Below are 144,179 nucleotides of genomic sequence, written 5' to 3'. Positions count from 1 at the left end.
GTTTGTATGACAGCTGTCTGCAGATATCCCATGAAATCAGCTAAGGGTTAATTTGGACCTTGCTCTATTTTCGTGAAGGCTTCCCCTTTATCTTGCTTTCCTGGGAGGGAGGCCCCATGCTTTGATAGCAGCAACAGCAATTTGTTGATATGCTATCAAAGGGTAATTAATCTGTGTTAAAGCCTCTGCATACTGACCTTTATCCGCTAGTTGATCAAAGGTGATTGGTATATTAACTCCAGTTTGCCTATTTTGTTGGTCTTGTATTCTACTGAGTTCACTATACTCCAAAAGCTACAACAAATTTTGTCCCTATCCTTGCTATAGATTTCCAATCACGAAGGGTTAAAATTTCAAAAGCCAAATTCTCTAATTTAAAACATAAGATGATATAGTCCCATAAAAAAGTGCAATGCTTTTTCAGATCTTTGATAATTTCCAGATCAAAAGGAATGTATCTTCTCCTTTCTTGACCTGAAGAGTCAAATTCTTGAATAATAAGGTATGCTTCTATTCTTAAATCACTTTTTTAGCTTTAACTAGTGCCTTTTGTAATCTTGTCATAGGGGGTGGACAAAGCTGCTTCATGGATAGTGCTGATTGTATCACTCCCCCTCCCTCTCCTTCTCCTTCTCCCTCCACCCATGAAGAGTTAATTGAGGAGGAAGGGTCAAGGGATGGGGAATGCCCTAATGGTTCCTGCTGTGAAGCACCACACTCCTTAATTTCATCAACACTGCACTTAACTCCTTTCTTTTCTAATTTTTCATGCTTTTCAGCTATTTTGTCAGTGCCATCCCCCTTTTTAATTTCATCAGCACTGTACTTAACTCCTTTCTTGTCTAATTCTTCATGCTTTTCAGCTGTTTTATCAGTACCCTCCCCCTCCTGCGCTTTCTTCTTTTTCCTTATTCTAAAACTTATGTAATTCCCAAAAAGCCAATTGTATTAAGTTAAGTAGAGAGAATGTTTCTTCAGGAATTTAATTAGGACTATTATCATTGTAATATTCAGCTAATTGCTTTCCTACTAATTTCCACTTATCTGGCTCTAATTTTTCTTCCTTAGAGAACCAAAGAGACATGTATTGTAAAGTTTCTAAGAGTTCACTGAACTGCTTCCAAGTAACAATCAAACCTTGGTTTTTTATTAGCTTAACTATGCTTTCTACACACTTCCCTTGGGGAGGGGGGAAGACTCTTTTCTAAGCATTTTGACCCATTTCAGCTGAAACACTAATTTAGCCTCTTTCCTAGCACTGTGACCTAAGCAAATTGATTAACTTCTGTTTGCCTCCATTTTCTCAGTTGTAAAATGGGGATGATAATAGCATCTAAGGATTTTGTGAGATCCAAATCAGACAGTATTTGTAGAGCACTTAGCACAGTGTCTACTGCCAGTCATCTGAACCTCTCAGTGCTTTCAGATCTCTTAAGTCTATGAGGTAGCTACCCACCAAATCAGGAAATATTCAACTCAGAATCAGTTTGGTCACCTGTAATCAGAAAGAAACACAAAACATAAAAGGCAGCCAACACTTGGTTTGCCAAGACAAGCACATTCTCCCACTACCTTGGGAAAGCATGAATTATAGCTTTTTTGGTGGTGGTGGGGAAAGAAAAGGAGTATCCCCTCCTTTAAAGAAAATCTAAGAAAAGTTCAAGTCCCAAACTACATATTGAAAAGAAAGCTGTTTTTCTCTTTAAAGTCTATTGAATGGGCAAATCTTGCTACTCAATTACATCTGAGTCTGCTCAGCTTCCTGGGGTGGGTTGGAGGGAAGTGACACATAAGGACCAGTCAGAAGCCTGAGGTGATGTTTATCTATCACTAGCTCCAAGGGTCTAGCTCTAGGGATTGAACATTTGGTTTTGTAAAGGGACCAGTCCTTGAAGGCATTCCCACTGTTAAAATAGAATTATCTATTTAGACCTGGAAAGGATTTTTAAGTCCATCCCATCCAATCTCCTTATTTTATAAATAAAGAAACTGAACCTCAGAGAAGTGAAATGATGTCCATGGTCACACAATTAGTAAGTGTCAAAGGCTGACCCACTATATTAATTCTGCCTTTTTGGCTTTCAAGTCCTTTTTTTGTTTTCAATTTTTATTTTTTAACTTAGAGATGAGGCCTCTTCTTTTATCACTCTTCATCCTCAAACTATTATTCCCATGGTTTGTATCTCTCTTGACTTGGCAGAATTTGGGCAGTGGAGGTCATTCCCTCCCTACCTCCTTTCCTTTTCTTTCTTTTCTCTTTCTGTGTGTCTCCTTCTGTCTCTGTCTCTCTCTATTTCATTTTCTCTCAGAAATATTTTCCTTGAACACTTTGTCACAATGTAAAAGTTTCATGTTCTCCCTGTCTGACTCAAAAGAAGCAAAAATTTCTATGCAGGAAGTCACCCTACTGTGCCCTTCTATATGGACAGCAGTTCTTCTAAGGACTTTCTTCTTTGTATCGAAAAACATGATGTTTTCTGAATTCCAGCACCACCATATGTGTGGTGTTTGTTGCTTATTTGAACCAATGAGTGAAACAATGCATAAAACAAAAGTAAAGGGAGTTATTTCTTCAGATCAAATTTTCTGCTCTATAGAATGAAAACTGTCCCAGCTATGAAACATTTGCTGCTCTAAAGAGAGATAATAACTTCCCTCTTCATGGATCAGTTTGTAATGGCAGGGAGGGAATGCATGGTTCTAATCAGCTCTGAATGGGACCCAAGCTGTAGGTTGGATTTCACTTTAATACATCTTTGGGTTAAGGTGAAAGGTAAGGGGGATCACAGTCCCACAAACAAAGCAGAATTAATTAAATTTTACATTTCTTCTTTAAAGACAGGGCTTCATCTTCTCCTGCTGAGTCTCAGCTCTAAGCTACAGCCCTTATTACTTTTCATGCCTTTGTAGAAGTAATATGGCATCAAAGAAAGAGCATTGAACTTGGACTTAGAAAGACCTGTGTTTGAGTTCTAGCTCTGCTTTTTTACTATTATATGCGCATTTAAAGACTTAATTTCTTTATCTATAAAGTGAGGATAATGATATACTATACTTATCTCCCTTATATATATATATATATAACCATATATATATGCATATATATGACTATATAAATTATCTTGTTAGGAAGCTGTTTTGTAAGCTATAAAGCAGTAATGAAAGCTCAAATAGAAAAGGATTTCTGTGAACAGTATATTGACTTAGAAAATCACAAATTAACATTACCTATATTGAATTTGTTGTTGTTGAGGACTCTGACTTTGTGAGACCCAATTTGGGCTTTTCTTGGCAAATAAATTAGAGTGTTTTGCCATTTCCTTGTCTAGTTCATTTTACAGATAAGGAAACTGAGACAAGCAAGATTAGCTGATTTGCCTAGTATCACACATCTAGCAAGTGTCTGAGTTTGGATTTGAACTCATGAAAATGAATCTTCCTGATTCCAAGCCCAGTACTCTATTTACCTACTATCTATCTGCTCATGTTGTTATATTGTATTTTTATTTATTTTTTCAAACACTTCCCAATGATATTTTAAATGTAATTTGGATACTACTTGGGAACATTGAACGCCCTCTTGTAGTTAATTTGACAATTCTTTTATAAAGCAATGCTTCTTAAATTGTGGGTCACCACATGTATAATTATTTTTTATTTAATTTATACTTTAACATATTTAACATGTATTGGTCACCCTGCCATCTAGGGGAGTAGGGAGGGGGGCGGGAAGGAGGGGAAAAATTAGAACAAAAGGTTTGGCAATTGTCAATGCTGTAAAATCACCCCTGCATATAACTTGTAAATAAAAAGCTATTTAAAAAATTTGTGGGTCACCAGTGTTTGACACGTACCACAGAAAAAACTGTATTGCTTTGGTGAACTAATAATAAAGTTCAACACTACACAGTAAATTTCTAAATGGAGGAAAATACCATTTTTGCTTGGCCTAACATTGAGAAATAAAAAAGAAAAGCATTTCTCTTTATATCCATAATATTAAAATCAGATTAGATAGTTTGATGAAGTAGTTTTGCCTTGAGAGCAAGGATTAAGTATATACACAAAAGCTTTAGATCTATTCCTCTTTTTCTTCAAAACTCACTGTTGGCACTCGTTAGGGACTGATTTATGGTTAATGGACAATCAATGCTCTTTGAGGAATGAAATTGGTGTAACTAACAATATTATAGACAAAACTCTACCTAATTTGCACTAAGTTAAAAAATCCTTCAATGCTCATATAATATGACTGAAGCTAGAATGGGGAAGACCCTATGAAAAACTTTTAATGCTTATATTTGCAGAGCTGAAGTCCTTAATGGAAAGAAAATATTAATATTTGGCATGAAAAAGTAGAATGTCTTAGATTACAAAATCTTTTACATATTAAGAAGAAAGGATAGTCTCCTCTACCTTTATCTATTTTGGGGGGATGGGTAATTTGATTTATTTAATATTTTTCCCCAGTTACATTAAAAACATTTTTTTTTACATTTGTTTTTTAAATTTTTGAGTTCTAGGTTCTCCTCTACCTATCTTTACACATTTAATTTCTTTCTCTTGTTTTATTGATAATTGCTAGCATTTTTAGAACTCTATAAAATAATAATGCTAAAGTGGGCATTTTTGCTTTTCTCCTGCCTTTATTAGGAAACATAATATATATTTTATACATTTGTCAAGGTAACAAGCTTTTATGCTTTATGCATTTATTTTGTGGTAAAGAAAACAAATAGATGAAGTACATATGATCTACTTTGCATACCTTTCTAAGAGGGACACTGTTCGTCTCTTTTGAGGAGACTCATGAACCAAACATAAGTTTTATTTAAGATATTTTCCTGGGTCTCTAGGATAGATAATAATTAGCTAGAAGTTTTGTAATACCCTCTTTTAGAAATCAAATTTATTTCAGAATTGTCTATTGAGGCCTATAGAATCAAAGTTTCTTAATAGGAGGGAGTGATTTCTGTTATTTTTCCCTCTCTCTCTCCCCATTTCCCAGCTCATTTAAAATGATTTGGGGTCTTATATTAACCAGTTATCCTCTGTAATGAGAAATGGGAGATAATTACAATTTTTGCATGAATGTTGACAGTAATGTTGATTTGTAAATTTTTTCTTTGCCTTTAGAAGAAAGTTTGTATATGTAATAGGAATCTGGAGACAGTGTCTGAAGGCAGACAATTATCCTCACTATGCTGTCCTACTGGACAATTGCCCTAATTTTGTAAAGAATTGTGGCAGGATGCTAACTGATAAATTAGCCTTACTATTCTGTGAGAAAGGAAAGGCAGAAGCTACATTCTTAATGTAGATACTTGGAAGATATATGCATAGCAATCACATATGATTATATAGTGGGAAACAGAGAGAGCTACCACCTACTGAGGAATGGATTTTAGACTACAGGACAAAGACTATCTCAAGGAACAAAATCTAGATTTGCTGAAACTGTTTCGTAAAGGTTGGTGATTCTTCATACATTCCTGCTTTCCCTGTTTTACCTTGGGAGAACTTTTAGGCCTATTCTCCAAATCTCCATTTTTTAAAGTTTCTCTGTTTCAGTCTCTGTCATCACTGTTTCTGTCTCTGTCTCTCTCTTTCTGTTTCTCTCTCAAAAGTTGATTTTTCTAAGATAAATGTGCTATATTGAATATGTATCAAATTACTTGCTATCTAAGGGAGAGCAGGAGGGGAAGGAATGGAGAAAAAAATTTTGGAACGAAAGGTTTTGCAAGGGTGAATGGTATCTTTAAAAAAGAGATAAATATGGTTACATATTATTTTATTTTTCTATGTGTTTTATTTTTCAAATGAAGCAGAGGAAAGGCAATAAGGGCAAAACACTTAGGAGAGAGAAATAAATTTCACAACTGTGATATTTGCCAGGGTAGTTTTTTCCTGACTTGACATGAACAAAAAAAAATTATTGATGTAATTTTTTGGACCTCTCTGAGCAGAGGAAAAAAAAATGTGGATCCAGATTTTTCTAGGCCACTAGTTCTCAAACTTTTTGATCTCAAGAACTTTTAATGCTTAAAAATCATTAAGGATCCCACAAAGAGCAAAATGTTTATGTGATTTATTTCCTCAATATTTACTGTATTCAAAATTAAAACATCTTAGTATTATTATGAGTCAAAAAAAAAACCAAATGAAAACATTTTATAATTTTTTTCATGCTTTTGACTTTGTTTCATTGTTTCCTGATGTTTCATAGAATCATTAATTTAAATTTTTTAAGGAATTATTTTCTCCAGTGAGAGATTTTGTATCTTTTTTTCCATTTGGACAATTCAGCTTTAAAATGTTTTTTTTTTCTTCAGTAAATTTTGAACCTCTTTTTCCATTTGACCTATTCTGATTTTTAAGATATTATTTTATTCAGTATTTTGTGCCTCTTTTGCCAAGCTGTCAATTTAACTTTTCATAATTTTTTCACATCACTTATTTCCCTCCCAATTTTTCCTCTGCTACTCTTTTTGTTTTCTTTAGCTCTTCTAGGAATTCTTGTTTGCCTCGTATGCAATTTGTAGTGTTTTGTTCCCCTTTAAAGCTTTGCTTGTAGTTGTTTTCAGGTTATCTTTTGACTTTGCATCTTGGTCTTTCCTAGTACCATAGTAACTTTTTTTGTTTTCAAGTTCTTTTTATGTGTATGAAAAAAATTATAAAATATTCTCATTGGATAAACAAGTGTCCTTGAAATAAATCAAGGAAAAATTACTTAAGAATTATTGGACTACCTGAAAATCATTATCAAAAAAAAGAGTCTAGACATTATCTTTTAATAAATCATTAGGGAAAATTGCCCTAATATCTTAGATCCAGGGAATAAAATAAAAATTGAGAGAATCCACTTAATACCTTCTGAAAGAGGTCCAAAATGAAAACTCCCAGAAACATTATAGCCAAATTCTAGAGCTTTTAGGTCAAGGAAAAAATATTGCAAAGATTCAGAAAGAAACCATTCAAGGGCAGCCAGATGGTACAGTGGACAGAGCACCAGCCCTAAAAATCCGAAAGACCTGAGTTCAAATCTAACCTCAGACACTTAACACTTATTAGTAGTATGATCCCAAGCAAATAACTTAACCCCAATAGCTTCCCCCGCAAAAAAAAAAAAAGCCATGTGAAGTTATGTAAAATATTTCTATAAAAATCATGTTGCAAAATAAACTACAAATCCTCCCCCCCCCAAAAAAAAAAGAAACTATTCAAATAATGGTTGGACCCATGTTGGGATCATACAAAATTTAGCAGCTTCCACAATAAATCATTCTTGATGAAAAGACTAGAGCTGAATAAAAAATTTGACATTTAAATACAATACTCAAGAGAAGCATAAAAATGTAAATATTAAAGAGAAATCATAAGGGATTCAATAAAATTAAACTACTTACATTCCTATATGGGAAGATGACACTTGTAATTCCTAAGAAGTTTTATTCTTATTAGAATAGATAGGAGTCTACACAAATAGAAGGTCACAGGTATGAATTGATTATATTTGAATTTTCAAAAAAAAAAAAAGGAGAGGTGAAAAGGAGTAGTGCACTGGTAGAAGGGTGAAGAGAGAGAGGAAGAATGGGGGAAATTATCTTATATTAAAGAGATGCACAAAAGAGTTTTTACACGGAAGGGGGAAATAGTAAAGGAGGGGAGGCACATAATGAACTTCACTGTCATCAGAATTGATTCAAAGAGGAAAACACATACACACACACACACACACATTCAATTGAATGAATACATGTCATATACATTATATATGTATGTCATATATATTATATCCATGATATATACAAAACATATACAAAAATATGTTTTACCCAATAGGCAAAAAGAAATTGGGATGGGATGATAAAAGGGAGGGCAGATTAAGGGAAGCAGTGATCAGAAGCAAAACAGACTTTTGAGGAAGGTTAAGGTAAAAGGAGAGAGAGAGAAGGATAAACAGAAAAAAAAAGTAGGCTGGAGGGAAATACAGTATAATAAATACTAAATAAAAATAATAAATAACTGTATATGTGAATGGTATGACCTCACCCAGAAAACAGAAGTGGAGAGTAGAATAGATTAGAAAACAGGATTCAAGAATATGTTGTTTAGAAGAGATATACTTAAAACAGAATGATACACAGTCAAAAAAGAAGTTGGAGCAGAATCTATTATGCATCAGCTAAAGTAAAAAGGGCAGAAGTAGCAATCATAATCTCAGAAAAAGCAAAAGTAAAAATAGACCAAATTAAAAGACATAATCAAAGAAAATACATTTTGTTAAAAAGTACAATAGATAATAAAGTAACAAATTTTTTATAGCAAGCTTCTCTGATAAATGCCTCATTTCTCAAATATGTAAAAAATTAAGTCAAATTTATAAAAAAAAATAAGGGACATTATCCAATTGATAAATGCTCAAAGGATATGAAAAAGCAGTTTTCAGAAGAAAAAAATCAAAGCTATTTACAAACATATAAAAAAGTCTAAATCACTATTGAATAGAGAAATACAAATTAAAACAGTTCTGAGGTACCATCTCACATCTATCAGACTGGCTACTATGACAATAAAGGAAAATGATAAATTCTGGGGGGGATGTGGAAAAATAGCTATGGTGATGCCTTGTTGATGGAGTTGTAAATTGATACAACTAATGTAGCGAACAATTTGGAGCTATGGCCAAAAGGATATTTTAAAATTGTATATATTCTTTGATCCAGTAATACCACTACTAGGTCTCTATCCTAAAGAGATTAAAAGACAAGGAAAAAGACCTATATATACAAAAATATTTACAGCAACTGTTTTTGTGCTATAAGAAATGACAAGCAATGAGCAGAACCAAGAAATCACCATGAAGATTAACAGCAATATTATTATGATAATTCACTGTGAAAGACTTCATTACTTTGATCAATATAATAAACTAAGTTGATTCTGAAGGACTTTTTGAAGCATCAAAAATGCTACTCACCACTAGAGAGATAACTTAATGTCAATTGAAGTGTAATTTCTTTATTTTTCTTGGAGTTTTTTATATGTGACATGGCTAATATGGAAATATGGTTTGCATGATTTTGCATGTAAAACTGATATCATATTTTGTGCTTTTTGAGTAGAGGGCAGGAGCTTCAGGGAAGGAAAGAATTTGGAACTCAAAAAAATTTTTAATGTTAAAAATAAAGAAAAAAGACAATTGATAGACTAAAGGAATGGGGCAAGCCATGCTTCTTAGAAATGGCCTTTGTGGCCTCATTACTATTTCTAAAATATATATAGAACTAAGTTAAATTTATAAGAATACAAGGCATTCCCCCAAAATAAATGATCAAAGGATATGAACAGATAATTTTCACATCATGAAATTAAAGCCATATAAAGTCATATAAAATGCTATAAATCACTATTGGTTAGAGAAATGCAAATTAAAACAACTCTGAGGTATCACCTCACACACCTCAGATTGGTTGATGACAGGAAAAAGATAATGATTATTGTTGGAGGGGATGTGGGAAAACTGGGGTACTAATGCATTGTTGGTGGAATTGTGAAATGATCCAACCATTCTGAAGAGCAATCTGGAATTATGCCCAAATGGTTACAAACTGTGCATACTCTTTGATCCAGCAGTGCCACCACTGGGTTTGTATCGCATGAAAATCATAGAGGGAAAAGGACCCACATGTGCAAAAATGTTTATAGCAGCTCTTTTTGTAATGGCAAAGAACTGGAAAATGAGTAGATGCCCATCAACTGGAGAATGATTGAATAATTTATGGTATATGAAAGAAATGTAATATTATTGTTCTATAAAAATGATGAACAAACTGATTTTAGAAAGGCCTAGAAAGATTTACATGAACTGATACTGAACAAAACAAGCAAAACCAGGAATATATTGTATACAGTAATAGCAAGATTGTGCAATGAACAACGATGAAAAAACTGGCTCTTTTTAGTGGTTCAGTAATCCAAGACAATCCTGATACTTTTTTTTATTATAGCTTTTTATTTACAAGATATATGTATGGGTAATTTTTCAGCATTGACAATTGCAAGACCTTTTGTTCTAACTTTTCTCCTCCTTCTCCCCATTCTTTCCCCCAGATAGCAGGTTGATCAATACATGTTAAATATATTGAAGTATAAGTTAAATGCAATATATGTATACATGTCCAAACAGTTATTTTGCTGTACAAAAAGAATTGGACTTTAAAATAGTGTACAATTAGCCTGTGAAGGAAATCAAAAGTGCAGGCAGACAAAAATAGAGGGATTGGGAATTCTATGTAGTGGTTCATAGTCATCTCCCAGAGTTCTTTCCTTGAGTGTAGAAGGTTCAGATTATTACTGTTCTGTTGAAACTGATTTGATTCATCTCATTGTTGATGAGGGCCACATCCATCAGAATTGATCATCATATAGTATTATTGTTGAAGTATGTAATGGTCTCCTGGTCCTGCTCATTTCACTGAACATCAGTTCATGTAGGTCTCTCCAGGCCTTTCTGAAATCATCCTACTGATCATTTCTTACAGAACAATAATATTTCATAATATTCATATACCACAATTTATTCAGCCATTCTTCAATTGATGGGCATCCACTTAGTTTCCAGTTTCTGGTCACTATAAAGAGGGCTGCCACAAACATTTTTTGCACATGTGGGTCCCTTTCTCTTCTTTAAGATCTCTTTGGGATATAAGCCCAGTAGTAACACTGCTGGATCAAAGGGTATGCACAGTTTGATAACTCTTTGAGCATAGTTTCAAATTGCTCTCCGGAATGGTTGGATGTATTCACAATTCCACCAACAATGTATTAGTGTCCCTATTTTCCCACATCCCCTCCAACATTCCACATTATCTTTCCCTGTCATTCTAGCCTATCTGACAGGTGTGTAGTAGTACCTCAGAGTTGTCTTAATTTGTATTTCTCTGGTTAATAATAACTTAGAGCATCTTTTCATATGGCTAGAAATAGTTTCAATTTCTTCATCTGAGAACTGTCTGTTCATATCCTTTGACCATTTGTCAATTGGAGAATGGCTTGATTTCTTATAAATTAGAGTCAATGCTCTATATATTTTAGAAATGACGCCTTTATCAGAACCTTTGATTGTATAAATGTTTTCCCAGTTTATTGCTTCCCTTCTAATCTTATCTGCATACGTTTTGTTTGTACAAAAACTTTTCAATTTGATATAATCGAAATTTTCTATTTTGTGATCAATAATGATCTCTAATTCTTCTTTGGTCATAAATTCCTTCCTCTTCCACAGGTCTGAGAGATAAACTATCCTATGTTCTTCTAATTTGTTTATAATCACCTTCTTTATGCCTAGGTCATGAACTCATTTTAACCTTATCTTGGTATACAGTGTTAAGTGTGGGTCAATGCCTATTTTCTGCCATACTAATTTCCAGTTTTCCCAGCAATTTTTGTCAAATAGTGAGTTCTTATCCCAATCCTGATAGATTTTGAATAGAAAATGCCAACTCTCAGAGAGAGAATTATGGAAACTGAATGTAAATCAACACATGCTATGCTTACTTTTTTTCTCCTCTTTTTCTTCTATTTTTTTTCCTCTCATAGTTTTTTCCTTTTATTCTGATTTTTCTTGCCCAACGTGATTCATAAAGAAATGTGCATAAAAAATGTACATATGTAACCAAAAATGATCCCTATAATTTTTTTTAAAAAAAGAAATGGCTTTTGTATGCATTTCTTTCATCAACTATTCATGTTTATTATAAGTATTCTAATCATTGAAATTAATTTGACTATAGATGGTTACAAAAAAGTTTGGGTATTATAATGATATATAATGTTATATTTTCATCAAAACATTTACATGAGTGGAATTATCATTTTTTCCCAATGACAATCTGAAGCATCACCAGGATGAGAGGACAGTGAAGACTAAAATGGCTTATAAAGACTTAGAGTGGGGTTTCTGCAGGTCTACACAACTAATAATTTCTAATTTCATCCAAGAGAATGACAATAATGAGACAACATACCAAAATTTGTGGGATACAGACAAAGCAGTAATAAGGGAAAATTTTATATCTCTAGATGCTTACTTGCATAATATAGGGAAAGAGAAATTCAGTGAATTGGGCTTGTAACAAAAAAAAAAAAAAAGCTAGAAAAAGAACAAATTAAAACCTCCCAAATACCAAACTTGAAATCCTAAAAATAAAAGGAGAGATTAACAAAATTGAAAGTAAAAAATTATTGAATTAATAAATAAAATTAAGAGTTGATTTTATGAAAAAACAACAAAATAGATAAACCTTTAATTAATTTTATTAGAAAAAGAAAAAAGGAAAATCAAATAGTCTCAAAAATGAAAAGGGAGAACTTTCCATCAATGAAGAGGAAATAAGAGCAATAATTAGGAGTTATTTTGCCCAACTTTATGCCAATAAATCTGATAACCTAAGTGAAATGGAGAAATACTTACAAAAATATAGATTGCCCATATTAACAGAGGAGGAAATAAAAAACTTAAATAGTCCCATTTTAGAAAAAGAAATAGAACGAGCAATTAATCACTCCCTAAAAAAATGCAAATGAAGGTGGCCTAGCTGTACCAGTATTATAAAGCAGTAGTTACCAAAACCATCTGGTATTGGCTAAGAAGTAGACTAGTTGATCAATGGAATAGGTTAGGTTCAAAAGACAAAACAGCCAATAACTTTAATAATCTAGTGTTTGACAAACCCTAAGACCCTAGTTTTGGGGATTAAAATGCATTATTTGATAAAAATTGCTGGGAAAACTGGAAATTAATATGGCAGAAACTAGGCATTGACCCACATTTAATACTGTATACCAAGATAAGGTCAAAATGGGTTCATGACTTAGGCATAAAGAATGAGGTTATAAATAAATGGGAAGAGCATAGGATAGTTTACCTCTCAGACCTGTGGAAGAGGAAGGAATTTATGACCAAAGAAGGACTAGAGATCACTATTGACCACAAAATAGAAAATGTTGATTATATCAAATTGAAAAGTTTTTGTACAAACAAAACTAATGCAGACAAGATTAGAAGGGAAACAATAAACTGGGAAAACATTTTTACAGTCAAAGGTTCTGATAAAGGCCTCATTTCCAAAACATATAGAGCATTGACTCTAATTTATAAGAAATCAAGCCATTCTTCAATTGACAAATGGTCAAAGGATATGAACAGATAATTCTGAGATGAAGAAATTGAAACTATTTCTAGCCATATGAAAAGATGCTCCAAGTTATTATTAATCAGAGAAATGCAAATTAAGACAACTCTGAGATACCACTACACACCTGTCAGATTGGCTAGAATGACAGGGAAAGATAATGTGGAATGTTGGAGGGGATGTGGGAAAATAGGGACACTGATGCATTGTTGGTGGAATTGTGAACACATCCAGCCATTCTGGAGAGCAATTTGTAACTATGCTCAAAAAGTTATCAAACTGTGCATACCCTTTGATCCAGCAGTATTTCTACTGGGCTTATATCCCAAAGAGATACTAAACAAGAGAAAGGGACCTGTATGTGCCAAAATGTTTGTGGCAGCTTGTGGTGAGCTTTTTCTTCTCAAAACACAGCCAGGTGATAAAAGTTCAGATCTTTTATTATCTCCAATATAGCCTGGTTAGCTTAGAGGTCTATCTCTCTGCTTGGTTCCAAGAGCTCCCTCCGAATGTCGCCAAATCCAAGGATTCTGTCCTTCAGCCTCTGCCTCTGCTTTCTTCAGCCTCCAGCCCAGCTCCACTCTTCATGTCATTCCGGTGAAATCTGATCGAGAGCCTCTGTCTGTTTCTTTTATACAAGAGGGAGGAATTGTGGGATATGAGAGAGAAGGATTATGGGTTTTCTCCCATAGTGCTCTCTGGCCCTAAGAGCTTCAAGGGAGGTGTGAATTCATAAAGTTACAAAGTTTACTTTGTGAAACTCCCATACTTGTGAATTCCAATGAGTAAAGGTGTGAACACAAGCCTTGTATTAATTAGTTCTACTTAGTATCTTGTTTCAGGTTCTGGCCAAAACATCTTCTTGTAAGATTAGATCAACTCTAATTAGTTAGCAGTTTGTAAAGATTCCAACAGCAGCCCTCTTTGTAGTGGCTAGAAACTGGAAATTGAATGGATGCCCATCAATTGGAGAATGGTTGAGTAAATTGTGGTATATGAATGTTATGGAATATTATTGTTCTGTAAGAAATGACCAACAGGATGAATACAGAGAGGCTTGGAGAGACCTATATGAACTGATGCTAAGTGAAATGAGCAGAACCAGGAGATCATTATATACCTCAACAACGATACTGTATGAGGATGTATTCTGATGGAAGGGGATCTCTTTGTTAAAGAGAACTAATTCAGTTTCAATTGATCAAGGATGGACAGAAGCAGCTACACCCAAAGAAAACACACTGTGAAATGAATGTAAACTGCTTGCATTTTTGTTTTTCTTTCCAGGTTATTTTTACCTTCTGAATCCAATTCTTCCTGTGCAACAAGAGAACTGTTCAGTTCTGCACACATATATTGTATCTAGGATACATTGTGACATATTTAACTTGTATAGGACTGCTTGCCATCTGGAGGAGGGGGTGAAGGGAGGGAGGAGAAAAGTCGGAACAGAAGTGAGTACAAGGGATAATGTGGTAAAAAATATTACCCAGGCATGGGCTCTGTCAATAAAAAGTTATAATAATAATAATAATAATAATAATAACAATAATAATAATAATAAATTCTACCCATGCTAGTATCTAACCATCCGATTAAACCAGCTGTCAGTGCTCTTACTAATCTCACTTTTAACATCAGAACCCACGAGAATACTGTATACAAGATTAGCTGATCAGGAATGGGGTCTTTATGTATAGCAAAGTTTTAGTTTAAAAAGATTTTCGGACGTAGACAGAAAATAAAAATTGCCCTTCTCAAAAAAAAAAAAAGAAAAGAAAAAGAAATAGAATGAGCTATTAATCAACTCCCTAAAAAATGCAAATGAAGGTGGCCTAGCTGTACCAGATCTAAAATTATATTATAAAGCAACAGTCTTCAAAACCATTTGGTACTGGCTAAGTGGAATATCAGTGGAATAGGTTAGGTTTACAGGACAAAATAGTCAATGATTATAGTTATCTAGTGTTTGACAAACCCAAAGACCTCAGCTTTTGGGATAAGAATTCACTATTTGACAAAAACTACTGGGAAAATTGGAAACTAGTATGGCAGAAACTGGGCATTGACCCACACCTAATACCTAAATCAAAAAGGGCCATGATCTAGACATAAAGAATTATATTATAAATAAATTAGAAGATCATATGATAATTTACCCCTCAGAAGCAGTTTACCTATCAGAAGCAATAAACTGAGAAAACATTTTTATATTCAAAGGTTCTGATAAAGGTCTCATTTCTAAAATATACAGAGAATTGACTCTAATTTAATAAGAAATCAAGCCATACTCCAATTGATAAATGATCAAAGGATATGTACAGACAATTTTCAGATGAAGAAATTGAAACTATTTCTAGTCATATGAAAAGGTGCTCTAAATCACTATTGATCAGAGAAATGAAAATTAAACAACTCTGAGGTACCACTACACACCTGTCAGATTGGCTAAGATGACAGGAAAAGACAAAGACTTTTATTGGAGGGGATGTGGGAAAACTAGGACACTGATACATTGTTGGTACAATTGTGAACGGATCCAACCATTCTGGAGAGCAATTTGGAACTATGCTCAAAAAGTTATGAGACTTGCATATCCTTTGACCCAGAAGTGTTTTAACTACTGGGCTTATATCCCAAAGAGATCTTAAAGAAGGGAAAGGGACCTGTATGTGCCAAAATGTTTGTGGCAGCCCTGTTTGTAGTGGCTAGAAACTGGAAATTGAATGGATGCCCATCAATTGGAGAATGGCTGAATAAATTGTGGTATATGAATGTTAGGGAATGTTATTGTTCTATAAGAAACAATCAACAGGATGATTTCAGGGAGGCCTGGAGAGACTAACTTGAACTGATACTAAGTAAAATGAGCAGAACCAGGAGGTCATTATACAGAGCAACAATATTATACGATGATCAATTCTGATGGGTGTGATTCTCTTCAACAATGAGATGATTCAAACCATTTCCAAAGACTGTGGGAACTGAGTGTGGTTCACAACATAGCATTTTCACTCCTTTTGTTGTTATTTGCTTGCATTTTTTTGCTTCTCTTTTTTTTCTTACTGAATTGATTTGATTTTTTTTTTTGCATGGCACAATAATTGTATAAATATGTATGCATATATTATATTTAACATATATTTCTACAATGTTTAATATATATTGGACTCCTTGACATCTAGGGGATGGCATGAGGAAAGAGAGGAAAAATTGGAACACAAAGTTTTGCAAGGGCTAATGTTGAAGACTTGTCTATGAATATGTTTTGAAAAATAAAAAGCTTTAATAAAGAAAAAAAGGGGAAAAAAAGTTGCTACTCTCTCTAAAAAAAAAAGAAGATAAGAATTTGATATAAATTAAATCTAAGTAGTCATGCAAAAAATTTCCATATTAGTCATAGTGAAAGAAAACTAGTCAAAAGAAATTCAATAAATATAAAGTTTAAAAAGTATACTTTAATTTGTATTCAGAAGCCATCAGTTCTTTCTCTTGAATGGAAAACATTTTTATAAATCCTCCTTAGATCATTGTATTGCTGAGAATAGCTAAATAATTCACAACTGATTGTCTTACAATATTGTTGTTATTTTATACACATACATTTCATTTTACATCAGCTCAAGGAAGTCTTTGCAGGGTTTTTTGAAAGCATCCTGCTCATCATTTCTTATAAACACAATAGTATTCCAACATAATTCTATAACAAAAATTTTTATCCATTCCTAAATTGATGGGCATCTCCTCAATTTCCAATTTTTTACTACCAGAAAAGAGTTACTATAAATATTTTTGTACATCAAGGTCCTAGTGGTATTGCTACACCAAAGGCTATGCATAGTTTTATAGCTTGTTAGACATAGTTCCAAATTGCTCTATAAAATGGTGGAATCAATTCACAATTCCACCAATAGTGCATTAATGTCTCATTTTTCCCATTTCCTCTCTAACATGTGTTATTTCCCTTTTCTGTCCTATTAGACAATATAATAGGTATGAGGTAGTACCTCAGAATTATTTTAATTTGCATTTCTCTAATCAATAGTGAATTAGAACATTCTTTCATAAAGCTATAGATAGTTTTGGTTATTTCATCTGAAAACTGATCATATCTTTTGATCATTCATCATTTGGGAAATGGATCTTATTTTTTTTGTTGTTAGATATAGTTTTAATGATAAATGCCCAAATTTTATGTTTTAAAATATTCATCCAAGGCTATAATTTCATGAGATAATTTTGGAGGTTTATCTTGAGTGGCCCTAGTTAGAATTTTTTTTTAACAATGCTGTTTTACAATGCTCTGCTTTTTTCTTTAGTCGTCATTATTTGCATTATTTAAGCTATTCACAAATATTTCTAGGGCCCAATACTAGTTGTAGTGTTAGCAACAATAATTATGTTATCTATTTTTTGTATTGTCTTTCAGTTACCTAAAAATGGAGCAACTAATTTCCACATATAATGATTGAAAAGATAAAGTCCCATCACTAATATAAGTTTTTTAGCGTTTCCAAGACATTTCATATAGATTTTTTTGTTTAAGCTTCTTGATAGCCCTGTGAAATAAATTGAGTATCCATTTTATGAGTAAAAGTAATCAAGACTTAGAGAGGTGACTTAACCTCTCCAATCATCTAACTAATAAATATCTGAGGTAGTATTTGAGCCTAGATTTTCCTCAAAATTGAATACTCCCTCCTCCATCAAACAAGTCCTACATTGAATTTGGTGTTTATTTTAGGATTTCCAGTGCTTTTCTTTTTTTTGCGGGGAGGAGGGAATCATTTTTTTTTAAATAACTTTTTATTCACAGAGCCCATGCCTGGGTAATTTTTTTACAACATTTGGATCTTATTTTTTATAAATTGACTCAGTTCTCTATATATTAGAGAAATGAGGCCTTTATCAGAGAATTTTGATTTGAATTTTTCCCCCAGTTTCTATTGCTAATTGTTTTACCTTCGCCCTTCCCCTTTTATTTTCTTCCCTCTCTCCTTTTACCCTGTCGCTCCTTAAAAAGGCTTTGCTTCTGACTACTGCTCCCCCAATTTGCCCTCCTTTCTCCCAACCTGTTTCTTTTTCTTATCCTCTTCCCTTTCTACTTTCCTGTAGATTAAGATAGATTTCTATACCAATTGCTTATGTATGTTAATCCATTTTTGAGCCAATTCTGATGGTAGTAAGTTTCACTCCCCTTCATCTCCACCCATTTTCCTTAATTGAAAAAGCTTTTTCTGGCCTCTTTTATGTGAAGTAATTTGCCTCATTCTACATCTCCCCCTTTCCTTTTTCCCCAGTACATTTCTCTCTCATCTCTTTTTTTTTAAATATACATCCCTTCATTATTCCCTTCATATTCAACTCACACCTGTGCCATCTGTCTATATATATAGTCTTTCAAAAAATGAGAAAGTTCTTATGAATTACAAATATCTTCCCATTGAGGAATGTAAACAATTTAAACTTATTAAGTCCCTTGTAACTTTCCTTTCCTGTTTATCTTTTTATACTTCTTTTGAATCTTGTATTTAAAAATCAAATTTTCTATTCAGCTCTGGTGTTTTCATCAAGAATGCTTGAAAGTCCTCTATTTCATTGAAGATCCACTTTTATTCTTGAAGTAATATGCTTAGTTTTGCTGGATAAATGACTCTTGATTGTAATCTTGGATCCTTTGCTCTCTAGAATGTCATGTTCCAAGCCTTCTGATTTTTTAATGTAGGAATTATTAAATTGTGTGTTATTCTGACTATAGCTCCACAATACTCAAATTGTTTCTTTCAAGCTGCTTGTGGTATTTTTTTTTTCCTTGACTTGGGGGAGCGCTGGAATTTGGCTATCATTTTCCTGGAAATTTTCATTTTGAAATCTCTTTCAGGGGGTGATTGGTGGATTCTTTCAATTTCTATTTTACCCTCTAGCTCTAGAATATCAAGGAAGTTTTTTTTTTTTCATCATTTCTTAAAATATGATAATTAGGCTCTTCATCATCATCATCTTCTTTTTCTTCTCCTTTAATCTCTCTCTCTCTCCCTCTGTCTGTCTCTGTGCTTCTTTTTTGTTTTCATAACTTTCAAGTAGTCCAATAATTTTTAAATTATCTCTCCCAGATCTATTTTCTAGGTCAGTTGTTTTTTCAATGAGATATTTCATAATGTCATCTATTTTTTTTAATATTTTGGTTTTGTTTTATTGTTTCTTGATTTTTCATTAGTTTCCATTTGCTCCATTCTAATTTTTAAGGAATTATTTTCTTCAGTGAGCTTTAGTATCTCCTTTTCCATTTAGCCAATCCCATCTTTTAGGGAAATATTTTCCTTCAGTGATTTTTTTGTGCCTTTTTTATTTAGCCAATTCTGATTTTAAGAAATTTCTTCTTATTAGCTTTTTATATTTCCTTTATCATTTGACTTAGTCTCTTTTTTAAGTTATTATTTTCTTCAGATTTTGTGTATCTCCTTTACCAAGCTATTAACTCCTTTTTGTTATTTTCTTGCACCACTCTTACTTCTCTTTTCAATTTTTTTCCTACCTTTCTTACTGGATTTTTAAAAATCCTTTTTAAGCTCTTCCATGACCTAAGACCAATTCACATTTTTCTTGGAAGCTTTGAATATAGGATCTTTGACTTTGTTATTTTCCTGAATGTGTGTTTTGTTTTTCCTTGTCACCATAGTAACTCAATGGTCAGAATTTTTTTCTGTTGTTTGCCCATTTTCCCAACCTATTTCTTGACTTTCAGTTTTTTATTTTAAAAGGAGCTCTGTTTCCAGGATAGAGGACACACTGTTCCAAGATTAAGGGGCTTTGTGCAGTTTTTTTCAGAAATTTTTTTGGGATCTGTAAGTTTTCAATTCTTTTAAAGTGACATGATGTAAGGAGAAGTGTATTTATTACTCTCCTGGTCTGTGAAGATCACAAGTACTCTTTTCTTCCCTGGAACTGTGACAAGGATTCCTGCTCCACTGTGACACAGGTTCTGATGTGCTAGATATTCCTCCCCACCAAGGACTGCCATCTGGAACTGAGTATGGGTAAAGCAATAGAGTTCTACCTCAGTGATTCCTGTAATCTCCTGACCAGCTGTTTGTGCCCTTATCTTCTGTGGATTGAAAGTTTTAGAAGCTGCTGTTGCTGCTGATTCAGTGACTCTCAAGACCCACTCTGGTTTGCTGGAACCAGGGTTGTGTGACCTGCATTGGACTTTCAACCAGATGTGACATACCCTTCTTGCTAATCTTCTAAATTGTATTAATCTGGGAAATTATTTCATTCAAGCTTTTCTAGATTCTACTGCTCCAGGAATTATTTTGTGGCATTTTTTAAAGGTGTTCAAAAGAGTATTGGGGAGAGTTCAGGCTAGTTACTGCCTGTCCATCATCCTGGCTATACCCCCAATACCAACAACATATTGTTGTTTTTGTTGTTATTATTACTATTATTATATTGTGGCTATGCCTCGGGGGTTTAGTCACTGAGTCAGGAAGAATAAGTAGTCTTTGAAAAAGAATAAATTTGCCTCATAATTTCCCTCTCTCTTTTTCTGATCTAGAGAAGGAAAAGAGAGAATATATCTCCCCTACTCCCCAGATGCTCTCATGACTGAATATTAAATAGTATGTATTTGTCTGGGTGAACCTGAGATTGCATATCAAATAAACTCTCCTTTTTTTCTGCCTTTCGTTCTTCTTCTGAGTACTGGTGACTGAACAAAGATACTGGGATGAATGTTCCTAGCCTTGCTGGCAACCTTGTAAGTTCAAGAAGTCAGAGGCTCTTGGATCTGAGTGCTAGTTGTCTAACAAGAGATCTCTGTAGAGGACTGGCGAGACTTACATGAACTGATGCTAAGTGAAATGAGCAGAACCAGGAGATCATTATATTACCTCAACAACGATACTGTGTGAGGATGTATTCTGATGGAAGTGGATTTCTTTGACAAAGAGACCTAACTGAGTTTCAATTGATAAATGATGGACAGAAGCAGCTACACCCAAAGAAGGAACACTGGGAAACGAATGTGAACTATTTGCATTTTTGTTTTTCTGCCCGGGTTATTTTTACCTTCTGAATCCAATTCTTCCTGTGCAACAAGAGAGCTGTTCAGTTCTGCAAACATATATTGTATCTAGGATATACTGCAACATATCTAACATATAAGACTGCTTGCCATCTAGGGGAGGGGGTGGAGGGAGGAAGGGGAAAAATCGGAACAGAAATGAGTGCAAGGGATAATGTTGTAAAAAAAATTACCCTGGCATGGATTCTGTCAATATAAAGTTATTATTAAATAAAATAAAATAAGATATTAAAAAAGAGAGATCTCTATAGTAGGAGAAGATGACTACTGCCAGCAAGATGTTAAGCCTAAGAAAATCCAAGTCAGAGCATGATTTGTCAAGAGATCATAACTTGTCAGCTGCATAGACAATGCAGATTAGAAGTGAAAGAGAAATATTATTCAGCAGACCTTCAAGTGTTTCATATTTTAATGTTTTAAATGTCAATCTCCCTGCAGATTATAAAAGGAATGTTGGGTGGCTATCTCATATTTAGCAATGTGTATTTATAAATCCTTTGAGTTTTAAGCATTTCTTTAGTGGTGGAGGAAATAAATTTCTACATGTGATCCACTTTGTATGTTGAGTATCTTTCTAAAAATGTGAAAAGGGTATTCTTTGCCCTACCCTGAACTGCTGTGTATATGATATCAGATGCTCTTTTTCAGCAGTAGCAACAATAACTCCAGCCCTAGGGCTCATTCCTACTACTTTAGCTTGCCAACACAAGCCTCCCAGAATCATTGAGAAAATCAGTCTCTTTTGTTGTCAACAACCATCCCTGCTGAGCCCTATAAATCCAGGTATCTGCCAGGAAGAGGCTGCGATGGGAGAAAATGCATTCAGGCTTTGCTATCATGCAAAGTTATACAATATATTTTCTCTTAACCTGGAAGGATGGTTACAAGGGATGAGGAATTTAGGATTTCCTTTCAGAAAATGGTAGTTTATCTCTTTGCTGTTTGACACTAGGGGTTTGTAAGATGGGTATAAAGCCCTCTCCCCAGCCCTCCAAACCCAACCTATTTTTATTTTTCCAGAGTTCAGTCCTGGAAATAGAATGAATTTCCTTCTAAGTGGGAATAAAAATATTTGCAGTATCTTCACAGGTTTCTCCTGAGGGAACTTAAATAACTCTATTACTGATATAGATATACTGATCATGATGATAATATCATCATCACCAAGTCATAGGGGAAGAGATGGTTAGGAGTGAATTGATTAAAAGGGGAATTCACTCTCAGATATTTTTTGGAACATTTTGAGCTATTACTAAATTTGTGCACTTCATCAGGTCATTTTCATACCTCCATGCTTGAACTTGAGGGAATGGAACTTCCTGCTTAGACATGCTGCAATGCTCACATTTGGTTGTTTTGTTTTTTTTTTTTGTTTTGTTTTTTGTTTTAAGTGATCTGTCAAAAATAGGAAGGTTCAAATGGTTGGGGAAGGATTCCAAAAATGGCTTCAAAATACTGTGTACCTTTGGGGTGTGTTCATGCAAAATTACAAAATTCCTCTAGAAGGAAAGAAAAGTTGGTGTGTGCCTTTTAGAATTAGTCATTCCTGAGACTTTACAGATCCAATGAGATAAGATCTGATTATTGGAACATCCAGTAGGTTGGTGCCAGTGGGATTTGTGTGTTCATTTTAAGTGACTGGGAGAACTTTGAATAGGATATTATTGGGAATCTTCCCTCATACAGAGAAAAAAAAATTAGGAACATAGAACTGAGGAGACAGTAAATTAATTGGCTTCTGTTACAAGGCTCACTTTGTTAATTGGGGAATGAAAAAATCTATTTTTTCCTATTGTATAGGGATTTTGGGGGACCTAAACTTCATGCTCAAATGACATTAAAACATTCAAAGTACTTGAAAGTTCAGATAGCTGGATCCCACTTCATTGGCTCTGTAAAGTCTCATACATACAGGATGACTAATTGTATATTTAAACTGCGAACTCAGATGACATTAAAACATACAAAATGCTAGCTTTTGAGCATGTTTAGTCAAATCTGGCTTCAAATACTAAATGTGTGACCCTGGGCAAATCACTTAACCCTATTTGCCTCAGTTTCCTCATTTGTTAAATGAGCTGGAGAAGTAAATGGCAATCTACTCTTGTGAAGAAAATTCCCAAATACGATCATGAAGAGTCACAACAAGTGAATAACAACTTTAAAAAGTTCGCCTAAAAGCACACTACATGGATGAAGGCAGCTTTTGGAATTAGCTGCTGCATCTTTAAAAGGAGTGCCTGAACTGAAGTAGTGAGGGGAAGGGACTCTCCTTCCTCTGCTCACCTCTTTTCCCCTGGCTCCAAGACTTGAATCTGGGGTGTTTCTGTTCTGCGTTTGCCTCAATTTCAGGTGCCAGAAGTGATACTCACCAGACTTGGAGCCGGAACTATGGAAACCTAGAAGTCAGGGTTGCAGAAGAGGTGCCGAGATTTGAGTTTCCCTGGGGTTTGTGAGTTGGATCTAGGACTGTGCTCTAAGGGAACCTGAACTCAGCCGTGAACTAATCCCCTTCCCTTGCCAGAGACTGAATAGTGCAGGGGAAGATTTCTTCCCACATGTTGAGAAGAGTGGGTTTGTATATTTGTGATGTGCTTTCTGAAGATATATCAGGAAGGTACATTCCTTTGGACAAGCTGCACTTTATTACACTTAAATAATCCCAATAGGTCATTTGTGCAGGTATTATTATGCTCCTTTTACATTGGAAGAAACTAGGGTTCATACATGATGTAACTTATCCAACATTCTGAGTCGGAACCTTTCGATTCTAAGCCCTGATTCTTTCCACGAATTAGACCCAGTTCTGGGCTTCCTTCTGTTTATTTGGGCAAAGGAGTTTGGGATTGTCAGGGAACATTCATACATCTCTAGAGCCCCCAAAGAGAAAAGAGACAAAGGAGGAAAGGCTGCTCTTCCTTTCTATTTCTTATCCTTCTTCCTTTTCTCTGATGGTGCATTTTATCCCAAAGTATCCAAAAGGTTTCACTGACAGTTCCTTATAGCTAAGTTATATTATTTATACGTGGATTCTGGCATACAGAATATTCAAAAAAATGCTAAAGGCATGAATCTGTCTCTTAAAACCAAGATAATCATCAATCTTTTATTTCCATGAGAGGAAATCACATAAACTATAAATAATCAAGGTCTTAAGGACATGGGATATATATACCAGGGTGAATGAAGGCTACTTGTTTTTTGGAAATTTTACTTTTAATTGATGGAATAAAATAAGCATCTCCATAACACAGTACAATAAAAAAATATTGATTGTCCATGAAACTGCAAATCTACTATATGCAACTTGCTATCTTTTTCAAATATGCAACAAAATTATCTTAAAACTTTCATTGACTAGTTTCTTTATGAAGTGTAAGGGCTACAGAAGGGTGGGGTGTGGTTTGATGAGGCTTGTTTTCTGTATGAAATTGTAAACAATTGCAACCAATTGATCTAGCAATCAGTTTTTTTTTAAAAATCATCTTATATTCAAGTTTTTATTTATGTAAGTTTTTATCATCTTATATGTTTTTTAAATCATCTTATATAAATTTTTTTAAATCATTTTCTATTATTGAATTTAGAATTTGCACATAAGGTGGGACACAGCATGGGTAGTGGCTAGAGAACCACTCTGGAAACCAGGAGGTCTGGGTTCAAGACCTTGATGGACGTGTAAGACGTGAAATGGATATGTAAGATGAAACCTCTCAGTGCTCCAATTTAGTCTATTGCTAAGGCTTGTAGTTATAGAAAAAGTGCTGACCTGCATCAGCAGATAGTTTCTCACGTGGGAGCTCTGTATATAGGTATAGTCCCTGTCCCTATCCCTATGTAAAATATAAACTAATTCCAAATAGAGGGCATTATATAAGCAAGCTTTAGAGGCCTTTTGTTATCTCTCTGAGATGATATTACCACCCACAGGTACCATTGATGTAAAAACTTTTTACAGTTGGCAAAGGATTCCTGATCAGCTTAGGACTCCAGCTGAAGTTTGCTACATTTAAATGTCAGGCTCATAAACTGAACCTTTTATCAAGGTTTTTATGCTTCATATTTCATGTTAAGTAGCTTCTTCTCTTTAAGACTTTCTCTGATGCCTCATTGTAGGATGGAGATAACTTCTGTCTTCTTAAAGGCTATGTCTTAAAAGTCCTACCAAACTAGAAACACTTCAGGACGGACTTTACATTGACCTAGATGCTTGTCATTAGAGATCCAGCCTAGCTAAGTTTAGAATGGCTCATAAAAAGAAAGCTGCCCACAGAATGATAAACATTTTTAGTCACAGCAACTGATAAAATTGTCTACTGAGGTGTGGAAGGGAATATCATCTGTTCTGTTATAGAGAGTATCTATTCTTAGGAAATTGAGACTGTTTTGGATATTCAAACTTAGAAAAGGAAAAACCCAGGTAAACAATAACTTTTGATCATTATCAGTTTGAAGTATGTATGTGTGTCAGTACACCACTGTTATTCCACCATTAGGGAGGCAGGACAATTGACCAGAGGGAAAGCTATGTTGTTTAGCTGATCCCATTTGAGATTTTCTTGGAGTGGTTTGCCATTTCCTTCTCCAGTTCATTTTACAAATGTAGATACTGAAGCAAATTAGGTGAAGTGACTTGCTCAGGTTTCCACAATTAATGTCAGAGGCCAGATTTGAATTCAAAATGCAGCACTCCATCCATTGTGCTATACCTACCTATACTTACTGCTAATATTTCTAGCAAGGATATTAGTCTCTGGTTTCCGCTGAGACTGCTTGCAAGCAGTTGATAAAAGAAAGGAGAGTTCATATTGTGACCATATAGATGGCCAAAGGAGCCAGAGGAGATCTCTGTGTTGCAGAACAATATGTCTCTGGGAAATCTAGTTATCTGGATGGCTTTCCACGTGTATTTTTATGTAAATTTTATGTGAAACTGGGAAACTTTGTATGTTGGGCCATAGTCACTAGCAGTCACCTAACTCTAAGCATTTTCACTGGCTGTTGCCCATGCATGGAATTCTTTCCTACCTCATTCCTGCCTCCTGGCTGCCTTTAATTTCCAACTAAAATCCTGTCTTCTATATAAAGCCTTTCCTTACTCCTTTAATATTAATGCCTCTTCTCTACTTATCATTTCTATTTTATCCTCTATATAGCTTGTTTGTACATAGTTGTTTGCATGTTGACTCCCCTATTGGACTCCAACTTGATGGTGAGAACTATCATTTGTCTTTCTACGTATCCCTAGCATTTAGCATAATTTTTTGGCACAAAATAAGCAATAAAATTGGCAACTAGGTGGCATCAAGAAGATCTGAGTTCAAATAAAGCCCCAGTCACTTATTAGCTATATAACAAGTCACTTAATTCTGTTTGCCTCAGTTTCCTCATCTGTCAAATGAGTTGGAGAAGAAAATGGCAAAGTACTTCAGAATCTTTGCCAAGAAAACCCCAAATGGGGTCATAAAGAGTCAAAAGAATCAAAATAATTATTGGGATTCTGAGAGTAGAAATTTTCTTTTGCTTACAGTTAGTTAATAATGCCAATAAAACATACTAGAAAAAAGGGATGCCACCTAAAATGACTGAAACAACTTAACAATAGCAACCACAAAGGCAATAAATCCTTATTGATCAACTTATTGGGCTAGGGATTGTTGGGTAAGCCTATGGTTATTGACATGATCCTATTTAGAGATATGGAATGAAAAATAAAAAAATGGTTCCTGGAAACTTTCTGGAATTCCCTCCTTTCATGACAAATTTTTGTCATATTTTTCATCACATTTTAAAATTTACTCCTTCACAAAAAAACAAAACAAAATAAAACCAAACAAACAAATTAAAAAAAAAAACATGAGATAAGGAAGGCAGTTATTATTCACACTTGATGGATGAGGCAACTAATGCTTATATAGAGTTGTCTTCAGTCATATGACAAGTGTTAGAGTTGTGAATAAAACCCAGGCCTACTGCCTCTCAGTGCAGGAGTCTTTCAGTTATATTCTGTCTCTATCTTGTTTCTACCCTAGTGAAACATTTAGCACATTAAGCATCAACAATGAAATAAAGAAGGGATGGTGGTGAAAGAGAAACTATCCAGCTTATTTCTAATGGCTCATTGGTTATGTTGCCTTTCATGCTTGAATTAAGCCTTCTACACTTATGCTACCTTAACCAAGACTCAAATAGCCAAAGATCTGCTACATATAAGCATGAGACAAAACCTTGAGACAAAACCAGATTAGATGGGAAAAAGATGATTACCAAGAAGCACCAATTTTCTGGATAATGACAAGAAAGATGATGGAAGGGTCATCTTGGAGAAAGTGGGGTCCCCATCACTGGAAATCTTTAGGTTAAGACATCATGATTACTTGTCAGATATTGTGTACCATATCCTACCTCCATACTTTTGCATGGACTGTTCTTCTGTGCTTAAAATGCATTCCCTCCTCATGTCTGCCTTGTTTTCTTTAAACCCCAAGCAGCTCCATCATGAAGCTTTTAGTGATCCCATTCTTCCTCTCTGTTGGTGCCTTCCATGCATCCAAATTACTCCATTCATTTTTGCATATGCTTTATATTGTGTCTTTCTTAGTAGAATGTAAGGTCCTGAAAAGTAGGCTTATTTTGTTTTTCACTTTGAATCTTCAAGTCCAAGTCAAAAGTAAATAGTCAAAAAAAATTTATTAAGCATCTACTATGTGCCGGTCACTGCTAAACATTGGGGAGACAAAAAAAAGCAACAATTCCTACTCTTCAGGGAGCTCCCAATTTAAAGTAAGCCAGTTTGCATAGAGGTGATTAATAAATAAATAATAAATAAAATAATACTTAATAAATAAATCAAATAAATGATGGAGAAAGAGGTTAACCTAGAAAGCTTCTGAAGTCCCTACCAACAAGATTCCTTGATTTTGTCACTAATTCGGACCAGTTACTATCTTGTTTAATGTGACCTTGAGCAAACCACTTAGCTCTTCTGGTCCTCACTTTCCTCATCTGTAAAATGAAGGAGTTAAAAAGACATGATTTCTGAGTTACCTTCCAGCTCCTTTTGGATCCAGCTTTGATTCTTTGATTCCTCTGACTTTTCAAAGAAAGAAATATAGATATGAAAGTCATGTATTACTGAAGCTAGGAGGGAGAACCCTCATTTCATAGATGAAGGAATAGAAGGGGCATCCCCAAGGTCAGTTGGCTGCAATAAGAACTGGAGGCCAGGTTCCTAATTTCTAGTCCATTTATCTGTCTACTCCACTAGAATCCAATTTCTTCCATTGTCATTAATGCCTTTTTGATTTCATTTTCCTCCTTTTTGTGGATGATAACATAGGGGTACATTTGATACAGTTGAAGAGCAGAAAAATCTATTAAATATGCCTACTTAATGAAATACATATATTTTTATTAAATACAGACTTCCATAAGCCTTAAGTGCATATGAGGATTTAAAAGCCATAGGTAACTTCATATCATCACAAACATAATTGCTACATATATTGGTACATTCCTTCAATAACTTAAATTACCACACTGGAGACAGAACACAAAATTAACAACATGAAATAACCCACATATAAGCAAAAGGGTGATATAGAGGGGGGAAAAAATCAAACACCATATATGAAGACACACTTACACAGTTTCTCCCATCTTGGAGGCCCCACAGGGCCTTTAAAAATATATGAGGTTATACAGTTACCTTCCATAGATGTAACTAGTTAAGACATTTTATTCCTGCTAGAATTAGCTCATTATTTCAGCTGGGCCAGCAGCCCATACCATGTTAGGCTCTAGGGAACATGTTTTAATATCTTAAATTCTTGTTATCAACAAAGGAGTTCTTTTCACCCAGTGGGCTAGTGAAACTTACTGTCCTGAAACTCCTTTGTGGGCTATATTTCTATTTTTCCTTCTTTGCCTTTCTCTGGTGGGCGAAAGGTTGTCCTGAGATACTAAAGATTCAAGTCAAAACCCCACAAATGCTGGAATTTAATTTAACTCCCCGGTCTCTTGTGGGAGCTCTGGATTCTCTTGGAAGGCTTCAAACTCTTCTGTCTCCTCTGCCTTTACCTTGTAAATCAGTGAAATGGATACAACAGGCAAACTTTTCTTTAGAAGCACCAACCTTAACATGAATAACCATCTGGACTCCAGAAAATATGACCTTGCTAACTGCCGTCACTGAGACTTTGCTCCAGGTATTTCAAGGTCAGTCCATTCACCCACACTCTGCTGCTTCTGTTTAGGATCTTCAGACAGAATGTCAGGCAGACATTTCCCTTCTCCAGATATGGCTCCAGGGATATATGGCAGTGAGAGATGCCAGAAAGCCTAAATTTGAAATGAGTGTTATGGCTTTCTCTTCCAATGACTAAATGGGTAGTGTCATGCTCCAGGTGATGAGGGATGTCTCCAAAGATCCCCCTTTCCTGTGACAGAGGGCTATTTGAAGGACAGTCATTGATCTGAACATGTATATATAGGGAAGCTGAGATCCTGAAATAAACCTGTGATGAAAGGATATAGGAATATGGATTTGAATAAGTGGATTGAAGTATTCTTATCCCCCAGACTTGTTTCCATGTATGTGTGTATATGTGTTTTTATATGTGTGTGTGTGTATACACATATATGAATATTTTAAGAATATATATGTATATGTACACATATGTGTATTATTAGACTCCAGCATATGCTGGGCCCTGTTTCAGGCACTGAGAAAACAATAAATGTGATTTAGTGCCTGTTCTCATTGAGTTTATATTCTACTGGAAATGCAATACATACTGGTAATAAAAGTAAATAGAAGAAGTTAAATAAATGGCAATTGTGGTCAGAAAGGGCCTCAAGTAAGATTTGATAACTGAACATTATTTTTTTGACTAAAGCCAGTAATTTTCTAAGACAAAGGTCAATGTTAAAACAGAATTTAATACAAAGTTAATACATAGGATTTAGAGTTAGTAAGGAAGTTAAAGATCATCTAATTCAACTCCTTCATTTTACTGGTGAGGAAACTGATGTCCAGAGGCAATAGAGCCCCACCCCATCTCCACTCCCTGTTCTGCTATTAGCTTAGTTGGTGACTTTGGACAAATAACTGAACTCCTATAGATTTAATGATCCCTGCTGGCCAAATGTCATAGGACTGTTAAGATGATTCACTCAATGCCAAGAAAGCTGAAGGAGAGGAACTCTCAGGCTAGGTACTAGTATATTTTGCTCTTTAGATTTCTATAAGTTTTCAGGTTTCTTCTTCTTCTGTACTACTTATAGACAACTAGATGATGCAATGGATGGAGCACTGAGCCTGGAATCAGGAAAATCTGAGTTCAAATTTGACTTTAGACACTAGTTGTGTAAGTTTTTCCTCAACTGAAAATGGGATTGATAATAGCATCTATGTTGCAGGGTTTATATGGGGATCAAATGAGATAATATTCTTAAAGTACTTAGCACAGTATCTGGCATATAGGAAGTATTTAATAAATGATTATTCCTTTCTGTCCTTCTGGGGTGTCTCTTAGTCACAGACTAAAGATTTTCCAGTCTACAGGATGATGATGAAGAAGTAAAGAGTCTTACTGTGTTCCTGGTTTGCAACAATATTACCTGAAGGTTTCAAGTTTCAGTAACTTTTACTGAGAATGATTTGATGCTCAAACATAAAAATAATATTTACTCTAGGATATGTTTGAAACCTTCAATATTCACATAATTTTAATATTAGAAAGGACCTCAGAGGTCATCTAACTTCCTTTTGTACATCTTCACTGAGAAAGAATTAAGTCCCTGCTGGGTAGCCCATTCCAGTTAGGATAGCTCTGGAAAATTGGTTCTAAAATTGAGCTGAAATCTGCTCCTAGTTCTAGACTGAGGTAAAGTAAAACAAAACTATTCTCTCTTTCAAAGTGAATCTCCTTGGAAAGAGCCATCTGCACCTACAGAAAGAATTAGAAGACTGTGAATCAAAACACAATAGTTTCACCCTTATTGTTGTTGTTTGTTTGCTTAGTTTTTTTCTCATGTTTTTCCCCTTTTGATCTGATTTTTCTTGCACAGTATGATAAATATGGAAATATCTTTAGAATTGCACATGTTTAACTTATACTGAATTGAATAGCTTGCTGTCTAGTGGTGGGAGGGAGAAAAATTTGGAATACAAAGTTTTGCAAAGGCAAATGTTGACACCTATCTTTGCATGTATTTGGAAAAATTATAAGCTATTATTAAAAAACAAATAAACTAAAAAATTATTTTTATTAAAAAACAAAAACAGAAAGGATATCTCTTCAAACACTTGAAGATAGAGATCACATCCCTCCTAAGAGTCCTCTTCTCTAGGCTAAACATTCCTCGTTACTTTGACTGTGTTCTATGATTTCCAATATTCTGATTACCCTCTTTTGGAGATACTCAAACTTGTTTATGCCCTTCCTAAATGAAAAATGGACTAAATGAACTTCCTAAAATGATGCCCAAGAATGAACTGAATTACAGATGTGGTCTGGCCAGAGAAGAAGATGGCAAAACTATGATCTCCTTTGACTCTATATCACACAAGCTTTTCTGGCTGCCAAATCAATATGTTGATATTTTGCTAGGATCCCCAGTCTACTTCCCAAGACTAATTGCTTAGCCATGCCTTCTCTAACCCTGTGCCATTGTTGGAACATTCATCCCTATATCTTATTGGATCTATATCAAGATTTTTTCTATCAAGACTTTGTCATTCAGCATGTCTCCCTTCCAACTTTCTTTCACCAGCAAATTTGATAATTGTTCTAGCTTCAACCAAGTCACTAATAAAACTGTTTTTAAAAATGCTTTGGAAAACATTGATTTCTATAAACCATAGAACATAAGAGACTTTCTAGTGAGGCTATAAGGCTGGAAGCTTGGTTTCTAGATGTTTCCCAAGCCCAGGATAATCTCTATTGACCAGTTGTCCCCTGGGAAAAGTGGTTGCCAGTGCTATTCTTAGTGCCCTCTGACCCCTTCCTTGACCTCTGGATTGCTAAGGGTTATTGTCAGGGTAAAAAAGGTTTCCCTTTTTTAAGGTTCCCCTGATCCTTATACCTGACCTCTTTCTCTGATTCACATGTCTCTTTCTCTTTCTTGCTCACCAGAACCCTAAGTCTCTGTGACAAGGTCAGTGTTCAGACTCCATCTGAAGATATGAAGGTGTGGGGCTTTCATGATTTCCACTGATACTTGCCTTGAGCACTGTTTCTAGAATGGGATACACGGACAGAAATGGAAGAGTTTTGGTCTAAATCCTGCCTCAGATATCCCCTACTTCTATGACCCTGACAAAATCACTTATCTTCCTGGACCTTTCACTTTCCTCACCTGAAAAATGAGGGATTGGAATACTGACCCTGAAGGTATATTATGCTCAGTTTTGCTTAGCTAAACCAACCATACTTTCTTTCTCCAGATAAAACATCTACAGCTTCTGGAAAGATCATAGGAGAGATGAAATGATTGCTCCAGATCATCTGATGCCAAATCTAGAACTTTTATTTGAAAAGCTTATTTCTAGTGGTGAGAGACAACAGGTATGGCTAGATATTTCCACATTCATCCATATTCATAACAGAGGCTTCATAAACATTAGAAGAATGAATATTTGAGTTTGCTCAGAGAAATTAATGAGATGATAGCTCAATAAATGATAGACTTGGTATTATTCCCCAAGTTTCTGATTTAGTTACAAGCCCAAATCTCCCCCTCTCATATCCTTATATAATCCTATTTGGGGTTTTCTCAGGAAGATATTGGAAAGATTTGCCATTTCCTTCTCCAGATTATTTTACAGATGAGAAAAGTGAGACAAATAGGGTTAAGTGACTTGCCCAGGGTCACACAGCTAATACATGTCTGAGATCAGATTTGAACAAAGGAAGGTAAGTCTTCCTGACTCTAGGCCAAGTGCTCTATCTACTGGACTCATCACCTAGCTGAAGTGGGAAAGAAGTATATTCTAACTGCACTATCAAATCTCTATTCACCCTATTATGTTCACTATGCCTACACTCTCCCTAATGTTAATTTCCATTTGCTGAAATCCTACTCATTCTTATAACCTGAGCTCTAATATCACATCTTCCATGAAGTCTTCCCAGAGCCTTCAGGGATTTATCTGATTCTAAACTTCCATATCACTTTATCCTTCTTATATCCTGCCTTGTATTATCTGATTTATATTTATATTATGTTGTATTAAATTATAGTGTATTATATTATTTGCATTATTAATGCATTGTGTTATATTTTATTTAATAATAAAACATGTTATTGTATTAATAATATAATATTATAATATATTATTTTATTTTAATACAATATACTTTTGCATATTTGCATTATTTGTACCTTCTTTACTCCACTAGAAGGTAAAATCCTTAAAGACAGATCTTTGTATTCTTTGGGTTCTGCACATGGGAAACTAATTAATGTTTGTAGAATAAAGCTAATTAATGAAGAAATAATGTTGCATAGTGGAAAGAATACTGAATTTGTAATCAGGAATAAGGATTCCAATTCTAGAAGTGCAATTTCCTGGCTGTATCCCTAAACTTATCAGGGTCTTCATTTTCTTGACCAGTAGAGGTAGCTGGGCTGCTAAATGTATTTAGCCTGGAATCAGGAAGATTTCAGTTATCTTGCCTAAATTAGCTGTGTGATCTTGGCCAAATCACTTAACACTGTTTGCCTCAGTTATCTCAATTGTAAATAGGGATAATTAGGATGTTGTGAGAATTAAACGAGATATTCATAAAGCTCTTACTACAGTTCTTAGCACATAGTAGGTATTTAATAAATACTTGTTTCCTTTCTTTCAGTAAAATGAAGGGGCTGGACTAGATGGACTTCCTTGAACTTTTGCCTCGTCTCTTCAAAGAAAAATTGATTACCTGAGTATGATGGTGATAAACCTGGGAAGCCTAACACACTAGAACAGAATCAAAAAGTTCAGTTCAGTTTAGAATATTGAGTTAAACTGAATAAGATGAAATTCAATAGGGGAAGAATGAAAAAGTCCAAAATTTGGGTTCAAAAAGTCAATTAAGAAGCAGAAAGAAACATGGTATGAGGGATTTGACATCAGATGATCTTTGTTCAAATCCCTGTGTTACTACATAGCTAGGAGATCAGAGGCAAATGATTTAACATCCCTGGTCCTTATTTAGTGTTTGTTTTGAGGATACAAGGAAAGTTAAAAACAATCTCTATCCTCAAGAATCTTATTTTCTGATGAAAGAGACAATATATACATAACTAAGTAAATACAAAGTGGATAGAAAGTAGTCTCAGAGGAAATGGTACAGTAGTTTGTAGGGGAGACCAGAAAAGGCCTCCTGCAGAAGATAGGATTGGAGCTGTGTCTTAAAGAAAGTCAGAAACACTGGGAGGATGGAGAGGATTCTAGAAATGAGGAATAGCCAGAGATAAGAGGTGTTATATCATGTTCAAGGAATAACAAGTGGGCAGGAAAAGTAGGAAGGAATAAGATTGTGAAGAAATTTAAATGTCAAACAAAAGATTTCACAGTTGATTCTGGAGACAATAACGACAATAGAGTGTATTGATAGAAGATGACAAGATCAGACCTATAATTTGATAAAAATCACTTTGGCCACTTGAGGTAGAAATTGGATCAGAGTGGATCTGTTTAATGCTATAGCCTTCTCTTCATTACTTAGTGAACCAAATATATAATCTCCTTTAAAAATAATAAATGAATGATAATAACAATTCTTTACACATAGTAAGTGCTTTATAATTTTTAAAGCATTTTCTTGGACTTGTAATGCCGAAGAAACTGAGCAAGATAGAGATTAGAGAACAATTTAATAATTTATTAAATGGAGAAATTTACTGGGACCAAATGGAGCCATGGTTTGGTCCCAGAGCTGAATGAAATTATCATCTCAAAGAATCCAGCACTAAATGTCGGATACAAGATTTTTACAAGATTACAGGGTTACAAGAACAATGACATAATGGGGGAGGTACCTGGATGGAGATGACTTAATGCGGGGGAGGAACCTAGGATGAGGATGACATAATGCAGGCAGATACCTAGGATGACATAATGTGGAGGGAGGTAATGGAGAGGCCCTTGATATGCCAATGATGTCTAAAATGGATAAATACCTTTATCCCATTAAACAGTAAGAGGGAATAAGTATAGCCTAAGGTCTAAAATATAAGACCTTTATCCTATCAAACATTAAGAGGGAATGGTTATAACCTGAGGCAGAGTAACTAAATAGGACAATTAGGGAGACTGGGTCAGGACATTAAAAGAGAACTGTGGCACAACAGACTTTGCAACATTTCTGAGGTTAAGTTTTATTATTGCTAGTATGACATGGATGAATTATTGAGACATAGCCAGATGACTCAGGTCACCTAGCTCTCAGCATTCTGCAGCCCAATAATGTCCTTCCTAATCTATAGTTCCCAGAACTGAACACAAAACCCCAATGCCACCAGACCAAGGCAGAAGATGGGGGCCCTCTTACCTTCTTAGCCCTGGACATTATACCACTCAATGCAACCTCCTTCTCCTTTCCTCCTCCCACCATTGCTTCATATTTAACCTGTAGTTCAGTCATATTCATCCCCCCCCTCCAACATACACACACTCCAATCTTTTTTCAAACAAACAATATTTAGTCATGTGTCATTAATGACGATTAAGACGTGTCATTAAGAGAAGACACTATTGAGATCTTTATTTCTAACAATCTTGTTTCATCAAATAGCTTGAAGAAAAACACCTCTAAGTTAGAAAACAAGTCTTTTTGGATTACATGCTATATATTTGGAAGCTGTTTTTGAAGGAACTTTCCACAGCCCAGTCCCAGACCAGTGCGTTGACTTAATTTACCTTACCATCAAAGCTACATCTGGGCTTCAGAGACTCTTACTGAAAGCACTTGATCTTGTTACAGATCTCTGTTTATTTTGGCTCCTCTGGCCCAGGAAAGTATTTCAACAATGTCTCTCTTTCAATGTGCCCTTCTATTTTCCCTTGAGGAAAGAGAATTAAAACTAACCACCTCATCCTTTGGAGAAGTGCGACTGTATTGTTGATGAGGTTGGGAAATTCCTGCAAGGTCTTCACAGAAGTCTGTAAAATCTGCTGCTTCAACTAGTCCCAGGATTTAAAAGATTAGCAGTACCATGGAGAGATTTCTTTCTGTGGCTAGCTGTGACTACCTGACTACCTTATCTGCAAAGGCCTAGAGAACTGGGGAAAAAAACTTCAGAAAGTGGATCCAAATTATAAAGTAAACAAAGGTTTGTTTTTGTTGCCTACTCCTTCGTCCCTCTAACCTCCTCCCTTATCCTCATCCTGGACAGCATACCTTAGGATCTATCACTTTCTTCCCCTCCAACATCTATCTATTCTGTGCCCTGTTCCTCAGTTCCCTAATCACAATTAATATAAAAATAAAAAAACTTGCCCTTCTTGGGCAATGTATATTTTGGTAGTGGCCTTTATAATAATGAGAATAAAAACCAATATTTATATAGCACTTACAATGTGTCCAGCATTGTGCTAAGTGCTTTACAATTATTATTTCATTTGATCCTCACCACCATCCTGGGAGATAAATTAGGTAGTGACTGCCCCAGGGTAACAGAGCTATTTAAAGTCTGAGGTCAAATTTGAATTCAGATATTCCCAACTCCAAACTGAACATTCTATCAGACTGCACTACCTAATTGCCCTTCTGGGAATAGAATCCTTAAGGAATGAATCTATTCATCTATTTCAGGCCTGTGGCTGACACATGGGAAAGAGATTTGGAGTCAGTTTTTAATGTCCATAAGTCTCAGGCTCCATACTCCAATATTTTGATGTCCACAAATCCCATGATCTTACTTTAACTTGAGCCCCAGCATCTAAGTGAAGCCTTCCCCGACCATGCCAGTCCCAGCTGATCTTCCTCTTCTTTGAACTCCTTTGAGGCAGCACAGCCTATGGATGGGCCTGTCCCTGCCCATCCAAGAAAGCTGCCACTGAGTAGTCAGACATAGATATAAACTGAGACTGGAACTTCATGGCAGAAGCTTACTGGACTGGCTCTTTCGTTTGCCCTATGCAGTAAGGTTCCTGAGTTTGGAAGGCTTAAATTAGCATCTCTTCACTGTCTCACTTCCAAATGTTGACCTTCCCTAGGGGCAGGACCCAGGACTGTTCCTCCTCTGCCTTCTCCCAGACAATGACTTTCCTCAAAGATAAAGACGGTATCCTCTCTCAGAGTTTAACCAAAGGGCTGGGCCCACAGTAATCATTCAGGAAATACTTGTTGGTTTGAATCAACTGAGCACCAGCCAAGATCTAGCCCTCTTGATAACAGATAGGAAGGAATATTTGACTTCTTTCCTAGTCAGAGCACATTCCTCAGCCTCAGCAGAACTGCCCTACCTTCTCACCTCACCTGATTGCCTTTAAGGCATACTGTGGGACTGTTGATTTGGGAGCAAGTTAAATCTGACAACCTTTGAGCATAGAAGAGTTAGGCCCAGGAAACCAGTTCTTAGTAGCCTGGAGGTAAGGATGGGTCTATAACTTCTTTTTCTTTAATTATGTAAGCCCCATTTTGTTCTGGGACAGAGGTCCCATCCAGGTCTCAGCCCTTCTTTTAATGAAAGCCACAAAACTTATAAGGAGGATGACCTATTCAGAAAAGCCAACCTGAACCTAAAAGGTGAAGTTTATATTTTAAACTAAGTAGTAAGATAATGAGGCAGAGATTTTTTTTTTCACTGACTCACATCTCACCAAGCCCTTATGGCCTATGTCTAGCATTAAGAAATTCATCTGCTTTGAGGAGGGCACACCTTTTGTAATGCCGGAGAAACTGAGCAAGACAGAAATAAGAGACCAATTCAATAGTTTATTAAATGGATAGATGTACTGGGATCAAATGGATCTTGGTCCCAGGGGTGGCCAAGACTATTGTCTCAAAGAGTCCAGGACTTAAGGATCAGAGGGCAAGGTTTTTATAGGATAACAAGAACAATAACATCATGGGGGAGGTACCTGGATGGGGATAACCTAATGGAGGGGGAGAGGCCTCTAGGATGACACAATGGAGGGAGGTTGCTGATATTCTAATGACATCTAAAATGGATAAAACTATCCTATCAAACATTATGAAGGAATGTCTATAACCTAAAGATATAAAACCTTTATCTCATCAACTATTTAAGGGAATGATTATAGCCCAGGGTTTTGGGGCAGAGCAACTGAGGTAGACCTTTATCTCATCAAACATTAAGAGGGAAAGGTTCTAACTTGAAGCAGAATAACTAAATAGGACAATGGGGAAACTAGGTCAGGACATCAAAAGGGAACTTTGGCACAACATTTTCTCTTATCATCCCACCCTTCTCTGCTCTGCTCCATTCAGTCATGATGTAGAGTTCTGTTCTGAGGTCCTTTTACTCACCAAAAGTTCTACTGAGTCACTTACTCTTTGGAAATGTCCAAGGACAAGACACTGGGATGCCATTTTGTTTTAGAAATGATCTGGGCTTACAAAGAGAAACTACTCTCAAGAACTAACAAAAGTCTTCTGTTGATCCCGCTCTCAAGATGTTGGCCTCCTGCAACCAGTGCTTTAGCCAATCCTCTGAGAGCAGTTTGGTTCTTTAGATACACACATGGTTTAGAAGATGATTTGGAATTTCTTTCAACTACTTAGAATCCAGGTGTGTTTATAGCAGGACCAGGAAAGAGACTGCTAAAATCAGCCTAGCCTTAAGGTCCCATAGTGCTCAGTCCTTTGATGGATAGGGTAAAAACAAACAAACAAACAAACCAAATATCATAAGAAGCTCAATCACTTAAACATTTATTTTGCGTTATGGAATATTATTGTTCTGTAAGTAATGACCACTAGGATGAATTCAGAGAGGACTGGCGAGACTTACATGAACTGATGCTAAGTGAAATGAGCAGGACCAGGAGATCATTATATACCTCAACAATGATACTGTTTGAGGACGTATTCTGATGGAAGTGGATCTCTTCAATAAAGAGAGCTAATTCGGTTTCAATTGATCAAAGACCGGCAGAAGCAGCTACACCCAAAGAAAGAACACTGGAAAATGAATATAAACGGCTTGCATTCTTGTTTTTCTTTCTGGATTATTTATACCTTCTGAATTCAATTCTCCCTGTGCAACAAGAAAACTGTTCGGTTCTGCACACATATATTGTATCTAGGATATGCTGTAACCTATTCAACATGTAAAAGGACTGCTTGCCATCTGGGGGAGGGGGTGGAGGGAAGGAGGGGAAAAATTGGAACAGAAGTGAATGCAAGGGATAATGTTGTAAAAAAAATTACCCTGGCATGAGTTCTATCAATAAAAAGTTATTAAAAAAAAACATTTATTTTACATTGGAATGTACCAGGTACTGTACTAAGTGCTGGAGATGCAAAAAGAGGAAAAACACAGTGCATACCCTCAAGGAGCTTGTAATCTAAACTCCCTTTGTAATCTAAAGGGAAAATAACACACAAACAAATATATGCAGAGAAAGCTCTATATAGGATAAATAGAAAATATCTAAAAGAGAGAAAGCATTGGAAATTAAAGAGGAAGGAAAGACTTTCAAATAAGTGGAGCCCAGAATCCATTCCTAAATTGGAGGCCCAAAGACCTGGTTTGCAAAAGCAGTGAAAGAAAGAAGTTCTATTCCCATTGCCTTTTACTTAGCAGGCCTTTGGGACCCCTGAGGATAGTTGCTGTTGGCAAGCCTCTGTGATTAAGCAGGATCAAACAAGTCTTATCACTATTCTTGGTATGTGTGTTCTCAGGCCTGTTACAGAGTGAGTAGTCCCTGTGTGCAGAGGTAAGTCTGGCACTGAGGAAAGGTTAAATAAGAGGTCATCAAAAGAAAATCTTCATGGACTTATGTGATGACCGCGTATTTAAAATCAGCCAGAGTCAGGAATTCAGGTTAAGGGGAAAATCTTCAATCTTTATTGAAGTGAAGAGGTGAAAAAAGATTACGATAGCAATATGGGCAAGAAGGATTGCAATAGCAATATGGGCAACTGCAACAGGAAGCCAGCTAGCAGAGGGGGACTGGAGATGAAGGGCCGTAGTAATGGTAATGCGAGAAGTTGTGTCAAGACGCCAGGTAGCAGTCTCTCCTTCTGCTTCCCCTTCCACTCCCTTGTCTCCACCCACCAAAAACGTCATTTCCTATACAACACATCAGGACTTGCACAGAGAGTGGGCGGGGGCCATTCTTTCTCCAAGCATATATATTAATAGAGTATGATCCAATTACTATTTAGCCTCATGTGCTTGGGACCTCAGTGCATCAACTCAAGCCTCAGCCCATTATAGACTTAAAGGTTAATAATAATAATAGTTAACATTTATATAGTACTTACTATATAACAGGCATTGTGCTAAATGCTTTATAATTATTAAGTCCCCTGATCCTCACAACAACCCTGGGAGATAGGTGCAATTACAACCTCTATTTTACAGATGAGAAAACTGAGGCAAATAGTTAAGTGCCTTGTCCAGGGTCACCAGTCTGGTAAGTATCTGAGCTGCATTTGAACTCTTCTTCCTGACTCTAGGCCTGGTCACTACATCCACTCTGCCACTTAGCTGACTTTTATTGACAGTGAAATCATAGCCTATCAGAGATAGAAAGAACCTATGCATTGATCTAGTACTATAGCTTATTATATAGATAAAAAAGTGAAGTCCCAAAAGGAAAATAATTTTTATATTATTATTAATAATTAATTACAATATATTATTATGTATAACATATAATTCTAACACAATGTACATTCATTATAAGATATAATATATAAAATAATAATATTTTCAGAATAACGCAGCAATCAGGACTTGAAATTTAAAGCTCTACTCCACTGCTTCTTCCATTGGGACATTCTGAGGAAAGAGAAAATGAGCCAGACACAATACAAAGAACTCAGAATTAGAAGTTCAGAGACTGAGAACTAGTCCTTCCTCTACTGGTTGTTTAACTTTGGCTAAGTCACTTAACTTGTCTGTGTCTGTTTTTCCATATATGAAATGGGAAGATAGCTAATAGGAATAAAAAGGAAAGGTAAACTCGATCTGGTCTCTGAAATCCCTTCTAACAATGTGACCCAGGCTTATCTCCTACTAATACAAAAAGGCAAAAAAGATGAGAAGTTTATTGATCACTTTAGTTATACCTTCATGTAGCAGGCTTGGTTGGACATGTTCATTAATGTTTTAATGAGATGATGGAGGATTTTGCCTTGTTGGAGCCTGGATACTTAAAGAGTAAAAGTCCAAGAGTAAATCTTAGCTCTGGAGATGATTTGATTTAATCAGACTATTGTTGCTCTATAAAAGAGATCAGAAAAGTCACCCCAAGGCCAGTTGGTCTATCAAGGATGGTGGGAAAGAAGCAGAACAGAGGTAAGAGTGGATCATCCTTGGATAAAGATTTAATGACTATGTGAAAACAAAGTGTCAGAGAAATAAAACCCCAGAAGAGGATGGCAAAACACATGATTCAAAAGAGGTCAGCAGCTGGATCCATGAGGGGTCAGTAGCAACAATGCTCTACAGTTGGAACTCCTTCCTTCCAGGTGCTTGTCAACTCTGCCTTTTTGTATGGGTCCTGTACAAAGATGGGACTAATCTAACACAGTCTGAGCCAATCAAATTATAGAGTGTGTACAATGAAAAGATGTCAGAAGACCTGGGTGTCAATCCTGGTACTGTCACTTATTAATTGTGTAGTCTTGGATAAGATATTAAATTTCTCTGTGTCTCAGTTTCCTCATTTGTAAAATGAGGTAGTTGTCTTGGTTAATTCTTCAGGTCTTGCTGAGCTTTTGATCTATGATCATAACTAGAATCCATCTCCAGGGCTACTCTCTCCTGGTTTTTCTTTTATAAATCTGACTTATCTTTGCTTGTCCTTTATTGTGATGACCGCGTATTTAAAATCAGCTGGAGTCAGAAACTCAGGTTAAGGGAAAAATCTTCAATCTTTATTCTCAGTAGAGGTGAAAAAGGATTGCGATAGCAATATGGGCAGCTGTGACAGGAAGCCAGCTAGCAGAGGGGGATCGGAGGTCAAGGACGGTCACGATAGCAATGTGAGCAGCTGTGTCAACACCAGTCATCAGTCTCTCTTTCTGCTTCCCTTTCCCTGCCCCCCCCCGCCTCCACCCACCAAAAACGTCATTTCCTATACAACACATTAGGACTTGCACAAAGAGTTGGGCGGGGGCCATTCTTTCTCCAAGCTTATATATTAATATTTTATCAAGGTCAGATCTTCCTTTATACTATTTTACTTAGTTTTATCACCATCTCCCATTCATTCATTTCAATGCTGATAATTTTCAGATTTATTTATCCAGCCCTCACCTCTAGATTCACATAGCTCACTGCCTATTTAGACATTTTAAAAAATTTAACTATTTATTCATTTATTTTACTTATCTATTGATTATAAATTTTAATACTCTGGAGACATCTCAAATTCAACATGTCCAAAATTGAACTCATCTTTTCCCTAAAACCTTGTCCTCTAACTTCCCTATTACAACAATAAAGCATCAAGAACCTCCTAGTAACCCAAGCTTAAAATCTCAGTATCATCTTCTAGTCTTCATTCTCACTCATTCTTCATATCCAATTTTCCCCCAAGACCTATTGTTTCTTCCTCTACACTTCTTTTCTCCTCTAACTTTGGTACAAGCCCATATTACCTCCTAACTAGATTACTGCAATAGTCTTTTGCTTGATCTCCCTGCCTCAAGTCTGTCCCTTCTCTGATGAATCCTTTAATTAGCTGTCAAACTGATCTTCCTAAAATGTAGGTCTGACTATATCACTCCCTCTGTTCAATAAACTTTCCTGCTCCATATCACTTCTAGGAGTGAATATAAAATGTATTTGTCATTCAAAAGCTACTTCCTACCATTCTAACTTTCTTTACTTCTTACTCAGCCCTCCTTTTCCCCTCAATTCTCAAGTGACACTGGCTTCTTCTCTGTTCCTTGATAAGACAGTCCATCTCTCAACTCCATGTCTTTTCACTGGCTTGCCTCCATGCTTGGAATTTTCTTTCTCGTCACTTTTACCATATGGTTTGTTCAGCTTTCTTCAAGTCCTGGCTAACATCAATGCCAGTGCCTTTTTTTTGTTGATTATCTCCAATTTATCCTATATCTCAGTCTAGCTATCTTGTTTATGCATTGCTGTTTGCATATTGTCTTTCCCATTAGACTGTAAGTTCCTTGGGATCAATGACTGGTTTTTGTTTGGTTTTGCCTTTCTTTATATAAAGAACATTTAGCACAGTGCCTAGTGTATAGTGGTGACTTAATAAATGCTTGCTGACAGACTGATAATGCTGAGACATAATCACACAACAACCACAAGGAGTAACTAGGTTAACAAGTAACCAGAAGTAATTATGCTTACCAGGTTCCATCAAGAAGATTCACTCTAATTTTAGTGAGAAATTAGTGGGCATGTTAGTGTAGTGTAGTCAAAGGGAAAGAATGTCGACTTGGGTCAGGTGAATGAGTCAGAGGACTTGAGTTCAAGTTCTTTTTTCTTATGCTTGTGCCAAATTACTTCATTAGGCCTTTATTTCCTCATTTGTAAAATTAGAGAATTGAACTAGATATCTTCTAAGGTCCTTCTAACTCTAACTCTATGATCTAGAGTCCAATTTTGTTCACAGAACACGTAGTCAAAATCCCAAACAAAAGCTTCATCCTTTAGTTTTATTACCTTTGTTGGCTTCCTCTACAGATATTTAATAAAAGGAAGTATGAAGGGATCTTACTGAAGTAAAAACCTATTCAGGTACTCTTACCTCATCTATGAGTGGTTTTATAGAAGGGAAGAAACTTCTTCAACACTTACTCAAATCTTTTCTCCAAAAAAGAAAGGAGAACTGAAATAGGAAAAAGAAAATTTTGAAATGACAAAGAGAGGAATGGTATTTTTTCATGAAGAAATTTTGATGGTTAGTGGTAGAGCAGCTGTGGGAAGGTGGGGGTCCTAAGAAACTGTTGCTAAAATTGTGAATTGGTCCAAACATTCTAAAAGAACAATTTGGAATGACAAGAGAAAATTCAGTAAATTCACTACCTATTTGACCTAGAAATTCCCCTGCTAGAGCATAAACAACAAAGAAATCAAAGGCAAAAGGAAATGATTCATATATACAAAAATATTGAGGAGCTGTACTTTTTGTGGATGTAAAAAACTGGAAACAAAATAGGTGTCCATTTATTAGGGTGACACAATAAATTGTTATAACTATATACAATAAAATACTATTGTACTATTACAAATGATTATGTGAGGAATTCAGAGAAATGGGAAGCTTGTGTAGACTAATACAGAGTGAAATGAACAGATTCAGGAAAAGCAGTATTAAGAATAACTATAATTATAGAAATGAAATGAACTCTGAAACTGGAATGCTGCGTAATTATAATGCACAATCTTGGACCCAGAAAAGACATACCTCCTTTCTTGGGAGAAGTAGAAAATTATGGCTATAGAATATTCCTTGCCCTGTCAAATAAAGTCTCTGTGTTTTCTTTTGTTGCATTGTTACTGAGTGGCCTGGAGTTGGATTTATATTAGAAAGTGATCTTCTAAAACATTATATTTTAAATTTTTATTTCTACTTAAATTTATTTTTAAATATTTATTTTATTTAAAATTTTTAAAGTATCAATAAAGAAGTATTCAAAAAATGTTATTCAGGATTGATGAAAAGTTTGTGGAAAGGGAACTATTAATTTATTGTTCTGGTTCTTGAGTTAAATTTCTATAGTTCTATAAGTTCTATAATTGATGGGTAACTCCTTAAAATTATAATATCTGTGCAAACACATATTGGAGAATTACCTTATCCCAATACTCATTCTAATCACTGTTTGCTTATGATTTTGTTTGACTTCCAATTGTATGAATTGTATCTTTTTAATTCATTTTGCTAATATCATGATTATTTTCCTATTCTTAGAAGATTCTTAGAAGAAGAAGATTCTTAGAAGATAGAAGATATTCTTAGAAGACAGAAGAAGAATCTTAGAAGAAGATTCTTAGAAGAAGATATTCTTAGAAGATAGAGAAAGCTAATTCAGACTCAACTAATATGGAATCAGTGGTTTCTGGGAAAAGGACCAACCAGTATTTCCTTGTATTTTAGTTGAGTCTAATGGATGAATTGAGAAATTGACAGGCTGGAAAGGAAGAGGCTAGAGACAGGGAGTCCAGTGATGCTTAAAGCATTAGGCACTACCTAGCACTAGCTGAGATCCTCAAATGCAAATGTATATATTTTTTCTAACTTAGTCAACTTCTTCATGTGGCAAAAAGTTTCTATATCATCTTCAATACTATATCTCTCCCTAACTCCATCCCCGCTCCATCCGTTTAACCCCCAAACCTTTGATTCATGTCAGTCTGGTGGCAGCAGAGAAAGTGTCAGATTTATATACTGAGAACTTGGATTCAAATGCTGGCTTTGTTACTATTTTTTAAAAAATATTTTATTTTTAATTTATGGAATAAAGCAAGCATTTGTATAACATTGTAAAATAAAAAAGATGGTTGCACATGAAACTGTATTTCTGCTATGTACAATTTGCTATTCCTTTTAAACATACAACATTATCACGTAAATTTCTTTTTTTTTTCATTTTCCCTTTTGTCCTCCCTACTCTCTTATCCCCCCCTCCACTCTAGAGATGGCTTAGACACAAGTAGGCATATATTTTGGTGAAATTATTTTCTGCATATTTATACTTATCAGTTCTTTCTCTAGATGCAGATATCATCTTTCTTCATATATTCTTTATAATTAATTTGGGTATTTATAATAATCAAAATTAACTATTTGCTCAGTCATTCATAAAACAGTACCATTTATGTGGCATTGAGCAAATCACTTCTCCTTTTGAGGGCTCAGTTTTCTCATCTATAAAATGAGAGGATTACTCACTGAGGTCCATTCTATTTTAATCACATCCATTCTATTTTAATCAGCATTCATACTTAACCATAATGGTAGTATACTCAGTAGTACACTAGTAAAATGTTTAATAATTAGCTTTCCCAGGAAACAAGCAAAGAAACAAATATGAATAGGACATATTTAAATTCTTTTTATTCTGAACTTAATAAAACAAGCATTTCCATAACATAGGAGAATAGAAAAAAATGATTGTACACAAAATGGCAAATCTATTATGTACATCTTACTATTCCTTTTAAATATAATAAATTGTCTTCTTCCCCACCTTTTCTTCCCCCTCCCCCCACAAGAGTTGGCTTGCATAGACACAAATATGTATCAGTTCTTTCTCTGGATACAGATGTCTTCATTAAATTCATTCTGCATCATTAAGATTTCTCTATTACTTTCTTAAGTCTAGAAATCAATAAAACAATAAATGAAGTCCTCAATTGTAACTTTTGGTGATTTCTGGGATGTAAATGCTTATAGTGAAATTTTAAGAATTATTTTCTTGAACCTGTTTCATCTGGGTCTACTGTATCCCTTATCTTTTATCTCCTGTCCCATTGCTCACCCACTTTCACCCTTTTTATATAACTCTACATTTACAATAATGGTGTGTGTACACAGGTTGGTTCTCTTATCCTCTCCAATCTTGCCCAACCCACAGCATGGAGGGATTGATAGATAGATTTTAACTAAGAATATTCAGATTTGAACCTTAATCCTAGCTCTGCAACCTCATCCCTACATGAACTTGGACAAGGCACTACTACTTTCTGGGGCTCAGCTATAAAGTGAGGGAGTAGGACAAAATAATCTCTATAATTTCCTCTGTCTCTGAATCTGTTTTCTGGCCTGCTGTGCTGCTCTTGAGCCCCTCTGCATTACTGAGGATGCTGGGATTCCAGCTGCTCTAGAGCCCCAATATATTCTTTTCTATGATCTTTTTTTTTTTTCACATCACTGACTATTAGAACATTTGATCCTCACAAGCAAGCAGGATTTTTTTGTGCCCATTTAATAAGTAAAACCACATTGACAGTTAAAATAGCTAGAACACTGAACTTGAAGTCAGAAAGTTGCTGTTGATTTATTTCAGCCGTAGCCAGCTCTTTATGACCCCATTTAGGGTTTTCTTGGCAAAGCTACTGGAGGAGTTTGCCATTTTCTTCTCCAGCTCATTTTACAGATGAGGAAACTGAGGCAGGTTTAAGTGATTTGCCCAAGGTAACAGAACTAATTAAAGTCAAATGGGGGTGATAATAATATTAATCTCTCAGGATTGTTCCCAGAATCAAATATAAATGAGGTGCTTTGTAAACCTTAAAACACTGCACAAATGCAGCTATTATTACTCTTTTAATATTAATATTAAACAAGTATGGAAAAACTAAGTACTCAAAATGTTACTAGTGATTTGGCATCCTCAGTTTCATGTTAAATCATGTTCAAACTCAGCATGGCAATTCAAACGCTTCCATAATTTGATCTCAATCTACCAGCCAGTTTTAAATCTGTGTTGTGATTCCACACTCCTTTTCAACTTGAACACTATGAGACAGTCAGTATAATCTCCTCACTGCCCACAAACCCACCTGGAAGGATGCTGGCACCTTTAGTAAAATAAAAGATTAGGAAAAGGCAAAGATTAGGAAAAAAGATAATGAGGAAGGTGTTGATTTTTAAATGCCTTTGATTTGGTTATGCCAGTTGAGTGAGACAGTCAGGGAGGGGGGCAGGCTGTTAAGAGAGCAAGTGGAAAGGAGAGGAGTTGAGATAATCAGAGATTTAGAATAGATGGTGATGTGGTTATCAATGATCTAGCCCTTTTTTTTTTTTTTTGCATACACATAATAGTTTTTTATTTACACATTATATGTATGGGTAATTTTACAGCATTGACAATCGCCAAACCTTTTCTTCCAATTTTTCCCCTCTTTCCTCCCATCCCCTCTCCTAGATGGCAGGATGACCAGTAGATGTTAAATATATTAAAGTATAAATTAGATACACAATAAGTATACATGCCCAAACCATTATTTTGCTGTACAAAAAGAATCAGACTCTGAAATATTGTACAATTATTAGCCTGTGAAGGAAATCCAAAATGCAGGCAGGCAAAAATATAGGGATTGGGAATTCAATGTAAGGGTTCTTAGTCATCTCCCAGAGTTCTTTTATTGGGTGTAGCTGGTTCAGTTCATTACTGCTCTATTGGAACTGATTTGGTTCATCTCATTGCTGAGGATGGCCAGGTCCATCAGAATTGATCATCATATAGTATTGTTGTTGAAGTATATAATGATTTCCTGGTTCTGCTCATTTCACTCAGCATCAGTTCATGTAAGTCACTCCAGGTCTTTCTGAAATCATCCTGTTGGTCATTTCTTACCAAAAAATAATATTCCATAATATTCATATACCACAGTTTATTCAGCCATTCTCCAATTGATGGGCATCTACTCAGTTTCCACTTTCTGGCCACTACAAAGAAGGTTGCCACAAGCATTTGTGCACATATAGATCCCTTTCCCTTTTTTATGATCTCTTTGGGATATAAGCCCAGTAATAACACTGCTGGATCAAAGAGTATGCACAGTTTGATAACTTTTTGAGCATAGTTCCAAATTGCTCTCCACAATGGTTGGATATATCACAATTCCACCAACAATGTATCAGTGTCCCTGTTTTCCCATATCCCCTCCAGCATTCCACATTATCTTTCCCTGTCATTCTAGCCAGTCTGACAGGTGTGTAGTGATATCTCAGAGTTGTCTTAATTTGCATTTCTCTGATTAATAATGACTTGGAGCATCTTTTCATATGGCTAGAAATAGTTTCCATTTCTTCATCTGACAATTGTCTGTTCATATCCTTTGACCATTTATCAGTTGGAGAATGGCTTGATTTCTTATAAATTAGAGTCAATTCTCTATATATTTTAGAAATGAGCCTTTATCAGAACCTTTGACTGTAAAAATATTTTCCCAGTTTATTGCTTCCCTTCTAATCTTGTCTGCATTAGTTTTGTTTGTACAAAAACTTTTCAGTTTGACATAATCAAAATTTTCTATTTTGTGATCAGTAATGATCTCTAGTTCTTCTTTGGTCATAAATTCCTTCCTCTTCCACAGGTGTGAGAGGTAAACTATCCTGTGTTCTCTAATTTATTTATAATCTCATTCTTTTATGTTTAGGTCATGAACCCATTTTAACCTTATCTTGGTGTATATTAAATGTGAGTTGATGCCTAGTTTCTGCCATACTAGTTTCCAATTTTCCCAGCAATTTTTGTCAAACAGTAAGTTCTTATCCCAAAAGTTGGGGTCTTTGAGTTTGTCAAACACTAGATTGCTATAGTTATTGACTGTTTTGTCCTTTGAATCTAACCTATTCCACTGATCAACTAATCTATTCCTTAGCCAATACCAAATGGTTTTGGTAACTGCTGCTCTATAATATAATTTTAGATCTGGTACAGCTAGGCCACCTTCATTTGATTTTTTTTTTTCATTAATTCCCTTGAAATTCTTGACCTTTTGATTTTCCATTTGAACTTTGTTGTTATTTTTTCTAGATCATTAAAATAGTTTTTGGGGAGTCTGATTGGTATAGCGCTAAACAAATAGATTAGTTTAGGTAGTATTGTCATCTTTATTATATTTGCTTGCCCTATCCAAGAGCATTTAATATTTTTCCAATTGGTTAGATCAGATTTAATTTGTGTGGAAAGTGTTTTGTAATTTTGCTCATAAAGTTTCTGATTTTCCCTTGGCAGATAGATCCCTAAGTATTTTATACTACCAGTAGTTACTTTAAATGAAATTTCTCTTTGTAACTCTGACTGTTGGATTTTGTTAGTGATATATAAGAATGCTGATGATTTATGTGGGTTTATTTTGTATCCTGAAACTTTGCTAAAGTTATGGATTATTTCTAATAACTTTTTAGTAGAATCTTTAGGGTTCTCTAAGAATACCATCATATCATCAGCAAAGAGTGATAATTTGGTTTCCTCATTGCCTATTTTAATTTCTTTAATCTCTTTCTCAACTCTTATAGCCGAGGCTAGCATTTCTAATATAATATTGAATAGTAACAATGATAATGGGCAACCTTGTTTCACTCCTGATCTTATGGGGAAATGGTTGCAGTTTTTCCCCATTACATATGATGCTTACTGATGGTTTTAAATAGATGCTGCTGATTATTTTAAGGAAAAGTCCATTTATTCCTATACTCAAGTGTTTTTAATAGGAATGGGTGTTGGATTTTATCAAATGCTTTTTTTGCATCTATTGAGATGATCATATGGTTTTTGTTAATTTGGTTATTAATATGGCCAATTATATTGATAGTTTTCCTAATATTGAACCAGCCCTGCATTCCTGGTAGCCCTCAGATTCTTAATGGTGGCTTCATGACATGCAAATCCTTGCCTCTCATTAACCACAGATAACCAATTTCTCTTAGAATTTTGAAGGGCATATAAATGACTTTTCCTTGTCCTGCCTTTCTATCACCTCTCCCCCCACATATGGGATGTCCTGGAGAACTAGGTTGTCAGAGCTGGAGGGTATCTTGGAAATTATCAGCCTCTTCCATTTCTAGATGAAACCCAAAGAAGGAAAATTTCTGCTCCAAAATAGTAAATAACAAGATAGTAGTTGGAGCTGGAACCTTGTGACTGACTCCCAAGTCAATGATCTTTCTATGATCTCTTTCTTTCCCAGGAATTAGCTAGATCCTTCCCTTGGAATAGTGGCAGTTCTCAGTAGCAGTTAGGTGACAAACAGGCTTCATAAAAAAATCATTCAAATTAACATTGCATAAAAGAATATGGCTTTATTATGATTGCCTGGTGAGAGACAATACCATTCCAGGCCAAAATGGTGCCTCATGAATACAGGCCTCAACTTGTCCCCTTCCTGCTAAGGCTTTTCCTATTCTTTTTTTTTAGGTGAAAGAAGGGAGATTATAGCCTTGCAAGTTTCAGAAGATCAGGAGAGTAAGCTGTTTGGGATTCCCAGAGACAAGGACTTAAGTGTAGTCTAGGTTTTTACAATTTGCCTAAATATTAAGTCCTGAGAATACCAATGATAGATGAGATGCAAATTCATCTGGCAACTAGATTCCATTTGAACATTTACTTAATGGGACAAATGCTCTGTAGAAACTGTGCTAAGAATGAACATATTCTTCCAGAGACTAAGATGGCAAAAGGGACAAAGTGGTGAAGGGAAGGGAGGACTATGGACAATGAAAGAGATAGAACCAGAGTGGTTGCTTCTAGGATGCCAGATCCAAATAGTGTTCTTCATGCCATTGTGGGAGACGGAAGGAGGTGGTTAGTGAAGGGCCTTCAGAAAGTCCAATTTTGGCATATTCAGATTTGACAAGCTCTCTATCATTCCTCCTAATTGTTGCATGGGATACCTGAGTTGTAATCATCTTCACACCAGGGAAAATAACCAAGTTAACTGAAGATCTGATTTTAAACAGGATGGTTCTTGCATGGTAAATCTTTTTGGTTTCTCATCTCTGAAGTCTCAAACAGGGAAATCTTCCTTATTTGTCCTGGAAGGTCAGGCTAAATCACAGAGAGTCATACATGAACATAGAATTTGGAAGTTTCTAGAAAACTTATACAACTATTTTTAAAAAATAAGAGGAGGCTTTAGGCAAAATCATAACTAGAAATTCTTTGATTTTGGGCAAACTAGTTGATTCTAGTAGAGGGGAGGGAAATAGTGTGTGTGTGTGTGTGTGTGTGTGTGTGTGTGTGTGTGTGTAATATAGAAGACAATTGGATTGTGAGTATAGTTATACTATGAAAGGCTCATTCCCTAGCCCATGAGGGAAGAATGGGTTCTGGAAGAGAAATCCTATCATAATAAGACCATGTGGAAGACAATCCAGGGGTAGTTATGTGGCATAGTGGCATGGGCTATCAGAAGATTTCAAAATCAGGTAAAGGGAAGGTCTTGAATGTGCACACCTTGGGACAAAGCTCTATGAGTTCCTCTGGACTCTGGTGTTAGGCAGTAAATGGACGCATGTCTAAGCACAAATAAGTCTTATAAGTTTTAGGGAAGCCCACATGATTCAGGATATTTTTGACTAGCAGAGGAATAATTGCCAATCTGCTATCCACTCTGAAATAAGTCTTCAGTAACTTTTCTCTTTTCTTCAGCATTACTGTTTGCTAAGTGGGAGAAATATTAAGGTGAGTAGAAAGTAGTGGGATTATGCATCTGATCACTGAAAGCAAAATGGATCATGAACTCATCCCGGCTGTGTGATGGAGGTAGGGGAGAAGGGAGAGCTTGTCTTGAGGCAGTGACTTTGGTATATATGAAGGGCCTTGAGAAGATTCATTAGATCACATACCATGTTTCCCCGATAATAAGACCTATCCCGAAAATAAGCCCTCCCCTTACTGTGTAAGATTCCTCTAAAATAAGCCCTCCCCTGAAAATAAGCCCTATTGAGATTGCTACTGTAGTGAAGGTGATCCCCTGTGCTACATGCTACATTACGCTACCCTCTGTATGCACTGTCCCCGTCCCCTCTCCTCCCTCCCCCCTCCCCCCGGGTGAAACGCATGCCGCGCTCCAAGCTGCATCCAATCAGAGCTGCAGCAGTGAGCGCGTCATCCTGTTCTTCCCCAGTGATTTGCTTGCTGGCACCATTGAGAGCAGTGCCGCGGAGGAGAGCTGAGGCAGGACAACATAAAAACCTGGTATGTAAGTGGGAGTGAGGGGGCATGATGGAGGATAAAAGGGGCATGATGGAGGATAAAAGAAGAACTCGGGGCATCATGGAGGATAGAAGGAACACTCAGGGAGCATGATGGGGTTAAAGCATTATTGAGGGGCATGATGGAGTGAAAAGAAGGACTGATGGTCATAATTTTATTATTCTGTCTGCGTGGGTCACCTGTGTTTTAGCAATTCGTTTGGATGGAAAGAAAGCCACACCTCTAATCATCAGTAAGGGCAAGAAAGATAAGATTGAACGTGTATCAGACATTTACGTTCTTGAAATCGAAAAAGCCTGGTGTACACAAGCCGGTATAAGAAAGTGGGTTGATTTAATGATGCCACTTGTTATGTGAGGTAACCAAAGAGGTCTGATAATCTGGGATTCAGCCAGCACTCACTGTGCTAAAGAAATGAAGAACTGTTGCCTTGCAGAGAGAAGAATAGATCAAGTAATGATTCCTGCAGGAATGACTGCCTATCTCCAGACCTTTGATATTGCAATAAACAAGCCATTCAAGGACCATTTGCGCATGGAAGTCAATGACTACATTGAAAATAGAATGGAAAGAAATCACAGTGGAAACTTTGTGAAGCCCTGTCTGCAAGAAGTCGTGACTTGGGTGAAGAAGTCATGGGATAAAATTACTGACAGCTGTGTGGCCAAGGCACTACAAGCAGGTTACCTGGACAAGACATGTTCATTTAAAGAGAGCTATATTGCTGTACATGACAGGTTGGGTCCACTTCTTCTGAAGGAAATAGAGGCGCAAGACATCCAGGATGGAATTCAGGGTATGGACACTTATGACAATGTTGTTGAAGAAGATGATGTGATCATTATTGAATAAAGGTACTTGTTTTTTGTTCACATTTGCCTGTTTATTAAAATTGCTGTCAGTGCAAGGGATAATGTTGTAAAAAATTACCCTGGCATGGATTCTGTCAATACAAAGTTATTATTAAATAAAATAAAATTTAAATTTAAAAAAATAAATAAATAAAAAATAAAATTGCTGTCAAAGTTCATTAAAATAAACCCTCCCCTGAAAATAAGCCCTCTGGTGTTTTTCTGTCCAAAAAAAAATAAGACAGTGTCTTATTATCAGGGAAACACGGTATCTACAGCTAGAGGGGACTTTAGAATCATCTAGCCCAATCCCCTAAAACTATATAGATTGTAAATGATCAAGGTGAGATTTGAACCCAAATCTTCTTGATTGCAATTCTATTTCTCTCTGATTTTCAATTTTCTCCCTATTATATCACAGAAATTTGTGTGTGATATAATTTAAGATATACCTTGCCAGGAAGCAGTAGCTGTTAGGACCATAGCAATGGATTCAGACAGAAGGAAGCAAATATGGAGGCTGTGACACCTATTATACAACTATCTGTCTGTAGCAATGTTATGATGAATTTGGACAACTGTAGGATTTTCTCTCTTGTAGGAGAGGGAAAAGTTTTAGAGGTGCTAGGTGGCAGGATCTAGTGCCATTCTTTCTACGCTTTTACTTTTTCCCTGGAAAACTTGAGATAAGGAGGATGCAAAGTATCTGCCAAAATTCAATGGCAATTTAATAAACATTTATTACAGGTTTACTTTTGTAAGACATATGTGTGTCTAAGGGGATGTCGATCTGAACATGCTTAGTCCCTACAAGCATGCACAGAGTACCCTGGATGCAGTTCTCAAAGAAGAAAAATTTACTTCTGGGAGTCTACTTTCAGTTGTTGTCATTTAATTCAAATGCCTTGGGGAAATTTTGGAATATGTAAAGGGGTTCTCTTAACTTGGTCTCTTTTCTTTGGCTAACATCTCCCTAAATTGATGGTGCATGATGAGATTCAATGCCATTCCAGGCCAAAATGGTGCCTCATAAATACAGGCCTCAACTTGTCCCCTTTCTGCTAACGCTTTTCCTATTCTTTCTTTTTAGGTGAAAGAAGGGAGATTATAGCCTTGCGAGTGTCAGAAGATCAGGAGAGCAAGCTATTTGGGATTCCCAGAGACCAGGTAGTCTAGGTTTTTACAATTTGCCTAAACATTAAGTCCTGAAAATACCAGTGATAGATGAGATGCAAATTCATCTGGCAACTAGACTCCATTTGAACATTTACTAAATGGGACAAATGCTCTGTAGAAACTGTGCTAAGTCAGAACATATTCTTGCAGAGACCAAGATGGCAAAAGGGAGAATGTACTCCTGAGGTGTTGGAGGAAAAAATCTGTACTTCTTTTTTTTATGTCTCCAAAATAAATAACTTTTTGTAAGGCCTAATTGATGTTAATTAATTAAATGAAATTGTTGTGCTAGTCAATGATGACTATAAGTTGGTGGGAACAGAGGAGCGGGAAGATACACCTAGAATGGAAACTCATGCCAATAGTGAAAAAAAGCAATCCAACCCCTCAGGGCTACCTCAAAGATTGTGAGGAATGATATAATTGGACTTGAATTGAGAGAGTGAGGAGAGAGACACAGACAGAGATAAGCAGAAGTGGGAAGAGAAGACAGAGGAAAAGAGAGGGAGAGATAGAGAGGATTAAAAGAAAAGAAAAAAGGATGGAGGGAGAGAGGGAAGAAGAGAAGGGGGGGGGAGAGAGACAAAAAAGAGATAAAAAGGAAAGAGTCCTCAATATACTATCTGTATATAATATAGTGGCAAGTGCTGAACTAAGGAATGATAAAGTTTCTATAAGCTGTGACCCTCACAAAACTTATTCTTATTGGAGGATATGATTTAATAAAAACTATAATACTGAATCATACACAAAAAGTATATAAGAGGCTGAGTGGTTTAGTGAATAGGCAATCAAATTTGAAGTCCAGAATGCCTGGCTTGGAATCTTGCCTGTGACACAAGCTCAGAACAATGCTCCAAACTCACAAATTGGCAAAGGAACTGGTGACCTATAGTGGCTCAGGAGATTTCCTCATCTAGGAATTCCTTTTTTTTTTTTTTTCATTGAAAGCCCAGGTTTTTCCCTACTTTTATCTCTAATTGTATGAAAGATGGAAATAGTTTAGTGAGATTCAAAAAGAAAGGTCATTATTAACTGGGAAAGGGAGATTAGAGGAGGTGGCATTTGAGTAGGGCTTAAAAGGATTGGCAAGTGTTTGGGACAAAAAGATCTACCCAAAGTGACTACTACAGAGATTACTCATAGAAAGCAGAATTATTTATTAGAATCTCAAGAAGTGGACGCCATTCTGGTCTGTGAGCCAAATTCACAGCAGGAAAGAGCCACTCCCTTGAAAATGTTCACGATATTTATACATTTCAGACAAAGAACCTCCAAAATCCCACCCTTTATATGGTGTGATTGGTCACATAAGTCTATTCCCCTAGTTGGTCAATGGAATGTATAGCTTTCGCACCAGTGTCCTTTCTTGAACAATAGAATATAGTCCAGACTTTATCTAAAATGGCATGCTTCCTCACCACTCTTTTGGACAGTGGAATGTAGTCCAGACCTTATCTAAAATCACATGCTTCCTAAACTGAAGCCTAAAGGCTTTTAGCTAACAGTCCCTGATCACTATGTGCTTAATCTGTAAGTTCTTCACCTTTTCCCCCCCACACAAGGAAGATGGGGAAGGCATATTCAGAAATAATAATGTCAGAAGAAAAGTTCCCATTAAAACTCAGACAAGTCCTTGAATCTCAGGCTCCTTATCTATAAAATGAGGAAGTTTGGGTAGACTGACTGACTTCTGAAGTCCCTGATCTACTGACTTTAAAATAATAAAGGGTCAGAACTGTCCCTGTGAGGAGAAATTTAGCTGAGCCTTTCATCCCTTTCCATCCTACTAGACCTGCCTGCTTGTGTCAACACTCTAGTTTCCACCAGGTGGCAGTATTATAAAATCCGAGAATTCCATAATGTCATCTATATTATAAGGATCATTGCTTTTAGATAAGGAAAGCCCAGTAAAAAAAAGCCCTACTAGGAAGGAAAAAACCAGAACAAAATGAGTCTCTTTTCTTAATGAGGGATTATTTCGGAGTTTCATTGCATTCCCTATCTCTCTATCCCTCCTACTTCCCAATCTTAGCCTAGCAAGTGATATTAGAAAATTAACAGAACTGCATCTTAAAAGGTAATTTACTTAAGTGTGGACATTTTATTATTTACAGAGTATTTTCGTGCTTTTAGAAACGGGAAGAAGCCTCAATTGTCAATGAGCTCTAATGACTCTCTAATTATTGTTGTTCAGTTATTTCAGTCATGTCTGATTTGAGTTTTTCTTGACAGAAATACTGTGAAAGTTTGCTATTTCCTTATCCAGTTCACTTTATAGATGAGAAAACTGAGGCAAACAGGATTAAATCATTTTCACAGGCTCAGAGAACTAGTAAGTGTCTGAGATTGGATGTGAACTTAAGTTGTCCTGATTCCAGGCCTAGTGCCCTAGCCACCTAGCTGCCCCAGTGTTTACCTATTATCTCTTAATATAAAATATTTATATAGAAATTTAAGTCCACATCCCAGAGCCAACCTTCCAGCCTTTTTTGGGACTGGATCTGTTATTTCATGTGTGGCTAGAGTAGGGGGTAGATGAGGACAAGTAATATATAATCATACTGGAAAATGAGGTAGATTGAGTTTGTGAAAGACTTTAAATCAAGCAAGCAGAGGAGTTCCTATTTAATTTAAGAATATCACTTTGACAGAAAGTAAAGGATGGATTGGAGAAGAGAGAATAGAAGAATGAAGAAAGGCCAAAAAGGAAGCTATTACAGTAATCTAGGTGAAAGGTTATGAACTGAGGGAGTTATTGTTTGAGCATAGGAGAGATCAGAGGAGAATATTTGGGGATCATCTGTCTAAAGATGACAGTTGAGCTCATAGGAGTTGATAAGATTACCAAGAAACAATCTAGAGAGAGTAATAAAAGCAGTCTTAAGACAAAGCTCTGGGGGACATCCATACAAAGGAAGTTGCATATGGATGACAGTTTAGCAAAGGAGACTCAAAAGTTTTGAACAAACAAGAAGGAGGACATTTATGACAGAGTATCAGCAAAATAGTACAAGTAGGAGAATATCCAAAAGATCAGTAATGTCTTTAACAATTGTAAAAGTATTTAGTCATTTCTTTCCAATTCTTGATTAGGGGATGTTTTCTTATTCCAATAATGATTTTTTTCCAGCTGCATGGCCAATATCCTCCCAGAAACTACCCTTGACTTATTCCCCTTTTGTCTACCCCTCTCTCTCTGGTGAAATTTGTTCAGTTATTTTCAGTTGTTTCCAAGATTTAAAAAAAATTTTTTTTTTTTTTTTGGCAAAGCTACTGGAATAATTTGTCATTTCTTTCACCACCTCATTTTACAGATGAGGAAACTGAAGCAAACAGGATTAAATGACTTGTCCAGAGTCACACAGCCTAGTAGTGTCTGAGATCAGATTAGAACCCAGGAAGATGAGACTTCCTGACTCCAGGCCTGGCACTCTATAGGTTGTGCCACTTAGCTGCTCATGTGAAAGGAGGATTTATTTATCCTAATTTGCAGCAGAATGAGGCTGATTGTGTGCTACAAGAGGGCCTTAAATTTTTTTGAAAATCAAATCAGAATTCTGAAACTATTATTGGTGATCAGTCTTTCTTGGTGTGCTAATAAATCTTTTTCTTTTCATTTTGTCAAACTATTTGACACCTGGTGGATCTGACTAGTGGGTGGGATTTTCCCTGGATTCTCCAGAATCCCACTCTGGGAAATTCTCAAACAGCTCATGAAACACGTGTTGATAGGTTTGTGATAGAGAGAAGAAGACGGAGAGCAGGGAGAAATCCATCCAGGAGCAGACCTGTGAGGCAGCAGCAAGTTATAGAGCAGGTTGCCTTAGTCTAGAATTGGCAGCTCTGTACCCTCCTGCCTCTTCCCCTTGCTTCTGCTCTACAGTGTCTCTGTGCTTACTTTTCTGCCACAATTTATGGCATGTCCAGCAGTTGTTAGGTTTTTCTTGCTGAGGTGATGACACAAAATTGGCTGCCTGGACATGCTGGTTAAGTCCTAGAGTGCTCTGACTCTCCCTCCCCAACCCACTCAGTTCCCCAATGCCTGTCCTCTTTGAGAGGATCCAGGAGAGAAGAGCTTCCATTCACTGTAGAAATTTCTATTTCATAGAGGTTATTCCCAAATCCCTTGGTCCATAAACTATGCTCCTTTTTTTTTTTTCTCTTCAATTTTATTATTCAGTTCTTGGAAAATGTGTTCCTCCAGGTCTGCTTCCTGTAAAGGTTAATATCTATTCTACATGGGAGGTTGGATCACAAGCCAGTTATAAATTTGGCTCTATTTGGGATGGCTGTGCTCTGAGAGTAATGAATCATGGGAAACTGGAGTGGAGGTTTAGGTTACTCCTGTTCACTGTTTGAAATACAGGTGAATTGAAATTGTTGTTTTTCCAAGAAACTCAAGAACCTCTGTGCTCCTACTAGGGACCAAAACTCTATTGCGGAGGCTTGAGTCTGTTCACATAATGTACTTTTTTAAGAGTCAGACTTTTGTGGATAGAATGTTGGATTTAAAGACATGAAAACTAGGGTTCAAATCTTGCCTCAGACACTAGTTTGGTGATGAAGGTCATCACTTGGCTTTTCTGAGCTTTGGTTTCTCCCTCTGTAAAATGGAGATAATAATACTTCTGGTACCTACTACACAGGTTTGTTGTAAGAATCAAATGGGATTATTCAATGCACATTGTAAATATCAAAATGCTTGATAAATATTAGCTTTTATTTTAAATTAAATAAATTATATTACTTTGTTGTACTAAATCATTTAAAATAAATTAAATATTATCCAGTCCAGTCAGAAATTTTTTTTCAGTCAACAATTTTTAAGAAGTAATCATGCCAGGCATTGATGATACAAAGATAAAAACAGTCACTGACTTCAAGCTTGTATTCTAGAAACAATCTGGCTATGTAGATTATGTAGATATGAAATACAGAGAAAGCAAATAGAAAGAAAGGGAGGGAGACATCAGGACAGGAGATTATGCTTGAGGTGAGCATTGAATGAACTAAGACCAAGAAAATGGAAGTTTATAGTAAACTATACCCTGAATAAACTGTGAATAAACAACTGTGTGTTGGGCTTGATATAAAGAAAAGCTTGCAATAGATAGAAATGTTAAAAAGGGAAATGGCAAAACAAAGATCTAAGAGAAAGACATTATTTTCGGAGCCAACATGAGAAAGAGAAGTTTCTCTACAGAAAAACAAATTGGGTGTCCTCTTACCTCTGAATCTTTGCCAGGACTTTCTTTTTGATTATTCAAGTGAGAGGGCTCTTGGAAATCATCTACTTAAGCATCCTCATTTTAACTAAGGAAATTGAGGTCCAAAGAAAGAAAAGGACTCAAACAGCAAGTTTGTAGCATTCTATAGGCTATGTCAAGAAAAACTATAAAGTTCTATTGCCTACTGAATTACTGGTTTAAAAAAAAAAAGCAAAGTAAGAAAATTATCTCAGGTGTGTCCTCTGTCATAAAATAGTGGCCACTTTTCCAAATGGTCAACATTAAACTGAATCAGCTATGCTAGATGCTGGGGATATAAAAACAGAAAAACAAAATTAGTCTTTGCCTTCAAGGAACTTCATTGAAAAAAAAAGCCTTTTATTTTCAAAATATATGCATAGTTAATTTTCAATATTCACCCTTGCAATACCTTGTATTCCAAACTTTTTTCTCTCTTCCTTCCCCTTCTCCCTCCCCTAGACAGCAAGTAATCCAATATATGTTTTAAAAATATGCAATTCTTCTATGCATATTTCCACAATTATCATGCTGCTCCAGAAAAATCAGATCAAAAAGGAAAAAAAAACAGAAAGAAAACAAAATGCAAACAAACAACAACAAAATAAGTGAAAATACTATGTTATAATCCACCCTCAGTCCTACAGTCCTCTCTGTTAGGGAAGATGGCTCTCTCATCACAAGAAGTTGTAATTGGCCTGAATCACCTTGCATTGAAAAAAGCCACATTCATCAGAAATGGCCATCATGTAATCTTCTTGTTGTTTTGTACAATGTTCTCTTGGTTCTACTCACTTCACTTAACATTAGTTCATTTAAGTCTTTCCAGGCCTTTCTGAAATCATCTTGTTGATTGTTTCCTATAAAACAATGATATTCTATAACCTTCATATACCAATCAAAAACATATGTCTCATTCTATATCCATCATTTCTCCATCAAGGAGTGAGTAGCATATTTCATCACTCATCCTCTGGCATCATGCCATGGAAGTTTATAGTAAGACTGTGTTGAGCTTGATATAAAGAAAAACTTGCAATAGATAGAAATGTTAAAAAGGGAAATGGCAAAACAAAGATCTAAGAGAAAGACATTATTTTCAGAGCCAACATGAGAAATCCTCTGGCATTCAGTCATTCTTGAACTGAGGGGCATCTACTCAGTTTCCCAGGGAACTTACTTTCTATCGAATAAAGTATCCAGAAGAAGAAAGGTAATAGTTCTATGGTCAAAACAAATCTGGAGTACAGTGTTCAGTTCTAAGTATATAAGAAAAAGGGCATTAAAAAATTGAAACATTCAAAAGTAGGCTAGCAGGATGATGAGAAGGTCAGAGACTGTATCAAGAATCAACTGAAGAGCCAGGGCACAGTTAAACAACATACTTGGGGGTTTCATGATAGATGTCTCCTAATATTTGGGCAATCTTGATGTTGGCAGATAAATATTTTACTAGAAACATTTCTGGAGTTAGAAATAGCAAACTTGAGTTCAAATCCTGACTGTGACATTTAAGTCACTCAAAGACTTGTTTTCCTCTTTAGTAAAATGTAGAACATGCATTATCTACCTTGTAGGGTTATAATGAGGAAGGTCCTTTGCAAACCTTCTAAAGAAATTCAAACTATTGATATTGGTGTGAATGATTACATTCTGATTGTTTTTATTGCTCATTTTAATGATACTATTATTGTCACAGCCTTGCAAGCTCATAGATTGTGTTTTCTAAACTTCTCACTTTACAAAGTAGAAAACTGAAACCCATTAAGGTGAAGTGACATAAGAAGAAAATAGCTAGTCAGGATTTGAATTCAAGTCCAGTGACTGCATATGAGTGACACTCATACCAGCAATATAGTGCTGTAAAACTAGATGAAGGATTGGAGAAGAGAGGAAATTTCAGTTTGCTCACAACTGAAAACACTTTCCCTAGAAGAAAAATACCTCCATCCCCTGAAAGTTGATTCATTTTCCTGGTAGAGTCAGATTTTCTCTTTGTTGTCACAAGAAGCTGGGTAGAATCTGAGTCTTCCCACTTTCTTTTTTTTTTTAAATTTTATTTTATAATAACTTTTTATTGACAGAATCCATGCCAGGGTAATTTATTTTTTTACAACATTATCCCTTGCACTCGCTTCTGTTCCGATTTTTCCCCTCCCTCTCTTCACCCCCTCCCCTAGATGGCAAGCAGTCCTATATATGTTAGATATGTTGCAGTATATCCTAGATACAATACATGTGTACAGAACCTAACAGTTCTCTTGTTGCACAGGAAGAATTGGATTCAGAAGGTAAAAATAACCCAGTAAGAAAAACAAAAATGCAAGCAGTTTATATTCATTTCCCAGTGTTCTTTTTTTGGGTGTAGCTGCTTCTGTCCATCATTGATCAATTGAAACTGAGTTAGGTCTTTTTGTCAAAGAAATTCATCTCCATCAGAACACATCCTCATACAATATCATTGTTGAAGTGTATAATGATCTCCTGGTTCTGCTCATTTCACTCAGCATCAGTTCATGTAAGTCTCTCCAACCCTCTCTGTATTCATCCTGCTGGTCATTTCTTACAGAACAATAATATTCCATAACATTCATATATCACAATTTACCCAGCCATTCTCCAATTGATGGGCATCCATTCAATTTCCAGTTTCTAGCCACTACAAACAGGGCTGCCACAAACATTTTGGTACATACAGGTCCCTTTCCCTTCTTTAGTATTTCTTTGGGATATAAGCCCAGAAGTAACACTGCTGGATCAAAGGGTATGCACAGTTTGATAACTTTTTAGGCATAATTCCAGATTGCTCTCCAGAATGGTTGGATTCTTTCACAACTCCACCAACAATGCATCAGTGTCCCCGTTTTCCCACATCCCCTCCAACATTCATCATTATTTTTTCCTGTCATCTTAGCCAATCTGACAGGTGTGTAGTGGTATCTCAGAGTTGTCTTAATTTGCATTTCTCTGATCAATAATGATTTGGAACACTCTTTCACATGAGTGGTAATAGTTTCAATTTCATCATCTGAAAATTGTCTGTTCATATTCTTTGACCATTTACAATACTTTCACTTTCTCCAGACATTCTTTCTTGGGTCCAAAGTGTCCTAAGGCAGAGGTGCATGAAACAACTTGATATCCCGAACCCCTTGCATATTTGGAATAGATGTCACTATGCACATAGCAGGAGAGCTTTCACTTTTGTTATGAAGGCTGCTAAATCACCAGGTTCCCTGTGCCACAAACAACAATCCGAATGTGTGTGTGTGTGTGTGTGTGTGTGTGTGTGTGTGTGTGTGTGTGCGCGCCCAGAGGAGGTTTCAAACAGTTTAAATCACATTGGATAGTGCAAACTGAATTGATTTTGCTAAAACCAAGAGAAATCTTTCTAATATTTTCTAGACTTGTTTTACAGTGTTAAATTATCTGCTGTTCATTTTGTCTTGAAGGGTTTAAAAAACCAGTCTGTAAGCTCCTTGAGAAGAGGTACTATGCTTTTGCTTATTTGGATGTTTTTTTTTTTTTTGCCTTTTTTTATATTTCCAGTGCTTAGCACAAATTCACTAATATAGTGGATGCTTTAATAAATGCTTGTTGACTGGATGAGTTAGCTTGAAAAGAAATTGCCCCGATTCCAAAGTGGATTACAGTGTTCAAATGTCCCAATGGGAAATAGATTGGAAGAGGAAGACCTTTCCAGAATAATAACCTTAACATTTGTGGATCATACTTAACACTTTTTTTTTTGTCTACTATGCCCGTTCCCACTTCATTGCCTACAGCAAATCCCTTTCCCTCAGATGTACTTAGTCTGAAGTGAATTATTAACTGGGAGTGCATTTCAGTATTTAGAGATACATCAAACTACAGGTAAACATAAACTTTTTTTCCTTTGAGGTTCTCTTTTCTCCCACTTTTCTTGATTGCCAAATTTATTCCAATCTGGCCTATTTTTCCCTTTTTAATAATAGATTCTAACCATGATGTGCAGAATGGACAGGCTCTAAAATACTCCCTGACCTCTACTTTACTCCTTTCTAGGCACAGGAAGACAACAAGTGCTAGTATCCTCAAAACCATGCCTGATTCTGGATCATTTCTAAAGCTGCCTACAATTCTTCTTTTTATATTTAATAATGGATAACACAAGGGTCCTATTGGAACCTGAATCCATATACCTGCTTCTGGCCTTTCACACTTAACCTCAGCTAGCACAGGCATAAATTCAAGAAATGCTTGAATCTATTCATTGGAAAGGGTGCTATAATTGCATTCCAAAGACTTGGCTTCAAATTCTGTTTTTGCACTTAAAAGTTGAGTGGTCTTGGACATTTAACCTTTGTGGACCTCAGATTCCACCTAAAAAAACCTTAGAGATACAGGAGTTTTAACCCTCTGCTCCATGGACCTTTTGAGTCTGAAGCTATATTTCAGGGGAGGGTTCATGGACTTGGAACTATTAATATTTTGGTAACTATTTCAATATAATTGGTTTCCTTTGTAATCCTATGTATTTTATTTTGTGCATCTGAAATCTTATTCTATGATGTGGTACATGGGCTTCAACCACTGTCAAATGTAGTCCATGGTACAAAAATGATTAAAATTCCCTCCTTAAGTTTCAATCATTTATTTTACAAAGCAACTAAACCACTATTGTAAACATTGTGAAAAAAATTGATAGATGGATGGATGAATATAGTGCCTTCATTTAGATCATGACTTCTAAATGGTCTCCTTGCCTCAACTCTCCTTTGCCAATAAATTCCATATAACTGCCAAAAATATTTTCCTAAAGCATGAATTTAATCATGTTACTCTATCTCTCAGTAAACTTCAGTGACTCCCTATCACAGCTAGGGTCACATACAAGGTCTTTAAAGAATCCATAGTCCTTGATTTCAGAAAAGCCTGGAAAGACTTACATAAACTGATGCTAAGTGAAGTGAGCAAAACCTAGAGAACATTGTACACAACAACAATAAGATGGACTTCCGGTTAAGATGGCGGAGAGGAGGCTCACAGCTGCATAAGCTCCACGCTTTCTCTCACTATCCATTTCATTACAAGCCTCTGAATCAATGCTTGACTGAAAAAAAACCCACAAATAGTTACCAAGAGAAGCCATCCTTGAGATCCGCCAAGAAAGGTCTGTCTTTACTGGAGGGCTGGGGCGGTTTTAGATCGGGCGCAGGCTGAGGGCAGCAGCAGTGAGGGCACAGGAGCAGACTGGAGAGGGGGTGGGGAGTGATCGCAGCCGTCTCTGCGGGGAGAGCTTCGCTACAGGTTTGGATACTTTACTCCAGCAGCAAGTCAGCAGCCCAGCAGAGAAGCTAAAAACACCGGGGCTGAAGAATACAACCCCAAACAGCTGGAGTCTCTCAGGACCTGGCCGCCCCCCCCCCTTTCCCCCCCCTCAGTGACTCAGCACACTCTGGGATCTCAGAGCGCAGGCGCAGCACCGTCCTGCTAGTGCCTCACTGCTGCCCCCTGCAGTCTGTAGAGGAAGCTCGATAACACACCCAGCCCCCCCCAAAGAAAGACTCCAGTTTTTTCTGTTTTTCTTTGGTAGTTTGTCTCTGATTAATAGACAGAATGAGCAAGAAGCTGAAGAGGACTTTAACCCTTGACAGCTTCTATACAGATAGAGAGCAGACTCTAAATCCTGAGGAGACTAAAAACAGGCAGTCCCCAGGTGAATCCCCAAAGGAGGAGAGCGTCTGTTCCTCAGCACAGATGAACCTCATAGAAGTGATTAAAAAGGCTCTCACAAGGGAGCTAGAAGAAAAATGGGGAAAGCAGAGTGAGGCTTGGCAAAAGGAGAGGGAAGCTTGGGAAAAGGAGAGGGAGGCTTGGCAAAAGAGCCTGGAGAAAGTTAAAGAGAGAGTGGATAAAGAAGTAAAATCCTTGAAAAATAGGATTAGTGAACTGGAAACAGAAAACAGCTCTCTAAAAAACAAAATTGGCGAAATGGAAAAAAATTCCACAGAACAAAAGAACTCAATTGGACAATTAGAGAAAGATTTTTAAAAAGTGAGTGAAGAGAATACTTCACTGAAAATCAGAATTGAACAAGTGGAATTGAATGACTCGAGGAGACAAGAAGAATCAGTCAAGCAAATCCAAAAAAATCAAACAATGGAGAAAAATGTGAAATACCTTCTGGGGAAGACAACAGACCTGGAAAACAGATCCAGGAGAGACAACCTGAGAATCATTGGACTCCCAGAAAAACATGATGAAAAAAAGAGCCTGGACACTGTCTTCCAGGAAATTATCAAAGAGAACTGCCCAGAAGTCATAGGAACAGAGGAAAAAATAAACATTGAAAGGATTCATCGATCACCCACTGAAAGGGATCCTAAAATCAAAACACCAAGGAATATAGTGGCCAAATGCCAGAACCCTCAGATGAAAGAAAAAATATTGCAAGTGGCTAGAAAAACCCAATTCAAGTATCAAGGAGCCACATTAAGGATCACCCAGGATCTGGCAGCATCCACATTAAAAGATCGAAGGGCCTAGAATATGATATTCCGAAAGGCTAAGGAACTTGGTATGCAACCAAAAATAACTTACCCAGCGAGAATGAGCATCTTTTTCCAGGGAAGAAGATGGACATTCAACGAAGTAAGCGAATTCCATCTATTTCTGATGAAAAAACCAGAACTTAACAAAAAGTTTGATCTACAAATATAGAACTCAAGAGAAATCTAAAAAGGTAAAGATTAATCTTGGGAACTATATTTTGACTATATAGATGTATAAAGAATACATGTATACCTTGTTCTAGAAATTGATGTGGAAAGGACATTGTACCAGAAAAAGGGTAAAGTGGGGGTAGTACATCTCATGAAGAGGCATAGGAAACCTATTATATCTGAGAGAAAGAATGGAGGGGGGATGAATATAGTGGGTATCTTACTGCCTTCAGAATTGGCTTTAAGTGAAAAATCTTAAGACATATTCAATCTATGGTGAAACTTCTCCCATCTCATTGAAAAGTGAGAAGGGAAAAGTGGAAAGGGAAGGAATAAGCTAAGCGGAAGGGAATACGGGAACTGGGAGGGAAAGGGGTAAGATAGGGGGAGGAACTCTAAGGCGGGGGGAGGGATACTAAAAAGGGAGGGCTGTGAGAAGCAAGGGGTGCTCACAAGCTTAATACTTGGAAGGGGGGGAAAGGGGAAAGAAGGGAGGAAAGCATAAACCGGGGTTAACAAGATGGCAAGTAATACAGAATTGGTCATTCTAACCATAAACGTGAACGGGGTAAACTCCCCCATAAAGAGGAAGCGGTTAGCAGAATGGATTAAAAGCCAGAATCCTACAATATGTTGTTTACAGGAAACACACCTGAAGCGGGGAGATACATGCAGGTTAAAGGTAAAAGGTTGGAGCAAAATCTACTATGCTTCAGGTGAAGTCAAAAAAGCAGGGGTAGCCATCCTGATCTCAGATCAAACTAAAGCAAAAATTGACCTAATTAAAAGAGATAAGGAAGGACACTATATCTTGCTAAAGGGTAGCATGGATAATGAAGCACTATCTATATTAAACATATATGCACCAAGTGGGGTAGCATCTAAATTCTTAAAAGAGAAACTAAGAGAGCTGCAAGAAGAAATAGACAGTAAAACTATAATAGTGGGAGATCTTAACCTTGCACTCTCAGAATTAGATAAATCAAACCACAAAATAAATAAGAAAGAAGTCAAAGAGGTAAATAGAATACTAGAAAAGCTAGATATGATAGATCTCTGGAGAAAATGTAATGGAGACAGAAAGGAATACACTTTCTTTTCAGCAGTTCATGGAACCTATACAAAAATTGACCATATATTAGGACATAAAAACCTCAAACTCAAATGTAGTAAGGCAGAAATAGTAAATGCATCCTTTTCAGACCACGATGCAATGAAAATTACACTCAACAACAATAAGATGATGTGATGATCAATTGTGGTGGACGTATCTCTTTTCAGCAATGAGGTGATTCAAAGAAATTCCAACAGACTTGTGCTAAATGGAAAATGCCATCTGCATTCAGAGAGAGAACTATGGAGACTGGATGTGGATCAAACCATATATTTTTATCTTTTTATTGTTTGCTTGTTTATTTTTTCTTTCTCATTTTTCCCTTTTGATCTGATCTCTTGTCCAGCATGACAAATATGGAAATACATTTAGAAGAATCGCACATGTCTAATCTATATAAGATTGCTTGCTGTTTTGAGGAAGGGGGAGAGGAGAAAGGAAGAAAAATTTGGAATACAAGGTTTTGCAAAGTTGAATATTGAAAATTATCTTTGCATGTATTTAGAAAAATAAATACTATTTTTAAAAATCCATAGCTTTTCTAAACCTTGCTCCAGCCTCACTGCACATTATTTTCCTGTCATTTGTACAATCCAGACTCACTGGACTTCTTGCACTCCTCCCATAATACATTGCACCTCCCACCTCTGTGTCTTTGCCCACTCTTCCCTATACTTGGCATTCACTCCATTCTTACCTCTGCCTCTTAGAAATCCTCATTTCCTCCAAAGCTCAGCTCAAATGTCACTTTCTAGTGATTCGTTAGCTATTAATGCTTTTCCTCCCTGAAAATTACTTCACACTCATTTTAAAAGTATTTTATATACATATATGTACATATGTTTTCTCCAATAGAATTTGAAACTTTTTAGGAAATTTTCCTTTTTGTCTTGATAGCTCCAGTGCTTAATATGGGGGTGTATGCTTAGTTTACATTAATTTGTATGGTAGGTGCTTAATAAAATGCTTCTTGGTTGATTGAATAATTCTGTATTCCCCCATAATACTGGGCACAGAACTATTGAGCACAAAGGAAGCCTCAATATATATTTGTTAATTAATGAACTGAAAACTAGGGGATGGTTTTTAATCAACAGGACATTTGTAAGACTAATAGAACATTATATCACTTTCTCTTCACAAAAGGACAAAAGAAGAGGAAATTCCAAGAGGACACATTTGAGTTTACTAGAGAGTTTCTTGATGGTACAGAAAAAAGGAGAATTGTAGGTGGTAGCAAACAACTTTAAAAATAAATTCAAAGCAGATCTCTCTGCCTGCCTGACTTATTTTATTAGATTCCCCTCCTTATACTCAACAGTTGAACTAAAGAGGAGAGGGATAAGGCTGCTAGTAAAAAGGCAGAAAAGTTGAAAGAGTGAATTGACCTAAGAGTAAAGTGAACATTATTAGAGCTCCTCAGAAAATAGCAACCTTAGCCAGGGATTCACCACTCAGAAGAGCAGTCCATCCCCCTGTCTGGAACATACTAAGTATATTGAAATCTTTCCATTTCTTAAGGAATGTACTCACGAGTGTCCTTTTCTATACAGTCTTATATTTCTCACTCAGCTTTAGAGTTTTCCTGGAAATTCTCACTATTCGGTGAAGACCTACCTTGTAAAAGTATTTTACCTTGTATTATAATTACTCATTTATCTATGGGACAATGGAAAGAGCCCTTTAAAAAGAAGTGGGATGACTTGGATTTGACTGTACTTCTGCTATCGTGTGATTTGGCCCAATTCATTTTAATTTAAGAGTTCAGTTTCTCACCTATAAAACGAGGGGGTTGGATTTAATGATCTTTCAGGTCCTGTAAGTCTTCTAAGTCAGGACCTGGATTCAAATAATGCTTCTAACATGACCTTGGGCTTTAATTTTCCCAGGTGTCAGTTACCTCATCTGTAAAATGGGTGCATTGGATTAGGTTGTCTTAAGGATCCCTTTCTGGTCTAGATCTATGATCCTATGATAGACCTATAATGTTTATTTGAATTTGTTTGGGACAGGTTAGGTGTGGTAACCCAGCGCAAGCTTCTGGATTCATTCTTGATGTTTTAGTTCTGGTACAGAGTGAAAATGTTATATGTTTGGCAACCTCAGCTCTAGCAAGCCCCTCCTTTGCTCTGTGATATATTATACAAGTCTGTTCTCATAACCACAAAGATTTCTCATCCATTGTACTAGAAATTTTTCACATGTGCTTTACAAATGTGCACAATCATTCTGAACAAGATATATTGGGAAATATGTATTTTCCATATGGGCTCCAATATAATCTAAATAGCATTTTCCTCCTCTCAACCCCAGAGGGAGAATATATCATCACCATCAAAATGTGATGAGAACATGAAAAATCACTGGCCTATATATCTCCCAAATAGTTTTCCAGAATTTCCTTAGGACAATGTAGTATAAATCATTAACTGTGTTTGGTAGAGTTGTTATTTGAAAACATAAAAGGAAGGATGCTTGGATCTTATAAAGATAAAGAAAGTTCATTATCATGTCTCTCTAGAGTAGCTGTTTGGGATGTCATTCTGGTCAAGTTACTAACTTCTACCTATTTGCAAAACGCAGACATGCAAGGGCATGGTCATTATTTGTTATAAAAAGGTTTTGTCTTCCAAACAGAAGCAAATGTATGAGGCCCAGTGATTTTAGTTTGATTGGATAATTGTGCAGCCTCCTCATTTGGACTATTGAGAGAACTTTCAATTTTCTTTCTCTGCCTTTCAAATTTCTTGGATCTATAAACCATCTTTTTAAAAAAAGGCCTTTGTAGCTAATTTCTTAAAACTATAAAACTAAATAAGGAACTGATTGAAATACATGAAAACAAAGCCATTCCCCTATAGATAAATGATCAAAGAATGTGAATAAAAAATTCTCCAAAGAGAAATGCATATAAAAATTTTACAGCACTATTAGTAAGAAAAGAATAAATTAAAACAACTCATCAGATTAAGGAATATGATCAAAAAAGGCTACAAAGATTTTTATCTAAGTTAACTGGTTTTCTTCTTATTTTATACTAATCATTTTGTTTATTTAAATGCTTTTCAATTTTATGTTATCCATCTTTAATTTCTGTGATCCTCTATCCCTTGCTTAAGTATATTTTGCCTATCAAAAAAATTGTAAAAGATAGCTTCTTTATCAGCTTGCTGTTTTGTTCCAGGTCATATATTCATTTGGAATTTTTATTGCTTATGAATTAAAATGTTGACCTAAACTTAATTTTTGCTAGCCTATTTCATAGTTTTGCCAACAATTTTGCCAAAAAATGAGTCCTTAAAACAGTGGGTAAGTTTGATTTTTGAACACAATGTTACTAGGTCTGTTTACTCTGTATTTTGTGTAAATAATTTGTTCAGAAGGACAACTTTTCTATTTTTAATCAAAAATCAAATAGTTTTGATGATTATCATTTTGTAGTACAGATTTAGATCTGGCACCACTAGGCATCCTTCCTTTATATTCTCATTTTTCCCCCCTTGAGAGTCTTCATCTCTTATTCTTCCAAATCAATTAATTTTTTTTAACTCAATGAAGTAATCCTTTGGTAATCTGACTGGTATGCCATTAAATAAATTTTGTTGCCATTCAATTGTTTTCGGTAGTGTATGACTTTTCATGATCCTTTTTTGGGGTTTTCTTGGTAAAGTTATTGGAGTGCTTTGACATTTCCATATTTGAACTTAGGAAGATGAGTTTTCCTAACTCCAGGCCTGGCACTTTATCCACTATATTACCTAGTTGTCCATAAATAAATACATTTATCTCATATTGTCATTTTATAATATTGACATGATCTTCCAATGAAAAATTGATATTTCTCCAAGTATTGCATTTCTTTACAATGTTTTATATTTTGATTCATATAATTCATATAGTTTTTGTGTTTCTTTGTAGTTAAAATTCCATATATTTTACATATTCGATAGTTAATTTTGAATGAATTTTCTCTTTCAATCTCTTCCTTCTGGGTTTTCTTGGTATGCAACAGAAAAACTTGTGATTTTATGGGTTTATTTTATATTCTCTTACACTGCTGAAGTTTTAAATATTTTTATTTCTCTTTCAATTTAAATCTTATTTTTAAATAAGTACTCTTTATGATATGAAATATATATTATTTACAATATGGTACTAATATAACCATATAATAATATACTAATATATTATTTTGATGTAATAATAGTAATATAATGACATAATTAAATATATACTATTTTCAATATTATGAAAAGATTCATTTATTCCTATATGATTTCTGTTTATTATATCATGTGATTTTATTATTTATTTTATTTAATATTAATCAATGAATTATTATTTACATTTATATTTTTCCTTGTGTTCTGTGAATTCTACATTCTTAATACAAATTCAACCTTGTCGTAGCAACTAATCTTTTTAAATATGTTGAGCTCTTTTTTTTGCTAACATTTTATTAAGTACTTTTACATTGATATTAATTAGAGATATTCTGTTCTTTTCTTTCTCTGAATTAACTCTCTTTGGTTTAGGTTTTATGATCACATTTGAATCACCAAAAGAATTTGGTAGTATGCTTTTTTCCCCCCTATTTTTGAGTTTGTGTAATATTAGAATTAATTATTCTTTGAATGTTTAACAGAATCCATTTGTAATTCTTGGAAAGTGTGCTCTTGAAAATTATTTTTAATTTATTTTTTCTCAATTACATGTAAACAAAAAATTTTAACTTTTTTTCTCCAAATTTTGAGTTCCAAATTCTCTCCTTACAAGTCTCTCTTCCCCTTTCCTTGAGAAGACAACAATTTGCTATAGATTGTACATATTTTAATCATCCAAAATATGTCCATATTTGCCAAAGAAAGCACAAACCAAAAAAAAAAAAGTGGAAGGAAGATAGGAAGGAAGGAAGGAAGGAAGGAAGGAAGGAAGGAAGAAAGGAAGGAAGGAAGAAAAGAAAGAAGAAAGGAAGGAAAGAAGGAAAGAAGGAAGGAAGGAAGAAAGGAAGGAAAAAGTGCTTCAGTCTTCTTTTAGACTTCATCAGTTCTTTAGGATTTTTCAGCATAAGTTCTTTGGAATTGTTTTGGACCATTGTATTATTAAGACAAGCTAAATCATTCATTCTTGATCATTGTATAACATTAATGTTCTATGTAATTATTCTACTATGTTTTATGAACATGTCTGCTCATTTCATTCTGTATCAGTTCATGCAAGTCTAAGTTTTTCTGAAAGCTTCCTGTCATTTCTTATGTTATTCTAATGATGTTGCATTCATTTACCACATGTACCACAATTTGTTCAGCCTTTTCTCAATTGCAGGACATCTGCTCAATTTTCAATTTTTAAAAGAACTATTATAAATATTTTTGTATATATAGATCCTTTTCCTTTTCTTTGAATTCTTTAGGGTAGAACTCTAATCAAAGCATTGCTAGATCAATAATAAAACTAACAGAAATCATATATATGATAATCTCAATAGATTCAGAAAAAACTTTTGACAAAAAAAGCATTCTAAAACACTAGAGAGCATAAGAATAAATGGTGTTTTCCCTAAAATGATGAACAGCATCTATATAAAACCACCAGCAAGCATTATTTGTAATGGGGAGAAGCTAGAATTATTCCCAATAAGATCAGGGGTGAAACAACGATTATTCAATTCACCATTATTAATCAATATTGTACTAGAATGACAGGAAAAGATAATGATGAATGTTAGAGGGCATGTGGGAAAACTGGGACACTGATACATTGTTGGTGGAACTGTGAATGGATCCAATCATTCTGGAGAGCAATTTGGAACTATGGTCAAAAAGTTTTCAAACTGTGTATTCCCTTTGATCCAGCAGTGTTTCTACTGGGCTTATATTCCAAAGAGATTTTAAAGGAGGGAAAGGGACCCACATATGCTAGAATGTTTGTGGCAGCCCTTTTTGTAGTGGAAAGAAACTGGAAACTGAATGGATGCCCATCAATTGGAAATGAATAATTTATGGTATATGAATGTTATGGAATACAAGACTATATGATCATCAATTCTGATGGACATGGCTCTCTTCAACAATGAGATAATTCAAACCAGTTCCAATTGTTCAATGATGAAGAAAGCCATATACACACTCAGAGAGAGGCCTGCGGAAATTGAGTGTAGACCACAACATAGCATTTCCACACTTTCTGTTGATGTTTGCTTGCATTTTGTTTTCCTTTTCAGGTTTTTTTCTTTCTAGATCTAATTTTTCATGTACAGCAAGATAACTGTATAAATATGTATACATATATTGAATTTAACACATATTTTAACATATTTAACATGTATTGGACTACCTGCCATCTAGAGGAAGGAGTGGGAAGAAGGAGGGAAAAATATGGAACAGAAAGTTTTGCAAGGGTCAGTGTTGAAAAATTACCCATGCAAAAAAAAATTAAATTAAAAAAAAAGAAAAATTACCCATGCATTGGTTTTGTAAATATAAAGCTTTAATAAAAAAATTATAGAAATGTTAGTTTTAATAATAAGAAAAAGAAATTAAAATAATTATAATAGGCAATGAGGAGATAAAACTATCACTTTTTACAGATAATATGATGGTATGCTTAGAGAATCCCAGAGAATCATCCAAATACATATTTGAAAATTAACAGCTTTAGTAAAGATGCAGAATATGTAATAAATCCACACCATCAGCATTTCTATGTTATTAACAAAGTCCAGCAGCAGGAGGTAGAAAGAGAAATTTGATTTAAAATAACTGTAGACAAAATGAAATATTTGTTTTCTACCTGCCAAAACAAACCCGGGAATTATATGAACACAATTACAAAACACTGAGCTAATATAATAAAAATAACAATTCTATCTAAATTAATCTACTTATTCAGTGCCATCCCAATCAAACTGCCAAGAAATTACCTTATAGAAAGTAGAAAAAGTGATAACAAAATTCATCTGAAAGAACAAGAATTTCAAGGGAATTAATGAAAAAAAATGCAAAGGAAAGTGGCCTAGCTGTACCAGACTTAAAACTATATCATAAAGCAATGTTCATCAAAACTATTTGGTACTGGCTAAGAAAATAATTATAGTAATTTAGTGTTTAATAAATTCCAAAACTCAAGTTTGTGGGATAAGAACTCACTATTGATTAAAAGGCTAGTCTACCTCTCAGATCTATGGAGAAGGAAAGAATTTATGGCCAAAGAAGAACTAGAGAACATTATGAAATGCAAAATGAATAATTTTGATTATATTAAATTTAAAAGGTTTTGTACAAACAAAACTAATGCAGCCAAGATTAGAAGGGAAGCACAAAGCTGGGATAAAATTTTTGAATACAAGGCCTCATTTCTAAAATATATAGAGAATTGATACTAATGCATTGTTAGTACAGTTGTGAATGATTCAATTATTTTAGAGAGCAATCTGGAATTATGCCCAAAGGATTATCAAATTGTGCAAGCCCTTTGAACCAGCAGTCTCACTACTGGATCTATATCTCAAAGAAAGTCAATTTTCCAATTGATAAATGGTCAAAGGATATGAACAGACAATGTTCAGATGAAGAAATTAAAACCTTTTTTAGCCACATGAAAAAAAAATGCTCCAAATCACTATTGATCAGAGAAATGCAAATTAAAACACCTTTGAAGTACCACTTCATACCTCTTAGATTGGCTAAGATGACAGGAAAAGATGATAAATGTTGGAAGGGATGTGGGAAAACTGGGATACTAATAATTCATTGTTGGTGGAGCTGTGAACTGATTCAGCAATTCTGAAAAGCAATTTGGAACTATTCCCAAAGAGCTATCAAACTGTGCATACCTTTTGATCCAGTATACAGTGTCTGTATCCAAAAGAGATCATAAAAGAATGAAAAGGACCCACATGTGCAAAAATGTTTGTTACAGATCTTTTTGTCAGTCAAGGAAATGTAAATTGAGTGGATATCCATCAGTTGGGGAATGGCTGAATAAGTTATGGTATATGAATGTAATGGAATGTTATTGTTCTATAAGAAACCAAAAGAACATTGTGAATAGCAACAACAAGATTATGTGATGATCAACTGTGATGGATTTGGCTCTTTTCAACAATGAAGTGATTCAGGCCAGTTCTAATAAACTTGGGGTAAAGAGAGCTATCTGCATCCAGAAAGAGGACTGTGGGGACTGAAGGTGGATCACAACATAATATTTTCACCTTTGTTGTTGTTCTTATTTGCTTGCTTGTTTTTTTCTTTTTCATGTTTTCCTTTTTGATCTTATTTTTCTTGTGCAGCATGATAAATACAGAAATATGTTTAGAAGAATTGCGGATGTTCAACCTATATTGGATTACTTGCTGTCTAAGGGAAGGGAAGGTGAGGAAGGCAGAAGAAAAATTTGGAACACAAGGTTTTGCAAAGGTGAATGTTGAAAACTATCTTTGCATGTACTTTGAAAAATAAAAAGTTATCACTTTTTCTCTTGTGTGGCATGATAATTGTATAAATAGGTATGCATATATTGGATTTAACATATATTGGACTATTTGCCATCTAGGGGAGAGCATGGGAGAAGGGGAGAAATTGGAACATAGGATTTTGCAAGAGCTAATGTTGAAGAATTGTCCACACATATGTTTTGAAAAATAAAAAGCTTTAATAAAAAAGAGAAAAATAAAAAAGCTATTATTATAAAAAATAAAATATTTGGGTGTCTACCTTCAAACCCAATAATTATATAAACACAATTGCAAAACACTTTTCACACAAATAAAATCAGATCTAAACAACTGGAAAATTATCAATTGCTTATGAGAAGGCCAAGATAACATAATAAATATAATAATTCTGCCTAAATTGGTCTACTTGTTCAGTGTCATACCAAACTGCCAAGAAATTACTATTTTTTTATTATAGCTTTTTATTTACAAGATATATGCATGGGTAATTTTTCAGCATTGACAATTGCCAAACTTTTTGTTCCAATTTTTCCCCTCCTTCCCCGCACCCCCTCCTCCAGAGGGAAGGTTGACCAATACACGTTAAATGTGTTAATGTATATGTTAAATACAATATTTGTATACATGTCCAAACAGTTATGTTGCATACAAAAAGAATCAGACTTTGAAATAGTGTTCAATTAACCTGTGAAGGAAATAAAAAATGCAGGCGGACAAAAATATATGGATTGGGAATACTATGTAAGGGTTCATACTCATTTCCCAGAGTTCTTTCACTGGGTGAAGTTGGTTTAATTCATTACTGCTTTATTGGAACTGATTTGGTTTATCTCATTGTTGAAGAGGGCCATGTCCATCAGAATTGATCATCATACAGTATTGTTGTTGAAGTATATAATGATCTCCTGGTCCTGCTCATTTCACTCAGCATCAGTTCATGTAAATCTCTCCAGGCCTTTCTGAAATCATCCTGTTGGTCATTCAAGAGATTATTTTATTAAAAAATTCTATTAAAAAATAACAAAATTCATGTGAAAGAACAAAAGTTCAAGAATATCTCGGGAATTAATGGAAAAATATAAAGAATGGTGGCCTAGAAGAACCAAACCTAAAACTCTATTATAAAGCAGCAATCATTAAAAACAGATGGTATTGGCAAAGAAATAGAGTGGTGGATCAGTAGAATAGATCAGATACATCTGACACAATAGTCAAGAATTATAGTGATCTAATATTTGATAAACCCCAAAACTTTACCTTCTTGGATAAGAACTCATTGTTTCATAAAAATTGCTGGGGAAACTGAAAAAATAATGCCAGAGCCTTAATATAGACGTATATCTCACCCTCCCCATACCAAAATAAGGTCAAAATGGGTATATGATTTAGGCATAAAGAGTGATCCTATAAGCAAATTAGGAGAGGAAGGGATAGTTTACTTATCAGATCTTTGGAGAAGGAAGAAATTTATGGTCAAAGAAGAATTAGAGAACATTATGAAAGACAAAATGTACAACTTTAATTACATTACAATTAAAAAGTTTTTGCACAAACAAAAAGCACAACCAAGATTAGGAGGAAAGCGCAAAGCTGGAAAAAAATTTTTTTTAATTTCATAGCTTTTTATTTACAAGTTATATGTATGGGTAATTTTACAACATTGACAATTGCCAGACCTTTTGTTCCAATTTTTCCCCTCCTTCCCCCTACTCCCTCCCTTAGATGGCAGGATAACCAGTAGATGTTAAATATATTAAAGTATAAATTAGATACACAATAAGTATACATGACTAAACAGTTATTTTGCTGTACAAAAAGAATCAGACTCTGAAATATTATACAATTAGCCTGTGAAGGAAATCCAAAATGCAGGTAGGCATAAATATAGGGATTGGGAATTCAATGTAATGGTTCTTAGTCATCTCCCAGAGTTCTCTTGCTGGGCATAGCTGGTTCAGTTCATTACTGCTCCATTGGAACTGATATGGTTCATCTCATTGCTGAGGATGGTCAGGTCCATCAGAACTGATCATCATGTAGTATTGTTGAAGTATATAAGGATCTCCTGGCCCTGCTTGTTTCACTCAGCATCAGTTTGTGTAAGTCTCTCCAGGCCTTTCTGAAATCATCCTGTTGGTCATTTCTTACAGAACAATAATATTCCATAATATTAATATACCACAATTTATTCAGCCATTCTCCAATTGATGGGCATCTATTCAGTTTCCAGTTTCTGGCCACTACAAACAGAGCTGCCACAAACATTTTGGCACATACAGGTCCCTTTCCCTTCTTTATGATCTCTTTGGGATATAAGCCCAGTAATAACACTGCTGGATCAAAAGGTATGCACAGTTTGATAACTTTTTGAGCATAGTTCCAAATTGTTCTCCAGAATGGTTGGATGTATTCACAATTCCACCAACAATGCATTAGTGTTCCTGTTTTGGGAAAAATTTTATAGCCAATGTTTCTGACAAAGGCTTCATTTCTGAAATATATAAAGAATGGTGTCAAATTTATAGGAATACAAGTCAGTCCCCAAATGTCAAAAGATATGAATAGACAATTTTCAGATGAAGAAATTAAAGCCATCTAAAATCATATGGAAAAATGCTCTAAATCAGTATTGATTGGAGAAATGCAAATTAAAACAACTCCGAGGTATCACCCCATGCCTCTTAGGTTGGTAAATTGAAAGGAAAAGATAATGATAAATATTGGAAAAGATGTGGGAAAACTGGGACAACACTAATGCATTATTGGTGGAATTGTGAAATGATCTAACCATTTTGGAGAGCAACTTGGAACTATGCCCAAAGGGCTATAAAATTGTGCATGCCCTTTAAACTAGCAGTCTTACTACAGAGTCTATATCCCAAAGAAGTCATAAAGAAGGGGAAAGGATCCACATGTACAAAAAAATGTTTGTAGCAACTCTTTTTGTAGTGGCTAAGAATTGCAAAATGAGTAGATGCTCATCAATTGGAGAATGGCTGAATAAGTTATGGTATGTGAAAATAATGGAATATTATTGTCCTATAAAAATAATGAACAAGTTGATTTTATAAAGGCCTAGAGATATTTATATGAATTGTTGCTGGGCAAAACAAGCAGAACAAACAAGCAGAACCAGGAATAATAGCAAGATTATGGGATGGTCAGTTAGGACAGACTGGATTTTTCTAAGTGGTTCAGTGTTTAAGGCAATCCCAGTAAACTTTGGATGGAAAATGACAACTGCATCAAGAGAGAGAACTATGGAGACTAAATGTAAAAAAACACATGCTATACTCACTTCCCCTCCCCCCCCCCGCCTTTTTTCTTCTGTTTCCTTTTTTCTCTTATAGTTTTTTTCTTTTGTTCTGATTTTTCTCTCCCAACATGATTCATAAGGAAACATATTTTTAAAAAATACATGCATAACCCTTCCAAAAATTAGTTAATTAATTTTTTAAAAAGAAACACAAGTGATGATCTAGGAGCTATATTCTGAAGGGGGTGATACTTAGAGGTCTTCTTGGCTTCTCTCCACAGGACTGGCAAGTCCTGTTCTCTTTATTTAGAAGTATGAGCCAAGCACAGTCTCCTCCTCCCCTTTCCCAACAGAGACACTGACCTTCTAAGATAAATAAAGCAAGGAAAATACCAGATATATATATAAGAAAATTTCTTGGGCTAAAGATGCGCAGGGGATAAGCACCTAAAAGAAAGCAATTTCACAAAAATTTCAATTAAAACTAATAGAAAAAAATGTCCTGGTCAAAAAAGCACTACAATAGTATATGGAAGATGTGAAATGAGAGATATAAAATAGGATAGCTTTGGAGGAAAGAATAGAAAAGAAAACTTAAACTTTAGAAAACATGTTAGAAAATCTCACCTAAGAAAGAAATGTCATGAAATTAAATTGCCAACAACATAAAATAACTACTCAATGAAGCAAAAAAGTTAAAACAAAACCATAAAAATTGATCCCCCCAAAACTCCAGAAGAAAATATAAGAAATATATCAAAACCAGGCAAGGTAGAAAACATATCAAGGAGAAAGAATCTGAGAATAATGACTATCTAAAAACCATATTTTTAAAAATTTTTTAAATTTAAAAAAATTTTTTTTTAAATCTGGGATACTAAATTTTTAAAAATTATAAAATAAAAATGGAAATGAGAACTCAAAACTCTTAGAACTAGAAGGGACAAAGTGAAAAAAAATTGTTTAATGCACTGATCATTTCAGTGAATTCAGTGAATTTGCTAAATGAAAATTTCCAGGCTCATCATAGCCAAAATCTTGGAGCTTCAAAGTCAAAGAAAAAAATCCCCCCCCCCAAAATGTTCAAATTATTTATTTTCTTTCTTTCTTTCTTTCTTTCTTTCTTTCTTTCTTTCTTTCTTTCTTTCTTTCTTTCTTTCTTTCTTTCTTTCTTTCTTTCTTTCTTTCTTTCTTTCTCAATAACTTTTTATTGACAGAACCCATGCCAGGGTAATTTTTTTACAACATTATCCCTTGCACTCACTTTTGTTCCGATTTTCCCCCTCCCTCCCTCCATCCCCTCCCCCAGATGGCAAGCAGTCCTACCTGAGTTAAATATGCCACAGTATATACTAGATACAATATATATGTGCAGAACCAAACAGTTCTCTTGTTGCACAGGGAGAATTGGATTCAGAAGGTAAAATAACCTGGGAAGAAACCAAAAATGCAAACAGTTTACATTCATTTCCCAGTGTTCTTTCTTTGGGTGTAGCTGCTTCTGTCCATCATTGATCAATTGAAACTGAGTTAGATCTCTTTGCCAAAGAAATCCACTTCCATCAGAATACATCCTCAAACAGCATCGTTGTTGAAGTATATAATGATCTCCTGGTTCTGCTCATTTCACTTAGCATCAGTTCATGTAAATCTCTCCAAGCCTCTCTGTATTCATCCTGCTGGTCATTTCTTACAGAACAATAATATTCCATAACATTCATATGCCACAATTTACCCAACCATTCTCCAATTGATGGGCATCCATTCATTTTCCAGTTTCTAACCACTACAAAGAGGGCTGCCACAAACATTTTGGCACATACAGGTCCCTTTCCCTTCTTTAGTATTTCTTTGGGATATAAGCCCAGAAGTAACACTGCTGGATCAAAGGATATGCACAGTTTGATAACTTTTTGGGCATAATTCCAGATTGCTCTCCAGAATGGTTGGATCCTTTCACAACTCCACCAACAATGCATCAGTGTCCCGGTTTTTCCTGCATCCCCTCAAACATTCATCATTATTTTTTCCTGTCATCTTAGCCAATCTGGCAAGTGTGTAGTGGTATCTCAGAGTTGTTTTAATTTGCATTTTTCTGATCAATAGTGATTTGGAACACTCTTTCATATGAGTGGAAATAGTTTCAATTTCATCATTTGAAAATTGTCTGTTCATATCATTTGGAGAATGGCTTGATTTCTTATAAATTGGAGTCAATTCTGTATATATTTTGGAAATGAAGCCTTTATCAGAACCTTTAACTGTGAAGATGTTTTCCCAGTTTGTTGCTTCCCTTCTAATCTTGTTTGCATTAGTTTTGTTTGTACAAAGGCTTTTTAATTTGATATAATCAAAATTTTCTATTTTGTGATCAATAATGGTCCCTAGTTCATCTTTGGTCACAAATTTCTTCCTCCTCCACAAGTCTGAGAGATAAACTATCCTATGTTCCTCTAATTTATTTATAATCTCGTTCTTTATGCCTAAATCATGGACGCATTTTGATCTTATCTTGGTATATGATGTTAAGTGTGGGTCCATGCCTAATCCCAGCAGTTTTTGTCAAATAATGAATTCTTATCCCAAAAGTTAGGATCTTTGGGTTTGTCAAACACTTGATTGCTATAGTTGACTATTTTGTCTTGGGAACCTAACCTATTCCACTGATCAACTAATTTATTTCTTAGCCAATACCAAATGGTTTTGGTGACTGCTGCTTTATAATATAATTTTAGATCAGGTACAGCTAGGCCACCTTCATTTGATTTTTTTTTCTATTAATTCCCTTGATCTTTTCTTCTTCTATATGAATTTTGTTATTTTTTTCTAGATCATTAAAATATTTTCTTGGAAGTCTGATTGGTATAGCACTAAATAAATAGATTAGCTTAGGGAGTATTGTCATCTTTATTATATTCGCTCAGCCTATCCCAGAGCACTTAATATTTTTCCAATTATTTAAATCTGACTTTATTTGTGTGGAAATTTTTTTTGTAATTTTGTTCATATAATTCCTGACTTTCCTTTGGTAGATAGATTCCCAAATATTTTATGCTGTCAACAATTATTTTGAATGGAATTTCTCTTTGTATCTCTTGCTGTTGGATTTTGTTGGCAACGTATAAAAATGCTGAGGATTTATGGGGATTTATTTTGTATCCTGCAACTTTACTGAAGTTATGAATTATTTCTCATAGCTTTTTAGTAGAATCTCTGGGGTTCTCTAGGTATACCATCATATCATCTGCAAAGAGTGATAGTTTGGTTTCCTCATTTCCTATTCTAATTCCTTTAATAAAAGAGTTCAAAATTTAAGGAACTACAGTAAGAATCACATAGGATTTGGCATCAACCAACATGCAGGAGAGAAGACTGAAAGAATTAAATATTCCAAAAAGCCAAATATAACAGCTTAGAACTATTATTAATCTATTTGGCAAAATTAAGTATAAGGAAGAAAAAAATGGACCTTAATGAAATAATTTCAAAGCATTCTTGATAAAAAGGTTAGAAAAGACATTTTGAAATGCAAATGAAGAAGTGAAAAGTTTTAAAAAAAGTTACATACATTTGTTTAATTGGAAGAGGATGGACATGGAACTCAGACAGTTAACACTTGTTAGCTATGTGACCCTAGGCAAGTCAATTACCTTGTTAAAAAAATTATAAAAAATGGAAGGGGCTATGAAGACTTTACATGAAGCAAGGAAAGCATTTTCAGTATATTGACTAATAATGGTGAAAATGGACATTCTTGCTTCATCTCTGATTTTGTTGAAAAGACTTTTAGTTTATCTCCAATACAAGTACATTTTAAGAAAAGCTCCATTTATTTCTATGTTTTGTAGGAATTCATGTGTTTCATCAAAAGCTTTTTTCTGTATCCATCAATATAATCACTTAATTTTTTTATTTTTGTTATTGTATTGGTTGGTTATGTTTATAGTTTGCCTTTTCTTGAACTAGCCTTGCATTCAAGATGTAAATTCCAGCTAATCATAGTATATGATCTTTGTGATATAATATATCAATATAGTTTTCTTGCAAGTATCTTATTTAAAATTTTTGCATCAATATTATTTAAGGAAATTGATCTGTAGTTTTGGTTGTTTTATTTTCTTCTGTTTTTGCACTCCCTGGCTTAGGTATCAGAAGCATATTTATGTTGTAAAGGAAATTTTGTAGGCCTTTTAAACTTATTTTAAAAACCAGTTTATATAATATAGAATTGATTGTTCTTTAAATGTTTGGTAGCATTTGCTTATAAATTTGTCTGGACCAAAGGCTTATTTATAGCTTGTTCAATTTCTTTTTCTAAGATTTATTTATTTAAGTATTATATTTCTTTCTCTATTAATTTGGACAATTTATAGTACTGTAAATATTCATCCATTTCACTTAGATTGTAAGTTTTATTAGAATATAATTGGGATAAAGGTGTCATTTCCAAAATATATAGCAAATTGACTCTAATTTATAAGAAATCAAGCATTCTCCAATTGATAAATGGTCAAAGGATATGAATAGACAATTCTCAGATGAAGAAATGGAAACTATTTCTAGCCATATGAAAAGATGCTCCAAGTCATTATTAATCAGAGAAATGCAAATTAAGACAACTCTGAGATACCACTACACACCTGTCAGACTGTCTAGAATGACAGGGAAAGATAATGCAGAATGTTTGAAGGGATGTGGGAAAACAGGGACACTGGTACATTGTTGGTGGAATTGTGAACACATCCAGCCATTCTGGAGAACAATTTGGAAGTATGCTCAAAAAGTTATCAAACTGTGCATACCCTTTGATCCAGCAGTGTTACTACTGGGCTTATATCCCAAAGAGATTTTAAAGAAGTGAAAAAGACCTGTATGTGCAAGAATGTTTGTGGCAGTCCTCTTTGTAGGGAACAGAAACTGGAAACTGAATGGATGCCCATCAATTGGAGAATAGCTGAATAAATTGTGGTATATGAATATTATGGAATATTATTGTTCACTAAGAAATGACCAACAGGATGATTTCAGAAAGATCTGGAGAGACTTACATGAACTGATGCTGAGTGAAATGAGCAGGACCAAAAGATCATTATATACTTTAATAACAAATATGATGATCAATTCTGATGGAACTGGCCATCTTCAGCAATGAGATGAATCAAATCAGTTCCAATGGAGCAGTAATAAACTACACCCAGCGAAAGAACTCTGGGAAATGACTAAGAACCATTACATAGAATTCCCAATCCCTATATTTTTGTCTGCCTGCATTTTTTATTTCCTTCACAGGCTAATTGTACGCTATTTCAGAGTCCAATTCTTTTTGTACAGCAAAATAACTGTTTGGATATGTATACTTATTTTGTATTTAATTTATACTTTAACGTATTTAACATGTATTGGTCAACCTGCCCTCTGGGGGACGGGGGGGGGGGGCGGGAAGAAGGGGAAAAAGTGGAACAAGAGGTTTGGCAATTGTCAATGCTGTAAAATTACCCACGCATATATCTTGTAAATAAAAAGCTATAATAATAATAAAAAAAAGGAATATGCAGAAAAATGAAAAAAAACAAAAAAGAATACAATTGGGCAACGTAACTTCAATAATTGTTTAATTTCATCTTCAATGGTTGTGTATTCACCTTTTTTATGTTTTGAGACTGGTAATATAGTTTTCTTCTTTTTAAAAAAATCTAATTATAAGGGTGTCCTTGGACAAGTCACTTAACCCCAATTGCCTCAGCAAAAAAAAAAAAAAAATTAAAAAATCTAATTATGGAAGATTTTAGGACAAATATTGAAAATTATCTGTGCATATATTTTGAAAATAAAAAGCTTTAATAATAATAAAAAATAAAAAAATCAAATTAATGATTTATCTATTTTATTTTTGTTGTTTTCCTCATGAAAGTTTTCACATGAAAGTGTGAAAGTATCACACAAATAATTCATGGCACAGCTAGGACTAGGAGCCGAGATGCTACTTCTCCCTTCTCTTAGGCCAGTTATCTCTCTACTGTATTATGCCACCTACTTTTAAATGGTTTTGATTCATATAATATCATAGGATTGATCTTTGAGAAAACTGCAAGATGTCTGAAGTTTGGTTTTGAGATCTTCAGATGGTTGTCCTTTCTGGATCCTTCTATTGGAAAGGGTAGTGCTGAATCCCTTGGAATCCATATAGTAGTCATTTCTAGGCAGGCAATCTTACCATCATCTATCATATTATATCCTATAGTGAAGTGTTAGGCCCACACTCACCAGTGAGCACTGAAAACATTAAAAAATAATTGAAAAAATATTTGACAAAATAAATAAAAATAAGGTAGATAATGCTAATATGTGATTTTTCAAGTCAATATGTCCCAGAAGAGCTCCTTCTGTACAGTGTAGTGACTTTAGTTTCTTTTGAGTTTGAAACCATTTACAGTAGGGCACTACTCCCTGCACTCATTCACCATATAAGTCTGACATGGTATCCTACCTCTATTCCTTCACCCCCTCTATTGCCATTGTCCTTATGCCCCTTGGCTTTTACATTACCAGTCTTATTTTAAAACACTCTCCTTTTTCTTTACTCTTATTCTAGCATCTTTTAGCTGTTTCCCACCACCCCTTACTCCACAATGCACCCTGTCTAGTAGATTCTTCACCTCTATTCCCACAAATTCTTTAATGCTTAACTTAACTGCTACCTTTGCCATTTTTTGTCTAGCTCTTTTCTTCGCCCCCCCCAAACATTCTACATTGTGTTATATTTACCTGTGCATATATCTTATTTTCCCAATCATTTGGGGTCAAGAACTGTATGGTTTTTAATCTTTGATCATCTTTTGTGCCAAAATCTGACATTGCATCTTATGTGTAGAGGCAACAAGACACTGTATCAAATAAACAATCAAATAAAGAAATGTATACCTCCCTCCCTCCCCCAGAAGCAGAGACCTTAACAGGTTTAACAGATGTCAAATTGATCTCCTTTCTGAATAGTAAGTGACAGGTTTTTCTGTGAATGAGGAGACCTCACGATTTTTTATTGGTAGCTAGAGTTTGCACATTTATTATATGTTTTCATTTATTTGATTATATGCTTTATTTGTTTGAAATGCCTGAAGAATTGCTTCCCTTTGTGTGTTAAGTAGGGGATTTAGATAAGCCTTTTATTTTTATTATATTCTGATAACATGAAATATAACAAAATAATAGCTTACACATGTGCAAACTTTATATGTATGTATACAATTTCAGTAGACTTTTAATTTCATTGGTATAAGAAATTCCTATTGAAAAAAGATTTCTTCTACCAATTCATATTGACAAATGTTCTGCAATTCGAGGTTTTAGGGAGTTGAATGAGGACATTGGTTGATTTAATTTCGTTAGTTCATTTAGCCAGTACTTGTCAAAGGCAGATCCTGAAGCTAGGTTTTACTCACTTTTGAGGAGTCTGGCTAACCATTCTCTGCAACTTCTCCAACCAGATATTTACATATCTATATCTATATACACAAAACTCTATCTAAATATGTAGATGTGGGTATCTCTTTTAGATTCTCCTTTGAGTTAAAATGCAAGAAAAAAAGTGATGTAGATATAAACAAACAAAAAAATAAAATGCAGACAAAGTATGACATGAGAGGGGGAGATTCTTTTAGGTGTTATTACAAAAGATACTATTTATCTTCTCTATGTCTCAGAAGAACACATACACACAGAATTTTGTGGAATTGCCTCTGCCAAAAGGATAAATTTGGGTTAGTACATGGTGCAATGATTCTACTCTTTCTTCTACTACGCCTGTGTATGCGACATTATACCAGCAGGTGGCGCTCTGTCCTTGCTTAGGAAGCTCCACTTGCAAAATTGTAGAGAATGATGCAGATGGTCCAATTTAAGTAACTTGTTTTCTGCAACTTTTGGGTGTCACCTGGGGTGACCATAAAATCCAAACTAGGTTTTGTTGCATTTCTCAAGCCCAGCTTTGAGGGAGCTCTGCTGGTGTAGTATTGAGAGAGCTCAGGACTCCTACAATGTACAGAAATGAGAGCTATCTTCAGTCTTGGGTCACTGTGTGAGAAAGGGGACCTTTAAAAACCTACTTTCAGGGTTTTCCTGCAGTAGTTAATGCTGAGAGGCAATGTGAAACTGAACTTAAGAGTTATGAAGAACTGAGTTCAAGTTCTATCCTTGAAACATACTATTGATCCTTGTCCTCACAGCTAGCTCTCTAAGTCAATTTTAAATTTCTAGACAAATAGAAATTTCTAACATTACACTGATTAAATTACAAATCCAGACAAGAAAGATAAATCTTTATAATTAAATTTCTATATCACAGGGCTTAATATTTTACTTTTGACAGATAAAGAAACTGAGGCCCAAGAAAACTTAGGGATCGTTACACAAACTCTCAGATTTGGAAGAAACCTCAGAGGTGAGTTAGACCAACCCAACCTGAATATACCCAACAAGTAGTCATCCTTCCTTGGTTTGCAGACTCTCAGGGAAGAAAAACCCAATGAGGCAGCTGATTATGCTTATAAATCATTCTAATTATAAAGTGTTTTTTTTTTCTTTTACCTAAGGCCAAATTTGCCTCATTACAACTTCTCCCTTTTGTTCATAGTTCTTCACTGTGGAGTAAAGCAGAATAAGTCTAATCTCTCTCCCAACAGTCAAACTTTCAAATATTTGAAGACAACTATCTGATCCTCTGAAAGTTTTCTCTAAGCTAATATCCTTAATTCTTTCAACCAGTTCTTATATGGATCATATTTCATGACCTTTGACCACCCTGGTCATCCTCCTGGGAAAGTACTCCCAGGAGTACAAAGTTCTTTCTAAAATGGGTTGCCTAGAATTCAATAAAATGCACTGGTGTGGTTAGAGTATTTCCTTATTCCTAGACACAAATGTAATCAAACATCACATTGTTTTTCTTCTCTTGTTATATCACATTTAATTAAGCTTTCAATCTACTGGAATGTCCAGAGAGTTTTCGGATGAAGGGCTATCTGACCATACCCCTCTCATACACAATCTTGTACTAATGAATGATTTTTTTTAACCCAATTTTTTTTTGCTTGTTTGTTTGTGTGTGTGTGTGTGTGTGTGTGTGTGCACGCGCGCGCACATCTCATGACCTTTTAATTTTTTTTTTATTATAGCTTTTTATTTACAAGTTATATGCATGGGTAATTTCACAGCATTGATGATTGCCAAACCTTTTGTTCCAATTTTTCCCCTCCTTCCACCTATCCCCTTCCCCCCATGGCAGGTTGACCAATACATTCAATCCAATTCTAAAACCTTTCATTTATCACTATTAAATTTCATCTTTGTAGATTCAGCCAAGATTTTTATGATTCCTTTTTGTCAACCAATGGATTTTTTCCTTCTCAGCTTTGTAATATTTGCAAACCTGAAAACAATAGCACTCTTGCATTCTTTCAAATCATTGGTAAGAATATTAAACAGCACATAATATTAAGCTCAGATTCCTAGGACCTTTCATTAGAAGATTGACCCAAAGTTGTTATTAAACCAATAATGTCTACTTTTTGGCTCCAGGCATTCAGTCATCTCTCATTCTACTTATCTCTTTCTTGCTGGTCCATAAGCATAGCATGAAACACTATCAAATTCATTGTTAAAATCTAAAGTGACTTATATCATCAACATTCCAAATTCCATAATTTGTCCAAAAGGGAATTGAAGCTACTCCAACATAATCTAGTCTTGAAAAGCCATGCTGGCTTTTCATGTTTACTGCTGTTTTTCTACAGGGATGGCTAAGTGGTGAAGTGGATAGCTCCAGCCCTGGAGTAGGAAGATTGAGTTAAAATCTGATCTCAGATACTTAGCAGCTATGTGACCCTAGGTAAGTCACTTGATCTTTTTTTATCTCAGTTTCCTCATCTGTTGAAGTTGGAAGAAGAAAATGACAAACTCTTTAGCATCTTTGCCAAGAAAACCTCAAATGGGATAACAAAAAAGTGATATTTTTTTTCAAATAGTTCCTCTCTTACTATATTCTGTCCCTTTATGAGTGTAATAATAACTAATATTTATATAATACTTATTAGGTACTTCATAAATGTTATCTCATTTGATCTCTACAACAACTCTACGAGGTAGATGCTCATTTTATAGCTGAGGAAACTGAAGCAATCAAGTTAGGTGACTTGTCTAAGATATGCAGTTAGTAAGTGTCTGAAGCTGGATTTGAAAGCACCTCTAGTATTCTATCCACTGTTCTACTTAGCTTTCTCAACTTTCAATGGCCATTTTTGTTTTATCTTTTCTGTCAAAAGATCCTTCTTCTTGTCAGAGATACTAAGTAAACTAAGTGTTGCATAGCTCTGCTTTCTCTACTATAATGTACAGTCATAGGTAATCATCATCAGGAGACATAATAGCCTCTCTCTGTAACTGCACCAAGTTATCTTTGTCTTCTCCTTCAGAGCTTTCATCAAGAAAAATTAAGAAGCTTCTCAAGGAAGATCATGTTTCTCTTCTCCAGATCGATTCTAAAATCTGAGATATGTATGTTCCGATATGGACACATACCAGTAAGTGCTGGAATTACTCAAGATGCTTTGTGCTCAGACCTTTTGCTTCATGATGGAATAGGACAAGGGAACTAGATGAAATCTATTAAGGCTTCCCTTCCAAGACATTTAACAACTTAAGCTAGTAATGAGGCAGTATAATGTAGTAGACAAACAGAGAATTGGTTTTAGACTCAACTTCAGAAAAACTTGGGTTTGAATGTTCTGACTATGGAAAAACTGCTTCCAATTCCAATGGATCTGTGATGGAGAAAGCCATCTCCATCCAGAAAGAACACTGTGGAAACTGAATGTGGATCACAACATAGTATTTGCATCTTTTTGTTGTTGTTTGCTTTCTTTTTTTCCCTTTCATTGTTTCCCCTTTTTGATCTGACTTTTTCTTGTGCAACATGATAAATATGGAAATTTTTATAGAAGAATTGCACATGTTTAACACAGATCATTTGCTGTATAAGGGAAGGTGAAGGAAGAGAGGGAGAAAAACTTGGAACACAATGTTTTGCAAGTGTGAATGTCAAAAACTATTTTTGCATGTATTTTGAAAATTAAAAGCTATTATTAAAAATAAAAATTATTTTAAAAAACAACAAAAAAAAGAAAAATTGCTTCAACTCTCATAGCCTCAATTTCCTTATCTATAAGATAAGGCTAATAGTATTTGTTATATGTACCACCCAGGCATGTTTTGAGGTCTACATGACAATCTACATAAAATATTTGATAATTATATGAGGTCTTTCACAAAGTGCCATACATATGGCAATTATCATCAATATAGTTAGAATAGAATGGAATAGAATAAAGTTAGAAAGAATTATAGAGTATAGAATATTTGAGCTTAAGGGAACATTAGAATTCATTTTGTTCTCATGAGATTAAAACAGTACTTTTCATGTTAAAGCACTAAATACAATCATCTTAATATGATTATTATCATGACTACTTTTTTCTTCCAACCTTGTCTCCAGGAAACAGTATTTCAATTCAGAAGAGTCTCATGAATACAAAGAGATATCATGATGTTGTGGATAAAGGTACTGAACTTGGAGAGAAGAAGATATGGGTTCAAATCTCACCTCTGATGCTAGTTGTGGGACCATGAATGAGCCACAAATTCTCTGTTTCTGTTTGCTCCTCTGAAAATTAGGATAATAATCCCCACCATCCTTCCTTTACAGGGTTATTGTGAATTAAGAGTGTTCTACAAACATTAGAGCTTTGCCAGTTGTTATTGCTAGCAGTAGTAGCAGCTAGAAGGCATCATTGAATGCCAAATGTTGGCACTTAAAAAGACTCCAGAGGTCATCCAGTTTAACAATTTCTTTATTTTACAGCTGAAGACTATGATGAATATCAAGGAAAAATGAGAGAAAATGAGTTCAAAAAGTATACTCCAAGAGGTATATGTGGAGATATGTGCTTTTTATGGGGGTGAGAATTATGGAAGGATTGAAAAAGAACTCCCTAACTGTGGGAGAAATGCTTTGTATGCTGTACACTTGAAGGCTATAATCATAATTTTTATTATTATATGTATTTTAATACATAATGGGTTGAAAACTCTGAGCAAATGCGCTGAGGTCAGAGCACTTAAGGCCAATTACCAATTGGACAATACTCTATCAGTATATACTTAGAGAAAGAATGGCCCTGCCCATGCTGCAGGTTTGATCAGGAGATTGGTACGGAGATTGGGTGGAGGATTTGGTGGGTGGAGTGAGAAAACCAGGGTCATTCCTGGCAGATTCGTGTAGCGATTGCTCTCACTTCGTATCACCATTCTGTTCACCTCCACAAAGAATAAAGATTAAGGACTTTTGCTGATCTTGACTCCAGCTGATTCTAAAGTACCCAGGGTGCTAACTCGGTCATTACAATAATAAATATAATATATATGATATATAATTTTTGGGTAATTTGGGAGAGAGTAGAGATGGGCTATACTGAGCTTCTCACACAAATTCATAATCTCCTGAGACTGTTATAGTCCCTTTCACCAATGTTTGTGCCCCAGCACCTAAATGATATATGTAGGGTTCACCTTGGAGTTTAAATGCTAGATTTTTTTTCTTAAGGACCAGGTCTAAAACCAAAACCAATCTGGTTCTAATTGGCAATCAATAGGTCCTAGGCAAAGCCCCATTGGTAATTGCTTGGGTCCTGATTGATTCAGATTGAATGTAAATAACAATTATTTCTGTTTTAGCCAGAAACCCTGAGGATCTTCCCCTCCTGGATTCATTCATTCACTTAATTAGTTTGTTTTGTTTTGTTTTGTTTGACTAACTGAAAGAGAAGATTCTTTGCCTCAATTAGCTTAAAAAGGCCAAGTTTTCCCATTTCCAGGACCATCCCCAGTCATCTTGATCTATATCTTGTCACTGGATCTAAATGGCTCTGGAAGGGAAAGTGAGACAGGTGACCTTGCACAGCTCTCCTTCACTTAAATCCAATTCACTTGCATGATATGGCATCACCTCCCTGATGCCATGGTCCTCTTTGAGAATGAAAGACAAACAACAAGGTGACATAGGATTGGCTAAGAGTAGTTGTGAAAGAAGTTGTTCCAAGGAAGATGGACAGTATGTGCGGGGGAGGGGGGGAAGGGAGAGGAGAGGGAAGGAGGCAAGCTTTTTTTTTTTTTTTTTTTTTAACTTTAAGCTAAAACTTCACTGTATGAAGGGGTGACAGATGGCAACATGAGTTTTCCACTGGAATTCACTCAATGTCAGGAGAAATTAAGGCAAACCTTCGCCATGTATACAGGCTTCCTTTATGAGAAGGCATGGAGTCACATAACATGGGCAGGCAGTGGTGGGGAACATGCAAATGATGAAAGTGCAGGTCCATTTGAGTAATGAGTAAACCCTGCCACATTATATCTAGAGCCCTAAGTACCTCCATTCTGTACTTCCTCTGTCCCTTGGATAGGACCTAAGTCATGGAGTAGTCTAGTTTCTAGTTACAAAGAAACCTTTTTCCAGAGTCTAATTTGGCCAGTTGATAATCCTAATCAGCCTCCTTCCTGAATTCCCTTTTCTAACTCATTTCACAAAGTTGTTTCTAGAATAAGTATCCCCATGAGACTTTCGCTCCAATCTGTCTTTTTTTTTTCTTCTCATTTTTCTATCTTCCCTTCCTTCCTTTCATCCAATAGTTAACTCCTCTACAAAGAGATACTGCTTCTCTTTTGACTTCTTTTCTTCATACATAGTCTGATTAAAAGACTTCCATTATTTTAGCATATATTCTGGGCTCTGGGTCTGTGCTCCATTATACATCTTCTATAGTGGTTTTTCATGAAATGTAAATGACAAAGGAGTAACACTGATGTCATCTTTCTCCTTTAAAACTACACCCTTGAAATTCTTTCCCATTGGAAAAGACTGGTACATCCCAGCTTGCTTCTCTGGCTGTGTATGAAGGTTGTTCGTTAAGAGGCAATGGAGACCAACTTAGGTGTGCACTTGTATCTTGGTCTAAATTTATATCTATAAGCATCACCTTGCTCAGAAGGCATTGGTTAGGTCAAGACTTCCCAGCACGGGAAAGTGTTCCAGTTTCCTGGTAATCCTAACTATCTCTGTTCCTTCAATCCCCAGCAGGTAACTCCTATTACTGCTGCAGAATAAGCAAAAGGAAAAAATGTTGCCCCTTGCCTCTGCCCTGGATGGCTGCCTGCCTTAAACAGCACTGTTTTTGCCTTGTATTGCTAGGAATTTGGGGCAAGTGCTTTACCCTACTTGTGCTAAATTTCATATAATAAGTGTACGCTGCTTGACACATAGTGAGAGCTTAATTAGTGTTTGTTGACTGAATATCTATAACTGAGCTTCTTAAACTGTGGTTGGCAACCACATATGGGATCTTGTAACAATGTGGAGGTTGCAAAATTATGATATATTATCAGTAAATATTTGATTTGTATGTCTATTTTATATACCTATACACCCAGGATCATGTAAAAGTTTCTTGAGAGAAAAAGTGGAAAAAATTTAAACTTTGATCTTATAAGGTAGGGATGATGATACCAGCCTTACCTACTCTGAGAGAATTGTGAGGAGCAAATGAAATACTGAATATAATAGCAATATTTTTTTACGAATGAATTTGAGTGAATAAGTCATTTTGACTATTACAAATAACCAAATTAAAGGATCTATGAAGAAAGATGCTATCTGCAACCAGATTAAAACTGATATAATTATGTATAGAATAATTTTATACACACACCCACACACACACACACACACACACACACACACACATACATATAACTAATTGTGTCTTATGGTAGTCATCTATAGGGCATAGGGCTGGAGAGAAGAAGAAAAGAACTTAACATGAAAATTTTATTATATATTTAAAATGAAAAGCAAGTTGTGCATGGTAGATTTGTGGTTTCACATGCAATCGTCTTTTTTTTGTTGTTGTGCTATGCTATGGAAAGGCTTGTGTTGTTCCAAGAATTAAGAATGAAATAAATTTTTAAAAAAGAAATGTAGCATGTAAGGTCCTTTGTAAACATTATATAAATGGGTATAAAACATAAAAAGTATACCTTTCCACTTGTTAAATGAGAGGGCTGGCTAGAAGACATTTAAAGCTTTCAAAACTCCAGCTCTAAATCCCATGTGTAATTCTAATTTATTGTGTAACTCTGAGTAAATCCCTTCTCTCTGGGCATCTATTTTTCCATCTGTAAAATAGTCAATGAACCACATGCTCTCTAAGACCTTTTCTAGTTCTAAAACCTAAGGTGTGTGACCTTTTCCTTCTCTGGGACTCAATTTTCCCATCTGTAAAACAAGAAAACTGAATTAGGTGATGTCCCATTCTCTGTCCAGCTCCAAATTTCATGATTAGAACTAACTCACTGCGAGAGCTTAGGCAAAATCCTTTCTCTTTCTTGACTTCAGGTAATTCCTCTGTAAAATAAAGGAACTGAACTAGAAAATGTACAAAGGCCTTTCTAGCTCTTTCTCATGTTCTGAGTTCTATGTATGACCCTATTATTCACCCATTTGATGGTCTACCTTTTTAGAGTTTGAACCAGAACTAGTAAAGCAAATTTTCTGTATCCTCAAGTACTATACAATGATTCCTAATTAGGCTTGAATCTTCTATAATAGCCAACAATTAGGTAGATATTTAAAGTTTTCTACAATCCTTACATACCTATACATTACTTCATTTGAGCCTTACAATAACTCTATGAGGTAGATGCTATTATTGTCTCTATTTTACAGATGTAGACATTGAGATTGAGATTGAGATTGTCTAGGTCACACTGCAATTAAGTATCTAAAGCAGTGTTTGAACCCAGATCTTAAGACTTCAAATGTAGAATTCCAAGCATTCCATGATGCCCTTAAATAATAACAATTGACATTTAAATTGTGCTTTAAAACATTTTCTAGACAATTATCTCATTTGAATTTTCCTAATATCCCTCTGAAGTAGGTACTATCAGTATTATAATTCTCATTTTACAGCTGAGGAAACAAAGCTGAGAGATTATATGATTACATGATTACATAGATTATAAATGTAGGAGGGAGAATTTGAACTTTTATGCCCTTAACTCCAAATCTAATGATGTATCTACTATAATACCACACTGATTCTAAGGAGGAGGTAAAAAAAGCTAATATGAAAATTGATTGTATGTACAGGATACATAGATGGATGGATAGACAGACAGGTAGATTAGATAGATAGATAGGTAGATAGATAGATAGATGATAGATAGATAGATAGAATGATGGATAAATGGATGGATGGATGAATGGATGGTTGGATGCCTGGATGGATGCTTGAATGGATCCTTGGAGGCATAGATTCATTATATCAATATGTGAGTTATCCTAATTGAATGTAAGCTCTTTGAGAATAGGAACAATTTTTTTTTTTTGCCGTTGTATATCCAGTGCTTAGCACAGTACCTTGTCCAGAATAAGTGATAGCAACTACTGCTGCAATCTACTTTATAGATTACCAATAAAAAATTTTCAATTCTAAATCTCTTCACATTCTGCCTAAACTCACTTTCTTTCTGATAGATCCTGCATACTGTAGCCAGTTATTTTATTTTATTTGTTGGTGGGGAGAGTCCTCTCCCATTAGAATGTAAGCTCTTTTAGCCCAACACAGAGCTTTGTTGGATATTTATAGTTAATGGGCAAGACAAGGATAAAGAGAATGAATCATCAATAGAGCCTGAAGTTAGGCATAAAGGAAGAGAACTAAGAGAAAGTAAAATCATGAAAATCCAGAAAGAATATCTAGGAAGAGAGGGTGGTTATCAACATCAAATGCCACTAAGTAGTCAAGAAGAACTTTTAAAAATCAGTAATTAAGAGATTATATTTGAGTGAAACCAGATAAGTTTAGAAGACAAGCAAGGAGAGAAACTAGAGGAACTAAATATATATAGCCCTTTCATGGAGTTTAGTTGAAAAAGGGAGAAGTATAGGATGATAACAAAAAAGGTCTGGTAGCTTCTAGTGAAGGCTTTTTAAAGATGGAGGAGAGTTGCTTCTGCTCCTAGTGAATTGTAAATGGCAAACAATACTACCCCCAGGACTGTGGGGACATAGTTCAAGGTGGCTTCTTTAGCCAGAGGAGAAGGGGGAAAAAAGGATATAACAGCAAATAATGTCATTTTTGTAAAGTAGGAGATAAGCCCCTAAGCTGAAAAATTCAGGGGACAGGGTTGCATGAGTATTTGAGGAGAAATTTGTTTTTAATAGGCAATGTAGTGAGATACAGAATTGATTAAGGAGTGTTAAAAAGATTGCCTTACTTCAATGAGGGCTTCATTGAGATTAGATGACACATAATTTCATGATTTCCACCCATTCTATTTAGCATCATGTGAGTAGAAGTGAATGAAAAATATGGTAGAATAATCTAGAATTGGTATTTATGAGGTGTGATTAGCAATAAATTGAGGAATCTGAGAGAATAAATAGAGTGGAACTGGTTTCACTAGTTCAAAAATGGAAAGAGAAGAGGATATAGCCAGAGAAGAAGTAATGATGGTTTGGGGAAGTAACTGTGTGATGGAGAGATTGGAAGGGATTGGAATGACTAGTTTTAGGAGGTGATGGCAGAAGAAAAGAAAGAAAAACAAAATATGATCAGATAAAAGAATTGCAGAGTTCTTGAATATGAAAGTGGAACACTTGTGAGTGAAAGCAAAGTCAAGGGTATGATCATCTTTCTTCTAATCTGAGGTAGGACAGAAGAGAATGTAAAAGACTGAGGAACTGGGAAGTTAAGAATTTTGAGGGAGAATCACCATGTATGTTGAAATCCCCTGATATGAAGCCAGGAATAGAAAACATGATCAGGTGAGCTAAGATGATAGGAAAAAAATGATAAATGTGGGAAAACTGGGACACTAATGCATTTTTGATGGACTTGTGAAATGATCCAACCATTCTGGAGAGAAATTTGGAACTATGCTCAAAGGAAAATAAAACTGCACACTCTTGGATCTATTGGTGTCTCTATAGGGCCTATATCATAAAAGAGGGGAAAGAACCTGCATGTCCAAAAATGTTTGGATTAGGTCTCTTTGTAGTAGCAAGGAACTGGAAATTGAATGGATTTCCATTAGACTGGTCATATTATGGTATATGAATGTTATGGAAAATTATTATTCTCTAAGAATGAGAGAACTTGTCAGATGGTGATCAGCTAGTCAGCTAGCCCATTGTCAGTGTCTCAGAAGCCTAAGCTTCTTCAGCATCAAGTTACCAGTCCTCCTTTTGCTGAAGTTTTTATTTCTGTGACTTATGTTCTTTAAATTTTTAGTTTTCAAAGATGATGATACATATCTTTTCTCTCTCATAGGTTTTTTCCATATCCTCTTCCAATTCATGCTAAATAACAGTACCTTCTGTTTCTTTAAAGAGCTAATACTTCTTAAGTCTCGTCCTGTATAACTGTCATTAAGTCATGACAGTAAAGATTTGGGGGCCATTAGCTGGGGTCCCCTGTTTGGTCTCCTTGTTTTAAGTCCCTTAATCCATCCTTTATTCAACTGCCAAAATGGTTTTCTAAAACATAAATCTGTGACAGGATCATATCACTTTCTCCCCCTGCCACTCCAAACTCAATAAACTCCAATGGCTTCCTATTACTTCCAAGATAAAAATCCTTTGTTTAACTTTTAACTTGGCTAGGTGGCATAGTGGATAGAGTACAGGGCCTAACGTCAGGAAGATCTGACTTCAAATCCAGCCTCAAACACTTGTGGTCTTAAACGAATCACTTAATCTGTTTGCCTTTATTCAGCTGCTAAAACGTTTTTCCCCCCGAAAATCCAAATCTGTAACATAATCATAGTGAATGTCAATCCATTGGAAAATGGCTGAATAAGCTACTGTATATGAATGTGATGGAATATTATTGTTCCATAAGAAATGATGAACAAACTGATTTTAGAAAAGCCCTAAAAGACTTAGATGAACTGATGTGGAATGATGTGAAGAGAACCAGGAAAACATTGTACACTATAACAGTAAGATTTTGTGGTGATCAATTATGATATACTTAGCTTTTCTCAGCAATATGATAATCCAACACAATTCCAATAGATTTGGGATGGAAATAGGCATGTGCACCCAGAGAGAGAACCATTGAGACTGAATGTAGATTGAAGCATAGTATTTTGGCTTTTGTTTGTTTGATTGCTTTTTCTTTTTTGTGGGTTTTTCTCTTATACTCTGATTTTTCTTGTATAATATGACAAGTATGTATAACCTATATCAGAGGGAGGGAAAGAGGGATGAAGGGAAGAAGAAAGCTAAAACTCATTAAAAATGCTATCCACTTTGGAGAAAGAGGGAACAATGAACTTTGAAACCAAATTAAAGTATGGGTTTTTTCCCCCACTTTATTTTTCTTGGTTTTTCTTCCCAATATGTCTAATATGGAGATATGTTTGACATGACTTCACATGTATGATTGACATATTGCTTGCTTTCTCAATGAGTGTAGGAAATGCTGTAGAGGAGAGAATTTATAATTTAAAAAAATTAATGAATGTCAAATATTAATAATATATATATTTTTTAAAAGTCTAAGCTCAAATCTCACCTTCTGTAAAAGGTCTTTCCTTATTGAATCCACTGTTAGTGCTTCTTTCTTTCCCTCTGAGATTTTTTTCTACTTGTGCATTGTATATATCTAGTATGTAAAATTATTTTAGCATGTTGTCTCCCATCTTCGAATCTGAGATCCTTGAGAGCAAGGATAATGTTTCCACCCCTGTTTATATCGCAGCACAATGCCTGGCATATAGTAAGTCCTTAATAAATACTTGTTGAATGAATGACTCTAGAAAACCACTGATGAATCAATTATATTGCTCATTTGTTGGCAAAGAGATGTTTATTTAGAGGTACAGAATAAATCATACTTTTTCCAGCCATAACCAATGTATGAATTTGTTTTGTGTGATTATACTAACTTATTTCAAGGGAGGGTTTTTATTTTTCCTTTGTAGAAAAGGGAGGTTTTAGAAGCGTAGTTACAGTGGTATAAAAAAAGAAGAAAAGTATATCAATAAATCATTTAAAAATTAAACAAGAAAACAAAAGAAAATTCTAAAGGAGATATAGATAAGGAAGATAGTGTTGGAATTACCAGGTTAAATAGGAATTATTTTTTAAAAAGCTTATATCACAAAGGCTTATAATTTCATGAACAATTCCTTTTTTTGTTTTTGTTTTTATGTGGACATGTTTAAGGTTATTAATGTTTAAGTCATCATAATAATAAATGGCTAAGCATGCATTTGAAATGTTTGTTATACTTGATAAATTTTAGCAGAACTTTGTAATTCATAAAACACTTTTCCCACAATATCTCTGTGAAGTCTAGTATAAATATTATCATTCCTATCTACAGAGAGATAAACAGAGACTCAGACCTACAAATTGATTTGTACTCAATTATATAGTTTATGATGGAACTGAAAGTCATTCTAAGGTGGAGTCTAAAATGAATAGTAAGGTGTCATTTCTAAGATGATGAATAAGAAGGAACACTATTTGTGTGATTATAACAAGAACTGGATGCACAATATGCCTGCCATGGAACTTTAGATTGTAATTACCTCAGTGTTATGGGATGTCAAGGAACAATATCTGTCTGATTGTAGGAGAACAGTCTTAGACAAACAGGGGAATTAAAAATTTGACAGTAATCAGAGTAGATTTGCCCAAAATCAACAGTTTTGTGTGTGCGTGTGTGCGTGTGTGTGTGTGTGTGTGAGAGAGAGAGAGAGAGAGAGAGAGAGAGAGAGAGAGAGATCAATGTCATCAATGAGTAATGGGTACAGTGATAGGCTTAAGATCAGAAGACCTGAATTCATGTCCCAACTCTTAAATTAACTAGGTATGACATTCTAGACAATTTGTTTACATTTCTTTAAATCTGTTTCTCCATTGTAAAATGGGGATAATAATAATAATAACCCCTTCATCACACTTCACAGAGTTGTTCACAGAATCTTAAGAGCTGGAAGGGGTCTCTGTAGGCAAACAAAAGCAACTTGTACATAATCCCCAATAAAGAGCTTCCCAACCCTTGCTTGAAAAGCTTTAGTCAATCCATTCCTGTAGAGGGCTGGAATTCTGAAGAAGTCTACTTGAAACAAGGTGCAAACTCAGTGGAATTGATGAGATAATGGTTCTCTAGTTCACATATATCTAGTATGATATAGTGTTATAATCACTCTAGTTTGATATAATGATATAATCACTCTAGATTGGCATATAATCAGTATATAATAATAATATATAATATAATAAGATGCAATTTTAATAGAGTATTTAAGGGCTGAGACAACTGAGAACAAAGTCAGACTCAGACTGAGACTGGTTGAAACTGGTAGACTGGCAGACTGGCAGACTGGTGGAGGAGATTGAGTCAGACTGAGACTGGATCAGACTATGACAGACACAGACTGTGAATGAGACAGACTGTGAAAGAGACAATAAAGACTTCGGATTCTATTCTTGTCCACCCGTGTGGTGACTATCCTGCTGAGACCAAGACCCTTCTGGAGGACCTCCAGAAAGCTAGCCCAGACATTACACATTCCATTTTAGGAGAGCTCTATTTTAAAGAAGATTGAGGTTTTTTTTTTTTTTCATTTTGTGACCAAATCTAAATTGGTCTCTTTGGAACTTTCACTTCATTCTGCCTTCCAAGGCTAAATAGAACAAATATCCTCTTCTGGACCACAGCATTGTCACTTCTATTTCTTTTCCAGGCTAAACATCTTTACTTTCTTCAACTAAACATCTTTACTTTCTTCAACCCATCCTCATATGGTAGGAACTCAAAAAAGATTCCTGGATCTTTTTTCAGATACAATGCAGTCTAAGTCAATCAATCAATATTTTTAAAGCACCTAGCCTAGTATTTGCTTAAGCATTGTGCTAAGCACTGGGGGGAAAGGGGTTGCAAAAGGAGGCAAAATGCAGTCTCTGTCCTCAAGGAGCTCATAATTTAATGAATCCTCGCTATGCCTTCCCCCACTTTGTCCTTATGAAGATAACTTTTGTAACCCAAATGAAGAGTTTTACCTTTGTTTTGATTAAATTACATTAAATCTTAATTTGTCCCAGTGTCCTAGATTTAAGATCAGAGCTGGAAAGGACTTAAAAGACTTGCTCAACTCCCTCATGTTACATATGGCAAAATACAGAGATAATTGGTAAGTAGAGGTCTAAATAAAGAATCACAATAGACCTGAAGAGAGAAAGATCACTCATTGCTTACCTGGCCTGCAGGGAAAGGAAATACAATCTTTGTCCTTCAAACCAACTGCCTACCAGAGCCTGCCAAGGAAAGGATACACAATTCTACCTGCTGAGTCTGCCCCTGAACAGATACTTCTCACCAAAACATATTTTTCAATGAGTTCATTGCTTACCTCTCAGCCTCTCTTTCCTCCCCAAATTCTGCCATCATTGTAGGGGACCTCAACCTTCCCCTGCCCATTCTTGCTCTCTCATTCTCTCCTTTTCACTCTCTCAAATTCAAATCTTCCAGTTCTTCACATTTCCCACGACTTCATCTTTAGCTACAGAAAAAGTCACACTCTTGATTTGAACATCATCTACAAATGTACCTGCAGTAGTAAGTGGTGTACCTTCATCAAAAAAGGTGCTGTTCTCTATGAGCAAAGTAGAATTGAATTAGCTTAGAAGAAATACAAGATGCACAGTTGGAGAATTCATCCCAAATGTTCATAGGGACTATTTGTGTCCCTTTTAGCAGAGCATTCTAAGTTCATATTGATTTGATCAGTCACAATCAGATATACTGTAACTTGGCTCTAACATAGTGATGTCATTTTGGTCCTCTTCAAGAACTAAGAACAACAACCAAAAAGTATATAATTTCCATGTTCACAAACTCTGAAATTCCCTTAACTGATCACAATCGCTTGTCATTCTGCTTCTCCTCTACCTCCACTTGGCAACTACAAACTCTGTTCTTCATCACCATCATAGCATCCAATCTCTCTGTCCTTTAGTTCTTTCTCAGACCATCACTTCTGAACTCTTTATACTTTACTCCTTTCTCCACATTGATCCCTTGGTGAATTATTATCTTCTCTGGAGCATCTTGCCCCTTTTTCATTTTGAAGTTCTTTTCATCTGAAGTCTCAGTGCTGGAGTGTTCCCACCATCCTTTACCCTCACTCTTATTCACAAACTGCTGAATAAAGTTGGAGAAAATCATGAAACCATGTTGACTGGGTATACTACATACTTATGTTACATAATCTTAACTGGATTCTTGAAATAAGGCAATCCTCCTTACTTGATTCACTATCTCAGTAACCACAGTGTTTTTTTCCAAACCTTTTGAATCTTTCTCAAGCCTTCCAGTTTCTCTTTCCCCCACCCTGTCATCTTGAGAACTTTGCCCTCATATTTTACAAAAAATGGAGGCTATTCACTGGGAGTTCCCTCTTTTCCTCTCTTCCTCTCTCATCACTCAGATGTTTTCCCTCACTAAATTCTCTTTCCCCCTCACAAGAGGAATGGCAAACCATTTTATATGCACAAGTGATCTCATTCCATCCCAATTTCTCCAATAGATTTTATTCTCTATCATTCTTACTCTATTACTAATCTTCATTCTCCTCCATAAACTAGTTATCGCTCCACTGTCTTATAAAGCCATCCTTTCTCTAATCCTTAAAAAATATCTCTTGATCAAACTATTATCTATTAATAGTGTTGAGGAATTCTATAGATCAAGAGGAATTGGGACCTTTTGGGAAAGGCATATTCATCACCAGTGATTTGATAACTGTAAGTCAACAAGAGGAGGCCAAATTGAGAGCAAAGCTTATTGAAACTGCAAATAACACTTTAGAATACAGATATTTTTTTTTATCATTTTTCATTCCCACTTAGATTACACAGCCAAATCAGTGACAATTGTGAATACTATTCATGGCAACTTAGGATGGAGGATATATAAGTAAAAGCAACTTAGGATGGAGAACACATAAGCAAAACATTTCAAAGAATGAGGGATAGAGAAAAGAGTAATATCAAGAGAGAAAACGGGGACTTCTGGAATCCATTCTAAGACAGGTAGCTAGCAAGCTTTCTTATTGGAAGAGAAGACAATCCCCTTTAAGAGGAAGAAAAGGGGGAAGTGACTAAATATTTTTACAATTAGGAAATAAGTCTTCTATATAGTTGAGGTAACCATTAACGCAAACAACAGTTGTCTCTTGTCCAAAAACAAACAAAAAAGTTATTACAACAATGGATAAGACTATCCATTTTACATGATTCATTATGTTTTAATTCTCTTTTCTTTCCCTTATTAAAGCACCAGATAATTGAGGGATTCTTAGTCTATTGTTTACTAAAACATCTAGAAATGATTGTGATTCCCATTTTCTTCTCACTAGCTATTTTTTCCATGTATTTTCTCCCTTTCATGGCTAAACTCTTTGAAAAGTCAATTTACAATCACTCCTTCCACTCCTTTCCTCCCAAACTCTTCTTGTTCAGTAATTTTGAAGTCATGTCCAATTCTTTGTGGCCCCATTTGGAATTTTCTTGGTAAAGATACTGGAGTGATTTGCCATTTCCTACTCCAATTCATTTTACAGATGAGGAAACTGAGATAAACAGGGTTAAGTGACTTGTCCAGGGTCACACAGCTACTAAGTGTATGAGGCCAGATTTAAACTCTGGCAGATGAGTCTTCCTGATTTGAAACCTGGCACTCTATTTATTGAGCTACCTAGTCATCCTAATCTCTTCTTAATTCTCTGTGACCTCAACATTTAACTACAACTGTTCTCTTCAAAGAGAAAGCAAAGGAAACTGAAGTAACTTTTACCGATCAAATTCAATAGTAACTGAGTGGATGTGTAAAGTGAAGGATAGAGAAGAGTCAAAGATGCCTCTAGGATTTTAAATTTGAGAAACATGGAGGATGATGGTGTTGATGACACTAACAGAATTGTTAGAAGATTCCAACAAATCTTGAGTTCTTCTTAGGAGAAGATGAGGAATTTGCTGAGAAGACATGATATACATGGAAGAAAAAGTTCTTTAAGCTGTACATTTAAATCATTAGCATATCTATAAGAGAAAAGAAATTATTATAATAATCCAGTTGAACCTGAAAAGCCTCATTAGAGACCTTTGAATAGAGGTTTAGGGCAGTATGCCTTTGCTGTTAGATCTTGAACAACGACCTGCACTGAATGAACTCTGAACTCCAAATTGAAAATAAATAAAATCAATGGTTTGAGATTGTAATGAATTTATGTACATTCTTTTTTAACAAAACCATGAACCCAGTCAATTTTTCCTCAAAATAAATAAGGCAAAAATTTAAGAACTCTCATAAACTAGCTCCCAAATCAAACCAAACTTGTATATTTTCTGCATCTGTGGAGCTACAACTCTCCAGACCTAACCTAATCTGACCTGAATCAGCCTTTCATGAATTTGAATTTCCTTATCTTGGGACAAGAGATTGCTTATTTGCTGCCCAGGGAAAGCATTCATCCCTTGGAGTTCCTGGTGTCATTCCCTCTGGATGAAACATGGGACAGGAAAATGAAAATGAGGATGCTGGTGAAAGTGAGGGACAGCTCTGTAAGGGTGCCTGCCATTGTTGGGCAGAGTAATAGGACAGAGCACAAGAAAGTTAACAAAAATGCAGTAAGAAATCAAATCAATATTGGCTTTATTTTCTTCTCCATCCTGGGGCCTATTGTGATCTGGCCTGGCACAGATAGCTTCTCTTCTCTCTTCAGCACATTGGATATCAATGTGTTTAAGAGGAAACAAAGGTGAGATGGGTAATATAAAGATATGGTGACCTCCCCGGAACAGTTCTTTCTTTTTTTTCCTCCCCTTTTCCCCCATCCACTGGTCATAAATATGCATGAATAAAGGAGGCCATGGGGCTAAAAAAAATCTCTGAATTTCTCATTCTGGCTCCCTATGGCTAGGTGAGAATGACATTAGGAGGCTGCCACCACAGCAGGCTTAGTCCAGCCAGAGTTCCTATTTCCAATTGTCAGGAGACTGCTCCACATTATAACAATCATTATAATTATCACTTACAGAAGGGGTCTTATCATATAACAGCTTTTTTTTTTCTTCTTCTTGGGCAGGAGGAGGTGGGAGTTCATTCCAACCACAGGGGCTTGTGTTCCTTCATTATTTTCCAAACAAGTCAGTGGAAAATTGAGGTCTCAGAGCAATTTGCAGATTACCGACCACTTACAATGTGGGTCTGCACACATTCTCACATGTATGTTGATCCAAATAAGGCAAGGCCAAGCAAAGACCCAACCCCAAATCCTCTTCCCAGTTCTCCTCAATACAGAGTACATCCTGGATGTTCAAGGAAGGGGGTGAGGGGAATCAGGGAGATGAGAAAGCAGAAATTTAAGTAATCTTTCCTTTTAAATCCAGCAACTCTCAACCTAGCTTTGTAGCAACTCCTGGATTAATCTCTTCAACACCCCCTCCCCAACACACCCACACACCCACCCCACCCACCCCTCCGCCCCTTTTTTTTGACTGGGTGAATTGTGGTCAAGGCCATTGTAATGTGAGCAGTGGCTCAGAGGGGATTGGCTGAGGGGGACTCTGGAAGGGCCCCTTTCACAAGGGCCTAATTGCTTTTTAGACCACCAGTATTTGGGGGCTACAGATGTCTTCCTTAATTTGCCTAGGGAGCACAATTGGCCCCATCTGTTGCGTTTAGTTTGCTTGCACACTCTCCCTCCCCTCCTCCCTCACCCTCCAGTCCCCTCCTTTGCCCTGTCTGCTAGACCTAAATTCAAAACTCATCAAAAAGTAATACAAGAATAGTTTGGCTGGAAAGCCAGGCTGAAGGGGCTCAGCTTTAATAAAGGCCTCCTGCTACTTTTACACGTGGACTGGAGGCCAGATAAACCAAGGAGGGAGCACCACAGCCCAAAAACAAAGTTGGAAGCTAACAGGCAGATGGGATAATTTGTGAAGGAAGGGCCCCCAGCCCCCAGGATTTTATAGATATGCTGCCAAAAAACAAAACAAACAAAAAAAAAACCTTTTTTTTTTCTCCAGGTGTTACAACTTTTAAATTTTTTCTTTTCTTTTTCATTTTTTTCTTCTTTTCTTTTTTTCCCTTGCTTTTCTCTCTTTTTTCCTTCCCCTCTCTCTTTCTCCCTCCCCTCTCCCCCCCCCCCCCCAACTCGGTCATAAATATCTCTTGAAGGGAAGGGAGACTGCTATGTGAGCTTTCATTGATTAACTTCCTTAAACCACATCTGCCCCAGGAACTTTTCATAGGCAGAGAAGAGGGAGAGGGAAAGAGAAAGAAGGATGGCCTACAAGACAGGGACAGGGAGCTGTTCCTTTTCTTCCCAGGTAATAAAATTCAGAAGCTACCTCTATTACATGCTTTCCGTAATTAAAGAAGTAATCCACTAGATCAAAAAAACTCTGCCAACGAAGTCTAAGGCAGAGACAATATGAATAGATACATCAAAGGTTTTTAGCATGAAAATAATCAGATGATAAATCGTTATTTTAGGAGATTAACCTGGCAGAGTACTATAGTGGATTGAAAGCTGGCCTCTAAATCAGGAAACCTGAATTCAAAACTCAACTTCCTTACTAGCTATATAAACCTTTAAAAAAAAATCACTTAATCTCTCCATTCTAGGCAGCCTTCTAAGCCTACAGATATTATAGACTGATTTATTAATCTAAGTTGCCTCATTATACTGTAATTCATTTTGAGTAGGGATTTTTTTCATTCTTTGCACTAGTACAATGCCTGGCACATAGTAGGCCATTTATAAATACTTGTTGATTGGTTGTTTTGTATCAAAAATGGAAATGCTGACATGAGAAGGGATCTGGGATCTAGTACTATCCCTTCCAGTCTCCCATGTGTACAGGAATTGTACTAGGCACTAAAGAAACAAAGAAGAAAAATATCAGTTCCTTGTCCTCATCTTTTACTAATTCTAGCTTACATTCTATAACAAAGCATTTTTTCAGTGTTCCCTTAGCACTTACATATTCTGTCTTCTATCGGTATATACCCTTTTATGGAAGCACATAAAATAATTTTGGGAGGAAAGTTAAAAAAGTCCTTTAATGCCATATCATTTCATGGAGTAGAACTGGGACTTTTAAAGGCTACTCCAACATAACACAACTTCTGGCACATTCTACCAAGAGGATAAAGTTTTAGATGCAGGCCCAAGGATAGTCTCTATGTTTGCTATGGAAAAAAACAGATCTGAGAAAGGTAGAGCATTTCCTTTCCCTGAGGATTGGCTACCAGCTTTGTTTTTAGATTATATCACATAATGATCTTTTAGACAATAACATGTAAATGACTAACTCTTTACATACTGGATTTAGTAAAAACCCTCACATGATTCATCTATCCTTGATAGTTATTGTCCCATATCTCTTTTCCTTTTCATAGCTAAATTCCTTGAGAAGGCCATCTACACATGTTACTTCCATTTCCTCTTCTCTTACTCTCTTAATTCTATTCTAACTTCTAACCATTCAACTGAAACTACTCTATTTAATGCTTTCGTCTCTCTAGGGTTTCATGACTATCTTATCCTGGCTCTCCCTTCTGTCCTTATGACCATTTTCTTTGATTGAACTACATCCAAGTCACCCTTGATAAATGTGAAAGTCTGCCAAGTTTATAGCCTTCATACTATTTTGTTTGCTTAATGCAATCCTTGAATTCCCTCAAATTCAATTCTCATTTCTTGCCAATCTCACAGATCTACTTATTGATCTCCCAAGTTCTCTATAATCTCCAGTCTCCTGTCTCTACCTACCTGCTGGACATCTGAAATATGTCTATTGATATTCTTTAGATATCTTAAACTCATCATGTCCAAAACTAAACCCATTTTCTTTCCACCAAGCCTATCTCTCTCCCTAACTTTCCTAAAAGTACCACTATCCTCCCAGTCCCTTAGACTCTCAATGGAAATGTCAATCATCCTTAACAATTCTCTCTCATTCCCCATATCCAATTGTAGAGGACTGAAACTATTGAGCTGATGCACTGAGGTCAGGACTGCTGAGCACTTGAGGCAACTACTGATTGGACAACACTCTATGGGCATATGCTTGGAAAATTCTTTCCCACTATCCTGTGCTAGCTCAATCATTGGTGTATACAAAGGATTGTAGGAGGGACTAGGGAGTGGAGTAAGACTAGCCAGAGTCACTCTTTGGTGGTAGATGAGGGAGAAGGCGGTTGAGGAGATTCTGCTTCTATCCTGTTCAACCCTGCGTCTAAGACCAAGAAAAAAGACGGACTTTTGCTTATCCTGACTCCGGATGATTCTGAGGTATCTGGGGTGCTAGCATGGTCGTTATATCCAATCTGTTGTCAAATCTGGTAGATTACACCCTTGTAACATCATTTATATCTGCCCCTTTCTCTCCTCTGACTGCCATCATCTTAGTGCAAGCCATCATCACTTTATCCCTGAAATGAATTATTCCAATAATTTTCTGGGTGGTCTTCTAAAACTCTCTCTCTCTTCCAGTCCATATTCCACTCAGATATCAAATTAATCTTCCTAAATTTAAGTTCGATCATGTGATCCCTTATTTGATAAGCTCTACTGGTTTACTATTACCTCCAGAATCAACTATAAAATCTTCTGTTTTGGTGTTCAAAGCATGTTCTACCTTTCCAGTCTTCTTATACTTTACTGACCTACCCACCCTTTTTAATCCCTATATTCCGGCCTCTTTACCATTCTTACCTTAGATGTTCCCTCTTTTAATTCTAGACATTTTCACTGGCCATCCCACAAGTTTGAAATTTTCTCTCCCTTTTCATATCTGTCTTAGGTTTCCTTGGCTTCCTTCAAGTCACAACTAAATTTCACTTTCTACAAGAAGCCTTTCCCATCTCCTTAATCCTGGTGTGAGGGATGTAGAAGACCCTTACCCAAAATGACTACTCAGAGATCATTCAGTAAAAAGCAGAAAAGTTGCTTATTAAAAACCTCCAGAGAATGAACTGTCCCATCGCAAGATAAGAAAGAGAAAGCTCGTGGTAGGAGGGCTAAAGAAGTAGTAAAGATACATAGCTTTTATACAAGAAATTACATCACAAGTAAAAGAGCATTGAGAAGGGGAGGGGGAGGCATCTAATTGGTTGTTGCTATTTGGGGAGATTGGAATGGAAGGTTTCTGTTTCCCTAAAATCTCCTGATTTCTAGGAAAACAGAAAATCAGGCCTTCAGGCTTAATCAAGCAGACAGTGGTCCAGCTAATAGACTAAATATCGATAAATGTCAAATACCAATAAATGTCATCAGCTCAGGTTAAGTATATATGTTTCTAGCTGTCCAAGGCTCAAGTAGATATGAGCCTGCACATATTATACAGATCATAGGGGAAACACAGAAATAATGAAAATAAAATACAGAAAAAGAATTCATACATTCCTGTAAGTTCTTCACCTTATCTATTCCCCACATTGATGCCTTCCCTTTGTTGATTATCTCTAATTTATTCTGTTTTGTTTACATATTGTCTTCACCATTAAATTATAAATTCTTTAAGATCTTAAGATGGTCTTTCTTTGAATTACTAAAAGTTAACATAATGCCAGGCACATAGTTAGCACTTAATAATAAACTGATATGACTGACTGAGTGACTGATAATGCCAGATCAATGTCCTTCCCTTAATGATTGCATTTTTCTGAACTGAAGATTTTCTAAAAGTAGTAATTACCAGCTCTGACACTAGCTTCCAGATTCTGCCTAGGCAAGAAAATAAATGAATCTCTATCTGACTCGGTTCCCACATCTGTAAAAATAGGATTAATAAAAATATCTCATGGGGTTATGTGGGATAGGAACTAGAGCTGTGATTTCCCTGTTATATTGATTGAATTGCCTGGTAAGGAAATTCATTTGCCAAATATACCTTTTCTGTCATTTATAATTTTAGAGAATTGCATGGGGCATAAATAGGTTAATTGATGTGCCCAGAGTCACACAGTCCATATGTATTAGGAACAGAATTGGAACTCGGGTCTTCCTAGCTCTAAGACCAGCTCTCCATCCATAATGTCAAGCTATTTCTATGCCAGAAGGATGTTGTGAGTATCCAATAAGATCATATATTTAAAGTATTTTGTACAAAACCCTCAACAAGTTTTTTTTTAATTTCAAGTAGTAATTATTTTGCACTTGAGAGGCAAATAGGTAGCACAGTAGATAAAGCATTGGGCCTTGAATCAAGAAGACCTGAGTTCAAAATGCATCTTTGGACAATTACTAGCTAAGTGACTCTGGGTACTTAACCTTTATCTACCTCAGTTTTCTCAACCATAAAAGGGAGATTATAATAGCCCCTACCTCCCAGGGTTGTTATGAGGTTCAAATGAGAATAAAGTGTTTAACAAAGTACTTGGCACATAATAAATATGCTATATAAATATTAACATTATTATTATTATTATTATTAGATGGTGTTATGGGCCAGAACTCTGAAACAAGGATTCTTACAAGGTGCTAAGTCAAGGATTAATGAGACAATGGTTATCTAGTTTAGTCTGGTGATTAATAGTTCTCTAAATTCGGTATGATTGATTTAATCTTACAACAAATAGTGATATAATGATTAGTTTATACTCAGTCTAGAGTATATAAGCTGAGACAAACTCAGCCAAAGGAGGCAGAGACAGATTCATTCCATTGTCTGTGGGGGCTGGAGGCTTGAAGCACAAACCCCTGGACTCAGACTCACTTCATCTCACACACACACACAAAATGGTGGCCATTTTCTCCACTGAAAGCAGGGGAAAGATAGCTGAGCACCAGGTGAAGGAGACAATAAAGACTTTTGGACTTTAACACATGGCTATTCTTGTGGTGATTACTCTACTGAAAAGAAGGCTACTACCCAAGAGACCTCCAAGAAAATCACACAGAACATTACAAGTTGGAAGTCAACTGAATTGACAAATGCAATCTCTGGTTAGGATCATATAAACTTATGTGGAGGGAAATGTGTTGTAAATGTAAAAAACTCTGGAATGTAATCATAGAATTTTAAAACCAAAATTTTTTTTCTTAGAAATTGAACTATTAGAGTTAAAATGATCATTATCTATATCAACTCTTTCATTTTAAAGATGGGATTTGCCAAATATACCTTTTCTGTCATTTACAATTTTATCTGTCATTTATAAAAACTGGGATTCAGAGAGGCAAAGCAATTTATCTGCCTAAAGCCAAACAGTGAAATACTAGCAGGATTATGACTAGAATAATCATTTTACTGAAAATTCCTGGGTAAATAATAGATCATATCTAGGATCTTCTTTTGTGGAATTATGAAACAAGTCATTCCATCATCCTACATCACTAGTTTATACTTAGCAGAAAAATGTTTGCTCATTTGTTCAAGTCTTTTTATTTTATTAAAAGAATAAAACTCAAATTCCCTTTTTGATTGTTCATGTATTGATATGATTTTAAGGAGGAGTAGACATACTCCTTGCTTGTTATTGTCATTTGTAGACCATCCCTCAATATCATCATAACACTCTCTTCTCCGATAACCCTGTAGATGTTCACTTCATATATGTAAATCACTCTAGCTAGATTCTGGCAGAAGTTATCAATTAGCACCTAAGTCATTCTCCCTCTTTCTTCAAGGAATTGAGGTTTTCCTCTCCACCCCAACTCTAATCAATATTAAGGAAACTTCAAAATTCTTGTTGAAGTCCTCTCAACCATTCTGGCCACCAAATTCATTAACCTCCTCAATTTCCACTGCCTGTAATCTTTATTATACCTTAATCACACACAAGGATGATTCCACAATTACCCAGAAATGCCTTGACTACAACCTCCAATCATTTCATTTCTCCCTGTGTCTTAATCCTCCCAAACCTATTCTTCATTTTTACTGTGATCTCCAATCACTACATGTGTCCCCACTCCCAATTTATCATCCCCTTTTTGGTCTCATTATTCTTTCTTCACAATCTTGAAAAATTTTCTGCTTTCAAAATCTTTGTCCCCCTTTTCTGTTGTTACTCATACCTTGACAAATCCTAATCCTGGGGATCTATCTGCCTTCTCTGCTCTTATATGCATACTGGTGAGTGCTTCTAAAAGTCAAAGAATTCAGGCAAGTGGGTTGACTACATATTTACATTATTTAATCTCAACTGGTCACTTAAAGCTCTACAACAATCCTATTGTTGTTCTCTGATTGATTTTTCCCTCTCCCCCTCTTTCTCCCTTCCTTCCCATGTTTGCCTTCTTCTATCTCATTCACTGTCATACTGTCTCTTTCTTTGTATCTCTCTCTCTTTTCCTCTCTCTCCCTTTCCCTTTCCTTCTTTCTCCATCTCCCTCTCTGTCTTCCTCTCCTTCCTTATTTCTCCCTCTTCTTCTCCTTTTCTCTCTCCCTCTTCCTCTTCTTCTCCTCTCCTTCCTTCTTTCTCCTTCTCTTTCTCCTTTTCTCTCTTCCTCTTTCTCTCCTTTCCTCTCTTTCCTTCTCCCTCCACCTTTTGTCCCTGCTTATTCTCAACAGATGATCTCACTCTTTACTTATCAAGACTGTCCATCATGAACTTCCTCTTTCTCCTGTTCTACATTTCAAATGTGTAATTTATTCTTTCAAGATCATCTCTCTTTCCTCTGCTCTAGTCTCTTATAAAGAAGTGTCCTGAATATTATTGTTCTATAAGAAATGACCAGCAGGATGAATACAGAGAGGCTTGGAGTGAAATGAGCAGAGCCAGGAGATCATTACACATTTCAACAACAATACTGCATGACGACCAATTTTGATGGACATGGCTCTCTTCAACAATAAAAGGATCCAAATCAGTTCCAGTTGATCTGTAATGAATAGAATCAACTACACCCAAAGAAAGAACACTGGGAAATGAGTATGGGCCACAATATAACATTTCCACTCTTTCTGTTATTTTTTGCTTGCATTTTTGTTTTTTCTTCTCAGGTTATTTTTACCTTCTTTCTAAATCTGATCTTTCTTGTGCAACAAGATAACTGTATAAATATGTATACATATATTGTATTTAACATATACTTTAACATATTTAACATGTATGGGACTACCTGCCATCTGGAGAGAAGGAGGGGAAAAATTGAAACAGAAGTTTTTGCAAGGGTCAATGTTGAAAAATTATCCATGCATATGTTTTGTATATAAAAAGCTATAATAAAAATATTAATTCAGAAAAAAAGAAATGTCTTTTGTCCTTGTCAACTCCACTCTTTGTACAAGTAACTTTGATTGGATTCCCTCTTTTTTCCTCTCGTAGCTTGACCAAGTAATTATCTCCTTTATTTCTTTAATCTTTGATCTCTCCTTATGTACTGTCTCCTACTCCACTGCCTACAAGTATATGCAGCCTGCACCATTTTTGGTATAACTTTTACTTATCCCTTCCATTATCATGAGCTATTATTATGTAATCTCTCCTTCCTATTATAATCAAACTCTTTTACATTCATTGTTTATACTTCTCTTAATGACCTGTCAATCCCTTGTAATCTGGCTTCTGATCTCATCACTCAACTGAAAATATTCTCTTCAATATTAATAATGATCTATTAAGAGCCAGATCCTATGATCTTTTGTCATTCATCATTCTTTCTGCAGATGATTACTGATAACTTTCCTCTTAGATATTCTTTCCTTTTTGGGTTTTCATGACACTTCTTCCCTGGTTCTTCTCCTTCCTGTCTGATTACCGTGTTTCCCCAATAATAAGACCTATCCCGAAAATAAGCCCTTCCTTTACTATGTAAGATTCCTCTAAAATAAGCTCTCCCCCCAAAATAAGCCCTATTGAGATTGCTACTGTAGTGAAGGTGATCCCCTGTGCTACACGCTACAATTCAGTACCCTCTGTATGCACCGTCCTCTTCCCCCCGCCCGCCCCTCCCCCCAGTGAAACGCACGCCGCACTCCGAGCTGTATCCAATCAGAGCTGCAGCAGTGAGCGCATCATCCTGTTCTTCCCCAGTAATTTGCTTGCTGGTGCCATTGAGAGCAGTGCCGCGGAGGAGAGCTGAGGCAGGACAACATAAAAACCCAGTATGTAAGTGGGAGTGAGGGGGCATGATGGAGGATAAAAGAAGAACTCAGGAGGCATGATGGAGGATAAAAGAACTCAGCCAGCACTCACCGCACTAAAGAAATAAAGAACTTCCTTGCAGAGAGAAGAATAGATCAAGTAATGATTCCTGCAGGAATGACTGCCTATCTCCAGACCTTTGATATTGCAATAAACAAGCCATTCAAGGACCATTTGCGCATGGAAGTCAATGACTACATTGAAAATAGAATGGAAAGAAATCACAGTGGAAACTTTGTGGAGCCCTGTCTGCAAGAAGTCGTGACTTGGGTGAAGAAGTCATGGGATAAAATTACTGACAGCTGTGTCGCCAACTACGAGCAGGTTACCTGGACAAGACATGTTCATTTAAAGAGAGCTATATTGCTGGACATGACAGATTGGGTCCACTTCTTCTGAAGGAAATAGAGGCGCAAGACATCCAGGACGGAATTCAGGGTATGGACACTTATGATGATGTTGTTGAAGAAGATGACATGATCATTATTGAATAAAGGTACTTTTGTTTGTTCACATTTACCTGTTTATTAAAATTGCTATCAATGTTCATTAAAATAAGCCTTCCCCTGAAAATAAGCCCTCTGGTGTTTTTCTGTCCAAAAAAAAAATATAATAAGACAGTGTCTTATTATCGGGGAAACACAGTATCTCTTCTAAGTTTCCTTTATTAGATCATCATAAATGTTCTCTTCCTTAAGCATAGGTGTCCTCTACAGTTTTGCCCTTCTTTTGACATATCTCTTCTCTTGTCAATAATTAGCTCATGTGGGCTCAGTGAATTTCTAAGCATGTGTCAGGCACTATGTAGTATGAATGCAAAGAAAAGACAAAAGATAGCCTCTGCTCTTAAGAAGCTCATGATCTAATGAAGTAGCCAAAATGGAAACAATAAAGAACAAATTATATATATATATATATATATATATATATATATATATATATATATATTATATATATATACACACACACATACATACACACACACACACACACATATATATATAAAGAGAGAGAATAAAGTGAAGATGATAATGGAGGAAACATATTCATATTAAGGTAGTTGAGGAGAGGATTTTATCCATAACCTGAAGGAAGTTGGGAAGCCAGGAAGCAGAGATAAGGGGGAAGGGAGAATTATAGGAATGAGGAGTACCCATTTTAAATGCCTCAAATCAAGAAATGAAATGTCTTGTGTAAGGAAGAGGTAGAAGTTCAGTGTTAATGGATTTCAGAGTTCAGTGTGGGATATGGAAGAAGGTAAAGAGTAAAGTCTGAAAAGATTGAAAAGATAGAAGAGATCAAATAATGAAGGGCTTTGAGTGGCTAACAGAGGAATTTATATTTGATCCTGGAGATAATAGGGAATCACTAACATTTATTAAACAATGGGATTACAGGGTAGAGCTGAACTGAAGGAAGTGCAACTTGACATGTGAGTGGAGGGATCACTGGAGTGATAGAGATCTAAGGCATTAAGACCAATAGCAAGGATATGCCAGGATGAGGCCATAAGAGTCTGTTCCAAGATGGTTGCAGTGTCAAAAAAGAGAAAGGGGCATATTTGAGTGATGTTACAAGGATAGAATCTAAAGGATTTGGCAGTAGATTGGATATGGAGGATAAGAAAGAGTGAGGAGTTAAGGATGATATAAAAACTTTAAGCCTGAGTAATTAGGAAGATGCTGGTATAGACAGTAATGAATTTACTGGAAGAGGAGAGGGGTTTGGAAAAAAGAGAATTAATTCAGTTTTGGACTAGCCTGAGTCCTTGGTCTTAGTAGAGGAGTGACACTGATGAGTTCTTCAAATTAAATAGTATATATAGAAAAAAGCACTGAGGGACATCCACAATTACGACTTGGAGGAAGATCCACAAAGGACACTGAGAAGGATCAGTTAGATAGGTTGCTTAGGTAGAAAGAAAACCAGGATGGAATAGTAGCACAAAAACCTAAAGAGAATTTCAAGGAGAAGAGGGTGACTGACAATATCAAAGGATTCAGTGAATTCAAGGATGAGGACTGAGAAAAGGCCATTCAACTCGGCAATTAAGAGTAGGTTTGGAGATATCAAAATAGAAGGAAAGGAAATGGTAACATTGCCTATAAAAGGCCTTATCATGGAATTTAACCACAAAAAAGAAAGAGTGATCTGGACAATAAAACAATATAGCTCTCAATGAAGTGTCTTATCTTTATTTCTTTGGGGTTTTTTTCTGTGAAGTATATTACAAAGTACTTAGCTGAAAGACTTGAGGAGGGATAACTATGGAAATCTGAAGTAGTATGAAAAAGCTTGGGAAAGCCACAGTAATGAGTGAGATAGTAAGTCAATTAGGGGTGTGTAAAAATATTCTTGTGAAATGAGGCTCTGGTTAAGATTATGTAAACAAATGGTATAGTGGATGCAGTCATCATGGTTTCATGATTTTCTCCAGTTTCAATGATCAATATATGAGTAGGAGTGAAAGTAATGAATGGTGGAAGAAATTCAGGAGCCACAAGAAAAGATCTTCAATAGGAGGAGACAATGGTCATTTGTTGTAAAGGAAACATGTATTAAAAAGGAAAAGGTATATTTCCTTCAATTCTCATCAATTCTCTTCAGATATCTATCAAGTCTAGCTTATCTAAGGTTCTGCTCATCTCCTTGACTTCCTATTTATTTTTTGACTAGATTTATCTAGTTCTGAGAGGGAAAGGTTGAAGTTCCCACTTTCCCCCATTATTATAGTTTTGCTATTTCCAGCTGTAATTCATTTAGATTTTCTTTTAAAATTTAGATGCTATATTATTTGGTGCCTTATCCATGATTAGTTTTTATCATAATGTAGTTTCCTTGTTTATCTCTTTTAATTAAATCTCTTTTAGTTTTAACTTCGTCTGAGATCATGTTTGTTACTCCTGCTTTTTTTCATCAGCTGAAGCATAATAAAATCTACTCCAGCCCTTTATTTTTACCATGTATAATTTCTTATTTTTCAACGCATTTCTTGTAAACTATATATTGCCAGTTTCCAGTTTTTTATCCATTATGCTAGTCATTTTTATCTCATGGATAAGTTCACTTTATTTGCATTTAAAATTAAAATTATTAGTTGTGTAATTCCCTTCATCCTATTTTCCTTTTACCTAATCTCTCTTCAAATGAATTTTAAATTTCCTTCTAACCACAGCTTCTCTAATTCAATACCTCCCTAATTCACTGCCTCCTTTGAAGAATCCCTTCCTATCCTCTCCCCTTACCCTTCTATTCCTTAATCTATCCACCTTTCTAAAATCCCTATTTTATCCTAGTCCCTCACCCTCCTATTTCTTTGTAAATTAAAGAGATTTTTATAGCCTTCTAGATATATATGTTATTCTCTCTTTAACTCAGTCTGAACGAGAATAAGGTTCTAGCACAACCAGCCCTCCACTACCTTCTGCCTCCACTATAACAGCTCTTCCATTCATGGCTTGTTTGTATGAAATAATTGTTTCATTTTATCTCTCCCTAACCAAATTTACTTTTTAGGATCATTCCTTCATACTCAACTCAATCCTAAACCTTCTATCTACATATGTTCTTTTAAACTAGCCTAATAAAGATGACGTTTTTAAAAGTTACTGATAACATTTTCCTATATAAGAAGCAAACAGTTTGACCTTTTAAAATGTTTGCTTTCTTATGTTTCTCTTGAATCTTATATACCAAAATTTCCATTAAATTCTGGTCTTTTTGTTACAAATACCTGAAAATCTTGTTTGTTCGTAAGGTCTTTTATTCTTTTTTAACATAGTATTTGAAAGGTGCCTTGCATAGCTGAATATTATTCTAATCCTTTCTATCCCAATTCAATAATTACCAGAAGGCTTATCTTTAAATTTTTCTAACATTCTGCCAATTCCTTAAATTTTTTCTTGTGCTAGTTTTTTTGTTGTTGTTACATTTGCCTGAAAGGGTTACAATGAGATCTGCCACTACTATAGCTTTATTGTCTTCATTCAATTTACTTTGCTTTTTCTTTAAGTATTTAGATGCCATACTATTCAGTACCTTTCACTGAAATGTACTCTCCTTGTGTATCTCTTCTAATTGAATTTATTTTCTTTGTAACTTTGTCTGAGCTCATGATTGCTACCCTTGCTTTTCTAAATTCAGCTGAAACACAATAGATTTTGTTTTTGTCCCATTACTTAACTCTGTGTGAATCTTTATTTTTCAATTGTTTCTTTTTTATAACATTTAATTTTTCCAAACACTTGCAAAGATAGTTTTCATCACTTAACTTTGCAAAACCTTGTGTTCTAAAATTTTCTCCTTCTTCTCCTTCCCTCTCCCCAAGACACAAGCAATCCAATATGTAACCTATGCAATTCTTCTAAACACATTTCCATATTTATCATGTTGTACATACACACACACACATACAAATCAAATCAAAAAAAGAAAAAATACACAAAAATTTTTTTAAAAAGCAAACAAACAACAATAGCAAAAAAAGGTGAAAACACTATGCTTTGATCAACATCCATAGTTCTCTTTCTGGATCTGGATGGCACTTTCCATTACAAGTCTATCTGAAATTTCCTTACATCACCTCATTCAATTGAATTCAATGGAGTTCAATTGAAAACATCCAATTCCATCACAGATGATCATCATGTAATCTTGTTATTGTGTACAATGTTCTCTTGGCCCTGCTCACTTCACTCAGCATTAGTTTCAGGACTTTCTGAAACTAGCCTGCTTATCATTTTTTATGGAACAATAATATCCTTTATATTCATAAAACATAACTTATTCAACCATTTCCCAACAATGGATGACCATTTGGTCATCCATTCAGTTTCCAGTTCCTTTTCCCTCTTTTATGATCTTTTGGGGATACAAACCCAGTAGAGACACTGCTGGATCAAAGGGTGTCGTGTACAGTTTTACACCCTTTGCGTATAGTTCCAAATTGCTCTCCAGAATGATTGTGCCATTTCCCAACTCCACCAACAATGCATTAGTGTCCCCTCCAATATTCAACATAATTTTTTCTCAAAGTGTGTTGCTTAAAACAACACATTATTAGATCCTGCTTTCTAATCCATTCTACTACTCTCTTCTGTTTTATGGGTGATTTCATCACACTAAAAGTTATGATTGTGAGGGCTGGAGCCATTATAGCAGGGTAGAAGGAAGGACTATATCAACCTGCCACCTAAAAACCTCAACAAAAAGAAAATGTATTAGACTGAATCCTGGAGAAATCAAAGAAAAGTCATAGTTATATTTTCTTAATATGATAGAGTATTTATCTAAATCAAAGAGCCAAAATTATTAGTAATAGAGATAAACTAGAGCCCACAACTGAACAACAACAAAAGGGGACTTTCCAATAATATTTGAGACAACACAAGAATTTCCTTTTTATTTGTTTATTACCATTTATTATTGTTTGGTCATTTCAGTTGTGTCTGACTCTTTGTAATCCCACTTGGCATTTCCTTCTCTAGCTAATTTTTATAGCTAGAATATTGAGGCAAGAAGAATTAAGTGGCTTAATGCTCCAAGTCATCCAGCTAGTAAGTGCCTGAGACCAGATTTGACCTAGTTGTAGTAATAAAATAAGAAAAAATGAATCAAAGGAATAAGCATAGGCAAAGAGAAAATGAAATGATCATTTTTACAAATAATATGATTTTTTAAAAAAGAATATTAGAAAGTCACCAAAAATCTAATTGAAAAATTTAATAACCTTAGCAAAGTTGCAGGACATAAAATGAATCTATGGGAATTATCAGCATTTTTTAATATTACCAAGAAAATTCAGCAGGAGAAAATAGAAAAAGAATTTCCATTCAAAATAACTTCATGAAATAGAATATATTTTGCAGTCTACTTGCCAAGACATAAACAGAAACATGCTTTACACAAATAAAGCTAGATCTAATTACTTAGAAAAATATTAACTGTTCATTGATAGGTCAAGCCAATGTAATAAAGATAATACTATCTAAATCAATTTACTTATTCAGCATCATGCCAATCAAACTACCAAAGAGTTACTTGTTACAGTTAGAAAAAGGATAACAAAATTCATTCAGAGAAACAAAGAGTCGAGAATTTCAAGAAAATTTAAGAGGAAAATAGGCAGGAAGGGGTCCTAGTGTGCCAGATCTCAAACTGAACTACTAAGCTTAATTATCGAAACAATTTGGTATTGTTGAAGAATTAGAGAGTACCATAGAGTACCAGCCTTGATGTCAGAAGGACCAGAGTTCAAACGCAGCTCAGATACTTAACACTTACTAATTGTGTGACCTTGGGCAAGTCACTTAATCCCAATTGCCTTGTTCCACTCTTCCCACCCCCCACTACCCCAAAAAAAAGTATTACAGGAGCAGCTAGAGGGAAATGTGTTTAGAACACAGATCCTGGAATTAGGAGGATCTGAGTTCAAATCCCACCTCCCATACTTACTAGTTATATGATCCTGGACAAGTCACTTAACATAGATAGATAGATAGATTAGATAGATAGATGATAGATAAGATACAGACAGCATAATTTCAGTTAGGTAACTTTACTCTCTTTGCTGGGAAAGACAGTGGAGCTCAGTAGAAGAGTCACTAGTTTTAGAGTTCAGGGGCCTGCATTCAATTCCTATCTCTGTCCCTTTTATGACCTGGGGTAAATCCTTTCATTTCCATGAGCCACAGTTTTTTCCTATATAAAATCAAGAGGTCTAAGATCCCTTCCAACTTGAAATCTATGAGCTACAAAATGAGAGAAGTAGTCCAAATATTATCTAAAGATAACTTCAATTTCTTTTAGTTTAAAGTTTTAGGAGAGTGATTTTCTACTTTCACCATATCAGTAAAAACCCTTCTTAAGCTTTGGCATAAATAACCCTTATAGTAAAATTCATTGAAAAAATTATTTTTACTAAGAAAAACTCCAGACATTTTAGGTTCTTTATGATACAGTTTGAGAAACACTATTGTAAGGAATAAAATATACTTTTGAGGCAGAAATAAGTACAGTTTTGCAGACATAAAATAGACTTTGAAGTCAATGGTATGACTAGATGTTTTTGTGGTGTAATTTAGCTATGATTCCCCAATGACAACATTCTGCCAAGTGCTCTTTTCTCTACATAAGCCTTGTGATAATAATTAGTTCAGAAAGGACAGCTCAGGCTGGGGGCTGAAAAGGTGGCCTCCATGGGGTGAAAAAAAGGCAAACAGAAACTGCTCTCATATGGAGATCAATGTGAATCCCACAAAATCTTATTATTTCCCTTTCAGATCTGTGGTTAGATGTTAAAGCTTTTTCCCCCCAAGGCAACAATTTCTGCATCCTTTCTCTGTGCTCAGATCTCTTGCTACCCTTGGAGTAAACAAAGGTAACAGCAAGAGGTCATTGGTGCCAGGAGTCAGTGACCTGAATTTTACAGCTGTTGCCTTCTTATAGTTCTGGAGCTCCCACCCAGCCCTTTGCCCTGGCCTTTAAGTAAGATTATAGGATCACTGATTTAGAGCTAGAGGGATTCTTAAAGGTCACCCAGTCCAACCTCCTCATTTAAATAAACTGATAAATAAACCGAGGTCCAGAGGGAGAAAGGACTTGCTCAAGGTCATACAGGTTGTTCAAGGCAGAATCCAGATATAACAAACAAGTCATCTGATCCAGCGTAGTTTTAACTACACCCTGTGAAAAAGGCATGACTATATTGTAATAAGAAGTGCATTGAGCTCAGAACTGGATAACCAAAGCTCTAGCACTAATTATTCCGACAAGCTGCGGAGGGACCAAATTCTTTTTCCTTCTTACCATCATTATCTCATCTACAAAGTAAGCAAATTGGTCCCTTTTGGCTCTCACGTTCTCTGGTTCTAACACTTTAGAAAGAAAGCGCAGGTTCTTCGGCTTCCTGATCATCACCTCCATGGGTCGCAAGCACGCTCCTAGGAAGGACCTGAGTCAGTCTGCTCTGCTGGTCCCCGCAGCTTGCCTACGTGGCTGAAGCTCACCTCTGCGGACATGAAGGACTTGATCTTACAAGCTAAGTCAAGAAGGGCTTGACACCTTCCCAGATAACACCGATTACTTAGGGATTCTCGCGGCTTGCCACAAGTACGCTTTGTAATTGGCAGCAAAATTTTGAGAATTTTAAAGTCCAAGGGACTTGCTTCTGACCGTTCTTAAAGATCTTTATCGCTTGATCAATAAAGATGTTGCTGTTTGAAAGCATCTTGAGAGAAACACAAAGGATAAGGATTCTAAATTCCCTCTGATTCTGAAGAAGAGCCGCATTCACCGTTGATTCAGTACTAAAAGATCAAGAAAGTGCTCCCACTCGATTGGAAATATAAATCATTCTCAGCCTCTGCTCTGGTTGCATAATTTTTGGTTTATGTACTGAAATAATAAAGTCACATCTAATGGAAAAAATAAAAGAAAGCTCAGATTTCACTTTCTTAAAGGCTTCTGGGGACCATCCCCAAGACCTAATAGATATAAAAAGAAAATGGAAACATTCATTCTTTAATAATTTACTGAGCTATATTTATAGTCCAATGCCCGAGTAATTTTTTAACCTGCACGTGTCTGTTTCCAAACTAACCTAATAACTTCTTTGAAGACAGAAACAGGGTCTCTACCCATTTTCTTATGTATTCCCACAGCAGCTAATGCTGGGAACTATATCTCGTGGATATTTTTGATACAGATTATTTTTAAAGTAGGAAAGTAAATAGAAGAAAAATATATCCTGGACATACTTATCTATTACAATAACATATATGGTAAAAATCATTTTGACATATCAACGAATTTCATCCAGATTGTGTTCAGCACAAATTCATTGATGTTTTTATGTTCTGCTTGATCCTTAACCATGTCTTTTTACAAATCCTAGGGAGCTAAAGTAGTAGAGTTGAATAATACCTCATATTTATATAGTGTTTAAAGTTTACAAAGCACTTTACATATTTGATCTCTTGTATCCTCACAATTTTGTGAAGTTGGCACTTGTTATTCCCATTTTACAGCTGAAGAAACTGAGACAACCAGGATTGTGTGCTGCTGGATCTGAACTTAGGTCTTCTCAATTCCAAGTCTACTGCTCTGTTCAGGGTAACATTGAATTTCCTCATCACTCTTCACACTCCAAAGCCAAGGCATGATTCTGCTTGAAGAAACAGAGAGGAGTAGTATCTAATACATGTGAAGAAGTTAACTCTGACTAGATATCGATAAACAGAAAATCATTGAACAAAGTAGTTTTTGTTTGTTAAATCTATTATTCTGTAGTTCATGAATACTCTCTTCCACCACAGATAATATAAATCTAGGATACATAGACATGTGTAATGGAAATCTGGCATATTTGTGACCCCGTCAACTTACTCAGCTAATGTAGCTTCCCCAAAATGGAGAAGCTGAGATGGTCTTATTTTAGTAGGGTCCTGATGACATTTACAGAAAGTTCCTTGAGACTGAGTTGGATACATCAGCAACAATCTCAACAAACACATGTCAACAAATGAAATTAAAATGTAATTGGAAAATGTTTAGCAAAGTAAATAAAAATACAATAGATATATAGAGAATATTGATGTGGCTTCCTAAATCAACCTGAGGCCTCCAAAAATCCATATGGACAGTTCAGTGGCCCCAGTTTCTGTTTGAGTTTGTATTTCAAGAGTCTGTGGAGGCATTTTGTAATTGGCTTGGGTCTGTTAACCACATGATTGAGAGGAGTCTTTTGTGATTAGCTACATACTCAGAACTGAAGGAGGCTTCAAAAGCTTCTAAATCAATTTTAGCCATATTTCTTTGCTCCCCTTGATGACTTGTTTGCTTCAAGACCTTGCTGCTGGGGAGGGGGTGTGTATGTGTGAGAGAATGGGAGGAGGGAGGAAGCCTTGGGGTTTTCTCTTCTCTGAGACAACAGTAGCTGAAAAAGTCACAGTCCTGGTTTGTGTTTGATCTTTTCCCTTTTAGGTTAAAGAAATTGGAGCCTCTCTGGAGAATTAAAAAAAAAAAAAACAGGAGGACATTCTGGTGTCCTGATGTTCCAGAGTCTGGGTTCAAGAGCCAATGAACCATCAATGCCAGAGGAGAAAGAAATGGCCTTTGGGAATGATCTTCTGGACCCAGGCTAGCAGAAACTCATCTAAAAGTTATCTGGATGAAAATCAAGTGGGATCAATGCTATAAAGAATCTGAGTTAAGTTTTAAGCCCATTTTCCCTCTGGGCTAAATTTTAAGTCCCCCTAGGTACTAGAGAAAATGTTTGTATTTTGTTTTTGTTCTATAGTCAAGGTAAAGATCCTTTTGTAAAAATTAACCACTCTTAAGGGGTGCTATTAATTAGCAAAGGAATATTCTTAGCTGATGGGATTCTAGAGAGTATAGAGAGAACTCCTCTTCCCAATACTCAAAGTTCCCTAGAATCCAGAGGGGTAGAGGTAGCAGATCTAGCTATATCAAATTATACCACATTGCATGTGCAAAGAAGGTACTTTTTGGGAGGAGAACTTAAATGCATCTACTTTTTCTTTATCGATACTTTTTGTAATCAGTAAACACAGAAGGAGCATTTAAATATATATATATATATATACCTGACAGTCAAATGTGTGATTTTGCTGATGAGATTTGCTCTATAGATTAATTTGTGAAAGCCTGCCAGCTGCCTTCTCATATTCATCAAAGATGCACTAAAAGTATGCAAAGAACCATTATTGTAAAGATTGTACATAGATAGTTATAATAATAATAAAAGAAAAATTTCCATGTATATATTTTGAAAATAAAAAGCTATAATTTAAAAAAAAAAAAAGATTGTGCATAGGTGAGAAAATGGATTGGTACTTAACTGCTATCTTCTTGGTTGACTTTTTTTGCTGATAATAATACCAACTGAGATTTATCTCAGTCTTTTGAATTTTCCCCTTTGTAGTAAGAACAATATCTCTTAGGGAGCTGCCAGACAGACTAGACAAAATTTTCCAAGGGCTCTATACTATACATAATAGACTAGCTTTTTCTTAAAAGATAAGAAATTCTCCTCAACTTAATTGGCTCACAAGACTTAGGTGTGGGCCTTTGATATAGTTTCCTGGCAAACAAGCAAGCACATGAGGAATCAGGGGCTTTTCCATCAAGTCTCTGACCAGAATGCTATAAGATAGAGAAGCAACACACAACTGAATCAATGGTGTATATTGCTGAATATTTCTTTTTTAATATAGCTAAGTCAATTTTTTCTTGTTATCTGTTAGAAGATCCACAAATCTATAATTGTATTAAATTCCAAACCGGAGGCACCAGACAGACTTGAATGAAGCCCCCTTACACCAGCCCCTTTTGAGATACTTTGAAAATATAGCCTGAGTATCTAGCTAACCTAGGTAGGCTGATTTCAGAAAGGTCTAGAGAGATATAATCTGATGCTAAGTGAAGTGAGTAGATGTACACAGCAACAAGATTATGTGATGATCAACTGTGATGGACTTGACTCTTTTCAACAATGAGGTAATTCAGAACAATTCCCACAGACCTGTGATGGAGAGAGCCATCTGTATCCAGAGAGAGGACTATGGGGACTGAATGTGGATCACAACATAGTATTTTCACCTTAGTTGTTGTTGTTGTTATTTGCTTGCTTTTTTTTTTTTTTCTTTCTCATTTTTTCCTCTTTTGATTTGATTTTTCTTGTGGACCATGATAAAAGTGGAAATATATTTAGAAGAAAATAAAATAAAATTAGGCCACCTGAAGCATGGGCTTTCTCTACACGTATTTGATCTGGTCTAACCTCTTTTCCTAAGTTCATTTTCTTAAACATCATTTTCATTTCCTTATTTAACATCAAGCCTAAATAGTGGTTCCAACCTATTAGTGATAAAAATAGATTGTTGTAAAAATGTTGGTAGATCCATTCAATCATCTATTCATTTGTTCTCTTTCCATTTTCATCTAAAACAAACATCATTTAGAGATCTTTTTACAGATTTGCTTTTCACTATTTTGTGATGCCATATTTCTCGTTATTTTCTATCATTATCCCTAAAGATAATTTATAAATGATTTTGTGTTCTATACCAGTGTTATTCTTGGCTGGGATTTTTCTCCACTTGGCAAGTGGGCCCAGGGATTCTTGGCTAAGGTAATTTCTGGGTTCTTTTGGCATTCTTAGGGTGATTATTTTATGTTGGATAAAATCTAAGAAATGTCACCCATCAGAATTAATGCATTTTTTTGTATCAAGCTATTTAATTTATTTTTGAATAATATTTATCTTTTTTGTTGTTGTTAAATCTTTATTGTTATTATTATTATTATAGCTTTTTATTTACAAGATATATGCAATAGGTAATTTTTCAGCATTGACAATTGCAAACCCTTTTGTTCCAACTTTTTCCCTCCTTCCCCCTATCCCTTCCCCCAGATGGCAGGTTGACCAATACATGTTAAATATGTAAAAGTACAAATTAAATACAAAATAAGTATACGTGTCCAAACCATTATTGTGCTGTACAAAAAGAATCGGACTCTGAAATATTATACAATTAGCCTGTGAAGGAAATCAAAAATGCAGGCAAGCAAAAATATAGGGATTGGGAATTCTATGAAGTGGTTCGTACTCATTTCCCAGAGTTCTTTTGCTGGGTGTAGCTGGTTCAGTTCATTACTGCTCCATTAGAACTGATTTGGTTCATCTCATTGCTGAAGATGGCCAGGTCCATCAGAATTGATCATCATATAGTATTGTTGTTGAAGTATATAATGATCTCCTGGCCCTGCTCATTTCACTCTGAATTGTCTGAGGAAGATTCTGAAGATCACCTGGCAGGAGAAGATACCAGACACTAAGGTACATTTTCGAACTAACTGACAAGCATTCCAACTCTACTGCAGAGAACACAGCTCAGTTGGGCTGGCCACATTATTCAAATGCCAAATGTATGCTTGCAAAAAAAAAATTATTTTATAGAGGACTCACACAGGGCAAGTACTCATAAGGTGGTCAGAAAAAGCAATACAAGAACAAACTCAAGTTATCTCTTAAGAATTTTAGAATTGATTGTATGACATGGGAGACACTGGCACAAGACCACTCAGCATAGTGAGCCGTCATCAGAAAAGACACTATGCTCTATGAGCAAAGCAAAGTTGAATTAGCTCAAAGGAAACATGAAATGCACAAAATTAGAGAAGCTACTTCAAATGTTCACAGGGTCTATTTGTGTCTGACCTGTGGCAGAGCATTCTGAGCTTGTATTGGTTTGATTGGCCACAGTCAGACACACTGTAATTCGATTCTAATATAATGATGTCTTTTTGATCCTTTTGGAAACAAAGTACAACAACTTGGTTTTAAATAAATGCTTGTTGACTTGTCTTGACTTGGTGGCAGCTTGATAAATTGAAGAATCTGAGGGTTTCACTTGGTGTTAGCTGACAATCAAAGAAGTTTTTTGCAAATTTTTTGGAGAAAGTTGGCCACCCACAGATAGTTAAGTCCATGTCATGGCCCCAATTTGACAGAGATGAGACACTGAAGGAATTGCTCAGATGAAGTGAAGGTGAAATGGTTGTTCAGCAATCACACTATGTTTTTCATACCTTAATGTTCTAAGTATCAATGTCCTTGGAGTGTATAATAGGAATGATGGGTTTCTGTTTATGTCTTAAATCTTTGTCAGTGAAAATTTGAGAATTTTGTGCTTTAAGCACTAATGGAAGAAATCATGATCTATTTTGCATAGAAACTTTCCTAGAAAAAGGAATTTTATTTACCTCTTTGGGGTAAACTTGAGTCAAACCTAATTTTAAGGATTTCCCTGTAAAGTCAGAGTGGTGGTGGGTGGTAGGGGGATAGAGTAAAGAGCCAAAGAATGGGAAAAGAAATTAATTTCACTCTTTAAGGACTAAAAAAACCCCACACATTTAAACAAACATTATGAGCCAAGCACCAAGTTGTTAGGAAAACAAAAATAAAAGCAAAAATAGCCCTTCCCTCAAGGAGTTTACATATCAAGGAGGTCTGGTTGTTGGGGGCACTTTAGTTTTAAGAGTCAATATATTGACAAACATTTTAAGCATCTTCTGGGGCAATTATGTGGTACAGTGGATAGAACACTAGGTTTAGAATCAAGAATGATTCATTTTCATGAGTTCCAGTCTGGTCTCAGAAACTTCTTGGGCAAATCACTTAAAACTGTTTGCTTCAGTTCCTCATCTGCAAAATGAACTGGAGAAAGAAGGAAATGGCAAAACCACTTCTGCATCTTTACTAAGAAAATCCCAAGTGAGTTAAATAAGAAGTGGGACATGACTAACCATATTAATACATATATAAATGATATGTATTATATATATATATATAATTTATATAGGTAGGTATATAGGTAGTATACTAAGTGCTGGAGATATCCAGAAAGACAAAAGCCAGTCTTTGCCCTAAAGGAATTCATACTCTAATGGAGGAGGCAACCTGCAAGGAATTACATAAGAACAAGCTATATTTAGCATAAATGGGAAGATAATCATTGGAAAGAAGGCAACAGGTATCTAGTAAAAGGTCAGATTTTAGTTGGAACTAAGAGGAAATCAAGGAAGCCACGAGATGGTGAGGAAGAAGGAAAGAATTTCAAACATGTGAAAATGCTACAATTGGGACATGGAGTTTCTTGTTTGAGATAGCATATAGCAATATGAGATGAGTCCTAACAATTTCATTGTAAGGTCTCTAATACTAAATATATAATGAAAAGGAAAAACATGAAAAGGAAGTTCATGTTTGGTTTATTTGCATTAATAAAAATAAAAAACTGAATACAAACTATTTGTCCAACTATAAGCCATATAATTCATACATCAAAATAGGTGAATAATATAATATGGAATCATAAAAAATAAAAATGTGGCACACAAAAAATAAGCAAAGACTTGTACAAAGTGATGCAAAATGAGATCAGTAGAATCAAAGGACTACATACTGAAACTACAATCATTTGTTTATGTGTATATATACAAATATACAATATCAGCTCTAATAGCCCTTCCCACAGACAATGAACACAATCCTATAGAAAAGCAATTTAGCTGGCATTCTAGAGAGATTATAGATTTAGTGTTGGAAGATATCTTAAAAGCCATCTTATTCAACCTATTCATTTAATAGATGAAAAAATTAGGATCATTGAGGATATATGGCTGAGGTTCAATGTTAGGACTATTAAGTGACTGAAGTGGGATGTGGACCTGGTCTTTGAAATCTAAAGTCAATGCTTTTTTCAGTGTAGAATCCTTTCTTCTTAATTGTCATGGCTGAGAGAGACTAGATGAGGTCATGGAATTTCATATTTCATAAAGGAAAACTTTTTATTTGTTATATGTTAATGTTTGGTTATACTTCTCAGTTCCAAATGATCCTATTGCTAATAAAATGAAAAAATCTTCAAAATGTAAATGTTCTAGAAGACTGTTTTGATATAAACAAAGGAAAAAAGAAGAAAGTGATCAGAATGTTTTGGATTTTTTTAATGAGCCAAAGGAAATGTCCTTTCTTAAGATTTAATATCATGTTTTATATGTTTTATTTCTTGTTTTGTATGTTTATTTGATTTTTCATGTTGCTAATGGGTATAATTCACAATACAAATTTCAAAATATATAACTTAAAATAGGGTTAATTAGATTCTGCCTAAATCTGTACTGTGAAAAAAATCAATACGTTATACAAGGAAGAATTCTGAACTTGAAATCAAAAGGTCTGGATTTAAGTACTGAAGTTAACCTTCCTTGATCTAGTTTCATCAAAGTAATTGAATAGTTATGTGATACGGTGGATAATGGACCAGAAATCGGGAAGACCTGGTTCAAGTTTAGCTCTAGACACTTATTAGCTGAGTAACCCTGGACAAATAACAACCTTTGTCTCATTTTTCTCAACTGTAAAATGAGGATAATAAGGGTCAATTAAAGTAATATTTGTAATTTTCTGATAAATCTTAAAGTATTATATGAATGCTATATATTATTATGATAATGATTCTAATTGTATAAAAGTAGGATTTCTTTCAGATGTTCAAACACCTGTTTACTGCCTTCGGATTTCTCATCTTTGTTCTAGGTAGGTGAAATTGCTAAGAAAAGTGAAATATTAGTCATTACTGTAATTTGTTGGTTAAGATAATGATTGAAAAGTCTATTTTTAGAACACATATTAATACTATTAGGCCTCATGACCTCATTGGTATGGGAACCCCCTCTGCTAATGTAGTAAATTCACATGTACAAAGTACAAAGTTTTAAGTTTCTATAGCTAAATAAATTCCAAGAATGGGCTTCTTTGGGCTGTATCTGTTATGGGACAGAACTCTGAACATGAAACAAGGTGTTAAGTCAGTGGATTGATAAAGATGATGGTAATTCAGTATATGTACTTAGTACTTAATATAGTTCCACAAGATTCACACCTGTGATAAAAGAGCATATAACCTCAGACAAGCTCAGCCAGAATCAGAATGAGGGAAGGTCAGAGAAGTGGTGGCAGTTTTCCTGTCTCCCCCACAGAAACCAAGATCCGGAAGGCCTCCAGAAAATTAGCTGAGCCCCAAGTGAAGAAGACAAGACTTTGAAGAGACAGTAACTCCAGAAGTCCTTTAAGAAAGCTAGCCTAGCCCCAAGTTAAGGAGATAAGACTTGGAAAGAGACAATAAAAAGATTTGGACTTTAATCCCTGGCTGCACTTGTGGTGATTACTGAACTGGAAAGAAGGCTGCCTCCAGAGACCCCAAGAAAACCCCAGCAAGAGAAGATTACATTTTAAAGAGAATATTACATATACCAGTACTCCAAACCTTTCTAACTTCAATGCTTTCCAGAGTTTGAGCTTTTCCGTCATACCCTTGGAGAATTCTGACGTAGTAGACATCAGAAGATCCTCTCTTTTCCATTCTCTATATATACATACATACATACATATATACATATATGTATGCTTCAGGAAGAATAAAAATTATGTTATATATATATATATATATATATATATATATATATATATATATATAACATAATTTTTATTCTTCCTGAAGCAATTCTAAGGAAGCTAGTAAACTTGTAGTTAAATGGAGATTCTTGGGAACATAGCTTTAGAGCTCAAATACTATGCATTTCCATTCCCTAATTTTACAGGTGTCAAAGCTAAGTGACTATCTAAGATAAAATAGATAAAATATTTCAAAGATGAGTTTTAAAACCCAGATCTTCAAGACCCCAGAAATTTTATTTGTTTATTTATTTGTTTACTTATTTGCTTTTTCCTATAGTGGGGCACTTTTAGGACCTGCATTAAAGAAGAATTTGTTATTAGCATACCATTTGAATCATTTCTATTTAAAGTAGATTTTCTCTAGAAGAGTATCTCTAAAAATTTAGTTTTATCTGAAGGGAAACTGGTTCTGCTCAGTTCAGCTCTGTATGATCAAAATTTTCATAGACAGAGGGATCTAGGAAGCAAATTAGCTCTATTACTATAGAAAGATTCCTTTGGTGTGTGCCTCTAGCTCATCCTTCCTCCTGATTTCCTAGGAGTGTTTTGGACCTACTTAGAGAGGGTCTCATTTTCCCCATGACTGAGCCTGAGAGCGGTTTTCTTTGCTTCTCCTAGGTGGCCTATTTCAGTCAGTGTGTTCTCTTCATTGGCCTCCTTAGAGAACCAGTTGGTGGGATATGGGGGAGAGTCAGAGATCACAGGGTTAAGAGGAATTAAGTTCTCATACCCATAGGAGCATCATCAGTGCCCCATATTAGATGTAACACCCTCACTTTAGAGACTCCTAGCATAGTACTGGGTACTTGATAGATATTCAATAACTAGTTTCTGGAGTGAAAGTTAGGAAACTTAAATCCTATCTTAGACTTGGCCCTACCATATGTGGGACCTTAAGCATTTACCTTTCTTTCTTGGGGTCTCAGTTTTCTGCTCTGTAAAATGAGGAGTTTAGATTAGATAAGTCCCTTCCAGACCTAATACTTTAAAAGCTTTTAATTCTGATTTTCTCAGTTATTTATAGGCCCAGGCAAGGTGTTTAGGTGGTAAAAAGGCCAGTCCTAATTACTGAATTGAATTTAATTAAGCTATAGTGTTATAACTGGAGGGGCACAATGCTAGGTGCTAACTACCACAACAAAACAGTCCCTGCCCTAAAGGAGCTTTCTTTCTACAGGATGCCAACAATACAGTCTGAGTGCATCAAGAAACAGGGAGAGGAGAGAAGACTATTAATAAAGGAGAAATGAAGAGAATTGGGGAAAACAGCCCCTGAGTTGAGCTTTGAAATAGGAAAAAAAATTTCCACTGGGAGATGAGAAAGCAGTGCGTTACAGGATAAGGGGACAACTTTTCCAAATGTATGGAAATATCAGATGGAGAATTGAGTTCCAGGAGTTTGTCTGGAACACAGACACTATGAAGGAGATGAACATAACATAAAACTGAAAAGAAAAGTAGGTTAACTTTGAAAGGAACCTTAATGACCTAGTTCTGGGTCTTATTTTAAAAATAAGTTATTTGAGATCCAGAGAAGGTCCAAACTCACACTGGTAGTAAATAAATGAGCTAAGCTGGAAGTCAGTTTACTCAAAACCAGGAATTGACTCTGATGTGTACATACACGCATATATGTGTGAATGCATACACATGTGCATGTAGATAGGTATGTTACACACATACATATAATATACAGTATGTTTTAGATATGTGTATATATACACACAAACACACATGTATATATGTGTATAGCCCTGGTTAGGATGGATACTATGAACTCTTTTTTCCTTTGAAGATATTTGTGAACAGAACAGGTGCCTATTTGGAAGATTTGATAAAACAGGCTACTGACCTCCAGGGCATTCTAAACCCCGGTCACCTCTGATCTGCTATGGTTCCCAGCCTTCGCAATATAAACTATTGTCCTTCAGTGGCACAGTTCCAGAAAGGGGCACAGTTTGAACCCAAGCCACTAGATCTTAATTGATGCCTGGGGCATATGGGGGCCTTCAATGAGTGGAACAAAGTTTCTCCTACCCAGTTCGCCTGTAACTTAGGGAAAACTTACTACTGTTTGGTGGTGTTGGTACATTATTCATAATTCTCATTGACCCTGTCTGGGAGCTTGGTGCCAAGTGAACATGAGACGAGTTTGTGTCATCTCAATATTTGCTAACCCCTTTGAGCTGAAAGAAACTACTACAATGTGCAATGTAAAGGCATATTAAGAATGGTCCACATTGTGCATTATGAAGCTCTGATAAGGACATTACACAAAACCCCATTGAAATGGAGAGACTTTGATTGGCACTGTTGATCTAAAGCCTCCATTATCCAGGAGGATACCAAAAAAAAAAAAAAAATAGATATAACAAAATGTGTAGAAGCTGTCATGACTATTCTGTCCTTAATGATTTCTCTGTTTCTTGCTCCAGCTGGTAGTAGAATGCACAAAATAAGAGGCTTTGGCCATTTTGCTCTTTGGGAATTAGAGGAACATCGGAGTACACACGTACACACACATACACACACAAACAATCATGGAAGGCTTCAGAGATTCACTGCTTCCTTTACTTACATCTGTAATGGTCATCCTGAAGGAAGACTGAGGAGTGGATGCAGTCAGTTTTAGCATGAAGGGAAAGGAAAGTAGGAAATTAAGGAGAGCCACTTAAAAGCTTTTGGAATATCAAAACTCCTCAGGCTATCCTGAGGCGTCCTCTTAGATGGTTGTCAGGGTGGAAGATGTTTGTTTAATGAGACTAATTACCCAAGCTCTGTTGCCTTGCAAGATAATCCATAAATCTTGAGCTCTTTAAGAAATGAAATGGTTTTCAGTAGTAGGATGGAGAGAGCTGTAGCCCCTGCATTTTGCTTTACTGTGTTTGGGAGGTTGGTGGGGAGGAAAGGAGAGGTATTTGCCTTCATTAAGAGAATCGAAAAGAGAGGATTGATTTCTCTGAATGAATGTCTCTAAGCTTCCCATACCTTGGGGGCTTAGAGAAGGAGGCTGGATCAAGTGACAAGAGAGTCAACATTCTGAGCCCTCCAAGAGGTGTGAGTGTTTTGTCGATAGTCTCAAATGGATGGGCTTTCAGAACTCTCTTACCATGGCTTAGATTAGCAACTGAAGGGAATGCCTCTGTTCCCTACGCCCCGAGCTGACCTTAAGCCACGGCAACTTCATTCAGTAAAGATCTAAGGGTTGTCTGACTGGAGTCCTAGGAAATGGAGAGCAGCATTGTATTGGGAAGAAAGACGAACACAAACATGAGGGGTTCTCAAAGAACACAGAAGGGAAAGGGCCAAGAGAGAAAAAATCCAAACCTTTCTCTAAAGGGTTGGAGGAGAGGGTTGGTGTTAGTAAGAAAGGAAGCAGGGCGTTCATTTGAAAGATAAACAGAAATAAATGTCTGTTGGTTTGTTTGCCTGACTATATTTGTTATAAGAGAGGGTTGAGGAGCTGGATCAAAACGGATTTTTTTTAAAGAAACAAAAGAACATTAAAAATTAAAAATTCACAGAAAAAATCCAAGAGGATAGACAAAAATGGCAGTTTTGTTCAATTTTTTAAAAATATATATTTGCATTTATTGATTGCTCATTTCATAATAAAAGAAAAAGAAATAAAAATGGAACTTCATCCTGGAAACAAGGAAAGATTAAATAAATTGTGATACATAAATATAATGCAATGTTACATAAGAAATGATGACTATAAAGAATTTTTTAAAACCTATAAGACATAAGAACTAATGCACAGTGAAGTGAGCGAAACCAGGAAAACATTATGCCACAACAATGTAAAGGGAATGAACAACAACAAAATAAAAGTGAACACAATCATTATCATGACCAAGCATGGCCCCCAGAGAAGAGTTGAGAAAAATGCACCTCTCTCCTTTCATTTCACCTTCCATGGTGTGGAATAGATTGATGTTCATAGGTTCATAGATTTAGAGTTAGCAGGGAACGTAAAGGTCATTTAGCCCAACCCTCTCATTTTATACATAAGGAAACTAAGGCTCAGAAAAATGAATTTTTTGATGAAACTAATTACCCAAACTCTCTTGCCTAACAAGATACTCCTGAGGTCGAATCTGAACTCAGGTCCTTAAAATGTGAAATTCAAAGTATTCTTTTAAATACATCATTTGGCTCAAGTATTTGGGTTTTTTTCCCCCCTTTTTAAATTTATGTCACAACAGAAAGCTGTTGGGTTGGGCATTGCAGTGGTAATACATTTGGGAATGAATGTGATACAAAAATAAAAGATCAATAAGAATGTAAAATTATGAAAAAGTGGGATTTAAGTACGATTTGTGTCATCTCTAATATTATGGAAACTTTGAAAGCTGGATTCTAGAATCTGGGCTTCCAGATTATACCTTTAATGATTTCAAAGTACCAATGATATAGATAAGATATTCCTTCTAATACAGGTTTAAACTTAAAAAAAAAATCTAAGTAATTTTAGCAACAAAACAGGCAAGGTTTTGGTTTTATAACAAATTCACCTCCAAGAAAAAGCCTGTAATGCCATGATGAAAAATTAGTGTACATTCTGTTAGCTTGTTGGGGCTGTCATTCATCGTCTTGAGCTGAGATGCATCCCTCCCTTTTTCCAGCCATCTGTATGACTTGGCTTTTTTCTCTGTTCTGAAAGAGTTCACTGCATCCTCTTTCTCCCTTCCTTACTAGATTGTAGGTTGGAAGAAAGGTTTGTTTTTAGTAGAATAACTTAAATTCAAAGTGAAGACAGAGCTATGTACTAGAGGCAAGGTTTAAAAATGACTCCTAGGATGCTGTCCATTGAGGCTTTGTCTTCAGTGAATCCAAGTATAAAAACTCCTAATAAGCATCAAGGGCTATATTAGTTACCAGGGAAACAAATATAATGAATGAAACAATCTTTATTCATAAACTACTTAACATTTGAGAGATAACAAATGCATATGTAAGTACATACAGAAGATAAGAAAAATTAAAAATTAAAAAAGAAATTTTAGGATGGTAGCATTTTGGGGTGCTAGGAACGGAGGTAGTTTTTGAGCTATGTTTTGAAGGAAGAGAGGGATTCTGTGAGGCAAAAGTAAGGTGGCAATGTATTCCAGGCATGGATATATAATAGTAATTACTATAAAAGTGCAGAGATAAGTAAGTGGTAGAATGTCATATATGAGAAACAGAGAATGGAGCAATTTGGTAGCATCAAAAATGGTAAGAAGAGAGTGATAATTAAGGTATGATGAGGTTAAAAAGATTGTCACAGGGTTGTGAAGAGCTTTAAAAATAAAACAGAAGAGTTTATATTTGATCCTAGAGGCAATAGAAAGCCCCAAAGTTTATTAAAGTAACAATCGTAACTGAACTTTAAAAAAATTTACTTTGACTTTTTTTTTACTTTCATTTTACTTAAAAAGCCATTAAAATAACCTAACTGATTGAGGCAGTGAAGGCCTGAATTATGGTAGCTTTTTTTTTCACTTGAAAAGTTATTTTAAAACAAAATCAAAGTATATATGTGTGCGTGTGTATACATACATATCATATATGTATATATAAAAACCTAAATGTCATTCTTAACTCCTCATTTTCTCAACTTCATACTTCCCTATATAAAATCACTTGCCCAATTTACCCAATTCTACCTTCACAGAGCTTTTAGTGTACACCCCTTCCTTTCCTTTGCACCCTGATACAATGCTAGGCCTCAATAACTCACACCTAAAGTATTGTAGTAGCTATCTAGTTGGTGAGTCTACCACAAGTCTTTCCCCCTCTAGTCTATCCTTCTTTCAATTGTCAAATGAATCTTCCTAAAGGGCAGATTTGACTGACAATAGCACTGTTTTATGCAGTAAATAACAATGGCTCTCTATCACCTCAAATATAAAGTCCTCTAATTAGCTTTTAAAGCCCTTTATAACATGGGCTTCTTATCTTTCTAGTCCTCTTGGACTTCAGCCGATCACTTTACTATTCCTCATACAAGATACTGTATGTCTCCTGAATCTAGATATTTAGACTCAAAATCTCCCATACCTGAAACTTTTCCCCACCTCAGAAGATAGCTTCTAGGTTCCCTGGATTTTTTTGGAGAAGGAAAAGTCTCTGGTTTCCCATCTTTGCCAGTTGGTTTTGTTGAACAGTATATCTAAATTACTGAATACATTTGCCTCTGATCCTCACCAATTTATTTTGTTGATGGAGCAACTTTTCAAGTCTCAGCTAAAACCATGCCTTCTAGGAGAACCTTTCCTGATCTCTCTTGATGCTGATGTTTTCCCTCTGTAATTATTTCCAAATTATCTTGCATACATCTTTTTTTGGAGTACAGTTGTTTGCATTGTTGTCTCCCTTTTTATAGTAAAAGTTTTATGAACCATAAGACTGGTGTTTGCTTTTCTTTGCATCCTCAGCTCATCACAGTATTTGGTACCTGTGGTTATTCAGTCATTCCTGAGTTTGCTGAACCCATAAGGCGTTTTCTTAGCAAAGGTACTGGAGTGATTTGCGATGTCGTTTTCCAATGGATTAAGGCAAACAGGGTTAAGTGACTTGCCCAAGGTCACACAGTAAATATCTGAGACTAGATTTGAACTCAAGCCTTCTGAACTTCAAGTTCAATGCTCTGTCTATTGAGCCATCTAGTTACTTATTCCTGGCACATGGTAGGAGTTTAATAAATAACTTGTTATTGAATGTGTGTGTGTAGACACACACATATATATACACAGACACACACATACCATTCTCCAATATATATACATATGTATGGATATAAGGAATATAAGGAATATATAGGAATATATAAGGAATATAAGGAAATATAGTCTTCAAAAGAAGAAAGGCAAGTCAATCAAATTTTTAAAAATTCTCTAAATCACTAATAAAAAAAAAGAAAATCAGCAATTTTGAGGCTCTACTTCATACTTATTAGATTAATGAAGATGATAAACGAAAATTATACTTGTCTAAAAGGCTATAAAGTATGACCTGATGCAGAGTGAAGTAAGAAGATAGAGCCAAGAAAACAACATACACAATGACTACAAAAAATATTAATAAACTACACACACAAAAATCAAAAGTAAATGTTGCAAAATCATGCAGATCAAGCACAACTTGAGAGAAGAGATATCAGAGGATATTCCCAACCCACCTCTAGAAAGTCAATAGATATTGCACATCGCATATGTGCTTTAACTTTTTTTAATGTATTGATTGTGGTTTTTTCCCTTGTCTTTTTGTTATCTTTAAAATGCTACTTGTTGTGTGGGATGGCTCTTTGAGATGTAGAAAGGGAAAACATACTGGGGAACAATATGATATTGTAAAAAGCAAAAGATATCAATAAAAACATTTCTTTAAAAGGCCATGAAAGCAAGAATAGTGTGGTAGAATAGCAGAAAGAAGTACAGCTCAGATCTAGAAACTCTCTAGATCAAATACTGTTCAGGAAATGCAAAATAAATAAATAAATAAATAAATAAACAAATGAATGAATGAATGAATGAATATACAAACAAGTGGAAACAAACAAATAACAATTATTTAGCCAACAAAGGGAGAGAGAGAATGAATCAGGGCAAGAAGCCCCAGGTCCAATACAGGGAATCTACCTTTTTGCAGAATTAGGGATAATTTTTACTGGAATACCTTATGATTAATGAGATAATTGTAAAGTGGAATTTCAGGAATATTTAACTGTTTACATAACTTGGATTGAAGTGAGGGGAGAGAGATGGAGAGACTAAAGGGTGAAGAGACTAGATGTTTGAATCAGTATTATAAAAGGAGTGTGAAAACTGTGGCCTAAAAGCCTGCTCTTATTTTTGTGTGCTTCCAAGAGCTAAGAATGTTTTTTTTTTTACATTTTAAAGTACATTAAAACCAAATTAAAATTCAACAAAACTTTACCCACGTTGGTGGTTAGCCAGCTTTAGATTGTAAATCCTTTAATAGGAGCAAGAGAAGGTTTAAGATTAGATTTAAGATCAATGGCTCCTTCAAGCACTTATGAGGCCCTCATCTTTCATCAGCTTCAGTGCTAACTCTTAGGGGTAGGAAAAAAAAAAAGATAAAAACAATTCCAGCCCTCAAAGAGTTTATATTTTGAAAGGAAGTAATAGTAGTCAGGGGAGAAGTGTTATAGTGGTCAGGGGAGAGGTGTTATGAACTGAGCAGTCACAGAGAGAGCTAAAGATGAGTCTAAATATCCAGAAAGATGCTTGTGTCAACTGGAAAGTCAGGAGAGTATCTGGGTGTTTATTCTATAAAGGTGGCATGATAGGAATGGAGGATCAGAATTGTTTTTTTTTTCTTTCTTTCATCTTTCATCAGTTTTTTGTTGTCATCTCCTACCAATATCTCTTCATTATTAGTCTTATTCCCTTTCTGTTTTAAGCGCCTCTTTCCAAGCTCACCAGTAAAATTTGAAAATAACATTCCTAATGCTTATCTGAAAGTGTTGTAGATATATTTGGGGGAGGTTTGTAAATATTGGAATCTGTTGTCATTCTCATTGTTATTCCCACCCTACTGTGTCTACCGGGGTATCTTGATGTGAGCTCATGCTGGAGCTCACGGAGGAGGCTGTTTGAGAAAGTCTTTACATGGTGCTTAGGTGACAGAAAGAAGGGACTCAAAAGAATAAAATCTTCATATTAAACACTGAAGTTGATATTAAGCAAAATGCATATGTTCTCTCCCCCAGACTGGAAATTTCTGAGGGAAAGAAGAGTTTCATTTTCATCTTTGTATTCACAGTACTGCAATGAGGACTAGATTTTTTGGTATAAGGAACTCTTGAATAAAGAAGCATCCTCCACCAAATGCAAGTGGGCACCTTTCCTAAAACTCAAAGAGTCTTAGAAGATCACCTAGAGCACTGAAAGTTTAGGGTATAGTGGAAAGGACTTATAACCAGTTATTCTTTGCTTCAAGGCCAGCTCTTTATCTCCTAAATTTTCACTTCCTCTCACACAGTATGCCCTGAAAAAAAGTTTGACACACTCTCACATCAAAGGAGCTAATCATCCTTGAAACTTTGGTGTCTACCTGTCATCCAATTCTCATCTGTGGCTCTATGAAGTTGTAACATTCATAGAGGAAACATCCTAGTAAATCATTTTGGCAGATAGGCTAAAACATATTGAAGGTAACCAACAGTCCTCAAATCTGTCAGTGAATTTGGGAGATGTCTACCACAAGTAAGCCAAGACTTTCCCTGGTGGAAATGACTGAAACTGGTGCATTTACAGCTTGGTTAGACATCAATATACTAACATCACCAGGTGCATCTCAGGCCATAGGCAGCTGTCTGTCTTCGGTTTTGCCACTGGACTTTTATGAGTCTAGAAGAGAAAGTGAGGCTGATGACTGTAACTCTGCCTCACTTAAGTCCAATTTATGTGCAAGTCAAGCTTTTGCTTGTGATATCATTGGTCCTCTTTGAAAATAAAAGATGAAAAAGGAAAAAGAAAAAAATGCCAATTGGCAGCTCTGTTTCTCATTACCCAGTTCTAGGTCACAGATCCAGAGTAGATTGAGGAGGGGGTCCTGTACCGAGGAGGGATATTCTAGGATATGGAATCATTGTAGATCTTAAGCTATGTACTGAGCCAGGAGCAAATTTAGGAACAAAAGAAGCTGTGTGACTCTGAGCTTGATTGGTTGCTATGTTAGGGTCACTATGTTAGGGTCAGTTTATAGTGTGCCTACTTATGGCTGATCAGACCAATATGAGCTTAGGATGCTCTACCACAGGTTGGGCACAAATAATTCATATGAACATTTGGAATGCATTCTCTAAATTTGTGCATTTCACATTTCTTTTGAACTATTTGAATTCTCCTTTGCTCAGAGAACATAACACCTTCTCTGATGAGGGCATGCCATGCCATGTGGTCTTGTGGCAATGTCTCTCACGTTGCAAATCAATTCCAAAGTTCTTAAGAAAGATTTTGATAGAGTCCTTTTATCGATTTTTCTCACCACCTTGTGGTGTTTGTCCTATGTGAGTTCTCCATAAAATAGCCTTTTGGGCAAGTATATGTTTGGCATTTGAACAATATGGCCAGCCCAATGGAGTTGTTTTCTCTGCAGTAGAGTTTGAATGCTTTGTAATTTAGTTCAAGAAAGGACCTCAGTGTCTGGTATCTTATCTTGCCAGGTGATCTTCAGAATCTTCCTAAGACAATTCAAAAGGAAGAAATTCAGTTTTCTGGCATGGCGCTGGCACACTGTCCAGGTTTCATAGGCTTCCACAATGAGGTCAGCACAATGGCTCTGTAGTCAGTCTAATACCTCTTCTCTTCCACACTTTCCTTCGGAGCCTCCCAAACACTGAGCTAGCTCTGGCAATGCATGTGTCAACCTCATTATAAATGTGTACATCCCTGAAAATTATAATACAAGGTAAGTGAATTTATCCACATCATTCAAAACTCCAGTTGCTGTATTAAATGGTTCAACAACAGATGATATGTTGCTGACTGATGAAGCACCTGTGTTTTTTTGGAGTTAGGCCAAAATTAGTACAAGCAGCAAAGAATCAATTCATATTTTGTTGCATCTCAGCTTTAGAGGCTGCATTAAATGGCCAATCATTTACAACAAAAAAATCATGCATCAAATATTCCCTCCACTTTAATCTTACTATGATTTTAGGAGTAGATAGAGGAGGAGTCAGGAAGGAGAAGAGAAGTGAGAAAGGAGGGAGAAAGTCCATCTCATCTCCTAACCTAGTGTGAAAAGTGTAGGCATCCTGGATCAAAGAGAAGTCTAAAGTTTTGTTATTCTGAATCTGCAGAGCTTTTCTGTTGGTAAATGGTAACTGAGCTCATCAACAGTATACCAGAATTTCAAACAAGGGCAAGTTCACAGATGTTTTATTTAGATTTGAATCCAGGTAAGGAACTTGCAGAGCTCACACAGGGGTTGTGAAAGGCAATGATTTTTTCCTGGATCAGACAATCTCCATTCTAAGCTGTCCCTGAGATTTTGGAATAATAAAAGACTCAGCAATCCAAAAAAAAAAAGTAACAAGATCCTAGAGGACAGAAACTTGTCCCAAATATTCCTTCTAGAAATCCACAGGGTCCAACTCTAATATAAAGTCCAAAGACAGGAAAAAGGTTGAAAGAATGAGCAAACAAACAAAAAAGATTTTTATAATAATAATAAAAAAACAATATTGAGACAAAGAAACTCAAAATACAGACCTAGAAGAGAATGCAAAACATCTAATAAGCAAAGCCTCAAACAGAAATAGCTTAAACACAACAACTGGAAGAGATGAAACAAGACTTTAAAATGTTATAAATGAAATGAAAGCACTAGAGGGAAAAAAAGAGAGAGCTATAAAACAGAATTGGAAAGGGAATTAACAGCTTGGCTCAAGAAATACAAAACCTTTCCTAAGCAACAGATTCCTTCAAAATTAGAACAGAATAAATTGAATTTAATGACTCAGAGACAACCAGGAAAATATATATATATATGTGATATATATATATATATATATCATAGCAAAACATCTGACATGGAAAACAAATCAAAGAAAGATTATTTTTTAAAAATCAGTGGATTACCTGAAAGTCATAGTTGGGGAGTGGGGGGAACCTGGACATAAAATCATAAAGAAAACTGCCCAGATTTCTTAGAACCAGAGAGTAACTTGGAAATGAAAGAATTTACTGATCAACCCCTATAAAAATCTACAACTAAAACTCTCAGGAACATTATAGCCACTATCCAGAGTTTCCAAGTCAAAGAAAAAATGCGGCAAACTGCCAGAAATAAATCATTTAACTACTGAAGAAATCAGTCAGGATCACACATGATTTACCAACCACCACTATGAAGGAGTAGAGGAGTTGGAATACAATATTCTAAAGGATATATAGGCTTACTCTAATGTCC

General features: G+C 35.6%; 1 protein-coding gene and 1 pseudogene across 1 annotated transcript; one reads left to right on the top strand and one right to left on the bottom strand.

The window, feature by feature from the left end:
- Positions 1-29,277: 29,277 nt before the first annotated feature.
- Positions 29,278-123,130, bottom strand: TIFAB (TIFA inhibitor). The gene is given in 4 exon segments (XM_051973684.1): positions 29,278-29,374; positions 29,376-29,476; positions 29,478-29,717; positions 123,014-123,130. Coding segments are annotated over 4 exon segments (555 nt in total).
- On the top strand, positions 123,129-123,586 carry LOC127546298 (40S ribosomal protein S13-like; annotated as a pseudogene).
- The last annotated feature ends 20,593 nt before the right edge of the window (positions 123,587-144,179 follow it).

This window comes from Antechinus flavipes, chromosome 2, assembly GCF_016432865.1.
Source record: "Antechinus flavipes isolate AdamAnt ecotype Samford, QLD, Australia chromosome 2, AdamAnt_v2, whole genome shotgun sequence".
Lineage (NCBI taxonomy): Eukaryota > Metazoa > Chordata > Mammalia > Dasyuromorphia > Dasyuridae > Antechinus > Antechinus flavipes.
The sequence above is the reverse complement of the archived record's forward strand: the minus strand, read 5'-3'. Positions and strand labels throughout refer to the sequence as shown.